The 118033-nt window shown below is 37.6% G+C and overlaps 2 protein-coding genes across 2 annotated transcripts; both read left to right on the top strand.

Annotated features, from left to right (window-relative positions):
• Nucleotides 1-6620: 6620 nt before the first annotated feature.
• On the top strand, nt 6621-59858 carry LOC128540808 (mucin-2-like). Its single transcript, XM_053510794.1, has 49 exons — nt 6621-6732; nt 7672-7933; nt 8097-8211; nt 8695-8785; nt 8926-9050; nt 9308-9530; nt 10882-11007; nt 11119-11233; nt 11428-11566; nt 11812-11925; nt 12123-12189; nt 21390-21527; nt 21644-21808; nt 21913-22007; nt 22093-22219; nt 25538-25793; nt 25897-25949; nt 26060-26160; nt 26670-26821; nt 27045-27183; nt 27367-27471; nt 29230-29409; nt 29524-29763; nt 29881-30037; nt 30491-30619; nt 31089-31233; nt 31324-31367; nt 35560-39360; nt 39430-39597; nt 39673-40281; nt 40357-40623; nt 40769-40818; nt 41234-41408; nt 41652-41899; nt 42058-42241; nt 43368-43551; nt 43732-43907; nt 44574-44643; nt 44945-45045; nt 51021-51052; nt 52394-52571; nt 52815-52919; nt 53031-53071; nt 53177-53299; nt 53678-53785; nt 54058-54186; nt 57511-57550; nt 57662-57785; nt 59557-59858. Exons 1-49 carry the CDS (start codon nt 6642-6644, stop codon nt 59771-59773), a joined length of 10824 nt encoding a protein of 3607 aa, XP_053366769.1. The 5' UTR covers nt 6621-6641; the 3' UTR covers nt 59774-59858.
• Nucleotides 59859-62155: 2297 nt separating this feature from the next.
• LOC128517090 (mucin-2-like) lies at nt 62156-112951 on the top strand. The gene is made up of 51 exons (XM_053490872.1): nt 62156-62260; nt 62835-62861; nt 69910-69954; nt 70028-70283; nt 70448-70562; nt 74251-74338; nt 75824-75930; nt 76171-76384; nt 76896-77021; nt 77816-77933; nt 79417-79555; nt 79733-79837; nt 80756-80822; nt 80924-81058; nt 81132-81293; nt 81414-81508; nt 81605-81731; nt 82293-82548; nt 83376-83425; nt 83535-83641; nt 84258-84409; nt 84510-84648; nt 85082-85189; nt 85528-85707; nt 85859-86098; nt 86469-86625; nt 86889-87017; nt 89539-89695; nt 93178-93221; nt 93302-93484; nt 93680-97226; nt 97332-98929; nt 99341-101293; nt 101894-102108; nt 102598-102772; nt 102939-103180; nt 103705-103891; nt 104052-104235; nt 105596-105771; nt 105857-105926; nt 106037-106161; nt 106338-106369; nt 107130-107280; nt 107536-107640; nt 107739-107779; nt 108036-108158; nt 109888-109992; nt 110108-110236; nt 110386-110425; nt 110828-110945; nt 112354-112951. Exons 1-51 carry the CDS (start codon nt 62179-62181, stop codon nt 112526-112528), a joined length of 13401 nt encoding a protein of 4466 aa, XP_053346847.1. The 5' UTR covers nt 62156-62178; the 3' UTR covers nt 112529-112951.
• The last annotated feature ends 5082 nt before the right edge of the window (nt 112952-118033 follow it).

Raw genomic sequence — 118033 nt, 5'->3', positions numbered from 1 at the left:
CCTTTTAATATTACAAGAGGTTGCCCTCAAGGCTCACCATTGTCCCCACTTTTATTCATTTTGGCTATAGAACCGCTAGCAATAGCCGTAAGAGCGAACAACCACATACAAGGGATTAAAATAGGTGGCAAGGAACATAAAATAGCATTATTCGCTGATGATGTAGTGTTATTCCTAAAACAATTAAACACCTCTATTCCAGCAATTTTAGACCTGATCGATCAATTCGGAAATATATCGGGCTATACAGTGAACACATCAAAGTCATCGTTAATGTTGCTGAATAAAGATAGCTGTCCAAATACATCACCTTTATTTACCTTGAAAATATCATCCAGCTTTACATATCTGGGTATCAAAATTGTTCCCCAATTAGAAAATATAATCTCTACAAATTATAATGTTATAATGGAATCAACATTTAAAGATCTGGAGAGATGGTTATCTTTACCAATTTCATTGATAGGAAGGATAAATATACTGAAGATGAATATTTTGCCTAAATTCATGTATTTATTTCGAAATATCCCCTTGGCGCCACCAGATGGAATGTTCTCAAAGATTAATTCATTATTCAGGAAATTTATTTGGAACAAGAAATGCCCTCGAGTTCGTCTCTCTCTTCTATATCTTCCATTTGACACTGGAGGGTTAAGATGTCCCAACCTGTACTGGTACTATTTAGCTGCACAATTAAGAACAATAATGTTTTATTTTTCCTCTGGAAATAAACCATCCTGGGTGGATATGGAGTCATGTGGTTTTGCGTTACCTTTAAACTTGTATATATATTCAGATAAAATGAAACAACTGAAAACAGTCACCAAGCATCCCATAGTGTGTAATATGATTGGAGTATGGTTTGAAGTTAGAGAGTACATGAAAATAGCTGACTCTTTATCCCGGTATAGTCCCATTTGGGGCAACACATTATTCAAACCAGGCACGAAGGACTCAGGATTCCGGTTGTGGGCTGCAAAGGGATTATGCAAAATTTGTGACCTTTTTGAGGAGGGAACGTTGATGTCGTTTGAGCAGATATCTACCAAATATAATATTCCAAGAAAACATTTCTTTAAATATTTACAGATAAGGAGCTTTGTTCTTTCTAGGCAGAACCAAGCACTAAACTTGCCAGTACTTTCTTCTTTGGAGGAATTAATTACTAAGAAATGCAATAATAAAGGATTAATATCAGTTTTTTACAACTGGCTTGTATCAGGGTCTACTGAATCATCAATATCAAAACTTGAATTATGGAAGACGGGGTTGAACGAGGATATATCTGAGGATGAATGGAGACAAGTTTGTAAAAATTCTCAGAAACAGTTAGGGAGCGTTAGCTTAAAATTACTTCAATATAACTGGTTGATGCAGACTTATATAACTCCTGTCAAACTAAATAGGTTTAATAAAAATATTCCTGATACATGTTTCAAATGCAGAGAGGCTTAGGGCTCATTTGTGCATTGTGTTTGGGAATGTAACATTATTAGAGACTTCTGGGTGGAAGTGATTAATATTACAAAGATAATTGTACCCTTGAATATTCCCTTAGAGGCAAAAATGATTTTGTTACACTTATATCCAAAGAACCTTAAACTAAATCTTCAACAGCGCAAATTCATAGACTATGCTATATTACAAGCTAAAAGAACGATAGCTCTTAGTTGGAAAAGGCCTGATCCGCCATCTATTGGAACTTGGATTAATGCCATGGCACAGTGTATGGTCATGGAAAAAGTAACATATTTTATTAAAAACAAAATGGATGTATATGAAGAAATATGGAAGCCGTTTAAGTACTACATTAACAACAATAATTTTGGTCATTTATTACAAGAGGTGTAACTATGTATAATTATTTATTTATTTTTTCTTTTTTGGAAAATGTAACTTTTATGTGTAAAGTACAGTAATAGATATTTAGTTTTTGGATACCTTTCAATATTTGTTTTGCATTTAAATTGTCTTATGTTAAAGAATTCTGTATATATCTAGTGTGAGAAGAGAGCGATGTTCTTTTGTTGGGGTGGGAAATAATTGTGACGAAATGGAAATGTGTTTCTATGCTACCTGTTTTGTATAATTAAAAACAATAAACACATTGTTAAAAAAAAAAAAAAAGCTGGACCTAGATGAATACACTTCTTCCGTCCTCGGCTTTATATCTAAATGTGCTGATGATGTAACCACCACCAAGACAATTACCTGTTTTCCTAATCAGAAGCCCTGGCTGAATGCTGAAGTAAAGGCTCTGCTGAAAGCTAGGGATGTTGCATTCAGGAAACAACTGACGGCAGGCATTGGGAGGGCTAAATCCACATACAGCCAAAAAATCCAGGGTCACCTTACGTCCACCGATCCGCGAAGTATGTGGAAGGGCATTAAATGCATCACAGACTACAACACCAAAGATTCACAATGCCCTAGGGACCCCTCCCTGCCCAATATACTAAACTCATTCTATGCCCGCTTCGAGGAACATGACAACCCTTCTCCCTGTACCAAGCTCCCATCACTTCCTGATGAGACGCCCCTTAAAGTAAAAAACAGCCGACGTGGAGAGGATTCTAAAAAGAATTAACTCCCGCAAAGCTGCAGGCCCTGATAACATACCAGGAAGGGTACTTAAGGACTGTGCTCACCAGCTGTCAGAAGTGTTAACTGACATATTTAACACCTCTTTGTCAACTGCGACTGTTCCTACCTGCCTGAAGACTGCCACCATTGTTCCAGTCCCAAAGTGTTCTACAGTGACTTGTCTGAATGATTACCGCCCCATAGCTCTAACCCCAGTAGTCATGAAGTGCTTTGAGAGGCTGGTCATGACTTACATCAAAGCCTCCATCGATGCCACTGTAGACCCCCATCAGTATGCGTACAAGACAAATCGCTCTGCAGATGACGCCATCTCATCAGTGATCCACACAGCCCTTACACACCTGGAGAATAAGAATTCCTACGTCCGCCTGCTTTTCCTGGACTGACCAACAGATCTCAAACTGTCAGGATCCATGACACTATCTCCTCCACCATCACCATCAGCACAGGCTCGCCTCAAGGTTGTGTGCTGAGCCCCCTCCTGTTCACTCTGTTGACGTACTGTATGACTGCATAGCGAGACACTCCAGCTGTCATATAGTAAAATTCGCAGATGACACAGCAGTTGGGACGCATCACTGACAATGATGAATCCTATTACAGAGAGGAGGTAGAACAACTGGTACAGTGGTGTAGGGGAAATAACCTCTGCATCAATGTAAAAAAGACCAAAGAGATGGTGGTGGACTTCAGAAAGGACAAGCAAACTCCTCTCCCCCTACACATTGATGGAGCAGCTGTGGAAGTGGTCTCCAGCTTTAAGTATCTAGGCGTCCATATAGCTAAGGACTTAAACTGGAGCGTCAACACCTCGGGCCTGATTAAAAAGGCCCACCAGCGCCTCTACTTCCTCAGGAAGCTAAAACGAGCTGGGCTTGGAAGCCTGGTTCTGAAGAGTTTCTATCGAGGAGAGGTTAAAAGCATCATCAGCTCCTACATCACTGTGTGGCATGGCAATAGCACCGTAGCTGAGAGGAGAGCCCTGCAGAGAGTAGTTAAGGCTGCACAGAGGACAGTGGGGAGCAGGCTCCCCTCTATCACCGAACTGTACACTGCAAGATGCAGAGAAAGAGCCCTCCGCATTATTAAGGACTCCACCCACCCTGCACATGCTCTATTTCAACCTCTTCCCTCGGGCAGAAGGCTGAGGAGCCTTCAGTGCAAGACCACCAGGCTCAAAAACAGCTTTTACCCTGAAGCAATTAGACTACTGAACTCTAGCTGTGCTCTGTAGGTCCTCTCTCATTAAACACAATCAAACTTTTAGTGTAATATATAACTCTATGGTGCAATATATATATATATAAACCTATAAGTCGAATATACAATGTGTGCAATACAGCCTCTAAAAATGTGCAATACACTATGTATAGTTTATGTCTAATTTTTTGCATAATATATCTCTGACTGCTCTTATTTATATTCATGTATATACATATTTACACCCTTATATTTATACTACTATGCTATCTCTGTGGCTTAAACGGGACCTGGGTCCTAATTTTGTACCAGAACATGGAATTGTGCTGGTATGACAATAAAGCTCCTTGAATCCTTGAATCCTTAATTGGCCAGAAGTATAACCGCATGCTACTGCTGCAATAAGAATATATTAATTATGTACCTGTATTTGTAAAAATTGCTCAAATGTACTTATAATACATTAAATACAGTATATACTTACATTTTATTAATTACTGTCAGGTATATACGTTAGTACACACACGGCCATATACTTAGGCTCTGAGTATTTTTAATGTGATTAAACGCTGAGCACCCTGCACTAGGAAACTGTTTGAAAAACGTAAATGCATCAGCTGTGCGTCCAGCAACAGTAACACTGCAGAGAGCAGGATTAGAGGCAGGCAGGTTAATAAGCAATATAATGCGTTTGGGTATCATTTTAATGTAAGGGACACGGACATGTACAAGAGACGTTCAAGTCAAAGCGGGACCTTTGATTGTGCAGAATAACAGAACACACTTATAAGAGTAAAAGCTTCCTTCATTTGTTTCTATATATTTTTTTCTATATATAAGGTTGTGCATTGTTCTTCAAGAGAAAAAGCCTTTAGTGATCAATCAGTCGTAAAACCATTCCACTGGAATGTTCACCAGAATGACTGAAATGGACTTTGTAAGATTAAATCGGTTTTGCGTCCTCGTCTCAGTAAATTTTCCCGCTTTAACTCGCAGATCAGTGTGATGATGTATATTAGTCCAAAAAGTATGTATTTGACTTGCTAGGTTTTACAGTAACAGTCACACTTGTGCTTACTTGTACACTATTGTTCCTATTTTTGGTGCCAGCTTATGGGATGGCAGTGTAAGCTCTGCACATTTGTCGCATCATTAAATGTATGTTCAATCATTATAAAGTGAAGCCTGGTACCTTTAATCCTTATCTTTGCTCCTTTAAGACCTGAGAGGGTCTGCACATACAGTTGTATAGATCCCACAGTTTACAGGAAACTGACATGTGAATGTGTACAATCTTATAGGTGTAAAATGTTTATAGATTCTATTACACATATTAACTGTATAATATTTGTAATGTTTATGAGACTGTTTACTTATAAAATCAATTTAGCTCATTGTTTTTTTTTTATGATCTTGTTACGTGTCATTTGCAAAGTAAACCAGGTTGAGTTTAAGCTTCATGTCTTGTCAAATTTAGCAAATAAATGTTTAATTAAAATGGTTATATGTGTATTGTTTCTTTGTTTATAATTTGGTATAATTAGATACATTGACCTGAATTAAAATACTTCTCACATAAAGTGTAAAAAAAATTAAATAAGTGCAACATATTAATTCTGTGATAGAGCAGTATGAATTGAATTCAGGTTAAATTTTTGGTAAATGTAGAACATTTGTTTTCTTAAATAATAGTCTAATTTTTAGTTTCTTCTACCTTGCATTTATTTCAGTTATATCTACTCAATTATTTGACTCATTTTCACTTAGAGTATCCATTGCGTTAACATTAGATTTTTATTACATTTTCTTAATTTTGTACATCATCATACTAAATAAAGTTATTCAGGTCTACGTAATTTTTTACTGAACTGTACTCAATTCATAAAAAAATTTATGATTTATGATTTAGAAATTGAGTACAGCACAGTTGTATCTTTTAGAGTGTAACAAAAAACTTGACATTTATCTTATGCTGATGAAATAAAATAATAACGACCTTGGATTGCGAGCATAATTCATTCCGAAAGCATGCTTCATATCAAAACGCTCATATATTGAAGCGAACTGTCCTTCTTACTGTGTTGGACAACTTTCACACACACACACATACACTGCTTCATTTGAAAATTTACCAAAAAAAAACACTCTCTAATGTCACCTGAGCACGTACACATTAATGGATTTAATGCTGTAAAGTAAAAATAAAACAAATTAACCTGCTATTTACCTTTGGAAAGAATCGCGACAGGCAAGTGTTTCCAGTAGTGTGTGTGTGTGTGTGTGTGTGTGTGTAAAGGTGAGAGGAGGAGGGAAGGGGCACACTCTCTAATGACACTCGCACGTGCACACACTAACGAAATCAGTGCAGTCTGACAGAGAGAGAAAATAAATCTTCAACCGCTCTAATAAAACTTTACGCTAGCACACAAAATAAAATATGCTTTATGCACATACATGTGGTCACAGTGTTACAGTAAATAGTGCATGCACGCATGGATGTAGACTATACAAGTGTGAGACGCGCACTAAGACTGAGCAGGGGGGACGATTACCCACAATTCTGCAGTGCGAGAGGGAGAAGAACCATTGGCTTAAGTGTGATCAGGTGATGCCCGCTTAGTTTTTAATTAACAATTTATTAAAAAATTTCACGTAGATAATGTGTCATGACACTTTAAACTTTAAATTTGTCACGTGACCATAAAAGAGGTGTAGAATGGGAGTTCCTCTTAAAAAGGGAGGGTGGCATTTAGGACTAAGTTAAGGCAATATAAGGGGTTTGAGAGCTAGCAGAGGTAGCACTGTGTGTGCTTGACCTGAGAATTGTGGACAGATCCATGCTCAAGCCCACCATGGTGTGGAACATATCTACACTCTATGTTCTGGCCCTGGCTTTGACCTGTGGCCTTCATGTGAACGCAGTGAGGGGTAAGAGACTAATGCTTCAAACAATCTTGTAGCATCATACTGTTCGGGTGATTGAATTTAATATTTTCAATACAGATTTATTTAATTATTATAGTATACATTTTATTACATATATTATATATATTATTGTCTGAATTTTATGAAAAATTATGCCATCTATAACAGCTCTAAATGAATTAAAAACTGAATCGTGTCCACAGGAAGTAGTCTTTTAAACTGTAACATGGAGAAGCATGGTTTTAAAAAGGTGACAATGCATATTTTAGAATAGCAAGTTTATAATATTTTAAAATCCATGGATGCCGTACATTAGTTGGTGTATCATTTTACTTTTTTTAGTTGAATTACTTATATAAATGGGTTTCTCAACCTATGCTGTAAATGCCTTATGCCACAAAATAAAACTTTTAAACTGAATTATATAAGTAGAAAGCTACGAAGCAAAACACTTTCTACAAAACAAGTAGCAAATATATTTGTTTTCTTATTACATTCTTTATATATACATGCATACAAACATACATATTTATCAAGTTAATCTTTAAATATAATAGATAGTTTTATAGAATTGTAAGAATTGCTTGTTACTGTTTAAAAGTTTAATCTCAAAATTTTCTTGTACAATAAAAAACTATGAAAAGAATAGGAACTAAAATGATCTCTTTGTCTTTTGAAAGGAAATAGCCAGTATTTGATAACATCACTCTTGTGCTATCTCGCATCCTGTTTGCAGTTGTAAAAATTTATGTCTCATTGACAACTTCATAGTGACACTGCACTTATGGGTGACTAGGGAAAATCTTGGGGTTGGAGTTCTATACATCAGATTAACTTACTCAGTTAAATCACTAAAGTAAGACCTTAAGAAATGAACAAGATCAAAGTAACCAATTTCAATGCCTGTTCGTGCTCAATGTTTTGTCCTGCTTCTCCCCACAGTGCGCCGAAGCAACCATGTCAGCAACATTTGTAGCATGTGGGGAAATTTTCACTTTAAGACGTTTGATGGAGATGTCTACCAGTTCCAAGGCACTTGTGAATATAACCTTGTCTCTGACTGCCACGGGCCTGTGCAGGGTTTCTCTGTACATGTGAAAAGAGCACAGACTCCTGGAAACCCAGAAATCACCAGAGTGATGGTCACTATAGGAGGCATAAGCACTGAGCTCACCAAGAAACTTGTTAGGGTTAACAGAGAAGTGTGAGATACTTAATTATTAAACAAAGACGTAATACTATACATCATCTTATGAACCATTTTTATTTGTATAAAAAAATAATAATACATTTTTAATTATATTTAATTTTAACTAATTACAATATATTTGTCCCACATTTATTTTGTTCTTTGTCTCCTTCATTAGTGTAAAACTGCCACATTATGTAGCAGGGGTGATGCTTGAAGAGAACTCTATATACATTAAACTTTATGCCAAACTGGGCCTCAGTGTCACATGGAATAGAGATGACGCTGTCACGGTAATATCACCATTTAATGTGTACACTTTGCCTAAAAATATAGTCTCAAATATATATATATATATATATATATATATAATAGGGACGACTATGCAAAATTGACTTATTGACCATCACGTTTCGGAGTAAAAATGTCAGTTTAGTACAACATTTGTACTGCAGTTGAATTTCAAGAGCATTTTAATTTATAAAAAAATATATTGAAAATGTTGATATTAGATATAAATACAAACATTTCAGAAATTCACTATTTCAACCATATTGAAGTAGAATGAGAAACTAATGCGAGACAAAATGTAATGAAGATGATTGAAAACGAGAGAATCAAAGCACAAAAATTTCTGTTGGTAGATTTTACTTTTGGTTTATTTTCATTTCCGTGTGTGTGTGTGTGTGTGTGTGTGTGTGTGTGTAAAGATGACATGTTTTAAGTTGTAAAAACATTATATAAAGCAAGAACCTTTCAATACTTTTTAAAACTAGGTGGAAGTGGACAGTAAATATTTTAATCGTACCTGTGGACTTTGTGGAGATTTCAATGGGGTTCCTGTTTTTGATAAGTCCCTAAGTGATGGTGAGTTGCACCAATGAGGAATTTTTATTCTGTTGAAACAAATAAATGGTATATTATATATCGTAAGCAAAGGATAGAAACATATTCTCTCAAGTATATTTGAACAGATGACTAAATAGATATCATATTGTCTCCTGCAGGTCGTGTAACTGGTTTCATTGAATTTGGCAACAAACACAGGATTCACAACCCCAATGACAATTGCGAGGACCCTTATGAAACATTTGAGAGTGAAGCAAACCCACTTGACAAGTGCCAACCATTTGTAAGATGCAGATTTTGTTTTGCATTTATTTACTTTACAATTGCTTATAAAAATTATCAGCTGCAAAATAAAAATATATAGATTATGTCAATTATTATATTGAATTGTTTTTACCTAGAATGTAATTTTTTTTATTGCAATACTAATTTAATTCATAATTTAAGCTTATTTCTATTTACACAACCCACTTGAGGAAAGAAAGTTCACAGTAATGTTGATAAAGAATTAATGCATGCTTGTGCTTGCTATGTCGGCAGCGAGATGAGTGTTCTGAGCTACTATTGGGTGAACCCTGGTCCTTTTGTAGGAGTGTTTTAAGTCCAGAACCTTATGTGCAAGCCTGCATGATGGACAAGTGCATGAGTCGCCCAGGGGACACTGAGGACACTGTGTCTCTTTGCAGCACCCTGTCTGAGTACTCCCGCCAGTGCTCCCATTCAGGGGGAAGACCACCCAACTGGAGAAAATCAACCTTCTGTGGTAAAGACTTTAAAACTACTATTATTATGAGTTTTAAATCCTCTAAAATAACTAACATGGTAATAAAGTACATGCAAAATACTGACCTAAGAGAATCCAGTTCTTTAAATTTTCATGATCTGCTAGTTCAAAAAACCCAAGACCTAACCCAAACATGTACGGTGGGGCAAAAAAGTATTTAGTCATCCATGAATTGCGCAAGTTCTCCCACTTAAAAAAATGGGAGAGGCATGTATTTTTTATCATAGGTATACTTTAACTATGAGAGACAAAATTAGAATTTATTAAAGAATGTATTTGAAAATTAGGGTCAATAAGTCAATAACAAAATTTTATCTCACTACTTTGTTATATACCCTTTATTGGTCAAACATTTTTTGAGTCTTCACAAGTTTTACACACATTGTTGATGTTTTTTTGGCCCATTCCTCCATGTAGAGCAGTGATGTTTTGGGGCTGTTGCTGGGCAACGGACTTTTACCTCCCTCCAAAGATTTCCTATGGGGTTAAATTCTGGAGACTCCAAGACCTTAAAATGCTTCTTACGAAGCCACTCCTTTATTGCCTGGGCGGTGTGTTTGGGATCATTGTCATGCTGAAAAACCCAGCCACGTTTCATCTTCAATGCCCTTGCTAAAGGAAGGAGGTTTTCACTCAAAATCTCACGATACATGGCCCTATTAATATTTTCCTTTACACGGATCAGTCGTCCTGGTCCCTTTGCAGAAAAACAGCCCCAAAGCATGATGTTTCCTCCCTCATGCTTCACAGTAGGTACAGTATGGTCTTTTTTGGATGCAACTTAGCATTCTTTCTCCCCCAAATACAAAGTTCTATTTTGGTTTTATTAGACCATGTGACATTCTCCCAATCCTCTTTTGGATTATCCAAATGTTCTCTAGCAAACTTTAGACGGTCTTGGACATTTACTGGCTTAAGCAGGGGGACACGTCTGGCACTGCAGAATTTTGAGCTCTTTGACTGTTTGAGGTTGTGGACAGGTGTCTTTTATACTGATAACAGATGCCATTTATACAGGTAACAAGTGGAGGACAGGGGAGCAGAAGTTACAGATCTGTGAGAGCCAAAAATCTAGCTTGTTTGTAGGAGACCATAATTTGCAAATAATAATAATAAAAAAAAAAAACATCCTACAATATGATTTTTAATCCTACAATCAGTTTTTTGTTCCTTATTTTGTCCCTCATAGTTAAGGTATACCTATGATGAAAATTACAGGCCTCTCTCATCTTTTTAAGTGAGGGAACTTGCACAATTAGTGGCTGACTAAATACTTTTTTGCCCCACTGTAACTAGTGCTGTTTTTTTTATTTTTTTTTTACTCATTTAGCTGTAACGTGCCCTTTTAGCATGGAGTACTCTGAGAGTGGTTCCCCCTGTCTGGACACGTGCACACACGCCGACACCAGCTCATTGTGTGAGGAGCACAAGATGGATGGCTGCTTCTGCCCACCTGGTCAGTCACATACAAATAAAATGGCACCCAAGTAAACAGACAAGTAGTCACCTTACACAAAATTAAATTTTTTGTTTATTTTAAAATGAAATTTGGATTCGGCTGCTGTAGGTACTGTGTTTGATGATATCTCTGAGAGGGGCTGTATCCTTCAGGAACAGTGCCAGTGTAAGCACGACAAGGTGTACAACCCTGGAGAGGTTCTGCTCAAGAATGATGAAGAATGGTAACTGCAATTCTGATTTCTGATAAAAATTTTGTTTAAATTTATATATTACATTTAAATATTTTATATGCTATATTTTATACACTATACACTGTACACTGTACCAGGAAGTTACAAGATACAAGTACATTATTAATTTTCTCAGTGTATTTGTTTGTTGAGTTGCTACAACCTGAGAGGACTGTGTGTCTTAGTGTTTGTCAACAGGGAAAATGGATGTGCAAAAGTCTGTCCATCCCAGGTGTGTGTGCAATGGAGGAGGGTTTGCACTTCACCACTTTTGATGGAAAAGAATTTACCTTTCATGGGAACTGCTATTATGTTCTTTCCAAGGTATTTAAATAAATTGTACTCTGTAATAAAACATAAACAGGGTTTTTTGATACTTGAATAAAAATAAATAGAAAAATTGAGAAATCAAGATTAATTGCTGAACAAAATTCCATATGACAAGGCTGTTTATGTTACATAAAACCATTTTTTACTGTAGACTTTATCCCAAATATTTTTATATTTCTTCCCCTTAATTCAACATTAAGTTTTAAATGTTTTTAATGTTTGGCTTTCTTTTTCTGTAGGACTGTGTGGACTCTAAGTTCATTCTATTGGGACAGCTTGTTCCTTGTGTCGCCAATCCTTCAGACACATGCTTGAAATCAGTTGCATTTATACTCAACAATGACAAAAGTAATGTGAGTACTGTATCTATTTTCCAATATGTAAGCAATGCATTTTATCACACTTCACTTAGATTTATGATAACACAAAAATCTACAAATTATTTAAGCCATACTGTTCTAAAACAAAGTTGTGTAACATGCCATTTAATAATTCCTAAAAATGCTTTACAAAATGTGAACTAATTTGATCATGAATCTGTCTTCTCAAGGCCTTAATCATCAAAGATGATGGGATTGTAAGGCAGAATGGAGATCTAAAAGTTCCTTACAGCTCTGGTGAGAATGATGACACTTTTAGCCCTAGTAGGAGGTCACTGTACACTCAAAAAAATAACTCGTTGAATGAAGAGACTAATTAAATTATGGAAAGAATTTCCACCTGATTTAATGGCTTTCTTTCAGCATTAAGCAATTTTGTTGGCCCAACTTAATGTTCTTAGGTTCAGTCAGATTAATTTTATTAGGTACCTTTAACTTATTTACTATAGCTGTGTCCAACATAATTTAATACTGTTAACATAAATGAATAGCATCGGTACAACTAATTTTTCTGTTGTAAATTAAGTTGATCCAACTCAAGTAAATTAAAATTTCAAGCCCTGGTCAACAGAATTCTGTGAAGGAAGAAAGCATAAGACAAATGGGATAAAACTGAGATTTTTATTTTATATTTAATAAAAAACCCTGTTTTACACCAGCAGCAACTTACAAATGAGGTCTCAATTTGAGAAGATGTACAAAACATAAAACACCACAAATAAGTATTAATCATAGAAAAAAAATGAAACTCCAACAGAAACGTTTTGTACTTTATAACTGTACGTTATGACTTTTAAATATGATCGTTAGATACGGTTGGTCAGGAAACTCATGAAGTCAGATGCAGACAGGACACTTTTCAGTCACAAACTGCTGTGAAAAAATTTAGAGATAGATTATCAATTAAAATTCATGATACTTAATTTAGCAAATGAAAAATATTAATACTTTGTTCCTCTTGCTTCACAACTCATGAGAACAGACCGAAACCAGAACCGAACCGCAGATTAAGCACGCGAATATAACCGTTGGTATTTTAAGTGTGATTAAAAATACAAGAAATAGCTTAAACAAAAATAACGTGACTAAACATCGCTAAACAGCAGGTGACATTTATGTTCAGTATTTCGTTTCTATTTAGAAAGAAGGAAATTAATTCCTGCTTACCTTTTCCACATCCCGCCAAACGTTTGTTTTCTTAACAAACTGTGTCCTCTTCTCGCGATGTCTTCTTGCGATGTTTGATCTGATATTTCCGGTTTTCATAGTGACAAGATCTCTTTGGTTTATCTCAACATGATTGAATCTAATACATGTTAAGTTGTTGAATTTCATGCAAATACAACATAATTTATTCATGTTCATCTTGGAAACATGAAATTATTATGTACAAAACACATAATACATTTTAGTACATGTAACAGGTAGCCATGTTCATTTTTTTGAGTGTATGGCAGCACTTTTTTAATCTCTGATAAAATAAAACACCACTCACCCAGTATAAAGACATAGCTGAGTTGCTGGACCTACTGAACATAAAACACCAAAAGAAGTCTGTGTAAAAAGCTTTTAGTCTGTGACCTTCTTCAAGGCATAAACAGACAATGAGATATAGCCGGGTGAAAGTACCTCATTTGATTAGGTTCAATGCAAAGCACTTGTGTCACACAGTTCAATGTGGCTAAGTATCTCAAGGGAATGTATAATATGATAATATCTGTCCCGTGCGAATCACCATGTCTGTGATTTGGCCAGTATTTGGCGGAGTCGTATAACAATTTAAGGTTTTTGTTTCCTGTGCGCCTTTTTATTCCTTCCACAAAGAATTGAGACAAAGTATTTTGGGGGCCAGTTATATTGTTATACCCCATACAACAATACAATGTGCAGAAAGATACATCTGAATACCATTAGATGAGCGAAAGTAAAAAGAATTATTAGAAAGCGTGACATGTATGGATGACATGTACTGTACAGCAGCATGTAAAAACACACTGGTGTTTATATCATACAGTTAGACCTATAATGAGATTTCCAAACAATAGCCGATTCAAAATAGTTAAATTTAAACAAGGAGATTCATGGTAAAATTTGAGGTTGATGTGTTATAAATAAATCAAGCGTACAGCTCAATCTATTAGATTTTAACCCTGTGGAATGTAAATGACACAGGGCACCAAACTATATTAGTTCACACACAATCTGCATGCACACACACACACACACACACACACCCTCCCCTCCTCTTTTTTCTCACACAAGGTCCCCAGATAATACTTTTCCCGTGCGAATAGTACTGTAGCGTTTTTATCGCCGGAAAGGATGGTGGAGAGACGAGTGAGCTTAATTACTGCCCAATGCAATGGCTGGGAATACTTTATTCGACACACAGCATGGATAGCATGAGCAGGACATTCACACAGGAACCTACATCCAATTCAGCTTAGGCAAGAACCGGAGCACATTCCACACGTCACACCCCCACACACACAACCAGGGCCGAAGCCACTAACCCAAACACCCTTCCCCATTATGGTGAACACACCGACATCCCCACAAAACATGCTGGTTGTCAGCCGCCGCCCCGCCCACGCCACACTGCCCCCACCCGAGCTGTGACCGTCCCTGGTCACCATGACGAACTTTGTTTCGGAGGCGTGGAGGCGGTCGGCGCTGGCGGTGGGAACGCCGGCGTCCTTTGGCAGGTGAGGGATGAACGCGAACATTGTCCTGAGGCGGTCCGGCCTCCACAGAGTTCGCTGTTTCCTCGGCGTGCGGCTGGTAAGGCGCAAGACGGTCCCGGTGGAGCAAAACTCGTGCCCGCCCTGCCAACCGCGCCCGGTAGATGACATCGGAGAGCCGAGCAGTCACCGCACAGGGGCCCACCCAGTGAGACGCATGCCCGGCCAAGAGCCCCCTCCTCCTTCTTCCGGAGGAACACACCCACACCTGCTCGCCAGCAGCAAAATCTCGCCCCTGGCTGTGAGTGTCCACGCCCATTCGCCCCATAGGTGCCCCCACCCGAAAGTCTTGCAGCGGTGCCCGCGAGCGCTGGGCGGGGCCCTGGCGATGAGCGGTTCACAGTTCAGCTGTGACACCGGCGGAGCGACTACGGGTGACGCTCTGGGTGATGCAGTAACACGGCTCCACGCTGGCTCGGACGGCTGATCACCGCTGAAGAGCCTGGAGGACTGCCCGGGGAGAATGTTTAACGTCGAGGGTTCTACGTCGCCACGGCGCTCCACTCGCCCACAGTACGGACCACGCGCTTTGCTGCCCGGCCGGCGAGGTAAAACGCTGGTGTTAGCGCGTAGGTTTCCCCCTCGGTCTGCTACCAGAAGCTCCGCCCCCCGGGTGTGTGCTACTAACCTGTCCGGCTGTGGTTTGGGTCCTAGCAACCTGGCTACCCCGAAGTTACCACGCAAAGTTCCGCTAGACAAATTTAGCACCGCACCCCATCTCTCCAGAATGTCCAACCCCAAAACGCAGTCCTCCTCGACATTCCCCACAACGAACCCGTGGGAATACGTTCGACCACCCACCTGGACTCGCGCTGTGTGACACGCCCTTACCTTCACGTAGCCCCCAGCAACGTTGCGGATGTTGAAGGCAGGATCAGGCCGTCGGCAAACACGCTTGCTTTGCCCCAGTACTCCAGAGCGCAGCAGCAGTGGAGCCGGTGTCCACGAGCGCCCGCAGTAAGACGCCGTCCAGCACACAGTCGAGGTAAAGCCCAGCGCGGCTTCTGCTGTTGTACGCTGTCCCTCCGGCCTGAAAACGTTGCAGTCCCGAGGTCCCGGGCCTCGCCGCGAAACATCGGAGACTTGCTTGTTGCCTAGCCGCGACGGGTAGCCCTGTCCCCAGCTAGGTTCAGGAACCGAGCGCCACTGAGCTGCGGGCGGTCGCTCGGGTCTTCCGCTGTAATGTCCCGCCAATATGGGCTCAGCGCGCTCGGCCTCGCGCATCAGCAGGTCGCCTTGCCGGCTAACGACGCACGAAGCTGTAGCTTGCTCCGGCGCTTGCGCAGCGCCGGCCTCCGCCCGAGATCCAGCGCCGGGATTTTCTTTTCGCCGCTCCGCGTTGGTTGACGTGGTGTGCTTGCGCTAGCTCCATCGAGAAGGCGTTTCTTCCTGAGCAGTCGCTCCGCTACTCGGTGGCCCGCTTGGATTTTAAGAAGGTCCTCCATAGTGCGCTCCAACCCGTTACTCTCCATCCCACTTCTGACACCAATGTAGCGTTTTTATCGCCGGAAAGGATGGTGGAGAGACGAGTGAGCTTAATTACTGCCCAATGCAATGGCTGGGAGTACTTTATTCGACACACAGCATGGATAGCATGAGCAGTTCATTCACACAGGAACCTACATCCAATTCAGCTTAGGCAAGAACCGGAGCACATTCCACACGTCACACCCCCACACGCACAACCAGGGCCGAAGCCACTAACCCAAACACCCTTCCCCATTATGGTGAACACACCGACATCCCCGCAAAGCATGCTGGTCGTCAGCCGCCGCCCCGCCCACGCCACAGTACATTAGTCAAGAATTGGATCATTGGGGCCCAAATACAGTGTGTATGCTCAGTATGTCCTACCACACCAATAGGTGAGGAGGCATATTAATCTTCATACCATAATCCGGGCCTACTGCATCATGGAGTAAAGCTGATGATCTCCAGCATGTATTCAATGTCTTTTGACTCACCACCACCCGACTAGAATAGTCTCTTTCCATTTTCTGAAACTGCGATCTTGAATTCTTGATATTACACAAAACCTGCACACTTTTAAAACCTCACCTATAAACAGGTTACACTGTTATGATACATTATTACAGCCTAATTCAAAATTATTTTACAATTGTAGGTTCAAACAAAACATTTAGTTGTTGCCAGCATTTTTCCATACACAGTACAAGCTGCTAACATGTATGCATAACAGATGTAATTAGCCTCAGCCTATGGCATTTTACATCTAAATCGCTAGCTTAGCGGCTAGCAGAACTTCATGATTTTTAATTAAACAAAACTCCTAATTAACCACTTAATAAAATAGTAAAAAAGATAATCAATTAATCAATCAATTTCTCTTACTTCTTGCTGAATTCTATAAAACTGAGCCTGTCAAAACAACAAGCTCTGACCAAATATGAGAGAGAGAGAGAGAGAGAGAGAAGGAGCAACATGGTTGTAGTGTGAGCAGTCAAGATGACAAAGCTCAGGGAATTACAAATGAAACAGTTTCTGATTTTCTAGTACTCTCTTACAATTAATGTGATTAGCTCATTTCCCTTGCTTAAGCATACATATGCAACTTCTATACATATAAAAGTTACTTTAGAAATTATATAGGATTGTTTTTTTTCAGTTCTAAAATGTCTGAACTCATTTGTTCTCTGAGTATTATTGCAATTGCCACAATTGCCACAGAGGTAATTTCCTTGATTAAGAGGTGCCAGGAGAGTCTGTTTGAAATTTTGAAAAATTTAGCTTGAACTAATTTAATATGATAGGTCCCCTTTTGCAAACATAAATAAACATCAATATATCTTAAGTTGTTTGTTATATGATGTCTGGTGTTTTGCATACCATTTATTTTTATTGTTGCATATTATCACTGTTCACTTCTGTTTTTCTTGTTGTCTCTACAGTTGTCTCTTTAATTTGTAACCCACTATTTTAAGAATTACAGTTCTTGAGATATTTAGCCACAAATGTTAACCTGACATAATGTAGGGGCCTTGATTTAGCTTATCTGTCTGTATATGCCTTGAAGGTCTCTAACTGAAAGGTTTTTTTTGCACAGATTATTTGTCAAAGCACTTATCTTTGTAATATGAGCAATGTTAAATAAAGTACAGTGGAATCAGCGGAAGTGGGCTCGTATTAAAAACATTCATAAACCAAATTTAATTTTACAATAAAAAATAATGGAAACTCAAATTATTCGTTCCACAGCCCAAAAAAATAATTAATACAAAATATAAAAAGTTAAAATAAAACAAATTACCCTGCACTTTACCTTTAAAAAAAGTAAAAATAAATCTTGACAGATAAGTGTTTCCATTTGTGCGCGCAGGCGCTGCGCGTGTATATGTGTGTGAGGCTAAAGTAAGAGGAGACTCCACCCTTCTGTCTCCCCCTACACAGTAAACCTCGTTTGAATTTCACACAAACACACACACATTAACGGAAAGACTGTTTTGTCGCAAAATTTAGCAAGGAACATCACTAACAACTCTCGTGTGGGCGCTTACCAACTGAATCACTGCTGCAAAGTAAAACAAACAAACAAATGAACCCGCACTTTTCCTTTAAAAAGAATCACAACAGAGCAGTGTTTCTGTGTAGAGCAGTGTGTGTGTGTGTGCCACACTAAAGGCGAGAGAGAGGGAGAGAGTGCGTGAACCAGGATGGTGTCAAATTACACGCACGCACACACACATAACAACAAGCTAAATTAGAGAGGGAAAAAATGGGTTTTATTGTCTAATGAGACTTTCTTTTGCTTTACACATGCGCACACACGTGTGTTATAAGAAACAGTACACGTGCACTGTACACACACGCTTTTAAATACAAAATAAAATATGTTTTACACACACACATGTGGTCACAGTGTTATAGTAAACAGTACACGTGTGCACGGATGTTAATTATACCAGTGAGAGACGCGCAATAAGACCCAGAATAGGAGACGGAATTTACCCACAATTACCCACAATTACCCACAATTCCGCAGCACAAGAGAAAGAAGAAAAAACGTTGGCTTAGTTGTGATCACGTGACGCTCGGCATCAAAACAAAAAACACATGCGTGACACATGATACTCAGTACTCGTAAACCTTGTTTGTTTTTCAAGTCAAAATTAATAAAAAATCTTTGCTCGTCTTGCGGAAGACTCGCAAACTGCGTTACACGCAATCCGAAGTTCCATTGTACTTTTAAAATGCAGTATAATTTTTATGCAAATTTAATACCTACAGTGAAATAAAATGGTTGTTATGGTAACTTTGGTGTCTTCTACCAGGTTAACAGGTAACCAGAAGTGGGTAGAGTAGCCAAAAAATTTACTCAAGTAAGAGTAGCTGTACTTCAAAATGAGATTACTCAAGTAGAAGTAAAAAGTAGTCATCCAAAATATTACTTAAGTAAGGGTAAAAAGTATTCGGTGAAAAGACTACTCAAGTTCTGAGTAACTGTTTTAATTGTAACATTTTTTTTATATTATAATAATAATTTTGTATTATGTGTTGGCAATTAACTCTGTACTGAAATATACTTATATATTTATAGCCTGTTAAAGTAACATTATATGTACAATTAAACTTAACATACAGTGGCTTGCAAAAGTATTCGGTCCCCTTGAACTTTTCCACATTTTGTGGAACGAAAAATCATACATAATTTCAAACATTTTTACAAATAAATAACTGAAAAGAGGGGTGTGCGTAATTATTCAGCCCCCTGAGTCAATACTTTGTAGAACCACCTTTTGCTGCAATTACAGCTGCCAGTCTTTTAGGGTATGTCTTTACCAGCTTTGCACATCTAGAGACTGAAATCCTTGCCCATTCTTCTTGACAAAACAGCTCCAGCTCAGTCAGATTAGATGGACAGTGTTTGTGAACAGCAGTTTTCAGATCTTGCCACTGATTCTTAATTGGATTTAGATCTGGACTTTGACTGAGCCATTCTAACACATGGATATGTTTTGTTTTAAACCATTCCATTGTTGCCCTGGCTTTATGTTTAGGGTCGTTGTTCTGCTGGAAGGTGAACCTCCACCCCAGTCTCAAGTCTTTTGCAGACTCCAAGAGGTTTTCTTCCAAGATTGCCCTGTATTTGGCTCCATCCATCTTCCCATCAACTCTGACCAGCTTCCCTGTCCCTGCTGAAGAGAAGCACCCCCAGAGCATGATGCTGCCACCACCATATTTGACAGTGGGAATGGTGTGTTCAGAGTGATGTGCAGTGTTAGTTTTACGCCACACATAGCGTTTTGCATTTTGGCCAAAAAGTTCCATTTTGGTCTCATTTGACCAGACCACCTTCTTCCACATGTTTGCTGTGTCCCCCACATGGCTTGTGGCAAACTGCAAATAGGACTTCTTATGGTTTTCTGTTAACAATGGCTTGTTTCTTGCCACTCTTCCATAAAGGCCAACTTTGTGCAGTGCACGGCTAATAGTTGTCCTATGGACAGATTCCCCCACCTAAGCTGTAGATCTCTGCAGCTCGTCCAGAGTCACCATGGGCCTCTTGGCTGCATTTCTGATCAGCCCTCTCCTTGTTCGGCCTGTGAGTTTAGGTGGGCGGCCTTGTCTTGGTAGGTTTACAGTTGTGCCATACTCCTTCCATTTCTGAATGATTGCTTGAACAGTGCTCCGTGAGATGTTCAAGGCTTTGGAAATCTTTTTGTAGCCTAAGCCTGCTTTAAATTTCTCAATAACCTAATTCCTGACCTGTCTGGTATGTTCTTTGGACTTCATGGTGTTGTTGCTCCTAATATTCTCTTAGACAACCTCTGAGGCCGTCACAAAGCAGGAGTATTTGTACTGACATTAGATTACACAGAGGTGCACTCTATTTAGTCATTAGCACTCATCAGGCAATGTCTATGGGCAACTGACTGCACTCAGACCAAAGGGGGCTGAATAATTACGCACACCCCACTTTGTAGTTATTTATTTGTAAAAAATGTTTGGAATCATGTATGATTTTAGTTCCATTTCTCAAGTGTACACTACTTTGTATTGATCTCATACATGAAATTTCAATGAAATTGGATTCATGTTTGTGGCTGTAATGTGACAAAATGAGGAAAAGTTCAAGGGGGCAGAATACTTTTGCAATCCACTGTATAATCACACAAACATGAAAAAAGCATTCTATACTCATCGCAAGATCCCACTAGTAGCAACATGAATTTATAGGCGTACCACAAAGTTAGAGAAAGATGCGAAAACTTTTGTTACCGCATGCGTATTTTGACCGGATTCACAGGTAGGATGAATTTATACTGTAGAACATCGGCTGAAGACCTGATTGGCCAAACGGGGTCATGTGATTATTGTTGCTGCATCTGCTGTATTGGTGAAACAGTCACGTGGTAGTTCTACCAGCAGTATGTGTAGAATAAATGTTAGAAAAGTAACAATCATGTGTAGCCGAATGTTGCGGAGTAAGTGCAGCGTTTTTTCTAATCAAGTAAAAATTTAAATCTTTAAAATCTTCAAATAAAATTAAAATTTCTTCAAAATCTAATCAAGTAAAAATAAAAAGTATGGTGCAGTAAAACTCTGAAATTTTACAATGAAATTTTATATATCTTCAATGTAGAGCAGCTGAGCTTTTTGCTGTGTTGGAAGTTACTTAATACGATACACAAACTTTATCTCACACTTTTTTAAGACTATTGTTTCTTTCTGTCCCAGCTGAATTCACCGTATTCAGACCATCGTCCTTCCACATCATGTTGCAGACCAGTTTTGGGCTTCAGGTCCAGGTGCAGCTTGTTCCCCTCATGCAGCTTTACATCACCCTGGATCAGAGCTTTCACGCCAAGACCTGTGGTGAGTGCTTATCATTATTTAATTATTGGATGAGTAAATCGAGGAACTGGCAAACAAGTAAATGAGTACACAACATGTACATGTTTCCTTTGTCTTAATGTTGTGTTTTGATGCAGGTCTGTGTGGAAACTTTAACTTGGTGCTGTCTGATGAACTGTTGACTTCACAAGGTGTAGTTGAAGGGACAGCCACATCATTTGCGAATTCCTGGAAAGCTCAGTCCAATTGTCCTGACCAAATTGAAAGGCTTGATGATCCCTGCAGCTACAGCATAGATAGCGGTGAGAAAAATGTTTTTTTTTGTTACAGATTTACATACTGTACTGTACAAAATAATGTTTACTAGCATAACTTGACAAGCTCATGACAACTAATTGATCTGCAGAGAGCTATGCAGAGCACTGGTGCTCTAAACTGAAAGAGAAGAAAGGTGTTTTTGCCAAATGCCATTCTGCTATAAACCCAGAAAAGTACTACAAGGTAAGCTTAAAATTTTAAAACACTTTACATTAATCTAATGCACAAAAAGATTTAACATTTAAAGCTTGTCTTTAACCATACACAGAGGTGTAAATATTCAAGTTGCACATGTGAGAAGAGCGAGGACTGTTTGTGTGCTGTCTTCTCCTCCTACGTTCGGGCGTGTGCGGCAAAGGGGGTGTTTTTGCAAGGCTGGAGAGAAACTGTGTGCGGTAGGAACAAATCTCTTTTATCAGTGTGTGCCTGCATGACAGACTATATTATAATGTTTAAAACAAATGCAAATATATTAAAATCGTCTCGGGTTACTTTGCTGTAACCCTGTTCCCTGAAAAGGCGGGAACGAGGTGCTGCATGAAAACAGGGTACAAGGTTACAGCAAAGTAACCCGAGACGTTCCCTTTCAAAGGCTACACTCGATGCTGCGTGAAAACGCTATGGAACGAGAATACCCACGCCGCCGCACTGCAAGTGTCTGGACCCTAAGGTTGTGTAGCGTGTGTGCACAAGGCCGAGGAGGTCTCAGAACTGTATCTGCGAGGCTGACTCGAAGGACCCGTGAGCATGGAGTAGCATGAACATCCAGACTATAAAATCTAACAAATGTGTGCAAAGAGGACCAACCTGCCACGTCACACCCTTGCTGCAGGGGAATACCTCTTGCCAGCGCAATAGATGAGGCGATCCCCCTGGTTGAATGAGCCCTTATTCCTAGAGCCGAAGTGAGCCCACGTGCCTCATAGGAGAGTGCAGTAGCATCTCTCACCCAGTGTGACAAGGTCTGTGTAGTGGCGGTCGCCCCCCGGTTGCGGCCCCCAGAGCATATAAAAAGCTGCTCTGACTTACGCCACTGGCTGGTGCGGTGGACGTAAATCTGAAAAGCACGTACTGAACACAGTAAGTGAAGTTTTTCCTGCTCTGAAGCTGTAACAGGCGGAGGACAAAAGGCTTCAAGAACAACAGGGTGCATGGTTGAGAATGAAACTTTCGGAAGCTAGTTCGGGTGTGGATGAGAGGTAATGTCCATCAAAAAAAACATCTTACGGGTCAGAAACCTGACAGGCGTTGACTCTAGTGGTTTGAAGGGGGTGTCAATTACAGTAGACCTTCAAGCACGATAGATAAATCCCTCGAAGGGACTGTGGCTCTAGTGGGTGGCCTCAACCGTTTAGCTCCATGAAAGAACGGGCAACTAAAGGGTGTTTTCCCACAGTAACCCCATCAATCAGAACGTGGCAGGCTGGAATAGCAGCTACGTACGTCCTGAGAGTACTAGGGCACAAGCCCGAGGACAACTTTTCCTGCAGAAACTCCAGCACTGAAACAATTCGGCAGTGGACTGGGTCTACCTGCTTCGTCATGCACCAACTTTCAAATACATTCCATTTGAGGGCATAAGCTCTCTGAGTGGGGGGGGAAGCCCTAGCACTGTCAATTACGCTGACTAAAAGACCAGCTTGACTTACTTGGTCCTGTTCAGGGGCCAAATGTGAAGGCTCCAAAGCTCGGGCTGGGGATGAAATATTGTCCCCTGCGCCTAAGACAGAAGATCCCTCCTCACTGGAATCACCCATGGTGAGCCGTCGAGAAGAGATATTAGGTCCGAGAACACACTCTGGTCGGCCAACAGGGCGCTATCAATAAGAGGTGCAAACGCTGTTGACGGACCCTCGCCGGGTCTCCCGGTAGCAGAGCTATCGGAGGAAACACATAAAGGGGTAATCTGGGCCACGTACGGGCCAAGGCGTCCAGACCCAGGGAAGCTGGAAGAGTCAGAGAGTAGTAAAGGGAACATTTGCTGTTTCTTGTGAGGCAAAGAGGTCCACCTCTGCTACATGAAATCTCTCCCAGATTGACTGAATACTTCTGGGTGGGGTTTCCATTCCCCATGTGTCACAGCTTGACTGGACAGTACATCTGCTCCCACATTCATATGCCCTGGAATGTAAATCGCCCTGAGGGACAGGAACTTGTCCCGTGCCCAAAGCAGAACCTGGTGCACTAGCTTATTTAAGCGGTGCGAACGCAGTCCGCCCTGACGATTAATATATGAGACTACCGTAGTGTTTTCCACCCGCACTAAGACATGGTAGCCCCTCAACTGCTGAAGGAAGTGCTTTAGGGCCAGAAATAGACCCATCATTTTGAGGCAATTGATGTGCCGCACAAGAAGATGACCTCTCCAGCTCCCTTGGGCTGGACGGTCATCTAAGACCGCACCCCAGCTCATGAGAGAAGCGTCTGTATTTAGCATCCTGCGACGACAAGACGGACTTAGAATGGGACAGGTAACAGGTAAGAGCACGCTTTTTGTGGCGTTGGGTCTCAATCCTAAGAAACAAAGATGAGCTAGGACGGCATCCTGATGTCGAAGCGCTAGCTACTGAGACTGGGCCAGCCAGTCGTGCGGGTGAGAGTGCTAGACCAAATGGAAGGACCCGATACTGGTAAGCTTCGCCCCCGAAAGCAATTTTCAGGAAGCTCCTGTGTTGTGGCAAAATTTATATAGGAAAGTATGCGTCCTTCACATCGATTGTCACAAATCAATCGCTTGGTAGGATTTGAGAACAATCACTTTGACACCTGTATTTATTTATTTTTATTCAGCCTGCGAAAATCTAAAAATTGGACGCAGACCCCCGTTCCTCTTGGGAACCAAGAAATACCGACTGTAGTACCCTGACTCTTTGTCTGGTAGGGGAACATGTTCTATGGCCCCTTTTCCCAGCAACTTCTGTCAGCAGATGCGCCCTTTCCAGTTTCATGGAAGTGGAGACCACGCCGTTGAAACGCGGAGGGTGATGTGAGACTGAATCCTGTAGCTTCCTTCTACAGTGCTTAGTACCCAAGGAGATATACTTGGCAGTAGCTTCCATGCTGCCAGTTTCTCCGAAAAGGGGCAAGAGTCTCGGCGGCTTGGTTAAACGGGGGGGATGTTAGATGTTCGGCATGGCAGGGAAAAACCAAAGAGCTAACACTTTATTGGGGACTGGCTGACACACCCATGGTGGCGGAGCATGAACACCGACCTCCTGGGGGTGCCAGGGAGAACGTGCCTATCCCCGTTGGGGGGCCACCCCCATGGTCTTGGGCACATGAGCCTCAGGACTTCTTTGTGAAGAAGAATGTTCTCACACCCGACCTGCTCCCCCACCGCTAACAGTACATCCTTAATCCGCACCCCATCCTCCGGCACACACCCGACGCCATGCCGGAGGGACAAAGTCTCCACACCGGCCTCAGAGGCCATGGTGCCTGCTCGCTCTCTCTCTCACTTTAAACTTTTATTTAAACTAAGACATTTACTGATTTAAGAAAAAATAAAGAAGTAAAGTCTCCAGAAAACTTGGCTGGACACCAAACAGTCTTTCATGCGCTCCCTCACACCCAGCATGCGCAGAGAGAGAGAGACAGAGAGAGAGACTGTAGAAACAGAGTATATAGTTTCTAGGTATTGTAAAGTGTTAGCAGATATTTTAAACCAATTTTGCATGTTTATTTTGTTTTACTTTTGTATTTTACAAATACAGATAAATACACTAAAAGCTGCCCAGCTTCCCAGACTTTCACTTACAAGCTTCAGCAATGCCAGCGCACGTGTGACTCCCTTAGCCTTGATCGTCAGGGCTGTAGCACTGACTACCTGCCTGTGGATGGGTGTGCCTGTCCAGAAGGGCTATATGAGGGTGAAAATGGTGTTTGTGTGCCCATGGACAAATGCCCCTGCTATTACAATGGAGAGCACATTAAACCTGGCAAATCAATCAACATTAAAAATGAGCACTGGTAAGCAGTTAACAATCAGTCAGAAACAATACAGTGGAGTACAGTGTGTGGAATACAGTGCAGTTAAATAAGTGCCTACACTGTTGTGTATCTGCTTTCTTAGTATTTGTGCAAATGGAAAGCTTCAGTGCCACTCCCTGACACCTCATGTTAAAGGTTAGTCACTTTACATTTGCGCAAAAAGGAATAATAAAAAAGGAATATATCCCAGTGCAAAAAAAGTATATACGATTTTTACACTTCATAAACCTCTCTGTATCCCATAGCCTGTCGTGCTCCAAAGGTCTTCTTTAACTGCAGTACAGCAGAGCCAGATGAGCATGGATTAGAGTGTGCGCAAACATGTGCACAAAAGGATGTTGATTGTGTGAGTATCATACACGTTTGCATTTTTTTCTAATCTACAGGAGACTTCAAATCTAGTTTTCAATGAAGTAAAATGTAATTTCTGAGAGCTGTGTGTTATAGATATAATTACAGTATTTTACAAATATTAACACATTTATATTTAAATCTTTATCAACATTTAAATGTTTTAATATTTATTAAAACATTAAAATATTGATTTCTTTTAAACGTTTGAATCAAACAAAAAATATATATTTTTAGCTTCTATCTTGTTCATGACATTGATTTAAAGTGTACTTTTAAAATGACACCAAGCTAACCTTATAGTTTTGAGAATATTTAAGTATATTAGTGCGTTTTTTTTTTTTTTACATAATACTGAAGTACAATGTAAAACCTTGAAATGTATACATTTTGAAAATTACAGGAAAATATACTGCGTTTTAGGTGTGTTTCTAGAAGATGATATAGAAAATTCTAAACAGAGCAGTCTTACTTTTTGATGTTGTTTCTCAATGCTCTTTTCAGTATCTTGCAGACTGTGAGTCAGGGTGTCAGTGTCCCACAGGTCTGCTTGATGATGGTCGTGGTTCCTGTGTTAAGGAGCATGATTGCCCTTGCAAACATAACAATGAGTTTTATGCTCCAGGTTCTCAAATTCCAGAAGAGTGTAACACATGGTATGCGCTTGTAATGCTTTATTCTTTATGTGTAAACGTTTTGGGTATTTTATGACCCAAACTGGTCATTCAAACAAATTTTTTTATTTATGAATGTACAACCTGACATAGGTCTACTTTATAGTACTTCTTTCAATTCCATTCAGGTTAAGTTAGTTATCAAATCAGTTTAAAAAGTTTATAATAAACAGAGGTCTAAACAGTCTGTTTTATTATTTTCCAGCATCTGTAAACATGGCAAATGGCATTGCACTCAGAAACAATGCCCTGGCACCTGCACAATCTATGGCAGTGGACATTACAAGACTTTCGATAAGCAAAGATTTGGTTTTAGTGGAGACTGTAGTTACATAGCTCTACAGGTATCTAATCTTGTACTTTCTTGTAAATAATTTCAGCACAGTCTGATAAGCTGATTAGAAATGCTGACCACAGGTGCATATATCTACTGTTAAGTAGCCAAATAATCTGCTCGGCCTAAATAACCTGATGCCTGATGTCATATGTCTTCTAATGATACAGTACTTGTTTTCATTGTTTTAAAGGACAAGTGTGGAAATAAGACAGGAACATTTCATGTGATCACAGAGAATGTACCATGTGGGACAACAGGGACTACGTGTTCCAAAGCTGTGCGGATTGTATTGGGAGTATGTACAATTTCTATTAATCAATTATAGTTTATAAATGTGTAATGTGTGACCTGGCAAAGCCTATGCAAAAACATTTCAGATCATTTCTAAATAATACATTTTCAACCAAAACAAAAACAAAAATTTACAAAAGAATGTTTGTATGCCAGAATATATAACATAATGTTTTGCTAAAGAAAAGAGGCCTGTATGATGCTCAGATTTTCCTAAAAAAATGTAGCAGTATCTCCAACATGCTCAAAACATTTTTCCAAACAGATTTATTATAAAACTGCACAATTGGTGCCAAAGACTACAAATACTGACAGTATATACTATAGAGTAGTATATAGAATTATTCAACTGAATTATTTCTAAAGAAGTCTTTATTGAATAATGCTCCATATTTATAGCCTTTACTGCCAAATGCAATTTAATCAATTGAAAAATCACTATACAGTGGAACCTTTTTGAATTATGAGCATAGTTTGTTCCGGAAGCAGGAAGTATTCCAAAACACTCATAAACCAAATTGAATTTTCCCCTAAAAAATAATAGAAACTTAAAATATCCGTTCCACAGCCCAAAAAAGTAAATACATAAAAATAATTAACACAAAATATAAAGTAAAAATAAAACAAATTAACCTGCACTTTACCTTTAAAAAAAAATCCTGACAGATGTCTCCTGATAAGTGTTTCCATCTATGCGTGCAAGTGCTGTGTGGGTGTGTGTGTGCATGTGCTGTGTGTGTGTGTGTATGTGTTTGTGTATGTGTGTGAAGCTAAAGTAAGAGGAGACTCTTACTTTCAGCCCCTTCAGTCTCCCTCTTCTCATCTTACACAGTAAACCTTTCTTCCCCCTTATTTGAATTTCACACAAACACACACACATACATTAACAGAAAGACTGTTTTGTTGGAAACATCAGCAAGGAACATCGCTAATGACACTCGTGTGAGAGTACTCATGGAATGACCGCTGTAAAGTAAAACAAAATAACAAATGGACCTGCACTTTCTTTTTGAAAAGAATCGCGACAGAGCAGTGTTTCTGTGAAAAGCAAAGTGTGTGTGTGTGTTTGTGCAGAGACAGGGTGCTTCACACACACACAAACACTAAAGGTGAGAGAGAGAGAGAGAGAGAGAGTGAATCAGCACGGTGTCAAATTACCCGCACACACACACATAAGGACAGGCTTAACCTTCTAATGAGACTTTCTTTTGCTTTAAAAAGAGAGAAAAAACGTTGGCTCAGTTGTGATCACGTGACGCTCGCTGTCAAAACAAGAAGCGCATGCATAATACATGATACTCGGTACTCGTAAACCGAAAATAACCGAAAATCTTTGCTCGCCATGCAGAAGACTCGCAAACCGCATTACTCGCAATCCGAGGTTTCACTGTATATTATTCTTTTTACATGGTTAAATGTTTGGGCAAACATGACAGTTAATAAGCCATAACAGTCTGTTGGACTTCCACAGCAGTTTCCTCAGCAGTTATACATCACCATGATAAGGTTCTGTAGGAAAACTGTGTCTGTGTGTGTGTGTGGGGGGGGTGGGGGGGTAGATTTCTAGCATTTTGCAAATGCTAGATGTGTGCTTTTATTAACACACTTGTGACTCAAAGAACTCACTCAGTTTGTAATACTTCTTTCTTCTTTTGAAAATGTATCAAAATTTTCAGTCCATCCATAGGTATCTATCTATCTATCTATCTATCTATCTATCTATTTATATGAAGTGATTAATATTTTTTGTCAATTTTAACAGAGAACAGAGCTGGAGTTAAGTGATGGTAAAATAACAGAAATTGAGGCTGCAACCAGCCTATCTATTAACTTCAATGTGAGGAATGTGGGTCTTTACCTGGTCATAGAATCTGATATTGGCTTAACAGTTTTGTGGGACCGTAAAACAACAGTCCGAATCATTCTTCAACCCCAGCATATGGTGAGTAGAACATGTTTCCAAACAGAAATGTTTCCTTTATTTTATATATCACAATAGCAAGAAAATTTTATACTGATCACAATGTGAAGGTTTATATACCTAATTGTTTTCTAGGGAGAGGTTTGTGGATTGTGCGGAAACTACAATGGAAATGGCAAAGATGACTTCATTACTCAAGGCCTGCTGCATGTTTCTGATGTTCTGGAGTTTGTAAACAGCTGGAAAGTACAAAGCCATTGCCCTGACGCTAAGCCAGACTTTGATCCCTGTTTTAAAACACCTAACCGCCACACTTGGGCAAAGCTGCAGTGTAGCATTATTAAATCTGACACTTTTAAAGACTGCCACAATAAGGTACAGTCAAGCAAATTTTTCTATTGTAATGCCATTATTTTCATTACATAATTTGTAATCTCCATTAAAACTGAGAATCACATTAAGTGGATTTCAAAAAAATACATTTATGTACAGGTGGAATGGACCCCATACTTTGAAAACTGTGTAAAAGATTCATGCTCATGTGACACTGGTGGCGACTGTGAATGTTTTTGCACTGCTGTGGCAGCTTATGCACAAGCCTGTAATGAAGCAGGCGTCTGTGTGGCCTGGAGAACCCCAGAGATCTGTCGTAAGCCTTCTTTCACCTACAATACCTAATACCTATGTGTCTATTTATCAATTTCATAACTGCTATAAGTGAGTTAATGCCATTTACTAAAAAGAAAGTAGCAATAAAGTAGAAATAGTAAGTAGTTTACATACAATTTACTTTACTTTGCTTACTTTTTATACATATACCTCTCCATATGATCATAAATAACACAAAAAAATATAATATAGGTTATTATAAGGAACATTATTTTTCATTGTTTGCAAACATAAACCCTTAAACTCAGTTTTTGTCTCAAAAGGTTTTGTCTCAAAATAAAATTAATAAATAATACTAAATATAATATTAATGTGTCATAAGAGAAGTACCAAGTCAATGCACCACAGAGTTAAGTCATACACAGTTGAAGATTTACAAAATCCATATTGGGATGCTAAATTGATTTATTTCTGTGTAATTTTCATCGAAAAGCTGTGTTTTGTGACTACTATAATCACCAACATGAATGCACATGGCACTACAGCCCCTGTCACACACCATGCTACAAAACCTGCCTCAACCCCAGTGACAATTGCACCAATCTTTTACCTAACGTGGAGGGTGAGTCTACATCCAGTCCTAGTTATTTAAATAAACTATTTCTGTCTGTAAGATTTGCTTATTAAATATTGACACTTCGTATCAATTCCAATGTAAAACCTGAACTCCTGTTTTTTTTTTCACTGCACTCATCCAGTAGCAAATTATGCCTTTTAGACTTCAGCTTTCAATGAGCTTCAAAACAGTAAGATCCCCCCAAGCAATAGGATTGCTACTGCTTTAACTTGACTCAAAATTATCACAGCCATATCATAAAAATAAAAAGTCACATATTTGTTAGAAAAATAATCTGTCTTAAGAAAAAATGGAGTATACACTATTTCGCATGTTAGCTCTGGCCAGTGTTGGGCCCTCGTGCAAGGCTCTTAACCCCTTAGGTGCTTAGATGTACGATAAGAAAAATATAATTCACTCTAGATAAGGGTGGCTGCCAAATGCTGTAAATGTTGAAAGTCTGTCTTTTATACAGGATGTTATCCCAAATGTCCAGAGGAGAAGCCAATTTTTGATGAGAAGAATCAGATATGTGTTGAGAAATGTAATGGATGCATCATCAATGGAACAGAGTATAAACCTGGGGAGTACATACCAACTCAAATACCATGCTATTTATGGTATGACCAGTCACTGCTTGTGCAGGTTTTAAACCTGTATAAAATGCACACATAACTGAATCTATATTAATTGTATATCCCTATTTCCAGTTACTGTGGTAAAGATGGAAGTGAAAACTGTTTTCTCCAACCTGGTAAGCACACACACACACACACACACACATGATAGGATGCAACTATATAGTTGAAATTATTTAACCCCCATTTATTTATTTATTTATTTTTTGGGGTTTGGGATGGGGCAAAATTAGTACCTTACAACAGTTGATTCCTGCACTCTTAGAATTATTTTCTGAAAAAAAAAAAAAAAAATCCCTCACAAAATTGTAAATCATGTGTTGTCTCAAACATGCAACTAATTAGATGCCTCTGGTGTATTTGATTTAGAACTCATCAAATACCTGGACTTTCTAGAGATTGGTTGATGGAGATGTTTGACTGCATGTCAAAACAGGCAAATCAAGAGACTTGTCCATAAGGTTAAGAGAAAAAATCATTGCCTTGCACAAACAAGTACAAGGATATGAAAAAATATCAAAGTTACTAAATGTTTCTAGAAATACAGTAAGAAGCCTATTTTGCAAGTTCAAAGTTAAAGGAACAGTAGACACTACCTGAACATGGTAGAAAAAGAAGGCTATCACCTGCTCCTAACAGATTCCTAAGGAGGCTAGTGTTAAAAAAAAAACCTTGACTGACTGTAAACGACCTACAGAAAGACCTCCTTTTACAAGAAATGACCTACAGGAAACAACCTACTTTTGTTGGTGGCAGGCACTGAAGTTTCACTCTGTACTATAAGGTGCATACTGAACACTGAAGGCCCAAGACATACTATACCCCAAGTCAGTGTAACTGGGCCTTCCAATAGGACAATAACTCCAAGCATACTTCCAACAAGGCTTAGTTATAGGTGAAGTTCTGGATGGTTCTGGAGTGGCCAATAAAAAAAAGGAGCTGCAGCATGCAAACCCAAGAATCTTACTGATCTAGAGGCCATTGCCAATGAGAAAAGGGATAAGACCCCCTAGAAACACTACTAGAAGCTGGTATCTGGCTAAATATCACATTTGCAGCGAGTCATAATACTGTAAACTAAATAGCTAAATAATAGTAGCTAAAGGGCGCTCTAATAAGTACTAAAGATGTTTCTTATCAAGCAGTTAAATAATTTTAAAACTGAAGTAGTCATTAAAAGTAGCATTTTGTGTTGACCTTGAAGAAACAACTTAATAGTTGTGTTATGCTATTTACTGTTCATCTAGCAACGTAATTTTGTAATTTCGGCCAAAATCTGTTTAGAAAAAGGCACCATTTGAGGAGGGTCAAATTATTGGGCTACATAAAGCAAAGAAAACAATGAAGGAGATTTGAAAATGGGTTATGAACACCAAAAACATATTAATGTTTTTAGTGAAATTAAGAGATTTAGACTACAAAGCTGTCATGAAGACTCATATACCGTAAAGGCCACTGGTTTTGAGGATAATCGGGAAAAAGACTTCCATTTCTTAGGGAAGATACATATTGGACTTTGGTATAAAAAGAAGCACACAAAGCAAAGAGCCAATTATGCATAGTGGCCTTAGGATGATAGGGAATCATTTTCACACATGAACTGTCCACCACACAATTTTGCTGTTAACAAAGCTAATAACTATGTGATAATTTACTGTGTACAGTATAGAAAGAGTATTGAGAAAACACAGAAAAAAATTAATCTTCAAGAAACAGACACAGCATGGCTTACTCCTTAAGAAGTAAAGTATGAAAAGATTAGTAGACAGAGTAATGTATGTTTATTCTTCCTGTCGGATGTTTAAAACCAGTTTGCCTCGAATGTTTTGAAACTATGGTGCTAATAAAAAACAGTAATGTGAAGCGCCACTATAAGATAAAAAACGGTGCATTAGAGCAAACATATCCCAGTTTTACATGCGAAAATGCCCATCTGACACAGATTGCCCCCCCGCCATACCCAATATCAATAAAAAAATATCTATTACAACATAATTTTATCACACAAAACTGGCTGGACAGAATTTAATGGAACTTTTACCTTCCTTGGATATCTGTTTGAAGTTTTACCTGCACCATAAGTGAAATCAAAAGGTTTAATAAAAGCGATGTTTTAAACAGTTAGATGCCAGAGCTAACAATCTACTTTAAAATAAGCTGCTAATAAGCTACTTGCTGAATGTAAACAAACATCTGCACCAATTTATATTAGCAAAGCTAAACTGAAATATTTTTAGCTATTACTTAATATTTTCAATGCTAAAATAATGAGCTGGAGTAAATTTAAGATAAAACTTAATCTTCATCGGATCAATTTTTTTATTTATCATCTGAGATTACTGAACAGGGACTGCATTTGGTTAACGATGCAAGAAGTATAACTTAATGTAAACAAACTGTATGATACTCAACCTTACAAAATTTTATTATATGATTAATAAGTTAGGCAGAGAGTTCTGCCATACATAAAGAAAGGCATACATGTATGTGGGCTTCAACCTGAAATAATAATATCATTGATACATTAAAGCTGATCTGCAAATTTTTAGCTTTAACCAACTATTTCTAAACACTCTTTTCCTGTCAACGATGGGTACTTACACTAGTCTAGAATATACTAGAGTTTCACCTTTTGAAATAAATGGGTAAAACATTCCCATGATATTCTATTTTTTTTTTAGATACAGAGTAAGTTTATACTCATATGCACCAAAGGGAAATAGTTTGCTAAATATTCTTTTTTACTCATTATATTCTAGTTATTTTAAACAAATATGAAAGATAAAGCCCAATAGAAAGTAGAAATATCATGTAGGAAATGCTGCTTCTGAATTTTAATTTGATCCTTTCATTTCACTGAGTTGTGTCAATTAAAAGTACAGTTAAACCTTGGATTGCAAACATAATTTGTTCATAATACAGTGAAATCTCGGATTGTGAGTAACACGTTTGCGAGTATTCTGCAAGACGAGCAAAGATTTTCAATAAATTTTGACTTAAAAAACAAACAAATCTTGGTTTATGAGAAGCAAGTATCATGTATCACGTATGCGCTTCTTGTTTTGATGCTAAGAGTCACGTGAACACAACTTAGCCAATGTTTTTTTTTTCTCTCTTGCACTGCAGAAATGTGGGTAATCCTCTCCCCTGCTGGATCTTAGTGCATGCATTTTCTTTGTGCATCCTACTGTGTAGGATGACTTTTTTTCACACACACACTAGTGGAATCACTGCTACAGCCTTTTTAACATCTTTTTTTTCTTGGGGGCTATTGTTGAAGTACAGTTAAGAACAGTCACTACACTTGGACACAAAATTTAAAAAACGCTTTACGTGCCCACACATAAAATAGAACATGCACGCATGGATATTGACTATACGATTGCATAGAAAAAAATTACCCACAATCCCACAGCACAAGAGAGAGAAGAACCATTGGCAAAGTGCATGTGTAATAAAGTACTTGTATATATCAAGAATTTATTACAAAATTTTGCTCATCTTTCAAAACACTCGCAGATCAAATTACTTGTAATCCAAGCTTTCACTGTATAAAAGTACAAGTATAAATAAAATACATTTAACAGGTAAAGTAATGTAATATATCTATATTTTTAATAGAATGTTTTTCTTCACCAACCACTACTCGAATATCAAGGACAACAGTGGTGACAACAACTTCAACTTCTGTATCAAGGACAACTGATAAAGGCAGTACAACACCTCAAACTCTGCAAACATCCACCACTGGAACGACCAAAGCAACAACTATACCAGTGGTAACAACACCTATAGCTCCTGGATCAAGTACAGCAGGTAAAATCAGTACAACCCCTCTTTCTCTCCAAACATCTACCAGTGGATCATCTTCCAAAGCAACAGCTACACAAGTGGTGACAACAACTACAACTCCTGGATCAAGTACAACAGGTAAAGGCAGTACAACAGCCTCAGGACCTACTACAAGTACACCATGCACTATATGTGAATGGTCAAACTGGACCAATGTTTATAACCCAACAGAAGGAGAGGGAAATGATTTAGAAACATTTGTGATTTGTGAACATCCAAAGGGCATTGAGTGCAGGGCTGTAAATCAAACTAATATATCTCTAGAAAATTTTTTACAAAGTACAGGTCAGGTTGTGCAGTGCAATGTTTCATTTGGTTTAGTGTGTGAGAAGAAAAAACAGACACTACGACCATACAAATGTTTTGATTATGAAATTAGAGTACTCTGTTGTAGAGGTTGTTCTACACCAACCACTACTCAGGTATCAAGTATAACAGATATACTGCCTAATACAGTGACAGCCACCACTAGTGCCGTACTAACAAATACACCACCAGCTACAGCGACACCAATGGTGAAAACCACAACTCCTGGATCAAGTACAGCAACTGAAGGCAGTACAACTCAATTTACTCTACAAACATCTAGCAGTGAAACAACTCCCAAAGCAACAACTACACCAGTGGGGACAACAACTACAACTCCTAGATCAAGTACAGCAGGTAAAGGCAGTACAACCCCTCTTACTTTGCAAACATCTACAATTGAAATCACTTCCAAGGCAACAAGTACACCAGTGGGGACAACAACTATAACTCCTGAATCAAGCTCAACAGGTAAAGGGAGCACAACCCCTCTTACTTTGCAAACATCAACCAGTGGAACAACTCCCAAAGCAACAGCCACACCAGTAGGGACAACAACTGCAACTCCTGGATCAAGTACAATAGGTATAGGCAGTACATCCTCTCTTACTTTGCAAACATCTACTAGTGGAACCACTTCCAAAGCAACAAGTACACAAGTAGGGACAACAACTATGACTACCGAATCAAGTTCAACAGGTAAAGGCAGCACAACCCCTCTTACTTTGCAAACATCTACCAGTGGAACAACTTTGAAAGCAACAACTACACCAATGGTGACAAAGACTCCAATTTCTGCAACGAGTACAACAGGTAAAGGCAGTACAACACCCCAAACTCAGCAAACAACTGCAAGTGGAACACCTCCCAAAGCAACAACTACACCAGTGGTGACAACAACTACAACTCCTGAATCAAGTACAACAGGTAAAGGCGGCACAACCCCTCTTACTTTGCAAACATTTGCAAGTGAAAAAACTCCCAATGCAACAACTACACCGGTGAATACAACAACTATAATTGCTGGATCAAGTTCAACAGGTAAAGGCAGTACAACACCTCTTACTCTGCAAACATCTACAATTGGAACCACTTCCGAAGCAACAACTACACAAGTGGTGAAAAAGACTCCAATTACTGGCTCAAGTACAACAGGTAAAAGCAGTACAACACCCCAAACTCAGCAAACATCTGCAAGTGGAACAACCTCTCAAATTATGTCCATAACACCAAATACACCAGCAGCTACAACTCCTGGATCAATAGTGACAACAGCGTTAACTTCTCAATCAATTACAACAGGTGAAGGCAGTACAACACCCACTTCTGTGCAAACGTCTACTAGTGGAACAATTCCCAAACCAACAACTATGGTAGTAGTTACTTTAGTAGGGACCCCTGTAAGTAGCGCACAGGAGACAATAACTACTACTTCTGGATCAAGTACAGAAAGTAAAGGCAGCACAATCCCTTTTACCCTGCGAACATCTACTAGTGAAACAACTTTGAAAGCAACAACTACACCAATCGTGACAAAGACGTCAATTTCTGGATCGAGTACAACAGGTAAAGGCACTACAACACCCCAAACTCAGCAAACATCTGCAAGTGGAACAACTCCCAAAGGAACAACTAAATCAGTGGGGACAGGAACTATAACTCCTGGATCAAGTACACCAGGTAAAGGCACTACAACCCCTCTTACTCTGCAATCATCTACCAGTGAAACAACTCCCAAAGCAACAGCCACACCAGTAGGGACAACAACTGCAACTCCTGGATCAAGTACAATAGGAATAGGCAGTACAACCTCTCTTACTTTGCAAACATCTACTAGTGGAACCACTTCCAAAGAAACAAGTACACTAGTAGGGACAACAACTGTGACTCCCAAATCAAGTTCAACAGGTAAAGGCAGCACAACCCCTCTTACTTTGCAAACATCTACCAGTGGAACAACTTTGAAAGCAACAACTACACCAATGGTGACAAAGACTCCAATTTCTGGAACGAGTACAACAGGTAAAGGCAGTACAACCCCCCAAACTCAGCAAACAACTGCAAGTGGAACACCTCCCAAAGCAACAACTACACCAGTGGTGACAACAACTACAACTCCTGGATCAAGTAAAACAGGTAAAGGCGGCACAACCCCTCTTACTTTGCAAACATCTATAAGTGAAACCACTTTTAAAGCAACAGCTACAACAGTGGTGACAAAGACTTCAACTCCTGGATCGAGTTCAACAGGTAAAGGGAGCACAACCCCTTTTACATTGCAAACATCTACCAGTGGAACCACTTCCAAAGCAACAATTACTCCAGTGGTGACAATGACTCCAATTTCTGGATCAATTACAACAGCTAAAGGCAGTACAACACCCCAAACTCAGCAAACATCAACCAGTGAGACAACTCCCAAAGGAACAACTACACCAGTGGGGACAGGAACTATAACTCCTGGATCAAGTACAACAGGTAAAGGCACTACAATCCCTTTTACTCTGCAATCATCTACCAGTGAAACAACTCCCAAAGCAACAGCCACACCAGTAGGGACAACAACTGCAACTCCTGGATCAAGTACAATAGGTATAGGCAGTACAACCTCTCTTACTTTGCAAACATCTACTAGTGGAACCACTTCCAAAGCAACAAGTACACCAGTAGGGACAACAACTATGACTACCGAATTAAGTTCAACAGGTAAAGGCAGCACAACTCCTCTTACTTTGCAAACATCTACCAGTGGAACAACTTTGAAAGCAACAACCACACCAATGGTGACAAAGACTCCAATTTCTGGAACAAGTACAACAGGTAAAGGCAGTACAACACCCCCAACTCAGCAAACACCTGCAAGTGGAAAACCTCCCAAAGCAACAAGTACACCAGCGGTGACAACAACTACAACTCCTGGATCAAGTACAATAGGTAGAGGCAGCACAACGCCTCTTACTCTGCAATCATCTACCAGTGAAACAACTTTCAAAGCAACAAGTACACCAGTCAGGACAACAACTATAATTCCTGGATCAAGTTCAACAGGTAAAGGGAGCACAACCCCTCTTACTTTGCAAACATCAACCAGTGGAACAACTTCCAAAGCAACAGCTACACCAGTGGTGACAAAGACTCCAACTCCTGGATCGAGTACAACAGGTAAAGGCAATACAACACCCCAAACTCAGCAAACATCTGCAAGTGAAAAAACTCCCAAAGCAACAACTTCACCAGTGAATATAACAACTACAACTCCTGGATCAAGTAGAATAGGTAGAGGCAGCACAACCCCTCTTACTTTGCAAACATCAACCAGTGGAACAACATCCAAAGCAACAGCTACACCAGTGGTGACAACAACGACAAATCCAGGATCAAGTACGGCAGGTAAAGGCAGTACAACCCCTCTTACTTTGCAAACATCTACCAGTGGAACAACTGCCAAAGCAACAGCTACACCAGTGCTGACAACAACTACAACTGCTGGATTAAGTACAACAAGTAAAGGCAGCACAACTCTTTTAAATTTGCAAACATCTACCAGTGGAAGCAATTCCAAAGCAACAATTACACCGGTGGTGACAAAGACTCCAATTTCTGGATCAAGTACAACAGGTAAAGGCAGTACAACACCCACAACTCAGCAAACATCTGCAAGTGGAACAACTCCGAAAGCAACAAGTACACCAGTGGGGACAACAACTATAACTCCTGAATCAAGCTCAACAGGTAAAGGGAGCACAACCCCTCTTACTTTGCAAACATCAACCAGTGGAACAACTTCCAAAGCAACAGCTACACCAGTGGTGACAAAGACTCCAACTCCTGGATCGAGTACAACAGGTAAAGGCAATACAACACCCCAAACTCAGCAAACATCTGCAAGTGAAAAAACTCCCAAAGCAACAACTTCACCAGTGAATATAACAACTACAACTCCTGGATCAAGTAGAATAGGTAGAGGCAGCACAACCCCTCTTACTTTGCAAACATCAACCAGTGGAACAACATCCAAAGCAACAGCTACACCAGTGGTGACAACAACGACAAATTCAGGATCAAGTACGGCAGGTAAAGGCAGTACAACCCCTCTTACTTTGCAAACATCTACCAGTGGAACAACTGCCAAAGCAACAGCTACACCAGTGCTGACAACAACTACAACTGCTGGATTAAGTACAACAAGTAAAGGCAGCACAACTCTTTTTACTTTGCAAACATCTACCAGTGGAACCACTTCCAAAGCAACAATTACACCAGTGGTGACAAAGACTCCAATTTCTGGATCAAGTACAACAGGTAAAGGCAGTACAACACCCAAAACTCAGCAAACATCTGCAAGTGGAACAACTCCGAAAGCAACAAGTACACCAGTGGGGACAACAACTATAACTCCTGAATCAAGCTCAACAGGTAAAGGGAGCACAACCCCTCTTACTTTGCAAACATCAACCAGTGGAACAACTTCCAAAGCAACAGCTACACCAGTGGTGACAAAGACTCCAACTCCTGGATCGAGTACAACAGGTAAAGGCAATACAACACCCCAAACTCAGCAAACATCTGCAAGTGAAAAAACTCCCAAAGCAACAACTTCACCAGTGAATATAACAACTACAACTCCTGGATCAAGTAGAATAGGTAGAGGCAGCACAACCCCTCTTACTTTGCAAACATCAACCAGTGGAACAACATCCAAAGCAACAGCTACACCAGTGGTGACAACAACGACAAATCCAGGATCAAGTACGACAGGTAAAGGCAGTACAACCCCTCTTACTTTGCAAACATCTACCAGTGGAACAACTGCCAAAGCAACAGCTACACCAGTACTGACAACAACTACAACTGCTGGATTAAGTACAACAAGTAAAGGCAGCACAACTCTTTTTACTTTGCAAACATCTACCAGTGGAACCACTTCCAAAGCAACAATTACACCAGTGGTGACAAAGACTCCAATTTCTGGAACGAGTACAACAGGTAAAGGCAGTACAACCCCCCAAACTCAGCAAACAACTGCAAGTGGAACAACTCCGAAAGCAACAATTACACCAGTGGTAACAACAACTACAACTCCTGGATCAAGTTTAACAGGTAAAAGCAGCACAACCCCTCTTACTTTGCAAACATCAACCAGTGGAACAACTTCCAAAGCAACAGCTACACCAGTGGTGACGAAGACTTCAATTTCTAGAACGAGTACAACAGGTAAAGGAATCTCCTCATACTGCACCACCTTCAACTAAAACAGCTATTAAAGCAACATCTACTCCATTGATGACACCCGAACCAACAAGTGAAACACTTATAACAGTTATAACCAGCCTAACCACCATATACACTTCTTTTTTAGCTACCTCTATATCAGCACCTCTGAAAAACTGCACAAAATGGGGAGTATCTGTAAGTATCAACAACTTTAATGTCTTCAAAAACAATAAATCAGATTCAAAGTCTGGATGATAGAACATGAAAGCATTTTTTTTATAAAAAATACAGAAAATTATTGTTTAATAAACATCTCTCAATTGTGAATTATAAGTACATTTGGATCATAAAAGCAGGGGTAGCTCAGTGGATAATTCTTTGAAAAGGTCTATGCTGCCACTGTTGGGCCCTTGAGCAAGGCACTTAACCCTCAACTGCTCATATGTTTAATGTGATAAGTGTAACTTGCTCTGGATAATTGGGTCTGCCAAATGCTAGAAATATAAATGTAAATATAGTATTCTCTAAAAACTTACATATTGATGTAACAAAACAATTTTATATATGATGCATAGACCAATATTAAAATGTGATGTTTTTCTTATAATAGGAAAATGAGACATTTGTGATCTGTAACTGCACACTGGCCAGGTGCATTGAAGACTATACTGTTGAGATAATTCCATATGAATGTCCACCCCTCCAAAACATCACTTGTTCTAATGGAAAACCACCTGTGCAAGTTCCTGACAAATATCACTGTTGTAAAGAACTTGCCTGTGACTGTAAGTAAAAAGCTTGCTACCATCTGGCAAGGACCAATAAATAAAACAAATCATATATATATATATTACAATTTCTTTATACACTTTGCTCAATAATAATACCTATGCGTGTGGTGAAATAAGAACAGTATGGAATAAGAACAGTACAAAACCCTTGTCTAATAAATAGCCACAATAAAATTATTCAAATAAAAAAAAATTTTGCAGGAAATATAAGCACCAACATTTTTCTTTTTCCTTTAGGTTTTTGTGAAGGTTGGGGTGATCCTCACTATAAAACATTTGATGGACTGTTCTATAGTTATCAAGGAGAATGTACATATGTTTTAATGGAAGAAATCAGTCCTAAACACAACTTAAAAATCTACATTGAGAATGTTAAGTGTGATCTCCGAGAATCTGTGTCCTGCCCAAGAGCTATCATCGTGTCCTACAACAATCAAGTGATCACATTAAAAAACCACAACCTTATAGGAGCTGCCAAGCTGGAGGTATGATTAAACACTAAAACATCTACACAGAAGTATATTTTATTTATAATTTTTTTTTCACAGACAAGAATGTTGAAAAAATATTTTCAGAGATTAGAATTTGAATTGGTTGTGCTAAACCAGTTGCTGCATGTCTTATCTCCCTTTTGTTTATACAGGCTTTAATGGATCATTCTGCTCTGAACATACCATTTTATCAAGGTGGTGTGAGGGTAGTGAGCTCACAGTTAAACTTAATCCTGGAGATTCCACAGCTCAGAGTTGTGGTAATGTTTGGAGTCACTGGTTTTAGTGTCAACTTGCCATTCCAGCATTTTGGAAACAACACACAAGGGCACTGTGGTATATTAATATAAATGCAGTTGTATTATAATAAAATAACCATTTGTTTTACCAATTTTTGTTGAGTCCATGGTCATAGTGAAACCATTATGGATAAATAAAGAATTTAAATAAATGACATAAAAAAGTAAAAAAGATACATTCTTATCTATTTATATTTAAGATTGGCATCAATAGGTATTCATGATTATTTTATTTTACTGCTAGCACAAGTACCTGTTGTTGACCGGAAAAGAGTTTCTCAAAATAGTTATAAGGTTAAAGCTAGAAATAAGCTGATCAGATTTACTGTAATGTAATCAGTGATATTATTATTTCATACATGCCTGCTTATCTTTATGTAAGGCAGAACTCTCTGCCTAACTTAATAATACAAAGAAATTAGATATCTAAGTACTGCAAAAGTTTCATTAAATTCTATGCAACCAGTTTTGCACGATAAAATTATGTTGTAATAGATATTTTTTATAGAAATTATGTAGGGAGCAATCCATGCCAGGGGGGCATTTTAGCGCATTTCACCAGGGTCTCAGTTCGGGTATTTTTTATGCCCTTACATTGGACTGCTGCAAATATGTTTGCTATAACGACTCTTATTTTATCTCTTAGTGGCACTGCACATTACTAGTTTTTATTAGCACCACAGTTTTGGAACATATGAAACAAACTTGTTTTAAACTTCCTGCTAAAAGAATAAACATACATTCATCTGTCCATTCATCTTCGAAGGCTCAGTTTTAATACTCCACATAGTTTCTGTGCCTTCTGCATATTTTCTATATACACAGTAAACGTTTATGTTGATTGGCTCATAGTGTGATGTGTATAGCCCACCTCTAAGAAAAAGCGCTACTTAACAGCTTATAACATTACCTCTGCTCATTTTGATTTCAGGTTTAACTTTAGGTAAATACTTGCAGTAAGTACTGCCAAAGTTTAATTTCAGGTCCTTCAAAGTATGAAACGTAAAGATATCATTGAAAAAGCGAGTTCTTGAAAGAGCCATTCTTTTGTTTATATCTTATTTATATTAATATATTTCATTAAACTTCAGATTGTTAGATAATTGCATAATATGTGGATAATGGCAATGTGAAATTGTGTTTGTAATTTTATATTTTTTCAGGTACCTGCAACAACAATCAGGCTGATGACTGCATGCTACCAGGGGGGGGAATTGTAAAAGACTGTGCCGTAATGGCAAATTACTGGAAGGCTAAAGGCAATACTAAATGCAAACCGCCCCCACCACCTGAACTTGCCAAACCTCCTTGTGTAATCAACCCAGTGTGTGAGCTGCTGAAGAGCGAGTGCGTATTACATCTTATACCTACTTTGTTAGGTTCCACTTTTATTCTTACACGCTTTTATTTGTATTAAAATTGTATGTACGGTTTGAGTATTAAATTTTATTAAAAAGGTATATAGTAAAAATGTGCTAAAAATGTGCTTTCACATAAAATATAGAAATCTTGTTCACTTTTTTCCAGGTTGTTTAAAGAGTGTCATCCTCACCTTACCCCTGACAACTACATCACTGGCTGCCAGTTTGACAGTTGTCATATGAGCAACCCAGCTGTAGTCTGCTCCAGTCTTCAGACCTATGCAGTAGCTTGCTCTCGGCTTGGTATCTGCATAAACTGGAGGGACCACACTGATCTTTGCCGTAAGCCCACTGACTACATACAGGAATTTATGAAATTCCATCATCCAACTCATATCAAAACATAGAGAAAATAATGTGGAAAAATAATAAGCTTACATTTTGTATTAAATGTGTAATGTGTGTGGGCCTCCGCATGGTGCAGTGGTAAAGTGCTCGCCCTACTGTATCAATCCAGAGATTGCTGGTTGTGATTCCTCTCACAGCTGGAGGTCTTAAGAGAGCTAAATTGGCCGAGCTCTCTTAGAGGGGAGGGATGAGAGGTACTTAGTGCTCCCACATTAATTACAGCTCTACGCCATTCGGGGTGTCTGTTAGCTCGTGCACACAAAGGGAGCGGATAGCACTGTCCTCCCAGTGTGTTATGCCGCCCCCAACGGTGCGTGAGCGAGCAGTTCGAAAAAAAGAGGTTGGCTGGTGTCATGTGGTTCGGAGGAAACACGTGACAGCCCTCGGCCCTCCTGGCTGAATGGTAGTAAGTAGCCTTAATGTTGGAGCCCCTCCTCGTGACGGGAAGGAATTGGACACGACTAAATTAGGGAGAAAATCGAGGAAAAAAAATTTATAAAGAAAAAAAAATGTGTAATGTGTGGACAATGTATTGATTTTCCAGAGAAGGTTGAGCTTTTTGTTCAAAACAAAATTATATGTGGTATTCCTATTCCACAGCCGTTGAATGTCCAGAAGACAAAGTATACCAAGCCTGTGGACCTGCTGATCCTCCAACCTGCAAAGACAAGTGTGCTTTTATATCTGGTTAATCCCTTATTCATAGCTAGTACTAAATAATGTGTTTTACAACACTATGCTAACTAAAGGCATATATAATCTATTTCAACCAATGAAGTGATTATGCATGAGTTTGATAATGTAGCTTTTTCTATTTAGGTAAAATGATAAGGACTAGTAATAAAGGTGACAAATATGTAAATTTAGTTCACATAAGTGACATTTATCTAATATAATTAGGAAGATGTGTATTAAGATAATTTAAATGAGGATGGATGGAATTTCTGAAGTAAAGGTATCTTTATTATAAGGCATCAAGACCATTTTCTGAATTCAACTACTGAGGGTTGTTTCTGTCCTGATGGCATGCAGCTCTTCAATAAAGAGTCAAAACAGTGTGTTGAGAAATGCGGTAAGTAATTTGTTTGTTCTATAACCTGATTTCCAGAGCACACGTGTCAGTTGGGTTAATTATGTACACTGCCCAGCCAAAAAAACCCAAAAAACCCACACACTATTATTTAATTGTTTAATATATTTAATTGGACCACCTGTTGCTTTAAATATAGCCATGGCATACTTTCAGTAAGATTATGCAATTACACAATATTAGTTCTATTCATGATCTTGTATTGATAATAGAATTGTTGGAGCACTGTATAAAATCATCTCCAACACATCCCAAAGATTGTCAATAGGGTTAAGTTGTGGAGTCTGTGGTGGCCAAACCGTGTGTGAAAATTATGTTTCATGCTCCTTGAGTCACTGTTTCACAATTTGAGCTCGATAAATTCTGGTATGGTGATCTTGGAATATGTCCGTGGAATCAGGAAAGAAAAATCCATTGAGGAAAAAGCCTGGTCATTCATTATATTCAGGTCGAAAGCTGACCTAATGTTTTTGAGCACAAAATGTTGCTGAACCTAACTAACTGAAGCAACCCCAGATTATCACACTCTCCCACAGGCTTGTACAGTAGGCACTGTCATGCTCCTCTCTTTTCACCCCAATGTACCCATTACTATGGCACAGGGTAAATCTGGACTCACTGGACCATGTGATCTTTTTCTAATGCTCCACATTTCATAATTTAGCTCCCTAGCCAATTAAGCCTTTTTCTCTTTTCCTATTATCCTGGCTGTTTAATCCCAATCCTCCTTGCATTGTGCATGTGGAAATACTGTTTCTTTTACTATTTAACATAGTCATGAGTTCTACTTTTTAATTGTTGTTGTTGTTGTTGTTTAAGTGATATGATAAATAAGTGATCTACCATCACACTTATTTAGTTTTTCATTTCTTTCATTAAAAATAATGGTTCCCCACTATCCCGTCAGGTTTTAAAAATGTGTTTTTCAATTATTAACCCAATTTTAATAGTTTCAGTTATCTCCTTAGTTGATTTTTTTACTTGATGCAGGACATTCATTTGCCCCTTCTAAAGCATTTTTGCCAGTCAGTACAAGTTGATAGAGAGAGAGAGAGAGAGAGAGAGAGAGAGAGTAAATTGATCTTTAACCCCTCTACTGTAATAAACTTCCTTTTGCTTTACAGACGCGCACACACGTATGTTAGAATAAACAGTACAGGCGTGCTGTACACATACAAACACAAAAGATGCTGTACATTCACATAGTCACAGTAAACTTCTGCAGCGCAAGAGAGAGAAAAAACATTGGCCCAGTTGTGTAGCGCTTGACGTCAAAACAAGAAGCGCCTGCATGCTACACGATACTCGGTCCTCGTAGACTAAGACTTGCACTTAAAAATTTTCAAGTCAAAATATTTTGTATACATTTTTAAGTAAAAATTTATAAAAAAAATATTTGCTCATGTTGTGGAACACTCGCAAACCGTGTGCGGTTTCTCCCTATTAAAGTCCCTCGCTCTCGAGTTCGCCGTTTTCAAAAACGAAACCGCGTGCATATCTGGCGGAAGCGCACGAGACAGAATTTTTCTTTTCTCTCGCTGGATCATGAGCCTTTTACGTTCCACTTCTCAAGCGCGCTTCGGCGCTTCTTGTGAGGGGGGGAAGAACTTTCTCGCTTCTGCGGAGATGAAAACTATCACTTCAGAGTGCTCCTCTAGTGATGAGCCAGTGTGTTAGTTGTTGTTAGAGGTGGTAACGCATGGTCTAACGCGTACACCTCAATTTGCCGTAAAAATAAATAAATAAAATAAATCCACGGTCAGATGACAGGTGCCTGTCGGGTGGCCGGAGGAGGGGCCTCAATGATGGCCCGGGGAACAGCAGCGGGGAACCTACTGCCAGGTATGTCTTTTAGGTACGAAGCACTGTGGAAGACCAGCACCCTCAGGAGACCGGTGTTCAATTCCCGCCGCCACTGGTGTTTTGGGAGACAGCGGTTTTCGACAAAGTGTTAGGTGCTCGGTTCCCTCCTGTCGTGTTTCAGGACACCAAACACCTTACAGCCACCCCCATCACCACCACTCCTCCACCTAGCTAAGCGACAAAGCTACCGCCCCTTCAGAGGAGCTGACAGCGTGTAAGCTACTGCCAAGCATGTCTTCCTGGCTACAGGATTCAGTCATTGTGTTTCAACAGCGTGGGTTTTCCACTTCCGTGGTGGGCACCTCTGTTATTTCAAAATCACAGGCTTGCTGGAAAAAGGGGCCATAGCACATGTTCCTCTCTTAGACAGAGCCATTTGGCATCAACATGTCGCCCTAGCTCACATCATTTTCTTAGGGTGGAGTCTTAAAGACGCAGAAAGCGTCCTCCTTCCTACATGAGGTATGACGTTGAGTGTCATGCGGAATCCTACCGCAATGCGGGCACAGCTGTCTCCTGCAGGCGCCGGATCAATTATAGCACCCTAAAGGAGTCCAAGCTAGGCCAGTAGGTAACTACACCACTCCTAGAGTGGTTTAAGTGCCGGGGGGTTTCATCCAAGAGCCAATCCCCAGAGGCAGGATGGAGTCTCAACGCCACGGAAAGTGTTCTCTTTCCTACACAAAGTGTGACACAGAGTGTCATGTGGGATCTGACTGCAATGCGGGCACAGCTGTCTCCTGCGCGCGTCGAATCCATTTTAAACACTCTAAAGGAGTTTAAGCTAGGCCAGGAGGTAACTTTTAAGGCTTTAGTGGTGGCTAAGTGCCGGGGGATTTTATCCAAGGTCCAATCCCCAGAGGCAATAAGGGTTACGCGCCGAGAGCTTCGTACCCTCTCAATGTGGTTCAGACCCTCGACCTTGACTCTGGGTCCCACCCTAGGTCCGTGCTGTCATCGCAAGTTGCTAACGGCAGACGTTTTTCCCTTACGGGCCGGAGCGCGGGCCTAGATGGCTGTTCAGCCCAAGGGATCTGGAGAGGTCATCTTCTCGTGTGGCATATCAACCGACTCGAATTGATGACTTTATTTCTGGCCCTGAAATACTTCCTCCAGCAATCAAGAGGCTAGCACGGATGGACAACATTACGGCTTGTAAATATCGCCTGGGCAGACTAGATTTGCGCCGCTAAGGAAACTAGCGCACTAGGTTCTGCTTAAGGACAGGACAAATTCTGTCCCTCAGGATCATTTACATTCCAGGACATAAAACGTGTAGACCCAGTCCACTGCCGAACTGTTTCAGTGCTAAAATTTTCTGCAGGAACACTAACCTCAGGCTTTGTGGGCCTTGTGCCCTAGTACACTCTAGTACACAATAGTACACCGCTATTTCGGCTTAAGTCCTGACTGATGTGGTTTGTGGAAAACACCCTTAGTTGCCGGCTTATTCGCAGGCCTCATCAGCCTCTTCAGCGTGCTTAGGCTTTGCGAATTGGCTGGAAAAATCTGTTCTGCATTCTTACCCAACTATCTTCCACAGTCGAAGCCTTCTGTCCTCCACTGTTATAGCTCCGGAGCAGTCGCTGTGTCTAGCTCATGCTCCTCAATTTACAGCGCACCTCCGCATTAGCTAGTGCCGTAAATTAGAGCAGGGTTTCATGGTTGGGTGAGACATGATAGGGCCCATCCTATGAGGCGCGTGGCACACTTTGCCTCTAGTGTTTAGGGCCCATCATCAGTTGCTTTGGCAAGAGTGTCTGCCAAAAGATCAAGTTGCTCTGGATAAGAGCGTCTGCCAAATGCCTAAATGTAAATGTAAAGAGGGGTTTCCAAGTATGTCATGCGGCAGGCTGCCTTTTTCCCGCAAGACATCTGTCAGGCTTCATAGTTGGATGCCAGTCTCACAGGTCATCGAGTCAGCATCCCAGAATTATGTCTAAGACTCCTTGGGGGACTGTGCGCACACTACACAATCCTGGGGGTCCAGACACTTGCAGTGCAGCAGAGTGGGTATTTTGTTCCCATAGCGATTTCGTGCAGCATCGAGTGTAGCTTTTGAAAGGGAACATCTCGGGTTACTTTGCTGTAACCCTGTTTCCTGAATAAGATGCTGCGCTCCAGTGCCGCACTGCATGCGTGACTGGAAATTCTTCAGACAAAATTGATCTGAGGATGTTTGCGGTTCATGCCTGTTTATAACCTACAGGTGCACCTTATCGAATGACGTCACCTGACCGAGGTTATACAGTGGTGTGAAAAACTATTTGCCTCCTTCCTGATTTCTTATTCTTTTGCATGTTTGTCACACATAAAAGTTTCTGATCATCAAACACATTTAACTATTAGTCAAAGATAACACAAGTAAACACAAAATGCAGTTGTTAAATGATGGTTTTTATTATTTAGGGAGAAAAAAATCCAAACCTACATGGCCCTGTGTGAAAAAGTAATTGCCCCCTCAACCTAATAACTGGTTGTGCCACCCTTAGCAGCAATAACTGCAATCAAGCGTTTGCGATAACTTGCAACGAGTCTTTTACAGCGCTCTAAAGGAATTTTGGCCCACTCATCTTTGCAGAATTGTTGTAATTCAGCTTTATTTCAGGGTTTTCTAGCATGAACCGCCCTTTTAAGGTCATGCCACAACATCTCAATAGGATTCAGGTCAGGACTTTGACTAGGCCACTCCGAAGTCTTCATTTTGTTTTTCATCAGCCATTCAGAGGTGGATTTACTGGTGTGTTTTGGGTCATTGTCCTGCTGCAGCACCCAAGATCGCTTCAGCTCGAGTTGACGAACAGATGGCCGGACATTCTCCTTCAGGACTTTTTGGTAGACAGTAGAATTCATGGTTCCATCTATCACAGCAAGCCTTCCAGGTCCTGAAGCAGCAAAACAACCCCAGACCATCACACTACCACCACCATATTTTACTGTTGGTATGATGTTCTTTTTCTGAAATGCTGTGTTACTTTTACGCCAGATGTAACGGGACACGAACCTTCCAAAAAGTTCAACTTTTGTCTCGTCGGTCCACAAGTATTTTCCCAAAAGTCTTGGCAATCATTGAGATGTTTTTTAGCAAATTTGAGACGAGTCTTAATGTTCTTTTTGCTTAAAAGTAGTTTGCGCCATGGAAATCTGCCATGCAGGCCGTTTTTGCCCAGTCTCTTTCTTATGGTGGAGTCGTGAACACTGACCTTAATTGAGGCAAGTAACGCCTGCAGTTCTTTAGATGTTGTCCTGGGGTCTTTTGTGGCCTCTTGGATGAGTTGTCTCTGCGCTCTTAGGGTAATTTTGGTCGGCCGGCCACTCCTGGGAAGGTTCACCACTGTTCCATGTTTTTGCCATTTGTGGATAATGGCTCTCACTGTGGTTCGCCGGAGTCCCAAAGCTTTAGAAATGGCTTTATAACCTTTACCAGACTGATAGATCTTAATTACTTTTGTTCTTATTTGTTCCTGAATTTCTTTGGATCTTGGCATGATGTCTAGCTTTTGAGGTGCTTTTGGTTTACTTCTCTGTGTCAGGTAGCTCCTATTTAGGTGATTTCTTGATTGAAATAGGTGTGGCAGTAATCAGGCCTGGGGTGACTACAGAAATTAAACTCGAGTGTGATAAACCACAGTTAAGTTATGTTTTAACCTGGGAGGCAATTACTTTTTCACACAGGGCCATGTAGATTTGGAGTTTTTTTCCCCCCTTAAAAACGTAAACCTTCATTTAAAAACTGCATTTTGTGTTCAATTATGTTATCTTTGACTAATAGTTAACGGTTTTTGATGAGCAGAAACATTTAAGTGTGACAAACATGCAAAAGAATAAGAAATCAGGAAGGGGGCAAATAGTTTTTCACACCACTGTATATGGCAAAAATTTTGGCGTGTTTGACACACACGTGCTTTACAACCGGTCACGACGAAACGTTTCCCACAGCGCTTTCGCGCAGTATGTCGTTGCCGCTTTTTCAGGTAACAGGGTTACAGCAAAGTAACCCGAGGTTTCACTTTATTACCATTTGGACTGCTATTATGAGTACAACAGAGAGGATGTGCAACTTAATACAGTAATGTCTGCCTTTTTCTTTATAGGGTGCTTGGACCCCTCTGGTAAAGGACGAGAGGTAAGGTCCTTACTTTTCATTAATTAGTAAGAGGCAAACACTGATTAATATTTTAAACAGCTTTTTTTTTTTTTTACTTTTCTTTGTTTAGTCTAGGCCATGACAATACAGTGTAGTGAAAAAGTATTAGCCTCGTCGTTCTTTCTTCCTTTTTTTTTTTGGCATATTTGTCACACTTTAATATTGCACAAAGATAACTTAAGTAAATAAAAAGGTACAAAGGTCAATTTTTAAAGGATGGTTTTATTTATTAAGGGGTAAAAAAAATCTGTCCAAACCTGCCTACCTGAAAAAGTACACATCTAAGGTTTTGGTACTACAGCAAGTATGACAAATAGGGAACAAAATAATAATAATAATCAGGAAGGGGGTAAATACCTTTTTACAGTGTGTGTGTGTGTGTGTGTGTGTGCATGCACAGTCATGTTCATAAGTTAGGATCCTTTCATTTAATTCTACAGTAGATGTTTTTGTGTAAAAGTATAATAAATATCATTTGACAAGTGTTAGTACTAGGCAAATATAACCTTAGACAGCATGCAACTTTTTTTAAATAAAAAAAAGCAAAAAAACAACATGTGGACAATGCCGATTACCCATAATAATTTCCTGTATGACTTTATCAGTCTTTATCAGGAGGAATTTTGGTCCATTCTTCTTAATAGCATTGGTTCAGTTTATTGAGGTTTATGAAAATCTGCATATGCACCGTTCTCTTTAGGTCATGTCACAAAATTTTAATTAGGTTGAGGTCTGGACATTGACTAGGTCATTCCAAAACCTTTTGCAGCCATTATGATGTAGATTTATACATAGATTTTTGGGTGCTTCGGATCATTGTCCTGTTGTATGATTCAATTTCCACCAAGTTTTAGCTGTCCGTCAAATGGCTTCACATTTAAATTCACTAGAATACTCTGGTAAATGGAGGAATTCATGGTCAACTTATTGACCGCAATGTGCCCATAACCTGTAGCTGATCAAAAGCTGCCTGTTTAAAAGCTACTTAAAACCTAGTATAGCCCACAGGTGTTTTATTTTTGGTATAATTTTTGTTAAATAAATAATGGCATGTTTTGATGTATATGAATATAGTACCAGTCAAAAGTTTGGATGCACGTCTGGATTTATTTTCTGCATTTTAGATATTAAAAATCCAATTAACAGCACCAGATTAGAGCTGTTATGGCTTTACAGAGCATAAGTAGCAGACACATCTCAATATAACTGTTCAAAGGACATTATTGCATATTTTTAGTAATGGACATTTAAAATGAAAGATACAGATTGTATAATATTAAGAGACAAACATTGCTTTAACATTCTTATTTTAATTGTCAGCTTGGAGAACAATTCCAGTATGGTTGCCAGGACTGTGTCTGTGATAAAACATCTGCAACAATCACTTGTAAACCAAAGCAGTGTTCAAACAACAACCAAGTGACCTGCAACAATCCAGGATTTATTGTTGTCAATGTGACGGATCCATCAGATGCCTGTTGCTCTATCCTTACCTGCCGTAAGATTGCTTAGTATTGCTTGTGATTGTTCTGTTGTTCCTTCTACCAAATGCAGAACTGATAAGTTTGGGAGAATATAATTTATCATTTAGGGTTTTGAACAAATCAACATGATGTATATTGTAAAGGTGATTTCTTTTTGCTGTGTTGTCGTCTACTACTGGCATTTAATGAAACTAGCTACTTAAGTGAGTGTGAATTTGGTTTTACATGACTCCATGACCTTCTTGCACTTATTTCAGGCTGTGAGAGCAGCACCTGTCCCAGAATAAATGACCAGTGTCCTTTTGGCTACGCTCCAGTACTCAAATTGCCCGAAGGCAAATGCTGCCCTGAATTAACATGCGGTATTGATATTAATATGGATATTGGTCTGCATCTCACATAGTATTTTTAAGGTTTTCTAATATTTGATTATTGTTTGTTCTAATATTAAAATTATATGTTTGTTCTTACAGATCCAAAGAAAGTCTGTGTCCATAATGGACTGGAGTATAAGGTAACTGAGAAAGATAGCAGCTTTATTAGAAAAAAACAACAACTACAGTATGTGTTGCATGTTTTGTAGCCTATGACTAATTTTGTTTCAAAATCTCCATTCCAGCCTGGTACTTCAATCCCTGTATTTAACTGTCAGGAGTGCAACTGCACCTGGATTGTGGATCCCAAAACACAACTGTATAAGGTCAAGTGTGGATTAATAACTTGCAGTGACAAGTGTGAGCCAGTGAGTTATGGTTATTTTTTATGGATAAACTGTATGTGTACATATACATATACAGTACATATGCTAATTCATGGGTCAATGTCAGAGATAATGATCATAAAGTTCTAAATTTTAATCTTAAGTCTTCTAGCAAACCCATGAGAGATCCTTGGGCATGTGATACAATATTTATTAGATACACCTTGAGTCTATTCCTTAGTAATGTTTCATTTGTATCAACAGCTTTCTCGTTCATTTTTTAACCTTACTGACTAAATAAAAAGCTTTTTTTAAACAAATTATATAGTTGAATGATCTTACTTTAATATTCCAGTTTAGTAACTATGGTGCTCACACAGTTTAACTAACAAACTATAAATATTTTTCTCTCTCTCTCAGGGATATGTATATGTGAAATCAAACTCTACTGAATGCTGTGGAAAATGTGTCATTAAACACAAGAACAAATGTGTCATTAAACACAATGGCACAGTACACACATTGGAGGTAATGCCCAGAGACAGTTGAGGTGTAAGAACTAGATTGTTTTTAAACTTTGGGAAACTGTAAGTGCAGCTGTACAATTTATGGCCATTTGCCTTCCAATACACACTTTTTATAAAAAAAAAAAAATAGAATATATATTCCGTTTACATTAACACTTTAAAAGCTGTAAAAATTAGTACTTAGTAGTTACATACCGTATAAATGTGATTTTTAAGTTTGGCTTTTGTTGTGAAGTATTCTATAAGATTTTATATCAACCGGTCTTCGTGCAGAGTGGAACAGAATGGACTCCTTCACATGATGCCTGTAACAAGTTTATCTGCACCACGATTGATGGACAATATGTTACTACTAACCACAAGATCCACTGTCCACCATTCAATATTGACTATTGTCAGCCTGTAAGTGATGTATACACACACAACACATTTGTAATAGAGCATTACTTTATTAACATGCTGGATTATTACACAGATTTGACAAATCATACGTATACGCTTAAACTGCATGCATTAATGAATTTACATATATGACAAAAATATCAAACTGTATTGTCTACTGAACTGACGTTGGTGGTTAGGGGCCCTGTGTGACTGACGTTGTGAAAAATGCCATGGCAGTTAATAAGTGTTGGCATGATCAGGGTTGGGTGCCTTGTATATTAGGCTTCCAGAATCTTTATTGGTACCCCTGTACGTTTGTAGGCAAGATTTGGCCTAAAAATTAACATTTAATGGTTCTCTTAAATTCTGCACTCCAACATATAACTTGTTTGTGTCAGGGGTGGTCTGTGTGAGGCAGGCTTGGAGGACCCAAAAGCAGACACAACAGAATATGTTCAATATAACTGATTTTAATTGACAATGTCAAAACAGATTAATTATAATCAAAAGGAAAGTTACTTTATTTAAATACCACCAATTTAACGCAGAAAATGAAAGTCAAAAGGAGGAGATTGAAATAAAAAAAAACATTACTTTGAAGTGAGCTGTGGCGTGGCTGAGCAGGGGCTGTAGATAGGAGTAAAGGAGCGAGTGGCACGGAGCCTGCGCGGTGGCCAGCAGAGCGCGCGCTGCTGAGAACGCGCAGGCTGGGCAAAAGCTGCAGCAGAGTGAGCGCGGCTGTGTGGAGAGATGAAGTCCGCTGCGCGCGTACTGAATCCGGCGCGCCGGTAGAGGGAGAGCAGCAGCAGCCGAACGAGATCAGAGCTGCAGTGATCATATGGGTTTAAACAGAGTCGCAGTCGAAAGGGAAAGCAAATGTTCAACGCCGGGTTATCAGTTAACGACGCAAACAATTCTAATTTGTGAAGCAAAGGCGTAACTACAGTAGGGGAGAAAAAGGGTCAACAACGTGAGAGGCAAAAATGTATATTTTAGTAAAACACTAGACACAAAAACACTTGGCTTGGAGCACGCAATAATTCGGCAAGAGTTCGCTGTCTGAGAAAGAATTATATAGAGTGCAAGTGATGAATGAGATGAGGCGCAGGTGTGCTCGAGCATGAATGAACGAGGCGGCAAAATGGAAGCAACGGAATGGAGTGTGGAAAGGAGTCGCTGGAGATCATGACTTGGCTTGAGCAGAGGGCGTGACTTGGTGTACCGTTACAGTTTGGAGTTTATTCAATTTCAATTTAATATATTTAAATTTATATATGTATAAATGTATATAATGAGCAAGTCAGAAGCAATGTACAGTGGAACCTGGTTTGCGAGCAAAAATGTTTAATAAATTTTGATTTGTAAAACAAGTCTTGGTTTACGATTACCGAGTATCATGTAGCATGCATGCGCTTCATGTTTTAATGGCAAGCATCACGTGATCACAACTGAGCCAATCTGCGGAATTGTGGGTTGCTCTGCGGAATTGTGGGTAATCGTCTTCCCGGCTTGGTCTTAGTGTGCGTCTCTTGCTGGTATAATCAACATCCGTGCACACGTGTACTGTTTACTATAACACTGTGACCATGTGTGTACATGTAAAGCTTCTTTTCTTTTGTGTTTGTATGTATGTGTGTATGTACAGCACGTGTGTGCAGTTTATTATAACACACGTGTGTGCGTGTGTGTAAAGCAAAAGCAAGTCTCATTAGAGAGGTTAAAGATCCATTTTCTCTCTCTATATTTTTCTGTCAGCCTGCACTGATTCCTTTATGTGTGCGTATGCGCGTCATTGGACAGCGTGCCCTTTCCCTCCTCTTCTCGCCTTCACACACGCACACATGGAAACACTGCTCTGTCGCGATTCTTTTCAAAGGTAAAGTGCAGGTTAATTAGTTTTATTTTTACTTTACAGCAGTGCACATGAGCTGTGTGTGTGTATGTCTGTGTGTGTTTGTGTGTGTGTGTGTGTGTGTGTGTGTTTGTGCAAGCACGTGCTGTGTATGTGTGCGTGTGTGAACTGTGTAAGACGAGAGGAGGGAGAGGGGAGGTTGTTATTCCTCCTCTCCTCTTATTTTAGCTTCACACATAAACACACACACACAGCGCATACGTGCACAAACACACACACAGTGCATGTTCACAGTCCAAGGTTACACTGTATAAATCTATGTAAGTATAAATGAGCAAGCCAAAAGCAAAAGTGGCAAGGAAACCCCTCTGAAAACAGAAGCAGGAGAAACTGAAGAGGAACCAGACTAAAAGGAACCTATTCTTATTTGGGTGATACCAGATAAATCTTTTCTATAACTATGTTAAATGTGGTCAAATGTCCAATGATATGAAAGCCATAATATTCATTTTACTTAACATGGGATCCACTTTCTTAAGGTTAACAGCTGTTCACTGATCAAGACTAGCAATGATAGCCCTAAACCAGTTTTAGTCATGAGGCATCACAGCAAAACATTATGTATCGATGCAATTCAAAGTTATCTTCAAGTATTTTAAGTGGAACCATACTCAATAATCACATCTATATTTACACAATCCAAAAGGCCATCTTTAGAAACAGTGAGTTATTCCCACCCAAAAGCAGGGCTCAGAAAGTGAGATGCTCTCATTCCATGCTTTTTGAAATGCTTCCAATTTAGTTTGACAACATTAATGTTTAAATCTTTTAGATGTATGTTTTAAGTTGCATTTACTCTTACATTTCTCCCTAATAATTTATTATTATTTTTAAAGCGAAGCAACATTGGAGTATAGTGGCGTATAACAACGACTCTGAGCATTCCGAGTTCTGTGGATGAGACAGTAATAGTTGATAATGGGAAGATTATTAGTAGAAAAAGTTCTGTGCTTTAGTTGATGTATGTATATTTAACGTTATGGTGTGGCAAGGTACACCCATTATTACTAACACACATTTTAAATAACACAGCATCTGATTGTAGAAATGTGACTTTCTATATTTAATTTGAATGTTAATATTAGATTAAAAGTACATAAACAGATTTGTCTGTAGTGTAGTGTGTTCACATAATGTCTGTAAATAATCAGAAGTGGACTATTTTTTTTTTTTTTTTGCTATATATAGGATGATTCCCTATGTGAAGCTATGATGTTATGATTACTTTTTTTATTGGGTAGTAAAAATAAGGTATTTTATTATAGAAACCTGTAAATGAGTTGTTATACAAAAATGATAATTATTGAAGTTTATATTACGAATTAGAAACATTTCAAAGTCAAGTATTATTTCTTTAAGGACAGATTATTGTTATTTGAGTTTTCTACCAAATAACAGCAGAAATTTTCTGGCCTGATCTTTATCTGCAGGGTACTGTGCAGCTTTCTGCTAATCGCTGCTGCCAAGTCTGTGAGTAGCATTATACTAAAGATTAATAAAAATATGAATAGATTTTTAAAGACAAAGACAACACAATGAATCAACTGCTACAAGAAAAGTATTATGTGTATATGTTTTCAGGTGTGGAGAAGGAAAAGGGATGTAAAGTACAGAGCACTTTTGATTATATCACTCACAACAACTGCCGGTCAAAGACGAAAATAGAGCAAACACACTGCCAGGGACACTGTAACAGCTACACAAAGTGAGTATACACACCCTATGGTGAAATGTTTAGAAATGTTAATGCAGAGGAGAAATGGACAAAAGGTCCATGAGTATAAAATAGTTTCACATGATAATGTCTGTAGCAGCAAATCCATTACAGGATAGCTAGCACTTTATTAATTTGCATAACTTTCATTGAGGTGTCATCATAAAGGTTTTCTGTGAGTGTACTGAGGTTCAGAGTTTCTGTCATAGGAATTTCTAATGCTGTAGGCTAACCTAAAAGACATTATATTGATATTTCACATATACTGTACAGTATTTATTACTCAGCCATATGCCTAAAATTGGTCAAGAAGGTTAATTTGTCTTCTTTTGTAAAAATTTCATAAATTGTGTCTAATGATATGTAATGCTATAATAATTTACTTGTGCTGATTCAAACATCCAATAAATATTGGTAATGTTGAAGCAAAATGGTCTCGTATTCTTCTTTTGGGAGAGGTGCTGAATGAATTTTTGGCCAAATTAAAAAATTATTTGGTCCTCTCCAATGTTGACTCTATGGCTATGGGCATGCTCTGGTAAATGTTTTGATAGCCTCGTGTAGCCGTTTCTGCATCGCGTGTAACATTTTTATATATAGGCATGTATAAACAGATATAGACACAGTACTACCATTATTTTTTAATAATTACAAAATGGTATTTATTATTAAACATGATGTTGTTGTTTGTGACAGTATTGGCTAAGATTTAAACAAGCTATTTAGATTTTCTCCTTAATATCTCATATAGGATTATATGACCTCATATAGGATGATACCCTTCCCTGGCTTGATGGTCACCGTTGCTGTTCTTTGGCAGAGGGTAGTGCATTTATATAGACACTTAAATAAGGTTAAAGAAATTGTTAAATAGAAAACCTTCAAGTTTTACAGTCATTTCATCATTAGCATCCCCTTTTCTCTCTCTCTCTCCATCTCTCTTGGACTTGTAATTTTGTTACTTCAAATGTCAAATGTAATATGTCATTTTTGTAATAAGCACAAATAATAAACTGCTCTATTCATAAGACATTCCCATTGTAAGAAACATAATAATTCAGGAAGCAGGAAGTTCGTTCTTGATAATTAAATCGACAAAGTGGCTTAGTGTTTAGCACCTCCATGGTCCGTGTTTGATTACCTCCTCTGGTCTGTGTGTATGGAGTTTGCATTTTCTGCCTGTGCTTGTTGAGTTACCTCTGGGTTCAAAAATGTAAATTATCCTAACTAGCGTTTCCAAATTGTTCGTAGTGTGTGAATGAGCTTGTGAATGTGTGTGCAGATGAAACCAGATATTTACGTACACTTCAGAAAAAAACACAAAAACTTTTTTTACTGTCAAACATTTAATCATGGTAAATTTTTCTGTTTTAGATCAATAAATAATTAACATAATTTTTGCATTTGTTAAATGTCATTTGTATTTGCAAAATAATGTCATAATGTATTTTTTAGTACTTTCATCAAAGTCAGAAGTATACAGTATATACACTACATTTATTGTGTTTTTAAACAAAAAGAAAACTCCACATGATTCCATTCTGAATGAGTGTATGTACATATCTGGTTTTAACTGTATGTGTGTGCGCCCTGCAATGGATTGGCACCCTATCCAGGGCATACCCTGCCTTGTCTCCTGTGTCTCCTGGGATAGGCTCCAGGCCCCCTGCGACTCTGTATACAGGACAGAGCGGTATAGTTGATGAGTGAGTAATTGAGTGAGGCCATCTTTTATAACTATCTATACGTCTGTCTCTTTTAGGTACACTGAGTTGGGCTCTTCATCTTGTAGCTGTTGCCAAGCGAGCCTCACCAGTATCCACACAGTGAATCTCTATTGCCCGAACGGACATTCAATATCTCACACCTACTTCCTTGTGGAGGAATGCAGTTGTAACCAGGCTAATTGTCTCAAAGACCAGAATGCACACACTAACATAGGAGATACTCGCCGGAGACGCAGCATCAAACTCCCCTAAGGATTTATTTTGACCACAATCTTTTACTTTTTTTGACTTTGCATTTTTTTTTTATCAAAGAATTAGAAAAGATTTAAAATGCTCCATTATGATTATTTTTAATGGTCTCTTTCAAAGGACCATATTTTTTTTGCTTTTAATTCAACTAAATGTACTGAAGCTGTTTAAATAAAGTGCAGTTTTAAAGTCTTTTGTTTGTATTTGCTCATCTGTGACCAGTATGACTATTTAATTAAAAAAAAAATAGCAGTTATTAAAGTAAAAATTATGAGTGATATTTCACTTTTGGTTCACTTTTAAAATGTAAGTGTTTACTGTGTAATTAACACATTAAGTATAATATCATAGAGCTTAATTCAAGGCCTTTGCTTCACACATACACACATGAACATTTTCAACATTTGCATGCATCATTAAGAAGTTAAGAAGTGTAAAAAAAAAAAAAGGTAATCATGTGTATCAGTAGGTAGCCTTGCTGTCTCACAACTCCAGGGTCCAAAATAGTTTTAAGCTTAGGATACAGTATTTATTGAGATTTGAAGGTTTCCAGGTTTTCCCTGTACTAAGCATAAATATGCACAGTACCCTGCAGATTAAAATCAGAGCAGAAAATTTGTGCTGTGTTATAGTAGTAAGTCCATTTAACCATAAACAGTGAAGTGTGTAAGCGCGTGTGTGTGGGCACATTACTTACAGACTGACAATGGTCATTGTTGAATAATGGACATTGTGTGTATGCAAAAGTGCCTGTGCTTAGTGATCCTATTTAGGGTTCCAGGAATAGGTTTTGTGTCAACAAGAACCAAAATCTATAGGTGGAGCTGGCCTCCAGCATTTACCTCCAGCAAGTCTGAATACATCTTTAAGAGCAGCTTGCTTTGGCCAAGTGAAAGCAAATAATAAATGAACAGGTAAAAAGTTTCAGTCAGCTAGAAAGCTTTCATCATTTCATATAAGGAAATCATCTACACTGTATCTACGTATAGTACAAAAAGTATTTTGTGTGTTGGTGTGGGCGGGTGGGGGTGTTAAGGAAAACATTGATGTTGCATCATGAATTAACTGCTTGGTAGCTGTATGACCTGAGTTGCATGATTGGATACAACCAAAAGTGTGAATTCTTGTGTGAATCTTAGCAGTGAAAAATGACAGTGCAAAGACAATGGTGCAGTTTGCTCAGGGCCCCCTTGGCTGGTATCATCATTCACGGACATACTGGTCCTCTTTGAAAATTTTCACTACTCAAAAAGATGTCAATACCATCCACATCTGGATGGCAAGAATACTGAGACCATTAACAGTTAAAAAGTGATGATATAGTAGATCTAAAATATTTTTTTCTTGTCACCTTATACACATGCCTTGTGTGTGCAATGAAGCTACAGTACATGTGTAACTACTTGTAACCATGGTTAGAGCTGCCATAGTTAGAGCTCCATACCATATGGTTAGAGCTTCATACTTTTTGGACCCATTTACTACCTTGATTCTACTCATTAAAATAAAATATATTATTTAAAAAAAAAAACAGTTGATATTTAAGAAAAAATCTATTTTTTTTTTATACATTTGTGATACACCTGATAACACTTATATAACACTTTTGTTTAAGCAAGTGGTGGTAGAGTAATATGCACATTACATTACATTTATAAGTGTACTTCTTATGTTGTATTAAAGTGTATGTTTTAAAATATACACTTTAAAATTTTGTATGCTTTTAAATATACTTCTTATATAATAATCTACACTAATATGATATAATATTAATATGTTACTTAATCCATTTATTCAGGGGAACGTACTTACAGTCTGCTAGGTATCATAAAAAATTTAAATTATATATAGTGTTTTTAATGTATTTTCAGAAAGGACAAGACATAAAATGTAGTTTTAATACACTTTACAGATTATTGACTTAAACATGTATTATTGTTCATAATTTGGCTTGTCTCTAAAGTTTTTGTTACATAGAATTATGCACATTTTATCAGTGCAAGTTATAATGCAAGTTCATGGCGAAAAGTTAAAGTCTCTGCTCATGTAGCCAACAACTCACTGATAGACACAGAATTTACCTTCCTGTCTCTCTAAATAAATATTAGACAAAGAAAAGGAAGTCAGACTATATGGTGATAAGTACTCGGAGAGTAGTTGTTGAGTAAAGTAAAATGTTTGCCACTCACGCACAGTGTGACAAAAGTTTACTTAAACCTTATTTGATATCAAACACTGTATGTTCAATATTTATTTTATATAGTGACTGAACAACTAATTACAAAGTTGGCTAACACGCCGCCCTGATTAGCGCTCAACCGGATCAGTATCGTGTATAAAAGGCATCTTCCTGTAGTAGTAAGCCTGAGAGGGGTTGAGCAGCTTTTTACAGCATTGGTCTGGCATCTATGGGACTTGCAAAGATGTCGAAAATATGGCTGCTGAGTTGGCTTATAATACTAATTGGACAGCAGCCTGCAGAACAGTCAGGTTAGAAAACTTTCTTGTGATTTTTTTTAATTGTGTCTGATTGCTATTATTAGTATTAACTCATTTTTAGTACGTTTAGTAAAAAACTCTTCCAAAGTAATAATTATTTATTTAACTCTCTTACTTGTGATGGCTATTAAATCTTACAAGTAAGATGTACTTGTAATACTTTTGTACTAGTTATCTGAACATGTTCAAGTTAGAATGTTTAATATTAAATAACAGTTAACATATAATAAGCTAAAAAAAAAAACATTTGTAGTTGGTTTACAAGTCTTTTATTCTATTCTTGAAAATAATTCTACACATTTTATAGTAAATAAAGTACAACATGAACTATATATTGTATATGTATATCTTACTATAACTTTATATATATATATATATATATATATATATATATATATATATATTTTTTTTTTTTTTTTTTTCCACTGTAGAATAGCAATGGTATTTGATGTTAACCTAAAAGTTTTTTATTATTTGAATTATTTATCCATTTGCATGTTACTTATGATAAAACATGATAATAATATCATGCTTCTCTTGGCATCTCCTGTGGCTCATACAATAGGATTGATAAAGACAACAATGATACCAGGTATGCAGTTTAATGTATTTCATATACTTTTATTAAAATACAGTATCTAAGCTTGATGCTGTTTCTTGTTGCTTGATATTTTTTGAGGAGTGTTAGAGGATTTTGAATGCAGGTTATGTTATTTCAGACCATAACATAAAACCACATACTGTAAAATAAATTGAGAATTTAGAAAAATTAACAAAAACAAAAAAGATAGCAAGCATTCAAATCAGCATTTGAAAGAATCATTTAAAAGAGTTCATTGTAGTTTGGAACTAATATACTTAAGCAGTTTAACTTAAGTGCCTAACTTAGGTATAGGCACAAGGGCACTAGGGTGTGCAATCCCTTGTCCCACACATGAAGTAGTGCCCTTAATTAGGTGTTACATAGAAATTTGGGATTCACTCTTGTGTTAGAAACTAGTTATCTTTCTAGCTCACCTTAGTCATAAGTGAACAACATAGATGCAATTTGGAATTTGGAATGCCTCAGAAGCAAATATTAAGTATAAAAAGTGTTGTTTAAAAGGACATATCCTTATCAGCAATGTTCCCTCTAATTTTTCATGTGTCTGAGCAAACACAAAAACTCCCTGATCGGTCGCTTGGACCACTGTGAGCAACATCAGACGTGTGCACTGTGGTCACGGCAGCATCGCATCTATGCAAGTCTCATGGTTTATTAAAAGAATCAAATTTCAGCATTTAAATTTCTGTTAGAATACTTTTATTATTGGAAGTATAAATATTTAATTTTAACTATGGCACAGTGTTGTTCAGTTAGGTGTGGTATTTGCCGCTTTAATAAAGCTGCAACTCCATTGTGCTTTCCTAGCATTACTGAGGCACCATCAGAGGTCAGCATCACCATTCTCTGCATGTCTAGTTCATGCTTGGTGTAAAACTGAGTTATTGCCTGCACAATATCCTGAGCGGTGCATGCTGTCAGCTGGATGATGCCGCCAAACACAGTTTTATGGTTGACGTTATTTTCCTCCCTGTATTTAATATACAGGACTAGCATTTTGTGCACTGTTATGTCTGTGCTCTCATCTACGATCTCATCTTCTTACAATTTCAACCGCTTTCAAATGACTTTTGTGCTGAATGTGACGCTTGAGGTAGTCCAGCTTCCACTCTGTCCACACTTTTCCCTCCGAAAACTCGCTTGCTATTTTGGCTTCGCAACATGTTTTGCAGAGCAGACCTTTCTCGCTCGAAAAAGAAAAAATCTCACCCAGTTTCACCGTTTTTTTTTCTATTTGTACATATTCTGACAGCCATTCCATCTTAAAAGAATTGCATTTCTTTTTTACTTTGGCTTGGTGAGGGGATGTGCCACTGCCGGTTCGTTTTGCCATTCTTATAAAGGGTCAATATAAGCAGCACTTCGCATCGTCCACACCGCTTTGCTAGCTAAAACACCTGTGGCTGCACATAAGGACGCTGCCATAGCCTGTCAACGTTAATTGGCTGCGTAAATACGTACTGTATTTGAATCGCATCATTGGCTGGAGCAGTCACTCACTGACTCACACTGCAAAATAGCACAGAATGAATTGTTATGTGTTTATTTTATTTTCAATTCAGGTTGGATTTTTTTTGTATGCCGTTGAATTTTTTTGTGCGCGGAGACCGTGTCAGCAGTGCGCAATTGCGCATGCGCGCAGCTTAGAGGGAACAGTGCTTATCAGATGTGTTTTCTTTCTAAAATGCATCTGTGACTGGTTATAAATGTGGCTTTTGGCATATACAGATCTGGCCATTAAGAACGCACGTTTCAAGAAAAGGAATCTTTTCCATGGCAGCGCGCAGGAAGCTGTAAAAATACCGTTTATTACTTGTAGTTTTTCAATCTGAAGTATTGAGATTGCCGAAAATGTGTTATCTTTCTTAGGCGCCCGTTGACAGCAAGTGACAGAGCTCATAAACGTGTTGAGCTCAAACTGTAAATACTGATATGTACTTATTCTACTTTTCTTCTTTCCTTCAATGATGATACTTCTTAGACTGCGCTTTCTCCATTTAGTATTATAATTATTATTAGTAGTAGGGCTCCGAATTTATTATTATTGTTATTCTTCTTATTATTATTGTAACGCACCCACACATGTGTGCAAAAAGACGAAGTACAACAAAGAATACAAAAATGTATGGTAAGTTAGCCTAAAACAATACTTTTTTATTGTGTATATATATTGTGTTCTTTAAATATACACTAAACAATAAACACTGCCTTTTGCAAAGTGAAAGTTAGTTTTTGATCAAAAGACTGATAAACACGTGCGCAGATATGAGCAGGTTTATCGATAAAACTACAGACATACTTCCCCAGAAATGCAACAAACACAAAAAATGTATGCTACTCGCTTAATACAACATGGCAGCACGCAGAATCCCTGGGCTTTGACTGCATTTTCTCCATTTATTAATAGTAGTAATACACAAAAAAATGCTGGGTTTCTGTAAACACATTGTTGGGTTGTTTATGCTGGGTAAATATTTAGTGTTATTTCGGGTACTTTAAATACACTGTTGGGTTGCTTTTGCTATGAATACTAAAAGTGCTACATGATTAAACTCAATGCAAAAAAACGAAAAAAGAAATATCTCCACTTCCTCCCTAAACCCTTTGTCTGCATCAAAATGACCTGAAGCTCAGCATGTCTTTTTTCCCCGCTTGAATCTGTAATATTTAAGTGATTCTTTTTATTTATGGACAATTGTAGTGTATTTTATCTAGATTTGATCTCCAGACTATCCCCAGGCGATCTGAGCTAATGGGTTTCTGTACAGTGAAGAACAGCTTTATTTCAGTCATAAATTTACAATCACATTTCAGCTATTATTTCCAGCCGTGGTCAAATAATAGATGAAATAATTGTTCAATGTTGGACACAAACTGCTAAAAAAACATGATAATTATTATTATAAAAAACCTTAAGCACTTTGTGTTTATAGAATATTTACTTTATATATATATAAAGCTATAGTTCATTTGTGTCTTTTGATGGTGCTCAATGTCATCACATTTTTACATTTTAAATAAAATATGTTGGCATATTCACAAATCAGGACATTCGCATGTTAACACTATTAGATAGCCTACTATCAGGAAATAAAATTAATTTCAAGACCATTTAAATCAAAGCATTGCCATGTCTTTCATTGTTTTGTCCCTGTTAAGACATTACAAAAACTTTCATTTCACTTCATCATTATGAAAATAATATGAAGCACATATGCAAAAAACACACATTCATCATGAAAGATCTATTGTAAAACAAAATAAAATTCATGTTTGCTTCAGCATTGGAAAACGCGCATTCTTAATAGCCACATCTATAGCTGCTCTCCCCTCAGAATGACAGATCGTACAGAAATACTGTGTTTTCACCCATGCTGCGACTGATAGTTGATGTTACTGTCCATTGTCACCACTCGTGGAAAGCCTCTTGTTCAATCAGGTTACCTGGTCGGAATTTACAGTTTTATAATGGTAGATGAATTCAATTTGTAAATTGAAAAATTTTTTAAATTCAGCTTTTAACAAGCTCCTAAGGCAGTTGTTCAATTTAGATTTATAATAACAGGTTAGAATTTATGTAATTTTAATCCAGATTGTCGAAACTATGCAGTTTAACCCAAAATACAAGATGAGGTGCACCTCAGCGTTGTGCCTTTCTTAGCCAGTGAACTACATCTAACCATGTATTGGCATTCAAAACAAAACACATAAAATTCGCTTATTTCAGCTCAAACCTTATTGACTTACATAAAAAATTTATTTGGACAAGACAGAGACACAGAAACAGTAAGAAGTATCACTTGGCTGTGGTTGGTGATAAACAAGCTATCTAACCCAACTTACTTGCAAGTCTGCCAACTGTACAATCTTAAATGATTAGATGAATTTACAGGGGCTATAGCTGGTTGTATTCTATTTAAGCTGAGAAAAACTTTGTAAGTTGAGTCAACCGACTAACCACTTAAAAAAAAAAATCATAAAGTTTCACTCTTGCCCATACTGCTTTATTCTGCAGGGTGTTGGGGGTCTGGAGCATATTCCAGGAGACTTAGAGTAGGGCACAAGGTGTGGCACACCCTGGACAGGGTGCCAATCCATTGAAGGGCAAACACACACACACACACACATACACATACACACGCACACACACACACACACACACACACACACACACAATGGCCAATTTGGGAACACCAATCAGCCTAATCTGCATGTTTTTGGACCGTGGGAAGAAAACCAAAGAAGGACATGCAAACTTCATGAACACAGACCCTGATTTAAGGTGACAATGCTAACCACTAAGCCACTACTGTATGCCACCTTTGTAAAGTTTCATGCTCAAGAATAAGTTTCAACTCAGTTTGGACTTGATGTTGGGTTTCCCTACTAGGGAATGCTTTGTTTACTTTTAAATTATGTACTGTATTTACAGTCACCACCCACTTTAATAAACATCTAAAGGCAGTAAATGTCAGCCTGTAATGTGGCAGCAGCACAATGCATAAAATCATTAATATACAAGTCAAGAGCTTCAACATATGTTTATGTCAAACATCAGAAAGGATGGAAAAAAGTGTGATCTCTATGACTTTAACAGTGGCATGATTGTTGTACATAGACACTCGTTTTTTAGTTTTTTACAGACGCTAAGACACATTTCTCAATACTAAGGTCACTTTTGCAAAACTCTTCACACAGTGAGCACAACAGAAGTCTATGTGGGCTAAACTGAGGATCAATTATTATTATTTTGGCACAAAATGCATTCAATGACTACATCTCTCAAATTTTATGAATTCTTTTCTCACTCAGACACAACAACTGCCAAAAATCTTTGTACGTACAGGACATTTTGCACGTGCTTACATAATGTTTTCAAAACTGTTAAACTTATGTTCAAAACAATAACATAATGCAAAACTGAATAAGACAGCAAAATTCAACGGCAATATTTTATTTAAATCTAAAAATGCAGTTTAACCAGCCACAGCTGATTCTTATTGTAGATGAACATCTACACAGGTGTTACTCTTTCAATTTCATTACAAACAGAGACAACTACTGAATAGGTTCGTATTGTGATGTAAACATGGACCCAGCCAGAAAAAGAGAAGTGGCTAAAAGAGGAAGAAGAGTGGCTGGAAGGGGGCGAGGAATACATATGCGCGGTGGAAGAAGAATAAGAGAAAGATCAAGAGCTGTAGTCTCAGATGAGATCAGAGCTACTGTAATTGATCATGTAGTAAATCATGGTCTCTCAATCAAAGAGGCTGGTCAGAGAGTGCAGCCAAATCTGCAACGGTCTACAGTGGCATCTATTGTTAGAGTTTTCTGGCAAACCAACAGGTAACTTGAATTCTGCAAGGGCATTTGACTCAGTTGCACATTTCAGAAGTAAAAAAACTTTTGTGTAATTGTTTTTGCATTTCTGCTTAGGACTCAACAGTTACCTTACACAGGGGGAAAGGAAAACAATTTTAGGATTACTAAGTGCAAAAATAAATAAATAAATAAAAAACATAAAATATTGACGAATTCTGCATAATGTCTGATTCATTCCAGTAACATATATTGCAGATATAAACAATATATATTGCAATTATAACAGAGATGTGTCCTTATTTTACACAAGAAAACACTGTGTAATGCTACATGTTTTTTTTTTTTTATGTCATTGTTTTGTGGGTGACAAAGTGTGTTTGTTGGCTGTCGACCTTTGCTAGTGTTCGGGAAGAATGAGTTTATTTAAGACCTGAATAAAGTGTTTTGCTAGTTGTAGTGCATTTTGAATGTGAAATGAACTGCTTTGTCAAGCTGAAAGGTTAGGAGAATTGTGTGAAGAGTTTTGCAAAAGTGACCTAAGTATTGAGAAATGTGTCCTAGCATCTGTAAAAAACTGTAACATAATACAGTTTAGATTTTTTTTTTTTATTGTAAATAAATTATATTACATTTATATAAGAAATACAGTAAAATATTGTGACTAAATGACTTTATTTCATTATTAAAATAAATAATTATGTTAAATAATTACATGTTAAAGTAGCATTCTTTCCCGTCTAACTTTAAGGGAGGTGGCCCAACGCCCCTTACTGACTGTCAGCCACTGCTCTAGAGTTTGAATGTATACTTTATTTTAACTACTGACTCAGTTCATGAAATTATAGTTTGTTCAAAATATTTTTGGCCTCCCAAAATTTTTTAAAAAATTTTTATTATTGTGGAATGCACAAAAATGCAGAAGTATACAACAGTTTCAGCAGCAGCAGCAGATTTGGAAGTGGCAAATATACTAGGCAAATAAAATGTTAGGTTTGGAAAGGACATTAGCACGTTTTATACATGCAACAGACACACGAAAAAAAAAATTGTGACTTAAGTAGGGGGCCTGGCCACCAGTAGAGCTTTATGTCTGGCAGCACACCTGGATGTTGTATGGACATACTATAAGATAATTAATAGTTTTTAATTTATCACTGTCCTAACATGCATTGTTTATTTACTGTAGTGTGAGTACAGACCAAAACAAGCATTTTAACATGAATTATAGCGGTTATCAAACTTTGAGGTAGTAGCATTAACTTAACCTTTTATTGTGCACTCATTGAAATAAAATTCTTGAAAATTCAAAATGATCATTTTTACTTTTATGATTTTTTTTTTTTTTTTTTACTTTTGTTGTAATTTTTATGTTGTGAATAAAGGTCTGTGAAGTTACCATATATGGTTTCTCATCAGGCTAGGGAAGTACACATAAAGATAAATGCAAATTTATTTAAACATAAAAACATAAACATGCAAAAATACAATAATACTTATTTTTGACAAATATATGTCTTTTCTTAAGGTACTATTTCTTAATTTCTTAAGTTGATATTTTTACGTCAAGCTCAACCCAGCATACGCAAATCCAGAGTAGTACATAAATGTGCTTAGTAATGCCTTATTTCTAAACAATGATGTGAGTGCAACTCAAAGTACTGTGTGTAATGGACACAGTATCTGAATAATCTTTATATTTTGTTTTTCATTCAAGTCCCCATGCAGACAAAAATGGAGATGATCGTTGGCAGTGCCAGAGGTAAACATGTCTAAATTTCTTCCAAAATTTCTCTACTGTGACTGCCTAAAGTAAACGGTAAAAATGTTTATAGGTGCTACTCATAATGGACAGATCTGCAGTACCTGGGGAAACTCCCACTTCTCCACATATGATGGCGATTTCTTTCAGCTGCCCTACGCTTGTAACTACATACTTACCACAATGTGTGACAGTACCAATTCTGATTTTAACATCCAACTGAGGAGGGAATACAAAGATAACCTTCCTGCAATTAGTTCTTTTACCATAAACCTGGAAGGAATACCAATTATGCTTCACCAGGGCAACATTACCCTGAATGATAAAGTGTGAGTATTTGTGACACTGCAAAGACAATATAAATAGTCAATAACTTGTGAGTGAATATGCTAAGAATATACCAGTGTCATGTAAACATGGTTTCTCAACTTAAAGCCATACTGTCTTTACGATGGTTAACATTTTCTTTCTCATTTTTTTTACTTTTTAACAGATTGACTATCCCAGGATATTATAATGGAATTCGGATTGAAAAAATGACCAAATACATAAAAATCAGCTCCAAGATAGGACTGATGGTGTTTTGGGATGAAGCCAACTCTTTATCGGTACAGTTAGATTTTCACTTCAGTTACAATATACAGTAGGCAAGAGGTTTCAGAGCAAAGTTAATGCAGTGAAAAAAAAGGGAGGAGATTAAACCCCATTCCTTTTCAGCTGTTCAAAATAACTTAAGCATAAAACCACACTTACCGTCAATTTATCAGTGATCTCAAAGTTTTAAAGCAAACATAGTTGGCTGTGGTAATGTTTGTGTATATATATACGGCGCCTCTAATCTAATATCGCTCCTCGCTCACTAGGTAGGTGGCCTCCCCTTCTGCAGGTGTACGAAGGAGCGGGGCCGCAGGATTAGGCACGGCTGGTGAGCTATCTACACTAATGATCCCGGCTTCTCCCTGCACTATAAAACACAGAGGGTAGTGCAGCTCGGGGTCTGTTGGGATCAGAGGCGGCCGGTCAATAAGGGGTGCTGGGGCGCTGCCCCCTTAAAGTTAGCCAGAGAAGAATGCAACTTTATCATGTAATTATTTAAAATAATTATTATTTCTTTTAATAATGAAGTAGTCATTCAGTCAAAATATTTCGCTGTATTCCTTATTATAATTTATTTACATAAAATTTTTTAAAGTGTATTACGTTGATTTGTATTTATGTAAGCGGGGCACACGAGTGTCTATTAGTGATGGGTTGTTTATGAACGATTCCTTCTTTTAGAACGAATCTTTAACATGACTGAGAAGAACGAGTAGTCTTGAAGAATTATTTGTTCATTTTCTACTGGGCGCGCATGCGTAGGTTATGTACAGGAAATAGAAATGAGCGATTCTTTCTCAATGACTCTTCTACTTCGAGTCGTTCATTATTTTGTCACATGACTCCCATACAGTATGTGCAGTGCAATAGATTTAAAAGAACGAACGACTCAGACTAGAAGACATGAGAGATTAGTTACTTACTCTGTTTATTATAATATGTTCTTAGCCACATTGTAATGTTTTCATCACTGGACCTACTTGTGTATGTAGATTTATTGGGGGTCTGTTTATTGAAAATGCAATATTTTTTTTTATTTCTGATCCAAAGAATGAAAAGAACTAGATGACTCAAAAAAAGATTTGTTCATTTTGATGAACGAGATTCACAGAACCGAGTCACCAAAATTATTCAAACTTCCCATCACTACCCAGATAGCACACACACGTCGCAGAGACGTCTATGCGATGTCGTCTTTTTCATCTGGCAGATGTCTGGCAGAGGGCGTTTGCTCATCTGGCAGACGTCGCTGAGATGTCCGTGCCCGATGTTAGAACGACGTTTAGCCAACGTATTTAAGACTTAAATTTATTAAAACGACCCTAATCCGCTCTTCAGACGATGTTAATCAGATGTTCATACATCTGCCAAAGGTCTGATTCATGTCGGATAGACGTTGTTTTATTAAATAACCCCCCTCCCATTATTTTAATTTAATACCCTCGGTTAATTATAATTAACCATGGTCAACAGAATTCTGTGAAGGAAGGAAGCATAAGACAAATGGGATAAAACAGAGATTTTTATTTTATATTTAATAAAAACCCTGTTTTACACCAGCAGCAACTTACAAATGAGGTCTCAATTTGAAAAGATGTACAAAACATAAAACACCACAAATAAGTATTAATCATAGAAAAAAAATTAAACACCAACAGAACACGAAACTCTTGAAGTCAGATGCAGACAGAACACTTTTCAGTGACAAACTGCTGTGAAAAAATGTAGAGATAGATATTCAATAAAAATTCATGATACTTAATTTAGCAAATGAAAAATATTTATACTTTGTTCTTCTCGCTTCACAACTCATGAGAACAGACCGAAACCAGAACCGAACCGCAGATTAAGCACGCGCATATAATCGTTGGTATTTTAAGTGTGATTAAAAATACAAGAAATAGCTTAAACCAAAATAACGTGACTAAACATCGCTAAACACCAGGTGACATTTATGTTCAGTATTTAATTTCTATTTAAAAAGATGGGAATTAATTTCTGCTTACCTTTTCCACACGCCTGCCAAACGTTTGTCTTCTTAACAAACTGTTCTTCTTCTTCTTTGAAGTTTAACAGCGGCTTGCATCCGTAAGTGTTGCACTACCGCCACCTTCTGGTTGATTCTCCTTTGGTGTTTCTTCACTCTATTTCTAGATTATTTATATATATATTTCCCGTCCACATACCAGCAAATTTCAGATGATAAAGATACGTCGTATAGACGTCGTATAGATGTAAAGATGATGTATCATTTAACAGCACAAACAGGCGATCTACAGACAATCAAAATACAACTATAAAAAAACAAACGTGATGTTTACCAGATAATACACTCTGTAGCAGACGTCTCCGCGACGTACCTGTGCTATCTGGGTAGTGTCTATGTAGGCATGTAAATTTTTAAAAAGCATGTGATTGATTTGAGGCTGAGCTTTAATTGGATTGGAACCATTCAAACACTCCTACTTATGTTCTTAGCGAATCAATATTGTTTTTAAATAGTTGGGCTCATGGGATTGGACCATTCTCAACGAGTCTTATTAACGGTCAGCAGATTGTTAGTTAATGTATTGAATAGTGATTGACGTGAAAGCCAGCTAAATATGAGCGAAAATTCTATAATTTCTTTGCTAAAATACCCCTTCGCAAGGACGAAGAAAGAAAAAAGTTAAAGAGCTTGGACCAGATCGACCTGATCTTCTAATTAAGCAGCTGTCAAGTGATCGTGGCCGAGCTTACACTTGGTGCTTTTCCAGCACTTCTCATTGCTATTTACAGGCGATTATTAAACGTATTATTATATTAAAGTTTCATTTTAATTTTGTTTGCGGCCCTCCAAAAAAATGTTTTGCACCAGCCGCCACTGGCTGGGATACTGGACTCTACAGAGTGGAGAGTGTAACGTGTGCGCACTTAATGCGAACTGCTGTCCATGCTGCCCACTGCTCACCAGCCTGTGCGGACCTCGCGGGTAACCCTTGGGTCTGGTTGGGGCGGGTAAAGAAATTGTCATTTTATTTGCGGGGCGGGTTGGGGCGGGTCATTAAAAACAAGATCCAATAAAAAATTAATGTATGTTGCATGCAATTCCCTATAGCCTATATTTAATATTTGGGAATATCTATTTTCATATTTAATTAAGTTCTTTGATAAGGTTACGTCACGTGAAAAGTCACGAAAGCACCAAGCAGCTACCGCTGCTAGTCACAATAGAAACAAAGAAATAAAAGTGAAGATGGAAGACGAGCTGCGGGAGAAATTGAGGTCGGGAATTTACATCATTGAAAGCAAAAAAGGTCAGGCTGCTAAATCATATATTTTAGCATTCTTTCTTTTGCACAGCAAACGTAAAAATGCTAAATGAATATAATAAATAATTTCATAAAAGCGGGACCCGTGGGTTGGAAAAATGCCTGACCCGCGCATCACTAGCGCAAAACATCCCTTTTCCAATCTTTCTATCTTTCCTCCTTTAACCCCTTTCCTTCCCCATTTTCCTAAATAAATTACCCTTTTTCATATAAGACCTCATCTCGTGTCGGTGCTTAATGGTGCTGCCCATGCAACATGGGTCAAACCCGTTACTATTTAAATATATATTATAGAGGAAGTAATAAAATCATAAGGTATGGTGCAACTAGGTAATCACATATATGAATGTAAATAATATTTATGAGTCATCTTTGTTTATATCATCAGATTGAAATCTCCACAAACTATAGGAACAAAACATGTGGAGTCTGCGGGGATTTCAATGGCATCCTGCAGAATGAATTCATTGAAAATGGTGAGCAAAATTATTTACAAAGACTTAATTCCAAACGACAAAGGTAAAAACTATTCATTCTGAGTTGAAAACTACCTAATAGAAATGGCTTGTAGCTCATTTACTCATTCACATTCAATCAATTATATAGTTATTCACTCATTTACAGTACTTGCTCCAAGACTCATGCTGTCCCTTACTTATTTTTATACTCACTCAACCACTTAAGATCCATCTATTAATATACACTAATCAGCCATAGCATTAATACCAAAAAATATCCCCAATATTGCAAGTTTCTCTTGTGACAACAGGGCAGAGTATGATGCACTGGGTGTTATGATACCTTTTAATCATATTTAATGTATATCTATTTCTATGTTATTGGTTTTAAAGAAATGTGTGCTACAATTAACATAAACCATGTCTATGGAAGATTTTTAGTAATTTTTAGAAATTGTGGTTAGCACAATGTTTCAAAAATATCGGGACACCTATAGTCTTAAGTATTATTATTTTTTTAATTACATTGGACCAGCATAACCTATCAAGAAAACACAAAGGTGCCCTGATTGGAAATCAAATTACTGGACTACTGCATTTCATACAGTTACATTTTTAACCAATCAATCAATAAACAAAAACAATCAGAAGAATAAAGAATAATGTTAAGACATGTGTCACTTAATGTCCAAGATCCATTCTAAAACCGGGCGGTATTTAGTTTGGTTGCTGTACAAACATCAACTTACAGTACTGGAGTGTAAACATGTAGCAAAGCTACATGGCATATAATTCTTGTAAATACTTGTGTAAATACTTAGCAAAGCTATATACTGCAGTCTTGAACAAATTCAATCCTTGAATTTCCATTTTTCTTGAACAAGTTGAATAAAGGTGTAGGAACATATATGTAATGTGGTCAGACATTGTGTATATTGGGGTTAAGTTTCATAAATGTTAATATTCTGTTGTTTTAAGGTTATATTTGCAACATTGTGTTGGAGTAATTCATTCAACCTTAACCAAACATAATTTTATCATGTTGGAACCTGATTAACTATATAACTTTATTAACTTTATAACTATATAATAAATAATTAACTATATAGGACATAAAAAAACATGTTTGTATAATTTACATTTTTTTTCTTTTTTCACTATAGCATACATTATGTACTTTAAATGCATCACAATACATCAGTCTTCACAATTTTGAAATTTATAGATTGGGATGCACCATTTATTTCAATAATAGGGCAATGTTGAAGACTGCATTCTTGTTTTTCCTTCCCTTCTTTTTTTGTGTATGCTTATCAGTGTTTCCTTATCACGGTGCTTTCAAAGACAGCTTAGCAGGTATAATACTGGCTCTTAGTTATTTAGTGAACAAAATATAAATTTGCAATCCATAGGGGTGCCATTTTTTTTTTTTACATAAATCATACTCATTGCTGCTTTAATTGTCTGTGTGAGCTATATGCACATTTGTAATTCCTTTTATAGGTCAACTATTAAATCCAGACCAAATTGGCTTTAAATGGAAGATGGATGCACCCACTGAAACCTGTGAGCAAACGCCACTGATACCAGTGGAGGCATGCCAAATAAAGGTATAAACTGTTATTACATTTTAAGAGTTTTACATCTAGCTCTCTAAATTGATTAATTTAATTTTAATGCAGATGTTAACAATTAAGATAATGTAGTTTTTACCTTTTTTTTTTTAACAACACTGATTGTGTGTGCCCCATGGCTCTTAAATGTAAATGCTTTTAAAAGATTAAAAAAACTTTTTTTTATTTTGACTCTAAAATAGAATGACTTAATATGCATTTTTAAATCTTTTACAGACAAACATATGTGAAGAACTGCTTCATGCCCCTGCATTTGAAAGCTGTCACAATTTGTTGCCCATGAGTGTTTATTTGGAAGCATGTAGTAAAGACTTGTGTCAGTGCAACAGCAGTCAGAATATTTGCATATGCGACACAATATCAGAGTTCTCACGCCAGTGCGCACATGCTGGGGGCAGCCCAGGGAACTGGAGATCCAATGATTTCTGTGGTATGTTGATATAATTATTGAAATAATTATGTACGCATATGAATCATATAGAGTAGTGAAATCTAAGATTTAGCTAAAGCTCAAGAACATGCAGGAAATGGAACACAAATACAGTATAAATAGCATAATAGGCACAATTATCAGTAATAGACAAATGCAAGAAAGCAAGGATAATCATAGTTTAGGGCCAGTAGCTTTTAAGAATTTTGCTCTTTCTACATACAGTACCCTTCAGTATACTTCTAAGTCTAGTAAAGGTGAAAAGAAAAATCTTATTATAGTAGCCAAAGTTGTTAAATTGATCCAGGGTGAACATGAGATCTGACATGTGTTTGGTGTGAGAAGTATTAAATAAATAAAAAAATACTACATTGTACTGACTATACACAAGGCAGTATCCAGATGATGCTCGTTGCCATGGTCTGGACAGGTGAAAAAGAGCAATACCTATATTTTAGGTGCTAATGTTGTCTGTTGTTTGTTTGTTTGTTTGTTTTTTTCTTCTGTGTAGGAAAAAAATGTCCATTAAACATGATCCACAGTGAGTGTGGCAGTCCATGTATAGACACCTGCTCTAACCAGGAGGGGACACAAGTCTGTACAGAACACTGTGTGGATGGATGTGTCTGTCCACCTGGTAAGACTTTGCTAACGAGCAGCAATCATTTTTATCACCCAGTTCCTACTAACCAAAGTTTGCTCTGGGTCACATGACTTGACTCTTTGATAAAAAAATGATTCCTTGATACCTAAAATTGATTTAACAAAAATTGCTACAGATGCTGAGCATGTGGTAAAACTGACTTAACCTTTTCAGGTTCAACTTTGAACCAAGTTAAAAAAAAAATTACCTTGCAGTATGCCCCCTGCAAGATGCCAGTAAAAGAAATGTGTCTTTGGTGTGTCAAAATTTTCCAAAGATATAATCAAATAATAATAATAATTATTGAGCTCTGTTCCAATTCCCTAAATTCACTGAATTGTGACGTGGATGAAAACAAAACAAAAAAAAACGTAGTACACATGATAATATACACAGAATATACAGTAATCACATTAGTTCCCTTTCAAAAAGTGATGATTTACAGTAAAAGTATTTAAACTGTAATTGGGCAACATATACAGGGGAATATTACAGTATGATATGCAGGTACCTCAGTGGGTTGAGCTGTTTTCCAGTCGAGACGTAAGAAATTAGACTAATTTAATCTGGAGATGTACTTTTAGTATTAGGGAGATACAGTATCAACTGGCTAACATGCATTAAGAACTCCCTTTAATGCTAAAATGTTTAAAATTAATAAATACTTATAATGTTGAGATTTTTTACTAATTGGTATATTTTGATTATACCATTAACATGCTAGATTTTCTTAGTAACCACAGCCTATTCAGTAAATTATAAAAATTCACAATTATGTTTTTGAACAGGAACTGTGCTAAATGACATTGAGAATAATGGCTGTGTCCCTGTTGATGAATGCCCCTGCACCCACAATGGAAAAAACTATCAACCAGGAGAATCATTTACGAGAACTTGTCAAACATGGTAACTAAATGTGTATTCACCATCACTGCTGTCATGGTTTGGATAAACTTCCCCAATGAGTAGGAGGGGTCGAAGCAATTCAACACCAAATAATTTTGACTGACCAGATACAGCGCCCTCCACAGTAATTGTCACTCCTGGTTAAAATGTGTTCTTAGACTTCTAATAAATTGATTTTTTTGAGTTAATAAAGAAAAAGAGAAAATTCCAACCTTTAATTAAAGAACAATTATTTAGTGGAAAAAAAATCCCACATTATTATTATTATTTTTTACATAAAATCATGTGTCCCACAATTATTGGCACCCCTGATGTTAATACTTCATACAAACCTCTTTTGCAAACAAGATTTTTTTCAATTTCCCAAGATACAGATCTTTCACAATTCCCTTTGCACAATCTTTCTAGATCATCCAGAGTCCTGGATCCTCTCTTATGCACTCTCCTCTTTAACTCACCTCACAGGTTTTCAATTGAGTTAAGGTCTGGGGACTGAAATGGCCATGAGAGGAGCTTAATTTTGTGTCTGTTGAGCCATTTTTGTGTAGATTTTGCCACACATTTTGGGCCATTATGCAGCTGAAAGACCCAATAATGACCCATCTTTAGCTGAAAGAGGCCATCAGGTTTTGATTTAAAATGTCCTGGTATTTTAAAGAGTTCATGATGCCATGCAACCTAACAATGTTCCCTATAACTTGTCATGAATTGATGAATTCATATATAAATCATAAATGTCATATTTATCCCACAGGAGAACAGGAAGTCATAAATTATTAAATAAAAATGTCTAGATACTCCGATCAACTTTATAAACTTCAGTAAAAATTACAAAAATGCTAAAATTACATTTATTTTATTATTGTCAGGGGTGACAATAATTGTGGAACAGGTGATTTTATAAAAAAAAAATATATATATATTATTCATGGATTTTTTTTTGTTGATTTTTTTTTATTCAATTGAGTTAAAGGCTAGATTTTTCTACAAGAGAATATACTTCTGCAATAAAAGACATACATTTATTAGAAGCCTAAATACACAATGGCAATAATTGTGGAGGGCGCAGTCTGAATATAGATGGCAGTGGTCTCTTCTAGCATGACAAAGCTGATTACAACTTAACAGATTTAGAATAGATTAAAAAAAGACACTTCCAGCCTTACCAAACCATGTCCTCATAACGCTTGCTTTATGTAAAGGGATAGTGTCATTCCTGAACAGGTTTGTATTAGGGTCCTTAGGTTCCAGTGGGGCAAACTGTACAAAAACATACAGTACAAAAACATTCTATACAATTGTGTTTTTCCAATTATTTGACAAAAGTATGGGGAAGGCAAATATGCAAATACACAATACCGATATGTTTGTGATCGTTAGGTGTCCACAAGCTTTTGGCCCTACTGTGCATTTACTGGATATAAAATGTATTCATTCTTAAAAGTGTAGCTTTATTTTAATGTTTACTTAATTTTTCTGTCAGTGTTTGTTCAAACGGCTGGTGGAATTGCTCAAACCGGAACTGCCCTGGCACCTGCTCTTTGCTGGGAGGGTCTCACGTCATCACATATGATAGCAAAACTTACAGCTTCAATGGAAACTGCGATTATATTCTTTCCAAGGTCACAACCACTAAGCCTATTTACAAACAGGATCAAACAGTCACTTGTATGCTGAAATGCTGTCTGTATTGTTGTCTCTAGTGTAGAAGTAGCATAATGATAGCATATTATATATATATATATTTAAATCTAAATCATACATTTTATAAATATCTATTTCTTCTTATTTCTTTACAGGATAACAATAATAATATTACAGTGTTGGTGAATATGGCACAGTGTGGTTTGACACAGAGTGAAACATGTTTGACTTCTGTGAAGTTAACCACCACAACCAACCCTGTAAGCACTGCAAATTATCATGAGCTGTATGGTCAACTTTTATATTTTTTAAGATTAGTGTACCTTAAATATGCAAGCCTTAAATGTACTACTCCCTTGGTTCATTTATGGTTTAAGAATACAGATTCCATACAGAAGAAGAAACACAATAAATGTCTAATCACTCTTGTTGCTTGACCCTTAATTATAAAAAAAAATAACAATAATACTAACAACCCAGCAGAGAACCTGACATTGGTATATAGTTATACTTAGGTTGCAATGTCATCCACCAAAAGTAACATCAGTTGTAGAGTTGCTTTCTCACTTAATAGATGGTAAATTGCAGTTCAAATCACAGTTTCACAGTTGCTCAGGTCCGAGGACCAGTCAGGGCATCAGCCTAGTAGCTAAAAGGTAAAAAAAAAAAAAAAGTCTGGCATTGGCAGTGTGAACACTGACAAATATTAATATTGATAAAATTGATATTGACAGATATAATTTAATTCTATAAATTAATGTTTTTTTGTATTTTATTGTGTATGTATAGATGTACCACTGTACTGAGGTCATTAATTTATTTTATCCAAATGTCATGTAGTCAACTTTCGTCCCAATATAATTTTATCAAAGTAAATCACATTTTCAAAAACAAACTTTATGCCAACGGTGTCCCAATATCTCTACCAAATTATTTCCACAATGTCAACCAAAAATCTCTTCTGGGAAAGAATACTTGGCCACTAATGATAATTATGACTTCAGGTCAGGTGATTTTTAGTTAGTCAGATTTTTTATGTTTTTAAGTTTTTTGTTTATAACAATTTTTAAAAACAGCCTAGTTGAATGGCTTTTAAATTTTAAATAAAATGTATATTAATACAGTATATTATGTACAGGTCAATTTCTTTATTTTTTAAATCATTTTTTCTTATACAGGTCACAATATCATCCAGTGGCAATGTATTTATAAACAATGTTGCAACCAAGCTTCCAATTCGTACTGGTGGGTTTTTAGAAAGTAATTTTTAGCTGTTTGATAAAATTTGGTTTTGACTTCTCTACATTTACTACGGCTGTCTGAGTCATGTTCTCTAACTTTTCCAGGTCAAATAACAATCTTCGGGCCTTCTTCATTCTATATTATGGTGCATACACCTGGTTTAAAGATTGTCATTCAGCTTTCTCCAGTTATGCAGGTGTACACGCAAGCCAGCAGAGCACAAAAGGGAACACTAAGTGGTACGCATTAGGTAACATCTGAAGACTTATGAATATCTTTTTATTCTATGACTAATACATGTTTTTCTATTAGGTCTATGTGGGAACTTTAATGACATGCAGGGAGATGATTTTAAGACACATTCTGGTCTCATAGAGGGGACTTCCACATCATTTGCTAGTGCATGGAAGGCCAAGCTGTGTCAAGATTTTAGTGCGAGTCTCTCTGACCCCTGTAGTATGAGTGTGGAAAAAGGTACTTACTTTATACCTTCAGAATCAGTGTGCAACAAATAAAGTTTAGATAGATAGATAGATAGATAGATAGATAGATACTGTAGATAGATAGACAGATAATATCTGTATTCTCTTTCAGAGAAGTATGCCAAACAATGGTGTGAGATGCTCAGTGATCCAGCAGGAGTTTTTTCTCCATGTCATTTTGAACTCAACCCAAAGGATTATGTAACGGTATGTTTTGCCCATTCAGGTGGTTTATAAAAAGTTGGTGCTGGTTACTTAAGATTACTAAACGTTTAATTATAATGGCCTTTTTTTTTTTTTTAGAGATGCAAGTATGATGCATGTAACTGTGCCCAAAGTGAGAACTGCATGTGTGCTGCTGTGTCATCCTATGTTCATGCATGTGCTGAAAGAGGTGTAATGCTAAAAGACTGGAGAAATAACATGTGCGGTACGTATTTTAAAAAAAAATACAAATAATATATGTATATATATAAATACATATACATATATATATGTATATATATAAATACATATACATATATATATATGAATAAATCAATATAATCTATCATCATCATAATCTGATTGTGAAGCCACTAGCCTGCTATGAAAAAAACACTTCATGAGATACCTTTAGATACATTTATTAGTTGTCTTAAATGATTTTGACTTTCAAAAAGATAATAGTTAAATATGACCTTAATTACACCATTGTTTGTAGTAATGAAGCTTATTAGCAAAAATATATATAATTTTTTTTTTCCTTGGCATAATATTTACATAAAAGAGAAACAGGGAAATTACTGTTTGAACATGTTTAAAAAGTAAATTATTTTTACAACTTTGTATTTTTTTTCCTGGTTTGTAATTACAAGGACTTGGATGACAGGAGACTGTTTCAGCACTCCTTTTGACCCCAATTACAAATTAACCAACAATTACAGTTAACCGAAAATGTTTGTGTTCTTTGTCCAAAAGTACTAATAACCTATGCTAATGTTTTATGCAGACACATACAAAAATAATTGCCCCGGCAATATGGAGTACTCTTATAACCAGACAAGCTGTAGAAAGACCTGCCGTTCTCTTGGTGAAAATGACCATATCTGCGACTTGTCCTTTACACCTGTGGATGGTTGTGGCTGTCCAAAGGACACATACCTCAATGACAGGGATGAATGTGTGCTTGCCTCTGATTGTCCCTGTTATATCAACAATGAGGTTTTGGCTCCAGGGCAGATTAACAGCCAGCCTGGATCTACATGGTAAAAATGTGCTTTTAAATTATGTATGAGGAGCGCTTAAGTCAAACCGGGACCTGTGATGAAATTTCTTGGGAACAAAGGCCTAAAACTGACATTTATAAACCAACAAGTGCAATATAGTGAGGAGACAGTGATTAGGACTTTAGACTACTGATCAGATCAGGTCATGGTCATGGGTTCAAACCCCAGCATCACCAAACTATCCCTGCTGGGCTCTTAAACAAGGTACTTTACCTTCAACTGCTCAGATGTATAATGAGATCATTTAAGTTGCTCTGTATAAAAGTGTCCAACAAATTCCATAAATGTAAATATCTTAGCCACAGTAAAACAATTAAATGGTGCAAATGTTTTAAAGAAGGCTGTATGTCTGTGAATGACCAGCTGAGGTGGTTTGTAGCCCACTGCAGTCATTCTTGTGATCATTCAGCAAGTGGAATTCCTGATCCTTGAAAATCAGTGGATAACTTTTCGTAAACTTGCACAGGAGACATATCTGTCTGTGGGAACTGATCACACAATCATTCACAAACAGCACAGGTAGTCAGCTGGGAGTTGTTGCCACATCATTTCCACAGGTTTGGTCCTCTAAATGGGGTCCTGGGAGGTTAGTGTCTCACACGTGATGCAGTCAGTCAGATCATGGATCCAGTGTACAAAGAAAACATTTTACTTTGATGATATCTAAGCACTAATGCACTGTAAATAGGTTTCTGCACAACCCAATCAAAAGTGCCGGTTTGACTTGAACGTCCCTTGTATATAGTTAAAGCTTTTAATGAATTCATTAAGAATCAAGCTTATCATCTGATTTCTGGTTTCCATAGCACTTGCAGAGATGGTGTACTACAGTGCACTGGACATAAAGAAGTGACAAGTGAGACTTAATTTTTACAGTACATATTTTTACATTTTTTTCTAAACCAATAATTAGGGTGAGCCTTTGGAATTGATACAGTTTTTTTGTGTGTTCAACTTTTTTTTAGCTTGCACAGAGCCTATGGTATACTTCAACTGTTCAGACGCTGAACCTGGAAAAAAAGGAACCGAGTGCCAGAATAGCTGCCAGACCCCCACAGATTCAATTCAGTGTGTAAGTAAATCAAAAGATACAAGAGGCTGATTAAGTTGGGTGGATGGATGAATGGATGGATGGATGAATAGATAGATCACTCATCATGACACAGTTACTCCTATTTCTTACTACAGAAAAAATAAGTATGAATAAAAGCATGTACTTTTGTGCTTTTATTCACGTTCATGATTGGTTTTAATGGTTGAATGAAAAACATCCTAAATGTCTTTTTTTATCAATATTGATAACTATTATTTTTTTCTTCAATTGGGCAAAATTATTTTATTTTATTATTAAATAATGAGTTTGTTTGTTTGTTTTGTTCATTTTCCATTACACTACCTGCTTGCTAATGGTGGTTAAGCCCTCACTTTATCTCATAAAGAGTAATGCAGTAGGGCTTAGGCGTCTTAATGTGCTCAGCTGTCTTGTTTCCTAATATGTACACTCTGCTCAAACAGTTCAGGTTGTAGAGCTTCAGCTTTATCTGTGTGTGTGTGTGTGTGTGTGTGTGTGTGTGTGTGTGTGTGTGTGTGTGTGTGTGTGTGTGTGTGTGATCAAGAGTGAAGGATGCAATTCATATTCTTTTTATATTTTAATTCTCCCCTGGGTGGCTGGGTGGTTCTGGCCCCAGACAAGCACACAGTGTAAATCAGGGTGTGTATGCCCTGGTCATCTACTGGCTGATGGGCAAGGAGGATGTGTGAAAGAAGAGCAATGTCCATGTGTTCATAATGGAGTGTTTTATCAACCTGGAGAGACTGTAAAGGCAGACTGCAACAACTGGTAAGAAAAGCTACTGCAGTGGATTTTGTTTTAGGAAAATTATAATGATCGGTGCATTTTTGCATAAGGTTAACCAGAACATGTATTATGGACCTTTCAGCACTTGTAAAAACAGAAAGTGGATTTGCACACAAAAGGAATGTCACAAAATGTGTACTATTTATGGTGACAGTCATTACAATAGTTTTGATGGTAGGAGATATACTTTCAACGGCAACTGTGAATACACTCTGGCCCAGGTACAGTATGTCTATTATTTTGCACTTTATCAATAACAGCCTGAAAATCTTGAAATATCCTTTTTTTCCTTTAAAGTGCGCCAAATCACAAAAATAAATACATTATCACAATGCTTGACAACAAATAACAAGATAAACTGAGACTTAAACTTGCATAATAACAATATTCAGACTTAATTACTACTAACTATTACTACTACTGCAGTAATACATTCTTGAACATTAAAAAACTGTGGAAAATGTCACTATCAAACACAGAAAACTTATTTTATTTTAAAAAGGGATTACAATATATATTAAATAACATATAGGTCAGTTGTTTTGACAAGCTCTTTGTTGTGAAATCCAAACTTAACTTTGGCTTTGTAGTTGATGTCATTATGTGATCATGATTTAAATATTTTCACCATTTAACAATGCATAATCTTTACAGGACTACTGTGGTGACAGCAATAGTGGTTCATTCCGTATCATCACAGAGAATATCCCCTGTGGCACCACTGGAACCACCTGCTCCAAATCTATTAAAATCTATTTAGGGGTGAGGTTATCATATACATACATTTTATAGTAAAAGTCATTTTCATAATGTAACTAAATACAATAGGTATAAAATGTCTGCAGACCCCTGTTAAAATAACAGGTTATTGTAATGTAAGATGAAAAATCATGTCAGATTGTTAACTAGCTTTATTGTAATATCCTGTACCTACACTGTAACAATTGACTTTATATTATATTTATTTTACACAAACTCATATTGATTAAAATGAACAGAGCTTACTAATAACTGAGTATATGTCTACAATGGACCTTTATTGTTAGTCATTAAAGCCCTGCTAAGTCTAAATTTTGAAATGTGTCATTGAATCCATACAGAACAAACAGCTGCTCCTGTCAGAGGAAAATATAAAATCTGTACAATACTATAATGGCACAGAGATCCCTTATAAAATACATACTGTGGGGATATACATGGTTATTGAGGCCAAAAACAATCTTACCGTGTTTTGGGATAAGAAGACAAGTCTAATGGTCAAGCTCGGGCCCTCATTTAAGGCAAGTACTTAAATATTCATTTAATGGTAATTCTTATGTAATTATTTACCATTTAATTTATTCTGTTATTCTTAGTTTTTATCTGAATTATATTATCCACTGTTGCCTCCCCTGTTTTGTGTTTATTCTCATTTTTATAATTTTATATTAGGGCACTGTGTGTGGACTTTGTGGCAATTATGATGGAGATTGGAATAATGATTTTATAACTCGTGGTGGTGAAAGAGTGGCCGAGCCAGCTGAATTTGGGAACAGCTGGAGAGTTTCAACTACCTGTCCTGAAGCCAGTGGTATCCTCAGCCCCTGTGATATGAGACCTTACCGGCAGGCCTGGGCCATGAAACAATGCAGCATTCTCAAGAGTGATGTCTTCAGCACATGTCACTCAGTCGTAAGTAACCTGAAACACAGAGAAAGAGAGAGAAATTAATAGATTTAAGGTAGCTAGTCTATGCTAGTACCCTTGCATTTCATAGTTCAGGCACAAAAAAGAAAGAAAATGATGTGTTTGTCTGATCTGGGTGGAGATTACAGCTGGGGGCTTTAATATAGACTTTTATATAATAAAGACAAGGGTATTTAAAACAACTCCTAATTAAATACACCCAAACTAAAAACACTTGAACTTCTGAACATTTTTTTTTATTCTGTACTATGAATATGAAACCTTGTATGGTTGTCTCAGCTCATGATCATAAACGAGAAGCACTTTTTAAATTCCCTTGATAATATGAGTTTTAAAATACAGTATTATTACCTAGGTGGACCCAACTCAATATTATGATGCTTGTGTACGGGACACATGTGCCTGTGATGCTGGTGGAGACTGTGAGTGTTTCTGCACTGCTGTGGCAGCATACGCTGCAGCATGCAGTGGTCAAGGAGTTTGCATATTGTGGAGGAGCCCAACCATTTGCCGTGAGTGACAGCAAAGAAAGCGATTATATACTTTACATACATAAATACATACAGTACATACTGTACTTGCATACATACATACTAACTACATATAAGACCTGTTTTCAATATTTATTATTTGACATATTCAAAAATTATACTTGTCTTTAAAAAAAGGCCTTTTAATTCAAATAGATTGAATATGAAACAATTGTATTATAATAATTGACAGCTTAAGTAGTCAAATTATACTGATTAATTTCATTAACAATTATTTTCAACAGCATTGTTCTGTGACTACTACAACAACAATGAAGGCTGCGAGTGGCACTATAAGCCCTGTGGACAGTCCTGCATGAAAACGTGCAAGAACCCCTCCGGAGTATGCTACAGTGAAATTCCTCCATTAGAGGGTAAGACATTCCTGGTCATATTTAATTGTGTACACTTCATCAGATTCTAAACCTTATACTAATAAATGTTATAGTTATTTGCTGTTAAAAGCAAAAATTACTTACTTATACAGTAACTTATAAATTTATATCATGAAAGATTTCACCGGCGCTTGTTTTGATTAAGGAAATGGGGCAGATAGTGTCTTATCTTTTTACTGGGGATAAATCTTGGCACATTTTATTAAGTAAATGAATTTAAAAAATATAATAATTAAAAAGTGTTGGGTTTTAACAGAGTACAAATACCATATTTGGAATAAATAGATAATGTACCCTAAACAAATATAAATAGAGATGAGGAGAAAGCTTGCCAGCTTAAAGGATTTGGAGCCAAAATTAAACAAAATGATAAAGAATAGCAGGAAAATTCCCACCACAATATCTCAATTCAAAAACTCCATAGTAAAAACTGCAAAAGTAGAAGACATAGTTTTCTGTTTTGTTTTTGTTCAAGAGTTAGTACCTCTCTATTAATTATGTGTTTTTGAGTAAAAAACCTCATATAAAAAATCATCTGATTGCAGCAGGTCCTAGTATTAGGTAAATATAAGCTCAGACAAATGACAACTTATAATTTTTTTAACCATACAATTACTTATTTATCAAAAATTTATATATATTATATATAGATATATGATCATCATTCAATTTAAGTCACACAACTAACAGGGTAAATGTTTAATATGTGTTAAAATATAAAAATGTAAATTAAAAACTAAAAATATGTTCTTGAACGTTGTTAACCATTTTACTTCTGTCGTTTATCGTAAAACGGTTCACATACAGTGGTGTGAAAGACTATTTGCCCCCTTCCTGATTTCTTATTCTTTTGCATGTTTGTCACACAAAATGTTTCTGATCATCAAACACATTTAACTATTAGTCAAAGATAACACAAGTAAACACAAAATGCAGTTTTTAAATGATGGTTTTTATTATTTAGGGAGAAAAAAAATCCAAACCTACATGGCCCTGTGTGAAAAAGTGATTGCCCCCCTTGTTAAAAAAATAACTTAACTGTGGTTTATCACACCTGAGTTCAATTTCTGTAGTCACCCCCAGGCCTGATTACTGCCACACCTGTTTCAATCAAGAAATCACTTAAATAGGAGCTACCTGACACAGAGAAGTAGACCAAAAGCACCTCAAAAGCTAGACATCATGCCAAGATCCAAAGAAATTCAGGAACAAATGAGAACAAAAGTAATTGAGATCTATCAGTCTGGTAAAGGTTATAAAGCCATTTATAAAGCTTTGGGACTCCAGCGAACCACAGTGAGAGCCATTATCCACAAATGGCAAAAACATGGAACAGTGGTAAACCTTCCCAGGAGTGGCCGGCCAACCAAAATTACCCCAAGAGCGCAGAGACAACTCATCCGAGAGGCCACAAAAGACCCCAGGACAACATCTAAAGAACTGCAGGGCTTACTTGCCTCAATTAAGGTCAGCGTTCACGACTCCACCATAAGAAAGAGACTGGGCAAAAACGGCCTGCATGGCAGATTTCCAAGGCGCAAATCACTTTTAAGCAAAAAGAACATCAAGGCTCGTCTCAATTTTGCTAAAAAACATCTCAATGATTGCCAAGACCTTTAAGAAAATACCTTGTGGACCGACGAGACAAAAGTTGAACTTTTTGGAAGGTGCGTGTCCCGTTACATCTGGCGTAAAAGTAACACAGCATTTCAGAAAAAGTACATCATACCAACAGTAAAATATGGTGGTGGTAGTGTGATGGTCTGGGGTTGTTTTGCTGCTTCAGGACCTGGAAGGCTTGCTGTGATAGATGGATCCATGAATTCTACTGTCTACCAAAAAATCCTGAAGGAGAATGTCCGGCCATCTGTTCGTCAACTCAAGCTGAAGCGATCTTGGGTGCTGCAGCAGGACAATGACCCAAAACACACCAGAAAATCCACCTCTGAATGGCTAAAGAAAAACAAAATGAAGACTTTGGAGTGGCCTAGTCAAAGTCCTGACCTGCATCCTATTGAGATGTTGTGGCATGACCTTAAAAAGGCGGTTCATGCTAGAAAACCCTCAAATAAAGCTGAATTACAAAAATTCTGCAAAGATGAGTGGGCCAAATTTCTTCCAGAGCGCTGTAAAAGACTCGTTGCAAGTTATCGTAGACGCTTGATTGCAGTTATTGCTGCTAAGGGTGGCCCAACCAGTTATTAGTTTCAGGGGGCAATTACTTTTTCACACAGGGCCATGTAGGTTTGGATTTTTTTTTCCCTAAATAATAAAAACCATCATTTGAAAACTGCATTTTGTGTTTACTTGTGCTATCTTTGACTAATAGTTAAATGTGTTTGATAATCAGAAACATTTTGTGTGACACACATGCAAAAGAATAAGAAATCAGGAAGGGGGCAAATAGTTTTTCACACCACTGTATATTGATTGGTAAGACAGTTGTACGGTAGATGATTACTATGTTCTTGTTCTTAAACACTGCTGACTTTTTTGATAGGATGTTTTCCTCAGTGCCCGTCAGACAGGCCATACCTGGAGGAGGCAACAATGAAGTGTGTGGCAAGAGAGGAATGTGGTTGCTATGATGATGATGAAAATAATATACACTACAATGTGGGAGATAAAATGCCTACAACCAAGAACTGCATGGAATGGTAAAAGTTTTCACATCTTATATAAATCAGCCTAAAACAATACTAATAAAATTATCATGTATACCAGTGTTTTCACTGTTACTTTAAAAATGTAAAACAATGAAAAATGTTAATTGTACCCTACCGGAATACCTGGAATTGTGTAGAATTGAAAATGCGCATATCATTACTGGTCACAGAAACAACCAAAAACACTTGATCTTATGAATCTGTGATATTTCTTTGCCTTTGTAATGATTTTTTTTATGTCATGTAAATATAGTTATCAAATTGGTTAAGTGAAAAAAAAAGTATATATCGCTCTGTACTGCATAATCCTGAGTTATACAGCGGGGCAAAAAAGTATTTAGTCGGCCACCAATTACAAGTGTCAAGTTCTCCCACTTAAAAAGATGAGAGGCCTTTAATTTTCATCATAGGTATACCTCAACTATGAGAGACAAAATAAAGAAAAATATCCATATATCACATTGTAGGATTTTTTATAAATTAATTGGTAAATTCCTTGGTAAAATAAGTATTTGGTCACCTACAAACAAGCAAGATTTCTGGTTCTCACAGACATGTAACTGCTTCTTTAAGAGGCTCCTCTGTCCTCCACTCGTTACCTGTATTAATGGCACCTGCTATCAGTATAAAAGACACCTGTCCACAACCTCCACTTCAAGTCATACTTCAAATTCCACTATGGCCAAGACCAAAGAGCTGTCAAAGGACACCAGAAACAAAGTTGTAGATCTGCACCAGGCTGGGAAGACTGATTCTGCAATAGGTAAGTAGCTTGGTGTGAAGGAATCAACAGTGGGAGAAATTATTAGAAAATGGAAGACATACAAGACCACTGATAATCTCCCTCGATCTGGGGCTCCACGCAAGATCTCACCCCGTGGGGTCAAAATGATCGCAAGAACTGTGAGCAAAAATCACAGAACCACACGGGGTAACCTAGTGAATGACCTGCAGAGAGCTGGGACCAAAGTAACAAAAGGCTACCATAAGTAACAAATTGCTCCGCCAGGGACTCAAATCCTGCAGTGCCAGACGTTTCCCCCTGCTTAAGCTAGTACATATCCAGGCCTATCTGAAGTTTACTAAGAGCATTTGGATGATCCAGAAAAGGATTGGGAGAATGTAATATGGTCAAATGAAACAAACTCAACTTGTCGTGTTTAGAGGAGAAATAATGCTGAGTTGCATCCAAAGAACACCATACCTACTGTGAAGCATGGAGGTGGAAACATTATGCTTTGGGGCTGTTTTTCTGCAAAGAGACCAGGACGAATAATCCATGTAAATGAAAGAATGAATGGGGCCATTTATCGTGGGATTTTAAGTGAAAACCTCTTTCCATTAGCAAGGGCTTGAAGATGAAACGTGGCTGGGTCTTTCAGCATGACAATGACCTCAAACACACCACCCGGGCAACGAAGGAGTAACTTCGTAAGAAGCATTTTAAGGTCCTGGAGTGGCCTAGCCAGTCTCCAGATCTCAACCCCATAGAAAATCTTTGGAGGGAGTTGAAAGTCCATGTTGCCCAGCCACAGGCCCAAAACATCACTGCTCTAGAGGAGATCTGCATGGAGAAATGGGCCAAAATACCAGCAACAGTGTGTGAATACCTTGTGAAGACTCACATAAAACGTTTGACTTCTGTCATTGCCAACAAAGGTTATATAACAAAGTATTGAGATGACATTTTGTTATTGACCAAATACTTATTTTCCACCATAATTTGAAAATAAATAAATAAAAATCTTACAATGTGATTTTCTGGATTTATTTTTCTTATTTTATCTCTCATAGTTGAGGTATACCTATGATAAAAAAAATTACAGGCCTCTCTCATCTTTTTAATGGGAGAACTTGCACAATTGGTGGCTAACTAAATACTTTTTGCCCCACTGTGTGTGTATATATATATATATATATATATATATATATATATACACACTACCGTTCAAAAGTTTGGGTTCATTTTCTAACTCCATGATCGTTCCTAATTGAAATTTTTTTCTACATTGTAAAGGAATGCTGAAGGCATCCAAAAATGCATTAATCTCTTTTGAACAGTTAATGGTGAGATGTGTCTGCTACTTATGCTCTGTAAAGACTTCATAACGCCTCTAATCTGAGGTGCTGTTAATTGGTCATTTTTCAGGCTGATAACTCTAAATGAACTTCTCGTCTGCGGCAGAGGTAGGTTTTGGTCTCGCCCTCCTGGGATGGCCTTCATGAGAGCCAGTTTCATTATGGTGCTTGACGGATTTTGCAAATGCACTTGACAATACTGTTCTTGCAAGAACTATTACAGAAAGGCTGACCTCTGTGTATAAATAACAACCAACTGTTGTTTTTGTTGTTGTTACGTAATTACCTAATTCCATGTGTTATTTTATAGTTTTGAAATTCCAAGTATTGTTGTAGAATGTAGAAAATAAATGACTAAACAAAAACAAAGAAATTTGCAAGTGACCCCAAACTTTTGAACGGTAGTATATATATATATATATATATACAGTACAGGCCAAAAGTTTGGACACACCTTTCACTCATTCAATGTGTTTTCTTTATTTCCAGCACCATTTACATTGGTAGATTCTCACTGAAGGCATAAAAACTATGAATGAACACATGTGGAGTTATGTACTTAACAAAAAAAGGTTAAATAACTGAAAATATGTTTTAGATTCTAGTTTCTTCAAAATAGCCACCCAAAATAGCTCTGATTTCTGCTTTGCACACTCTTGGCATTCTCTCGATGAGCTTCAAGAGGTAGTCACCTGAAATGGTTTTTCAACAGTCTTGAAGGAGTTCCCAGAGGTGTTTAGCACTTTGCCTTCACTCTGCAGTCCAGCTCACCCCAAACCATCTCGATTGGGTTCAGGTTCGGTGACTGTGGAGACCTTTTTTTGTACATAACTCCACATGTGTTCATTCACAGTATTGATGCCTTCAGTGAGAATCTACCAATGTAAACGGTCATTAAATAAAGATAACACATTGACAGATAGACGAGAAGGTGTGTCCAAACGTTTGGCCTGTACTGTATATTAGGGGCGTCAGTGAGCTCACGCAAGCGGAAGGAGCGGATAGCACTGTCCTCCGAGTGTGTTACGCCGCCCCCAACGGTGCATGAGTAAGCAGTTCGAAAAGATGCGGCCGGCTGGCGCTAGTCTTTGGCCCTGCCGACTGAGTGGTAGTAATAGCCTGAATGTGGGAGCCCCCTAGTGATGGGAAGGAATTGGACACAACTAAATTAGGGAGAAAATCAGGAAAAAGTAAAAAAAAATAATAATAATAATAAAATTAAATTAAATATGGCAAAAAAAAATTTAAGCTGCATCTAAACAATGCATGTAACGAATCTAGACATATCCATGTAAACATCTTTTAAAAGTTTTAAGAAAACAGAGATGATAGATTAAAAGTTATCATTTAAATTCCAATTGACATTTAACATGAATTATAATTTTTTTTCATAGCATCTGTACGACAATCGGTCCTTCTTGTACCTACATCGAATCAGGTTAGTAGAATTTTTTTCCCTTGCTATTTGTTATTAAAAATTTATTATATCTAACCGATATCAACAATTACTTAATTTAGCTTGCTACTGTGAGTATAATGGGCAGACATACAGACCTGGATGGTTAATATACAGCACAACAGATGGAGATGGAATCTGTATTAATGCTTCCTGTGGGCAGAATGGAACAATTGTCAGAAACATGAGAATATGCCCTACTACTGCTCCTCCTACTACTAAAATTTTTAATTTCACATCAACCAGTAAGTAAAAAATAAAAACAGAAAATTGTTTTAATTAACTAATTATCATAAACAAATCCAACAATCATTATGTAACTTTACTTAAATATGAATGCTACAGTATTGTTAGTAATCTCTATGTTCAATGCTTTGGTAACTGAGATCAAACTTATTATTCTTTCTATTTATCATTATTTCCTAAAACTATCACTACAGTGGGAACCTCAAAATCACAAACCACAGCAATAACGACTGCACTTCCACCCACCACAATAAAAACAAGTTCTACAACATCAACTACAACCCCATATGTTTGTCAGCCTTGCCACTGGTCAGAGTGGTTAGACAGCACTTATCCTCCTTCTACACCAGATGGAAAAGACATTGAGTCTATACCTATGTTTTGGAAATTAGGAGACATTACCTGTGAGAAACCAGCAGCTATTGACTGCAGGGCCACACTATATAAAGACAAGCCTTTATCAGAATTGGGTCAGGAGGTGACATGTAATATTACTGTTGGTCTGATTTGTAACAACGCTGATCAAAACGAAGGCCATTGTTTGAATTATGAAATGCGGGTGAAATGCTGTGATAAAACATGTCCTCCTACTTCAACCACAGGCCCAATTATTATAACATCTACTGTAATTCCACCAACCACAACAGAATTCATTTCTGAAACAACAGTGAGAACACTAAGCACAACAACGACAGCACCTGTTTTCTCCACCACAGGGCCAACCACTGAAAAATCTACTGTCATTTCACCAACCACAACAGAAACAGGATCTACAACAACAGTGGAAACACAAAGCACCACCACATCATCTGTTTCTTCAACCACATTGCCTACCACTATAAAATCTACTGTAACTTCACCCACCACAACAGAAGCAGGGTCTACAACAACAGTGGAAACACCAAGCACAACCACATCACCCGTTTCTTCAACCACAGGGCCAACCACTATAAGATCTACTGTCATCCCACCCACCACAACAGAAACAGGTTCTACAACGTCAGTGGAAATAACCACAAGCGCATCAACTACAACCCCATATGTTTGTCAGCCTTGCCACTGGTCAGAGTGGTTAGACAGCACTTATCCTCCTTCTACACCAGATGGAAAAGACATTGAGTCTATACCTATGTTTTGGAAATCAGGAGACATTACCTGTGAGAAACCAGCAGCTATTGACTGCAGGGCCACACTATATAAAGACAAGCCTTTATCAGAATTGGGTCAGGAGGTGACATGTAATATTACTGTTGGTCTGATTTGTAACAACGCTGATCAAAACGAAGGCCATTGTTTGAATTATGAAATGCGGGTGAAATGCTGTGATAAAACATGTCCTCCTACTTCAACCACAGGCCCAATTATTATAACATCTACTGTAATTCCACCAACCACAACAGAATTCATTTCTGAAACAACAGTGAGAACACTAAGCACAACAACGACAGCACCTGTTTTCTCCACCACAGGGCCAACCACTGAAAAATCTACTGTCATTTCACCAACCACAACAGAAACAGGATCTACAACAACAGTGGAAACACAAACCACCACATCACCTGTTTCTTCAACCACATTGCCTACCACTATAAAATCTACTGTAACTTCACCCACCACAACAGAAGCAGGGTCTACAACAACAGTGGAAACACCAAGCACAACCACATCACCGGTTTCTTCAACCACAGGACCGACCACTATAAGATCTACTGTCATCCCACCCACCACAACAGAAACAGGTTCTACAACGTCAGTGGAAATAACCACAAGCGCATCAACTACAACCCCATATGTTTGTCAGCCTTGCCACTGGTCAGAGTGGTTAGACAGCACTTATCCTCCTTCTACACCAGATGGAAAAGACACTGAGTCTATACCTATGTTTTGGAAATCAGGAGACATTACCTGTGAGAAACCAGCAGCTATTGACTGCAGGGCCACACTATATAAAGACAAGCCTTTATCAGAATTGGGTCAGGAGGTGACATGTAATATTACTGTTGGTCTGATTTGTAACAACGCTGACCAAAACGAAGGCCATTGTTTGAATTATGAAATGCGGGTGAAATGCTGTGATAAAACATGTCGTTCTACTACAACAATAGCAGTAAGCACAACTACATCACCTGTTTCTTCAACCACAGGCCCAATCATTACAACATCTACTGTAATTCCACCAACCACAACAGAAATCATTTCTGAAACAACAGTGAGAACACTAAGCACAACAACGACAGCACCTGTTTTCTCCACCACAGGGCCAACCACTGAAAAATCCACCGCAATTACACCAACCACAACAAAAATAATTCCTGAAACAACATTCTCTGTAATCACAGTGTCCACAGTGACTCCTACAAAAGGTCAGCAGCATTCGCCTACACAATCTACTATACCAACCACAACAGAAACTATTTCTAAAACAACAGTGGTAACAGCAAGTACAACTACATCACCTGTTACTTCAATCATGTTGCCTACCACTACAAAATCTACTGTAATTCCACCAACCACAACAGAAATCCTTTCTGAAACAACAGTGGGAACATCAGGCACAACCACAACATCACCTGTTTTTTCAACCACAGGGCCGATCACTTCAAAATCTACTGTAATTCCCCCCACCACAACAGAAACAGGTTCTACAAAAACAGTGGAAACATCAAGAACAACCACATCACCTGTTTCCTTAACCACATTGCCTACCACTACTAAATCTACTGCAATTCCCCCCACCACGACAAAAACTATTTCTAAAACAACAGTGGAAACAGAAAGTACATCACCTGTTTCTTCCACTACATGGCCTACCACTTCAAAAGCTACTGTAATTCCACCACCCACAACAGAATTCATTTCTGAAACAACATTGGGAACACCAAGCACAAGAAAAACAGAACCTGTTTTTTCCACCACAGGGCCAACCACTACAAAATCTACTGTCATTTCACCAACCACAACAGAAACAGGATCTACAACAACAGTGGAAACACAAAGCACCACCACATCACCTGTTTCTTCAACCACATTGCCTACCACTATAAAATCTACTGTAACTTCACCCACCACAACAGAAGCAGGGTCTACAACAACAGTGAAAACACCAAGCACAACCACATCACCTGTTTCTTCAACCACAGGGCCGACCACTATAAAATCTACTGTCATCCCACCCACCACAATAGAAACAGGTTCTACAACGTCAGTGGAAATAACCACAAGCGCATCAACTACAACCCCATATGTTTGTCAGCCTTGCCACTGGTCAGAGTGGTTAGACAGCACTTATCCTCCTTCTACACCAAATGGAAAAGACATTGAGTCTATACCTATGTTTTGGAAATTAGGAGACATTACCTGTGAGAAACCAGCAGCTATTGACTGCAGGGCCACACTATATAAAGACAAGCCTTTATCAGAATTGGGTCAGGAGGTGACATGTAATATTACTGTTGGTCTGATTTGTAACAACGCTGACCAAAACGAAGGTCATTGTTTGAATTATGAAATGCGGGTGAAATGCTGTGATAAAACATGTCCTTCTACTACAACAATAGCAGTAAGCACAACTACATCACCTGTTTCTTCAACCACAGGCCCAATCATTACAACATCTACTGTAATTCCACCAACCACAACAGAAATCATTTCTGAAACAACAGTGAGAACACTAAGCACAACAACGACAGCACCTGTTTTCTCCACCACAGGGCCAACCACTGAAAAATCCACCGCAATTCCACCAACAACAACAAAAATAATTTCTGAAACAACATTCTCTGTAATCACAGTGTCCACAGTAACTCCTACAAAGGGTCAGCAGCATTCGCCTACACAATCTACTATACCAACCACAACAGAAACTATTTCTAAAACAACAGTGGTAACAGCAAGTACAACTACATCACCTGTTACTTCAATTATGTTGCCTACCACTACAAAATCTACTGTAATTCCACCAACCACAACAGAAATCCTTTCTGAAACAACAGTGGGAACATCAGGCACAACCACAACATCACCTGTTTTTTCAACCACAGGGCCGATCACTTCAAAATCTACTGTAATTCCCCCCACCACAACAGAAACAGGTTCTACAAAAACAGTGGAAACATCAAGAACAACCACATCACCTGTTTCCTTAACCACATTGCCTACCACTACTAAATCTACTGCAATTCCCCCCACCACGACAAAAACTATTTCTAAAACAACAGTGGGAACAGAAAGTACATCACCTGTTTCTTCCACTACATGGCCTACCACTTCAAAAGCTACTGTAATTCCACCACCCACAACAGAATTCATTTCTGAAACAACATTGGGAACACCAAGCACAAGAACAACAGCACCTGTTTTTTCCACCACAGGGCCAACCACTACAAAATCTACTGTCATTCCACCAACCACAACAGAAACAGGATCTACAACAACAGTGGAAACACAAAGCACCACCACATCATCTGTTTCTTCAACCACATTGCCTACCACTATAAAATCTACTGTAACTTCACCCACCACAACAGAAGCAGGGTCTACAACAACAGTGGAAACACCAAGCACAACCACATCACCCGTTTCTTCAACCACAGGGCCAACCACTATAAGATCTACTGTCATCCCACCCACCACAACAGAAACAGGTTCTACAACGTCAGTGGAAATAACCACAAGCGCATCAACTACAACCCCATATGTTTGTCAGCCTTGCCACTGGTCAGAGTGGTTAGACAGCACTTATCCTCCTTCTACACCAAATGGAAAAGACATTGAGTCTATACCTATGTTTTGGAAATCAGGAGACATTACCTGTGAGAAACCAGCAGCTATTGACTGCAGGGCCACACTATATAAAGACAAGCCTTTATCAGAATTGGGTCAGGAGGTGACATGTAATATTACTGTTGGTCTGATTTGTAACAACGCTGATCAAAACGAAGGCCATTGTTTGAATTATGAAATGCGGGTGAAATGCTGTGATAAAACATGTCCTCCTACTTCAACCACAGGCCCAATTATTATAACATCTACTGTAATTCCACCAACCACAACAGAATTCATTTCTGAAACAACATTGGGAACACCAAGCACAAGAAAAACAGCACCTGTTTTTTCCACCACAGGGCCAACCACTACAAAATCTACTGTCATTTCAGCAACCACAACAGAAACAGGATCTACAACAACAGTAGAAACACAAACCACCACATCACCTGTTTCTTCAACCACATTGCCTACCACTATAAAATCTACTGTAACTTCACCCACCACAACAGAAGCAGGGTCTACAACAACAGTGGAAACACCAAGCACAACCACATCACCTGTTTCTTCAACCACAGGGCCGACCACTATAAGATCTACTGTCATCCCACCCACCACAATAGAAACAGGTTCTACAACGTCAGTGGAAATAACCACAAGCGCATCAACTACAACCCCATATGTTTGTCAGCCTTGCCACTGGTCAGAGTGGTTAGACAGCACTTATCCTCCTTCTACACCAGATGGAAAAGACATTGAGTCTATACCTATGTTTTGGAAATCAGGAGACATTACCTGTGAGAAACCAGCAGCTATTGACTGCAGGGCCACACTATATAAAGACAAGCCTTTATCAGAATTGGGTCAGGAGGTGACATGTAATATTACTGTTGGTCTGATTTGTAACAACGCTGACCAAATCGAAGGCCATTGTTTGAATTATGAAATGCGGGTGAAATGCTGTGATAAAACATGTCCTCCTACTTCAACCACAGGCCCAATTATTATAACATCTACTGTAATTCCACCAACCACAACAGAATTCATTTCTGAAACAACATTGGGAACACCAAGCACAAGAAAAACAGCACCTGTTTTTTCCACCACAGGGCCAACCACTACAAAATCTACTGTCATTTCACCAACCACAACAGAAACAGGATCTACAACAACAGTAGAAACACAAACCACCACATCACCTGTTTCTTCAACCACATTGCCTACCACTATAAAATCTACTGTAACTTCACCCACCACAACAGAAGCAGGGTCTACAACAACAGTGGAAACACCAAGCACAACCACATCACCGGTTTCTTCAACCACAGGGCCGACCACTATAAGATCTACTGTCATCCCACCCACCACAATAGAAACAGGTTCTACAACGTCAGTGGAAATAACCACAAACGCATCAACTACAACCCCATATGTTTGTCAGCCTTGCCACTGGTCAGAGTGGTTAGACAGCACTTATCCTCCTTCTACACCAGATGGAAAAGACATTGAGTCTATACCTATGTTTTGGAAATCAGGAGACATTACCTGTGAGAAACCAGCAGCTATTGACTGCAGGGCCACACTATATAAAGACAAGCCTTTATCAGAATTGGGTCAGGAGGTGACATGTAATATTACTGTTGGTCTGATTTGTAACAACGCTGACCAAATCGAAGGCCATTGTTTGAATTATGAAATGCGGGTGAAATGCTGTGATAAAACATGTCCTTCTACTACAACAATAGCAGTAAGCACAACCACATCACCTGTTTCTTCAACCACAGGCCCAATCATTACAACATCTACTGTAATTCCACCAACCACAACAGAAATCATTTCTGAAACAACAGTGAGAACACTAAGCACAACAACGACAGCACCTGTTTTCTCCACCACAGGGCCAACCACTGAAAAATCCACCGCAATTCCACCAACAACAACAAAAATAATTCCTGAAACAACATTCTCTGTAATCACAGTGTCCACAGTGACTCCTACAAAAGGTCAGCAGCATTCGCCTACACAATCTACTATACCAACCACAACAGAAACTATTTCTAAAACAACAGTGGTAACAGCAAGTACAACCACATCACCTGTTACTTCAATCATGTTGCCTACCACTACAAAATCTACTGTAATTCCACCAACCACAACAGAAATCCTTTCTGAAACAACAGTGGGAACATCAGGCACAACCACAACATCACCTGTTTTTTCAACCACAGGGCCGATCACTTCAAAATCTACTGTAATTCCCCCCACCACAACAGAAACAGGTTCTACAAAAACAGTGGAAACATCAAGAACAACCACATCACCTGTTTCCTTAACCACATTGCCTACCACTACTAAATCTACTGCAATTCCCCCCACCACGACAAAAACTATTTCTAAAACAACAGTGGAAACAGAAAGTACATCACCTGTTTCTTCCACTACATGGCCTACCACTTCAAAAGCTACTGTAATTCCACCACCCACAACAGAATTCATTTCTGAAACAACATTGGGAACACCAAGCACAAGAAAAACAGAACCCGTTTTTTCCACCACAGGGCCAACCACTACAAAATCTACTGTCATTTCACCAACCACAACAGAAACAGGATCTACAACAACAGTGGAAACACAAAGCACCACCACATCACCTGTTTCTTCAACCACATTGCCTACCACTATAAAATCTACTGTAACTTTACCCACCACAACAGAAGCAGGGTCTACAACAACAGTGGAAACACCAAGCACAACAACATCACCCGTTTTCTCAACCACAGGGCTGACCACTACAAAATCTCCTGTCATCCCACCCACCACAACAGAAACAGGGTCTACAACAACAGTGGAAACACCAAGCACAACCACAACAGCACCTGTTTCTTCAACCAAAGGGCCAACAACTACACTAAGTATCGTAAATACAACATCAGGAACGACATCCTCTATGATCACAACGTCTAAGATGACTTTTACAACAGGACCTCATTTCACCACAGGAGGCCCTTGTTTCTGCAAATACATGGACAAGGTTTTTTACCAAGGCAAGTACAATTTGAATTTTTTATTAATTTCACCAGCAAAAATAAGTATTATTACTGTATGCTATGGGCTCCCTAATTATATTGTACTGTACACCAATGCTTTTTTGACACCTGTTTTCAAGCCTGTGCTAAGCTCTCCCCTGACACACAGTAGCTACCTCCCTTTAAAATGCATCCTGGTATTGTGTCTTATAGAATTGCTTGTGGAATGTCAAAGAGCAACAAAACAAACTGCCCTCTTGCTTGTAAATAAACTTACAGTCTTCATGTTTTCCACGGTCACAGGACAACAGAATGCAATTTTCTGTTCTTCCATATGGAGATGTCTACAGTCTAAGAAAAAGACAATTTTTTTCTATATACAAAAATTTTAATGTAGATAAGACCAAGGACCTTGTTTTTTTTCCCCCTATGATACAGTATTTGCAGTATGCATCCAATATTGCAAATTGGTTACTATTTTTAGGTTTAACTAATACTCATCTCTTATCTATTATACAGTAAATGAATTTAATTTCTAATTGTGTTTGGACAATTACTAAATTATGACACTAAATATTATATTAACTGTATAAATAACACTTTTGTACCTCATTTTAGAGACTGTCATATATAACCAAACTGATGGAACGGGATGGTGTTTCACTGCTTACTGTGATAGGATGTGTCAGCTGATCAAGACATCTGGGCCATGCTATTCAATTAGTACTCCTCCTCCTTCTACAACACCTACTATGCCATCATCCTCTACAAAACTAATTACTACCACTCCTCATATCCCTAAGGACTGCACATACCTTGATCCACCAAGAAAGGTAAGTTGGATACATCCTACAACTCTAAAAACACATCACAACTAAACAAATGCCCAATTAAACTGTTTTGTGCAAAAGCACATGCTTTAGCTAATAAGCATCTACAGACTACAAAAACCATTGCTATTACTGTATACCTGTAGGCCAATTAATTATTTTCTAAAAAATATGGTAAATATATTGACAATTAAATTTGACGCAATAGTTTTTCCTGCTTCTGTTGATAGTTTGGGGGTAGCTAAATTTAAAGCATACATGTTCTAAGTACATTTTATCACATAATGACAGAATATCTGAATAAACCTGCTCTGCCACCATGCATCCAAAACCATAAACTATCATTCCATACCTAGACCAACAGTATAAAAAAAAGCTCTTTTTTAAGAGCAAGAGAACTTGCCATATTGAAAATATTGCATCTACTGTGTATGTTTACTGCATTATTTTTCTTCTCCCCTTTTTTATTTTTCTCATACTTATCAATGACAGAATGGAGAAAGCTGGCAGGAAAAGTGTTATGAAAAAAAATGCATAGATGCCTCTGTTATGTCTACACCTGTAAATTGCGTCGACTCAGCTCTTCCTATGCCAGTGTGTGAAAATGCAATCCCTCCTGTTAAGGTCTATGATAAGACTGGATGTTGCTTTCACTATGAATGTCAATGTGAGATTATCCTTTTTTTTTTTGGTCCCTCCTGGCTTTTTTAGTAATTCCTGCACATTCAATAAATACAGTACTGCATCTCCTAATCCTGAAATTCCAAATGTAAGTTTAGAAAAGTAAGCTGGTGAATTGACTGTGTTGTAATTATTGTTTCTCTAAATTACAGGCAAATGTTTAGGTTGGGGAGATCCACATTATGTCACCTTTGATGGGCTGTATTATGCTTTCCAAGGAGACTGCACATATGTCTTGGTCCAGGAAATCATCAAGACGTACAATTTTTCTGTCCACATCAAGAACTATTTGTGTGACACTGTCCAACAATTGTCCTGCCCTGACTATCTGACTATATACTATAAATCATATAAAATCGATTTGAAACAGACAAGAAATCCAACTGTGAATAAAGTGAGTGCAGCAATGATTAAAAGTTAACAAATAAGACATACATTGGTTACATGTACATATAGAAAACTTTAGAAATATTAGGACAGTATGCTATGTCCATGCTGAATGAATATATCTGAAATTTTAGCATCATATAAAACATGGGACTTTTTTCTTGGTAAATATAAATACATTTTCTTGACCCTTAGGCACCATTTTACTTGCCTGCAGTTCTGTGTTTTTAACATTCAGTTAAGGACTGTTTTGTGGTTAAAAAAAATATTCATAAAAAAAGTAGACAACATGGAAAGGCTTACCCCTTTTCAAATTGCATTTTTGTGTATTTTCAAGCCTAAAATAGGTTCATCATATTTTGGTGTCTTAAAACCTCTTTTATATATGTATATATTGTATATATTTATATATTGTACTGTATATATTTTACATATTTTGGTGTCTAGGAACGTTTGCGAATCATGGTATTTTTTTGCCAGAACATGGCCCAAAATATTTTTGTACAACCTAAAATAATTTCTTTGTGTTAGGTATTTGTCAACAATGTGCTTCAGAAGAGCACGGTTTTCAGTAATGCAGATTTCACCATAACCACAACGGGTATTGCGATGACCCTAGATATCCCTGCTATCCAAGCTCAGGTTACCTTCAAAGGAATGAACTTTGTAGTCAACCTTCCATTTTCTCTATTTTACAATAACACAGAAGGGCAGTGTGGTAAGTCAAACTTCATTTCTGCAACATATAATGAACGACATAAATTCTATTTATTACATTGCAGTAAATTCTAACTCAAGTGATAAAATGATATTCTTTTGTCTTAGTCTTCTTCTCTTTTTGTCACTGATTTATTACATTTTTACTGTGTTTCTCAAAGGCAAATGTGACAACAACAGGTCAAATGACTGTAGATTGCCTAATGGACAGGAAATTCAGTCATGTGAAGCAATGGCTCCTAAGTGGCTAGTGAATAGCACGAATTGTCTCAAACCTTCTCCACCTCCTCCACCTCCCCCCAAGCCTTCATGTGACCCATCCATCTGCAGAATCATCTTTAGCAAGTAAATCACGTAAAGTTTTAAATATATATCATCTAAAGGTCCATACATTTTTAATATTAGGTAATTAAGTCAATTGCTCATTATATAACAGTTTGTTCTGACTGAGCAAATTAATTGGACAAGAGGCATTCCAGGAGTGATAATAATGGATAACACCACTGGAGCATTTAACTTTATATATCATTTCAGGTCCCAGGTGTTTTACAAATTTTAATTATACCATCTCTAGTGTAGAGCATGGGTTAAAGTAGGTGTGTATGAAACTCATTACTGAGGAAAGGGCAGTTACCTGAAATGCAAATTCAAAGCAAGTCATGGATGCATTTTAAAAGGAAAACACATCTGTAGATGTTATATAATTTCAGACAACACATTGTTTACTTCAAATTGCTTATAAGTTGTTCTGAACTGCCTCCATGGTGTTTTATTTAGACCTAAGCTGATCTAGAGAACTAACTAGCTTCTAATACAAGGACGAATACCAAATCCCTCTGTAACCTTTAATGCACTACTTGGTGGGCTGAACTACTGACTGTGCACCCTACCGCACTAGCTTTCTATTAAATTATATTTAGGAGTTAACCCCAGAACTTGGAAGGTAATAGAGCTGATATTCTAAAGTGGAATAAAAGGAAATATAAGCACGAACTTTATCTTTTTTTCTAACTTTTTTTAGTCTTAATATTTACAAGACTGTCTACCACCTCCATGTTTTTTTTCTCATCTTTTACATAGTACCGGTAACAATTTAAAACTACTTTTCCCTGTTAATTACACTAACTGTCTGTTATTAACTGTTGGTTGACCACTCTGCCCATCACAGTTAGTTAGTTTCACCAGTCACTAAATAATTCATTCAATAAAACACAAAATTCATATTCTGTTGATAATAAATGTTTGTTCAGCTGTTGTATAAAACAATACCACATTTAACTAATAACCAGCACATCACCACTCTGTCTCATGTGATGTTGCTTAATTATACAATTCATTGATCCTTAAATCCAATGTAGATGACATTATCATTTATAATTGATCACTCCCATCAGGATATGAAGGATTCTTCAATTAATTAAGGTGGTCAATCAGACCAACTTGCACCTCCCTGTATACAGGGAAAAGCAGTATAGACAATGAGTCATTGTATATAGTGAAGATTGTTTTAATGCCTCTTAAGAAATATGTTAAAATTGTATTTGTTTAATTGAGCATATTAAATAATACTTGTTTACTTGGATACTATATAATACAAAAATGTAACATTATAATACACTATAGTAAGTTATATTTCATGGTTCACTTTGGGACTACAGTATAGGTTCCCTCTAGTTATGTACTCTCAATGTGTCTTCTTTTACAGAGTGTTTCAAGAGTGCCACAAAGTCCTTGACCCAGAAAACTTCTACAAGGCATGTGTATTTGATATGTGCAACATGAAGAACGGTACAGGTTGCTTCAGCCTGCAGAGTTATGCTCACATGTGTGCTTCACAGTCTGTATGTGTGGACTGGAGGGGGGCGACTAATGGACAGTGCCGTAAGGAATAGCACAGAAATTATAAAAAGAAACATTAAAAACTGACTTCCAGGTAAATGCTGATTGCTTTTATTTGTTTTCATAGCACCTGACTGTCCAAAAAATAAAGTTTACATGCCATGTGGGCCAAAGGTGGAGAATACCTGCAATTCAGTGTAAGGAATTGATTACAGTATTCAGAACATCACACCCTAAATCATTTTAGTTTGTCCTTGACTTTATTTCCAGTAATAACTTTTGTTCTTTTGCTATGAAATTTTTCCAGGTTCAATGAAAAGTTTTTACAATGTGACAATCAAGTATGTCAAGATCATTTCCGGGAAGGATGCTTCTGCCCTAATGGCACCACTCTCTTTGACACTGCTACAGATACATGCACAAGCTTCTGTGGTAGGCAAATTCTATGCGTAAAGGATTGCTTTATTTAAAAAAATATATATGGTAAAAAACAATGTCTCCAACTTAAAATACATTTTGGAGTCAAAGGCCAATGGTTGATCATTTATTTTTATTAAAAAAAAATAAAAAAATAAAAAAATTATAAATGTTTCATTTCTGTGCATTAGGTTGTACAGGTTCTGATGGAATGCCCAAGCAGGTGAGCCAACTTTACATTTTTTAAACCTAGTAAGTTACAGTAAGCCTGTATTGTTTATGCAACCGAGAGAGGATATAATGGTCAAAGTATAAAAGTAAAAAAAGGATTATATATATATATATATATATATATATATATATATATATATATATATATACAGTATATAAAATTAATATTTAGATTGTGTATGTATTTATATTAAAGAATCTATTAATGTTTAATATTTCCATATATGAACAGTTTGGCAATCTAAACTTCACTTTCAGGCAATTATTATTCTGTAACATACAGAAGTTTGTTTACAAAACCACTATATATTCTAACCTTTTTTTTTCAGAAGCTTTAAACTTCTATATTTTGAGCAAAGCACACCACATAACCATGTGATTTTTGAGCAAAAGCCATTATATTGTAATGAAACTTAATGTTAATGAATTGCAGTTCATTCCAGTGCACTAAAGCTACTAAAGCTATTGTATGAAAGCAACACTGCACTCATCACTGCACTATTTTTTATTAATCCAGTATCCTGTTATAATTAAGAAATATTGCAAACAAGCAAGTCCTGAAATACTGGCTATCATCAATGTTGTGATGGCCGGGTGCCATCTGTAATTACAGCCTTTATGATATTCAGAATTTCCTTGCTTGTGTATGCAATATTGTTTAATTATTTTAGGGAATTAGATACTGTAAACACTGTTATATGTAAGAAAGTGAAGTGATTTTACATTCTCTCGTCTTTCTGGTTCTTCTGCAGCCAGGAGATAAATGGCGCGCACAATGTAATGAATGTACGTGCAGTAAAGAAGCCATGGGTCCAGTGTGTCAACCCGTCCAGTGTCCACCCAAAGAGAACTGTACTAAAATAGGCTATGGGCTTCAGGATGTAGATTGCTGTCAGAAGTGTGGTGAGTGAGCAGTGGACTATTTAAGCATTTTCCCACAATTTGCTTGTACCATTTTTAATGCCCTTTAGCATTTATGTTGAAATGTAAAGGGATCAACATAGAGTAATTTGCTTCAGACCCAGTGCTGTCAAATTCTTAAATCTGATCGGCACAGCTTTCCTAGTACCTTTTTCAATGCTGGGATATTCCCTTAAACTGACCACTCTCTCTCTCTCTCTCTCTCTCTCTTTCTCTCACACCTTTCGCTTCCCTCAGTGTGCCAACCTAGTTTGTGCCCCAGCACCATACCAAAATGTCAAGCTGGATTTGAGCTGATACAAAACAAGACAGATACTGACTGTTGTGTCACTTTCAATTGTAGTAAGTTTTAAAAGTCCTGAACCAGACTTAACTACTTAGCTTTTAGTATTAGTGGTTTGCTAATAATTATAATATTTCTCTTTTTTGTTCCTTACTAGAACACAAGCCAGTGTGTGTCTTTGGTATGAATGAATATTTGGTGAGATTTGTTATTCTACCTTTGCATACTAGCATGGAGCTGTACTATATAATTAGTAGACTACTGTGCTATTTATTATGTGTTAGAATTATTGATGCAGTATTTTTTACAAGGCATTATACAGTATCCATCAGTTTTGCTTTTATTTGGTGATTCTTTAAGTTAAGAAATTATTTTTTTTCTGTTTAATATACAGTAATCAGGAGCTAAAGAGTTTTGGGAAATTTATGAGCTTGCATATGTTTCTATTTCACAGCCTGGAGATAAAGTCCCAACTGACTCATGTGAAGTCTGTCATTGTGGTACAACTGTAAACACCAGCACTGGCCTTTATAATATACAGTGCACTCCTATGATTTGCAATACAACCTGCCAAAAGGTAATGCCCTGAATTCACACGAATCACATAATCAAGACCTGAAAATACTGCTTAACAAGCTCAATAGAACATGAAGTAACATGTTCCAGTGGCTTACATAAAGCATACTATTTTTAAGCTACAACACCACAACATATTTGTTGATTAAATATTAGTTTACTACGTCTATTAGTTTAAATTAATATTTAAATACTAATATTAGTTTAAACGTCTGCTGATACTGGCAACAATCTGCAAAAAAAATTGTTTTGAGGTGTTAAAGCATCCTCTCTATGGTCCTGATCTTGTTCCCCGGGTAGCAGTGTGGAGTTTAATTAGAGAGGTAAATTATTCTGTGAAAAACAGGTGTCAAACCAGTTGTACTGTGCATTTCTTTTTGAAAATCAGAGTAAAATGGGTTGTCCAGACATTGTTCAGAAGAACAGCGTACTTAGATTCAAAAGTTGATTAGAGATGGGAAAACATACAAAGTGCAAAAAATGATAGGCTACTCTGCTAAAATGATACCAAATCATTTTTAAGCTTTAAAATGGAGACCGAAACCAGAAAGACGTAGAAGAAAACGTAAAACTACTATTCGAATGGATCGAAGAATAACAAAATTGACTCAAAGAACATTTAAAGTTACCTGTTAGTACTGTTACTATTAGAAGATGGCTATGTGAAGTCAAGCTATCAGCAAGAAGTCCCCGCTAAGTCCCATTGTTGAAAAAAAGACATGTGCTGAAGAGGTTACAGTTCGCCAAAGAACACATTGACTGGCCTAAAGAGAAATGGTGCAATATTTTGCAGACTGATGAAAGTAAGATTGTTCTTTTTTTGTCTAGAGGCCGCAGACAGTTTGTCAGGCCCCCAAACACTGAATTCAAGCCACAGTACACTGTGAAGACAGTGAAGCATGGAGGCACAGGCATCATGATATGGGGATGCTTCTCGTAATATGGTGTTGGGCCTATTTATTACATTTCAGGGATCATGAATCAATTTGAGTCCATCAGAATACTTAAAGAGGTCATGTTGCCTTATGCCGAAGAGGAAATGCTCTTGAAATGAGTGTTTTAAAAAGACAACGACCCCAAACACACCAGTAAGCAAGCAGCATCTTGATTCCAGACCAACAAGATTGACGTTATGAAGTGGCCAGCCCAATCCCCAGACCTTAATCCAATAGAAAAAATGCTGTTTCCGAGGCAAAACCAAGAAATGCAGAGGAATTGTGGCGTGTAGTACAATTGTCACAAATGTGAAGCAGTTCTCAGAAAGCATGGTTATACAACTAAATATTAGTTGAGAGATGCACAAGAAAGATTAAACTTTTTGTTTAAACGGTAAATTCGGTAAATCACTTTGTAAAGATGAGTGAGGACACTGCTATTTTTTGGAACAGACTAATATTTGTTTTTCTTTACTTACATTAAACTAATAATACATTTAGCACATTTTTCTTCATGTTGTAATTCAGAATAGAATGTGCAGGGTGTCCAATGCATTTGTGTTATTTAAATTGAAAAGTTATTATATGGATATGGAGCTTTACTCACTGCTATTATTTTGAACACCACTGTATAAAATTGTTGATTGATTGATTGTGATGGTAGTGGTAATATTTTCTTAATTAGCACATAATACTGTAGAAATCTACAGATAATTAGAAACTAGACTATTGAAGGTGAGTATTCATTTTATAAAATGTAATGTTGGATTAAATGCTTTTATTCACGTTTTACAGGGCTTCTCCTATGAAGCTGTGTCAGGGCAATGCTGTGGCAAATGTGTACAAAAGCAGTGTGTATATGAGAATGAAGGTCACCCCAATATAATAAGCACAGTTGAGGTAAGGTCTTTGATCAGTATTTGAATTCTCCTACTGTGCATATTTAGTCATGATTTCGAATTATGTATTAGTTCCTTCCTGTCCATGTGCAATAACCTCTGAATACTGTCATCAGGTTGGACAGAGCTGGACTCATCCAAATGAGCCATGTGTGACTCTCAATTGCACCAAAGTCAATGATGTGTTTGTCTTGGTGAAGAAACCCCCTTCATGTCCTGAGTATAATCAAAAAGACTGCATTCCTGTATGTTTATAACCTTTGGGGAATTTTGCCCCTACATATAAAAGCTTACTTATGGTTAATACTGTAATAATGTATTCAGAACTTTTATTACAGTATAAACTGTGAGAAATAAGTGATTAAAATTATATCTTTTTTTGTATCCTTTTTAGGGCACAGAGACAACCACGTCAGATGGATGTTGCAAGACATGTAAGATGTTCAATATATTTTTTCTCTCCTTTGTTTCATCTGTTACTAGCGATTAGTAACGCCACTGATTAAATTTTTATTTACTAATGAAGTACACATCGTACTTTAGAACCATTTATAGGACAAAATGGAAGTCATCATGTTACAGACAAACCATAAAACATAATGTTTTCTGTTTTGACTTTACTGAGTTTACAACTCACTGATGCAGTTTCATGTCTTCTTAATCTATGTATATTATTATAGATATTATGTTATTATTATACATATCCATTTTCATTCCACATAATGAGTTGTTGCTATAAAAGACATAACACTATATATAGAAATATGTACCTTAACATGAATGTGTGGATTTGCAACTTTATGAAATATGAGAGCACTTTTCTGTATGTGATTTAGGTCAGCTGGTAAACTGTCGTATGGTAAAGAACACCACCTCTTTAAATGTTAACGGCTGTATCTCCGTCCAGCCTGTGGAGATCCCCTCCTGCTCTGGATCATGTAACACCAATTCAATGTGGGTTTGCTTACTAATAAATACATACACGAACACATGCGCACACACGTCCTAAATAGAGATATAGTAATAGTTTATTTAGTTTAGTTTATTGTCATATGCATGTTAACACAGGGCCAATAGTACAATGAAAAGCTTTGGACAAGAAGAACCAATCGACACCAGTCGGTGAAAAGTCCGCGTGCAGGGTGGTTATGGTCCTGGTTAATATTGCATGCTTTCCGAAGACATTGTCTGTAAAATCTGTAATATCACTTTCAGTAATGTTCTATGCCGTTTCGACTACTTTTTGCATTGTTTTCCACACTGTAAACCCTAATGCTCAAAGTAATTAAACATATTAAGTACTGTTAACTTAAATAATTACAATTAGTTCAAATTAATATACCTTTATGAGTATTTAGAACTTTTTGGTATTTATAAGTTTGTAGAAATGACACTTTTTAAGTTAGCTGAACAAATTTTATTTTATGTAATCTTTTAAGTACTTAAGTAACAGTAACTGTCACCTTAAAGTTCCACCAACTTAAAATCTTTCAGACTAGCGATTTTGTGTCTGACGTCATCAGGGCAATGGGGCACTGGTGGCTCAGTGGTAGGTGTTTCACCTGCCATGTGAAAGGCCTGGGTTCGATTCCCAACAACTGGATGAAGTGCCTGTCCCAAGACCAGATAAAATGGAAGGGTTACGTCAGGAAGGGCATCTGGTGTAAAACCTGTGCCAAGCTTGTGTGCGGGACGGATTGTCTGCTGTAGCGACCCATTGCCAGGAGCAGCCGAAAGACCAACAACAATTTATTTGATTTGCAACAACTAAAAAAAATTAGTACAACAAACTCAAAAAAAAATCATAGTTCCATTTACTTAAAACTGGAAACATCATTACTTTAAAAAATTGATGTAACTGATTACCTCAAATTTTTTGAGTTTTGCCAACTTATTCGGGTTTACAGTGCAGCTTTGGGTGGAACTGTTCCAATACCATACTGTAATCCTGTCAGCAGGCTTACAATGATGCACCTGTAAAAAATTTGTAAGCATGAACTTCCACAGCCTCCTCAGGAAATAGAGCCGCTATCAAGCTTTCCTGACTAGGAATCAGTGTGTTATGTCCATTAATTTGTGATATGAACATCAAGGAATTTAAAGTTGTTTACCCTCTCAACTTTAGCGCCATCAATATAGATGGGGGAGTGTCCAACCCCCTGCATGCCTAAAATTCTAAAATCATCTACTTTGTTTTGGTGATTTTCAGTAGAAGGTTATTATTACTGTATGACAGAAAGTAAGATGTAGCTCTCTCACACACATACAGTACATCATACCAATACAGTCGCATTGTCAGCAAGTTTTGTTCTTCTTCTTTTCATCTTTTCTTTTAACACTCAGTTCTCTTTTGCATTTGCAGATATTCAATGGCAGCAAACACCATGACGCACCACTGCTCCTGCTGCAAGGAGCTCCGAACCAGCAGCATGCAGGTGCAGCTGCGCTGTGCCGACAACAGACTGAAACAATACACCTACACTTACGTCGAAGAGTGTGGCTGCTCTGTCACAGAGTGTACTGACTCAAAAGTTTAACTAAATGATTTAATATAAGCCTGCTAGGGCAGATATTTACCTAATACAAAATCACTTGTTAAAGTTTATTTGAAAAAAAAAAAAAATTATACTATTTACTGTTTTACTAACAAAAAATCCTATGACTTGTTGCAGACTGTGGTTTTAAAATACTTCATAGGAACTATTAGCAATTTTTTTTTTTTTTAAACACAAAAGTTAAATAAAAATTGAAATAGAAATGGTATTCTGTGAATAGGTTTCATGACATTGTATGATTTGTTTGGAATGAAAACAGTGTTCTGTGTTTTGGAATCCAGTTAAGCATACATAGGACACTTTACTTTTCTGCATGATTTGACATTTTCTGGTGTTTAGCTTTTTTTACTCTTTCTTTTCATAATTAATAACAACAATAAATCATCAATAATATTGCAAGCAAAACTGTGTGCTGGTCGTCTGTGAATTATAGTGTAATATATATATATGAGAGAGAGAGTTTGAGTTTTGATAAGTGGCAGTTAATATATGTAAGCATGTGGTCTTAGCTATATATCCTCATGGCATATCAGGTACTTTGACAGGTGACATGTTAATAAATTCCAGTTTAATAGAATGCAGTCTTAAGCACATTATTACGTACAAAATATTTTGTATCTCTGACTGCCATCTGTATACAAATAAAAATAATAATATATCTTTTTTGTTGTACTAAATCATGTAAACTACTTAATAATATTTAAAACTCTTACACATTGCTAATAATATGTGATTACCTAGATTTGATTATAATGATAAAAATTGTCCTGGTCAGGTACATTTTAAATACAGGTCCTATCCTGGAAGGACTGGATATAAGGCAGAAATGCATCCTGGATGAAAGTTTGTGAAACTTCCAGTATATTGGGATATATACTGTAGTGTGAAGTAATTGTGCAAATGCTTACCAAATAGAGATGAGAAACTCGGATCCATTAACAGATTCGACTCCTTCTAAATCACTCACTAAACAGATCCGGGTCTCTTAAGTCCTATAAAACAGTAGCGATTCTGACTGCATTTTCCTATGGTCCCCCCACTAGAGGGCGCTCACCACATCCCTGGTATCCACCGAATACGTGGACACACTGAGTCCTTTGGATACGAGTCTGACGGATCCACTGAATCTGTTTAGATAAATCAGCCAGGACACAGTATTTTGTGTCTTTTTTGTTTCTGACCATAAAATGTAAATGACTGAGTATCAAGAATTATGAATGCCAAATATTTATTTCAATGACAAATGCACATAGAAATAAGCTTAGACAACAACAAATATAATGAATAAATAATTATACATATTTCAGTGTATCTGATGTTTTTGGAATCAGTTAGTTTTTAAAGTTTTGCATAGTTAAAAAATGCCCAGGTGGTAAAGCCGGGATTTGAACTTGAGTTTTCATGCCTTTAATAAAGTCGTTGTATACGCTAAAGCATCACACCATTAGCACTGTTAGCATTACCATTCTAGTGACGTTTTGTTGTGAAGTTTAAAACGGCCTAATGTGATACAGAACCGTTTTTTCATCCCAGTTTATAATATACATCTACATCACACCAACATGTAACAAATATATTAGGTGTTAATAAAATCAGATTATAGAGCACTGTGTCCAATCATACACAATGTTGTACTGTAAAAGTGAAACATATGAGGCGCCGTATAGGGCTTAAATCAAACTTCACTCATGCACACACATATGAAACACTTGCATACACATATATGAAACACTCACACATACATATATACTACTAACTGCTCAAACAAATACATATGAAATGCGCGCGCACATACATACATACTTTCCGCGCACATACGTACGTACTTTTCGCACACACACACACACACACATACATACTTTATGTACACGCGCAGGAGCCACCTGTAGCGGTGTAGGGAACGAGTGAACAACGGATCTTCAGTTTAGCAGAAAAGGGAATAGATAATTTCCCATAAGTCATTACATATCGCTGGAGTGTGAAAACTTCATTCTCCCTGATTAGTAGTAGCGTTTCTTAAATAGACCGTTAATGGACAGTTTAGAAGACATTCAGGGAGAATGAAGCGACAAGTCCGTCTACACTGTAATGCCCTCCTTTTACACTGAAATGCCTTCCGGTTACACTGAGAATCTCATAGGTGAATGTGCGAGAAGAGTTTGTATGTATGTGCGCGGAAAGTATGTATGTATGTATGTATGTGCGCGCGCATTTCATATGTAGTTGTTTGAGCAGTTAGTAGTATATATGTATGTGTGAGTGTTTCATATATGTGTATGCAAGTGTTTCATATGTAGTTGTTTGAGCAGTTAGTAGTATATATGTATGTGTGAGTGTTTCATATATGTGTATGCAAGTGTTTCATATGTGTGTGCATAAGTGAAGTTTGATTTAAGCCCTATACGGCGCCTCATAGAAACAGCTACGGTTTGTTATATCATTGTGATACAGATTCTGCCTGTTTTTACCACCTCCACCTGGGGTCGCTCAATCCTCAGAATCCACCGAATCCTTGGACTCATGAAAACACACTGATTCTCCCGGATCCGGCTGTTACACTCCGTGCTGTAAGTCCGGCAGATCCGCCGAGTCCCCGCTTCAGATGGATCAGACAAATCAGTACCCGCTATTTTGAGTCCCTCACGTTTCTGACCTGCAGGAAGTTTTCTTACAACTCAGTCAGCTGTTTGGTTTTACAGTTATGGTGTAATTATCAGTTTGCATTTATGTATGTTGTTGTTAGCAACAAGATAACTTAGGACTCAACTGATCTGAGTAAATGAAGCAAAGGATTCGTGATTTGTGCGTCATATAAAGAATTGGGTTATTTACCCCGGATAAATCCGGATTCGCTCATCTCTATTACCAAATGAAAAGATTAAAATAAAAAAAACAGAACAAGAATAGATAACACATAACTAAACTTTACACTTACACTACCGTTCAAAAGTTTGGGGTCACTTGCAAATTTCTTAGTTTTTGTATAGTGATTTATTTTCTACATTCTACAACAATACTGGGGATTTCAAAACTATAAAATAACACATATGGAATTAGGTAATTACGTAACAACAACAAAAACAACAGTTAGTTGTTATTTTAAGACAGAGAGGTCAGTCTTTCTGTAATAGTTCTTGCAAAAATAGTATTGTCAAGTGCATTTGCGAAATCCGTCAAGCACCATAATGAAACTGGCTCTCATGAAGGCCATCCCAGGAGGGCGAAACCAAAACCTACCTCTGCCGCAGACGAGAAGTTTATTTAGAGTTATCAGCCTGAAAAATGACCAATTAACAGCACCTCAGATTAGAGACGTTATGAAGTCTTTACAGAGCATAAGTGGCAAACACATCTCAACATTAACTGTTCAAAGGAGATTAATGCATTTTTTGGACGCCTTTAGCGTTCCTTTACAATGTAGAAAGAAATAAAAATCATCAACGATCATGGAGTTAGAAAGTGACCCCAAACTTTTGAACAATAGTGTATGTATAAATGTATGCTAACTAAGCATTTCAACATGTGCTTCTCACCGTCACACACTTTTGGTACTAAATAACTCAGTTAACTACATCCACGATGAGCTGCAGGAAAAACTATGCAACCTTGGTTTGCTGCGGGAACCAGACCTCCAGGCCTCGGCGTTGCCTGATGCCGGTTGTCGGTGGAGGGGCAACGGAAGCGCGGCAAGCAGACAGGAGTCTGTGCTAGGCTAAAAAAACAAACCCTAGCTAGCTGACTCTCCCGTCCATCATCTTATCCAACGTCTGCTCCCTGGACAATAAACTGGACTACATCTGACTCCAGCAGACTATACAATGTGAGTTTAGAGACTGCTGCATCTTTGTTTTCATAGAGACATGGCTCAGCAGCAGAGTTCCGGACGCCGCCATTCAGCTAGATGGGCTAGTCTTGTTTTGCGCTGACAAAAATGCAGCTCTGTGCGGTAAGACTCGCAGCGGTGGCTTGTGTGTTTACTTCTGTTAAATTACTTCAACACGGAATAGTGTAAGAACTCTGTCCTAATTTCTAGTTTTTGCTCATCGCTGGTGGATTTTATGACTGTTAGATGTACACCTTTTGATTTACCGTGAGAATTCACTACCATTTTCATTATCGGAGTGTACGTTCCAGCGGTAGTGCTAAGCAAGTGCTATGGGAACTGTATGCAAAGTTCAGTGAACTGCGGAACACACACCCAGATGGACTGTTTATTATTGCTGGAGATTTCAAACAAACACATCTCAAGCCAGTGCTCCTGAAATTCCATCAGAATCAATATGGCAACGAGAGGGGAAAACACGCTTGATCTTCTTTACACAAACATCACTGGCGCATAAGGTATCAAACAGAGCCCCGCCCCTGCCTTGGCTACTCAGACCACATCTCTGTTATGCTAATTCCAGCATACAGACCACTTGTCAGGCGTTTAAAACCAGTTCTGAAGCAGGTGAAAACCTGGCCAGCAGGAGCCATATATATTGTGTGCCGTGTGCAAGTTGTGCTGTGCGCCCGGGATGGCGATGACATGAGTGCTTGGGCCCGTCATCGTTGCTTGCAACAATACTTAGGGCCCAAGCACAATAGGGTGCGCAGGCCCCTTTTGTTTTCCTAAGGATTATTTTTTCCCCACCCTTTTGGGCTTTTTGGGGGTCAAACTTTCCCGTATTCAGAAGACACGTGACATTAGACTACAGTAACAAAATCCAAGGTGACCGCAATTCTTATGTTATATTGAGCTTGCATTTTAGTAAGTTTAAAAAACATACAAAGACAGTTTATACTGTATGATGGAGAAGAGAGAAAGTGTATAGAGTAATATGCTGTTTTATAAAAATAAATACAAAGGATGTTCAAGTCAAACCAGAACTTTTGATTGTGCAGTAAAACAGAACATTTTTTTTTTGTTGCCTTTTGTCTTTTACAGTTCTTTTTTTTTTTGTTAATTTGCTAGTTTTGTTAATATATATTGTATGTAGCACCTTGGTTCGGTGTACTGAACTGTAGATGGTTAAAATGACAATAAAAGCTTACTTGACTAATTACATTACAGGAAAATCTATCTTTATTTCTCTATGTAATTCCCCTTGTACACTAATGCACTCATCCCAGCATTTCACTAGTGCTTGGATACCATAAAGGTATTACCCACCATTCTTGTGTCTTGTGTCAAGAAAAGGATGGTAATTAGTTGATTAGTTAAAGGTGAGGAGTGGAGTGGAGCAGTGGTTCTCCATTACCGGAGTTGAGAACCTAAACTATTCGCACATTGTCAGGTAGCACAGCATGGAAATAAAATGGTAATATAGATCAAAGCTGAACTTTATCCTGAAGACAAGGACAGTGCATATTGTTTGCAAGGACACAGTTGCAATAAAATATATTAAAAATAAAATAATATCTAAGGATTAGTAAGAAAAGAATAAATTTGCTTGTTTAAAATACCATCATGTCTTCAAATTAAAATAAACTGCTGTTTATGTTATT

This window comes from Clarias gariepinus, chromosome 2, assembly GCF_024256425.1.
Source record: "Clarias gariepinus isolate MV-2021 ecotype Netherlands chromosome 2, CGAR_prim_01v2, whole genome shotgun sequence".
NCBI lineage: Eukaryota > Metazoa > Chordata > Actinopteri > Siluriformes > Clariidae > Clarias > Clarias gariepinus.
The sequence above is the reverse complement of the archived record's forward strand: the minus strand, read 5'-3'. Positions and strand labels throughout refer to the sequence as shown.

Coding starts and splice junctions, on each gene's coding strand:
- LOC128540808 (XM_053510794.1), top strand. CDS start 6,642: ATGCTCAAGCCCACCATGGTGTGGAACATATCTACACTCTATGTTCTG. Junction 9,051..9,307: donor TTGACAAGTGCCAACCATTT/GTAAGATGCAGA, acceptor CTATGTCGGCAG/CGAGATGAGTGTTCTGAGCT. Junction 21,809..21,912: donor CAGCTACAGCATAGATAGCG/GTGAGAAAAATG, acceptor ATTGATCTGCAG/AGAGCTATGCAGAGCACTGG.
- LOC128517090 (XM_053490872.1), top strand. CDS start 62,179: ATGGGACTTGCAAAGATGTCGAAAATATGGCTGCTGAGTTGGCTTATA. Junction 75,931..76,170: donor TGGAGGCATGCCAAATAAAG/GTATAAACTGTT, acceptor AATCTTTTACAG/ACAAACATATGTGAAGAACT. Junction 105,927..106,036: donor GAGAATACCTGCAATTCAGT/GTAAGGAATTGA, acceptor AAATTTTTCCAG/GTTCAATGAAAAGTTTTTAC.